The sequence below is a fragment of the Phasianus colchicus genome, chromosome Z (assembly GCF_987193195.1).
Source record: "Phasianus colchicus chromosome Z, bPhaCol1.hap1.1, whole genome shotgun sequence".
NCBI classification, from domain to species: domain Eukaryota; kingdom Metazoa; phylum Chordata; class Aves; order Galliformes; family Phasianidae; genus Phasianus; species Phasianus colchicus.
The window spans coordinates 22736727-22880905 of record NC_143476.1 but is presented as its reverse complement, the minus strand read 5'-3'; the positions used below and the strand labels follow the sequence as shown (position 1 = coordinate 22880905).

At 41.9% G+C, this 144179-nt stretch overlaps 2 protein-coding genes across 3 annotated transcripts; both read right to left on the bottom strand.

The window, feature by feature from the left end:
- Window positions 1-35857: 35857 nt before the first annotated feature.
- Window positions 35858-102765, bottom strand: LOC116234835 (neuronal acetylcholine receptor subunit alpha-7-like). 2 transcript variants are annotated; one of them, XM_031602649.2, is made up of 10 exons: window positions 100999-102765; window positions 82531-82670; window positions 65314-65358; window positions 63765-63874; window positions 61183-61262; window positions 58600-58767; window positions 56173-56367; window positions 54833-54919; window positions 42065-42174; window positions 35858-36893 (listed from the first exon to the last, which is right to left on the bottom strand). In XM_031602649.2, the coding sequence occupies exons 1-10, from the start codon at window positions 101075-101077 to the stop codon at window positions 36372-36374; spliced, it is 1536 nt and encodes a 511-aa protein (XP_031458509.1). In that variant the 5' UTR covers window positions 101078-102765; the 3' UTR covers window positions 35858-36371. The 2 variants fall into 2 exon arrangements, with proteins under 2 accessions (XP_031458509.1, XP_089988064.1); XM_090131938.1 differs by lacking the exons at window positions 82531-82670; window positions 100999-102765 and adding an exon at window positions 68932-69010.
- Window positions 102766-112954: 10189 nt separating this feature from the next.
- SLC49A3 (solute carrier family 49 member 3) lies at window positions 112955-129283 on the bottom strand. The gene is made up of 10 exons (XM_031602650.2): window positions 129034-129283; window positions 124617-124775; window positions 123466-123685; window positions 120112-120188; window positions 119869-120006; window positions 119225-119341; window positions 118111-118263; window positions 116853-117010; window positions 116031-116143; window positions 112955-114980 (listed from the first exon to the last, which is right to left on the bottom strand). Exons 1-10 carry the CDS (start codon window positions 129151-129153, stop codon window positions 114826-114828), a joined length of 1410 nt encoding a protein of 469 aa, XP_031458510.2. The 5' UTR covers window positions 129154-129283; the 3' UTR covers window positions 112955-114825.
- Window positions 129284-144179: the final 14896 nt, after the last annotated feature.

Here is a 144179-nt window from a genome sequence, read left to right as displayed (position 1 = left end):
ATTAACTGTACAGATGAGAAAAGAGATCACCCTCTTTTGTTCATGGAAAACTTTGTTTTGATTTCTGTGGAATTTGGATCTTCCGACTTCCTATATGTCCATTTATTGATTTGACGTGTCACTAAAGTATTTTTTCTCCTTTTTCAGGGCTCCATAAACATATCAGAGAGCTAAAAAGGATTTATTGGTATTTGTAGTTCTGCACTCCTTCAGGAGTTCATCCTATGATTAAATGTAAGCCATACTGTCTTGTGTATATATGTATGTAGGTACTTACATTGTAGGAATTTTCCAGGTTGGGACTGGTCCTATAATCTTTTTACCTAGTGGCCATTAACTCTTGTTGGTGAGGGCACACTTGAAGTACTGTGTCAAGTTCTGTGCTCTCCCACTATAAGAGGGACACATTAATATACTGGAAAGGGTCCAACAAAGGGCCACCAAGGTGAAGCAGAGATGGAGCACCTGTCTGATGAGGAGAGGTTGAGAGAGCTGGGACTGTTCAGCATTGAGAAGAGAGGGCCTCAGAAGATCTTACCAATGTTTACTAATACTTACTAGGAAGGTGGAGCCAGGCTTTTTTTCAGTGGACAGAAGGCCATGGACACAAATAGGTACAGAGGAGGGTCCCTCTGAGCACTTCTTCTGTAGGTGAGTGACTGATAACTGGTACAAGTCCAGAGAAGTTCTGGACTCTCTTCCTTGCAGATCTTCAGAAGGCACCTGGACATGGGTCTGGGCAGCCTGCTCTGGGTGTCCCTGCTGAAGCAGGGGTCTTGGACCTTCCTTCAAACTTCAACCATTCTGTGACTCATCTTTTCCTGAGTAGCACCTGTCAGTAGGCCAGGAGCATTGCTACTCAATGACGCTGCCAGCACCTTCCGGCACCCTACTGAGATGGTCAGGAGCATTGCAGGCACCATGCTACCTACCAGTGATCTTTGTTGTATTCCACTTTCATCTGACCAGATCTTCTGACTCATTTTCTTTTCTCTTTCTCCCTCTGATGTGATTATATTTTCTAGAGCAAGGTGTATGAGTTTCAGTTAATCAACCTCCTACTTCAATCTTCTGCCTCTGCTTGCAGAATAGATGAAGGAAGATTGTTTTTCCTTAGTATTTTTTCCAAAAAAATGAAAGAAAGAAAGAAAGTGCAGTCAAAGCATTAAACCAGAAATGTTTATGAATGAATGTAAATATAGAATTAGCTTTAATAAGGCACACATACCATCATTCTGTCCTTTTAGCTCATGTGCTTCGTTTGTGCAGGTAGCTAATGTGTGTTGCCTGAAAACCAAATAAGCTGACCCTTTCTAATTCATCTTTCTCTCATTTGTTTTGAAACATATGTGAGCACACACACACAGGCTTCTAACTTCCTTTTCTGAATCTATATTCTTTCTGCCTTCACCATTAATTCTGCCTTTGCAGTTTGTTTCTATTGGATATAAAATATCCTTATGAGGTACAGATTGGTAAATGCCAGAGAAGGGCAATGAACACCGAATGTAACATGATTATATTCACATATAGTACATTAGCTTGCAGGGACAGGGATTATTTAGTTGATAAATGAGAACAGTCAGTATAAATTAGCTGAGTTTCCGGTAATTCTGAAAGTCACACTGAAAAACGATCTGTACATGTTTTTCCTTGTCCTATAGCTAAAATTGAACATAAAGAACAAAATATCTGATTTCTTTTTTTTTAGAACTTGACCTACTTGTGGGATTCATAATGGATGCAGACATTATACATTATTATGACATACTAGTTTTATTGCTGTGAGTAATATAGGCAGTTATCCAACTTAAATTAATTAAAGCAATCCAGTTTTGCTTCTTGCCATTCCAAGAGTTGTTGCTGAAATCAGTGGTTTTCAAAGTACGATACAAGAGAACTTACTGCTCCTTTGAAGCATCTGTGCCTGACCAGAATAAAGAAAATAAACAACCAATTTTAATAGGCTCTACACATCGAAATGCACTCTACATATCAAAATGTATTTTCTCCCTGCTTATGCTTGTGTACTACATGTATTTTTATAAGTGTTATAAATGTTTTAAATAGCTTTTCTTGTAAGGTAAGTTGAAAGTATTTGTTAACAACATAATACGCATCGTAATATCAAAGCACTAATATCAGTAGTACAAACACACATCAAGGTTACGAATGCCTTTCCTTTTTCCTTGTTTTGACTTTTAACAGGTCACTCTGTGCAATTGCAATTCCTCTGCCATCCCATCTCTAATCTTCATTCCTTTCTAAGAGTATCGATGGTTTTCTCATGTCCCTGCAGCTTGCATTCCTGGGCCTCTAGGTGGGAACTGGGGGAGTAAATCATCCTATCCCTCCCTCCCCGCTTCTTCCCGAAGAACATAGCAAGTCTGAGACCATCTCATGAGACTGAATGTATGCAAGTCTATGGGGCTGTATAACATGTATTCCAGAGTCCTAAAGTAGCTGGCTGACCACTCTCCATCATATCTGAAAAGCCGTGGCTGTTGGGTGAAGTCCTTGGGGACTGGAAAAAAGGAAACATCTCTCCCATTTACAAGAAAGGGAGGAAGGAGCATCCAGGGAAGTACAAGCCGGTGAACCTCCCCTCTGTGCCTGGGAAGATCATGGAACAGATCCTCCTGGGCATTAGGTCACATTAGGGTTTAGCAGGTTATCTGAGAGAGCCAGCATAGCTTTACCAAGAGAAGGTTGTGCCTGACCAATTTGGTGGCTTTGTATGATAGACTGACAACACTGGTGGAAAAGGGAAAGCGACCAATATCATGTACCTGACCTTGTGCAAGGCCTTTGGCATGTTCCCCCACCACATCCTGATCTCTAAATTGAAGAGAGACAGATTTGAGGAGTGGACTATGTTTACAAGGGTGGATAGTGATAGGACAAGGGGGAATGGCCTTAAACTGAGACAGGAGAGGTTTAGATTAGATATTAGGAGGAATTTTTTCACTCATAGGGTGGTGATGCACTGGAACAGGTTGCCCCAAGGAGGTTGTGAATGCCCCATCCCTGGAGGCATTCAAGGCCAGGCTGGATATGGCTTTGGGCAGTCTGGTCTGGTGGCTGGCAATCCTGCACATAGCAGGGGGTTGAAACTAGATGAGCATTGTGGTCCTTTTCAATCCAGGCCATTCTATGAAAGCATAAACATATTATTTGGTGGATAAGGAATTGGTTGGAAGGCCACAGACAGAGAGTTGTGTTGAATGGCACTATGTCCACGTGGAGGCCAGTGATGAATGGTGACATTGTCTTGGGACCAGTGCTCTTCAATGTCTTCATCAATGACAGTATCAGTAACATCAGTGATGGGCTTGAGTGCATCCTCAGCAAGTTTGCCGATGACATATAGCTGAGTGATGTGGTTGAAACATTAGAATGAAGGGATGTAATTGAGAGGGATCTCGACAAACTCAAAAGGTAGGCCTGTGCGAACCTAGCGAGGTTCAACACAGTAAAGTGCAAGGTTTTGCACTTGGGTCGGAGGAATCTCAGATACAAATACACACTGGAAAAAGAACTCCATGAGAGTAGCCCTGCAGAAAAGGACCTGGGGGTCCTGGTGGATGAAAAACTGAGTCAGCAATGTGCTCTTGCAGCTCAGAAACCAAATGGTATTGTGGGCTTCATCAGAAGAGGGGTGGCCAGCAGGGACAGGGAGATGATTGTCCCTCTCTACTCTGCCCTCATGATGCCTCATCTGGAGTACTGCATCCAGCTCTGGAGCTCTCAGCACAAGAAAGATGTGGAGCTGTTGGAGAGGGTCCAGAGAGGGGCCATGAAGATGCTCAGAAAGCTAGAACACCTTCCCTACAAAGACAAGCTGAGGGAGCTAGGCTTGTTCAGCCTGGAGAAGAGAAGGCTGCAGTGTGACCTCATTGCAGCCTTCCAGTACTTAAAGGGGGATTAAAAAAAAGGGGGAGAATCAACTTTTTACTTGAGTGGATAGTGACAGGACAAGGGGGAATGGTTTTAAGCTCAAGGAGAGAAGGTTTAGATTGGATTTTGGGGGAAGTTCTTCACAGAGCGAGTGGTAAGGTGCTGGAACAGGCTGCCCAGAGAGACTGTGGATCCTCCGTCCCTGGAGGTGTTCAAGGACAGATTGAATGGGGCCCTGGGTGACTTGGTTTAATACCAGATTTAGAGGTTGGTGGATCTGCCTGTGGCAGGTGGGTTGGAACTTGATGATCTTTGGTGTCCTTTCCAATCTAAGCCATTCTATGATCTCATGATATAATGAAATATTCTGATTCCAGCCAACTAAGAACCCCAATCGTTTTTCACATAGAGTATTCTCAAATGAGATTCTGTAGTAGGAAGGGGTCAAATGCAGGTTGTGTTGTACTGAAAGCCAAAGAATTTTCCACATCTATCTCAGCGACATTGGAGACCAGCAGTACTGCCTGAAATTGCCAGTGAGGAATCAGCTCATTTTTTTTTTTGTATTGCATTGAGTATGCAAGTGCATCCTAGGCAAACCTATCAAACTTTGACTATTTGTTTGTTTACAGCCGAGGTTTGGAATCCCTGTGAGTTCTGAATATTTTATGCATAAGCCAGTTATATTTAGTGACACTCTTACAGTGAGCATATTACAAAAAATAGTTATTTTAAAATGTCTGATTTAGCTGAAATAATAAAAAACAGAAATTAGTGAATTTGCATGAGTTCACAAGCCAACGGGACACATCCCTGCGTATTACATTTAGAGGGGAAACTGTTCTTTAGAACATTCATGAAACACCTGTATCAACACAAAGAGTCATTTACCTTAAGAGGACCTCATTTTTCTCCTGAAAATCTGGGAAATAAAGAGATAAACAGAAGATTACAATTTGATTGAAAGTCTGCTTGTCAGAGAAGGAGCTCATTTACTTCACAGAGCCATGGTTTATCCTGAGCTCCAAGAGATCACCATGTCCAACCTGTCTCCACATAGCACCACTCAAAATCCAAACTCTGTGTCTGAGAGCAGTGTATAAACATACACTGAACTCACTGCCTTGCGCAGCCTCTGGTGCAGACCCTTTCCCTGACCCCCAGCTCCCCTCCCCTGGCACAGCTCCATGCCATTCCCTCGGGCCCTGTGGCTGTCACACAGAGCAGAGCTCAGCGCTGCCCTCCGCTCCCTGTGAGGAGCTGCAGCCACCATGAGGGCTGCCCTCAGCTCCTCTGCTCTGCGCTGAGCACACCCAAGGACTGCAATCACACTTCAGACCATCTCATTCCCCCTTTGTAACAATTTCCCGGATGGAAAAGTGAGGTCCACCAGCAGTTCAAGAGTAAGTTATTTAGTAGGTTAACATGTGCATTGCCAACAGCAAGAAGATCTAACTGTCCTCTCTGACCAGTTCTGTGGGAAGGTGAATTGCAGGAAATCTGTTTGTCATTCCGCTCCAAGGGAACTGAAATGAAAGGAATCTGTCACTGACATTGTGTGGCTCACACCAGGGAAAGACTAAAGCAAAGAGTTTCACAGAATCGCAGAATCACAAAAACACCAAGGTTAGAAAAGACCTACAAAATCATCCAGTCCAATCAGCCCCCTGTCACCAATAGGTCTCACTAAACCATATCTCTCAACACAGAATCCAAACGTTCCTTGGCTCCACCATTATTTCTAAAGTCCACAAGAAAGTGTAATGTCTTTATGGGAAAGGACAAATATGAACATTAGCCATCTATCTATCACCAGAAGTCCACGTCAGTCAGATCTTTGGAGAGTCTGCCACCTTCTGTTCCAGCTGAGTGGAACTTACATATGGAAAACAAAAGTCTGGGAAAGACACACATACAAAGCAGCACAGTCTTACAGCCTGCTGTCTGCCGCTTCTGATTTCCAACATTTGGAATGTATTAACAGACTCTGTTTTTCCTGTTTGTTTACACCTGTAATTCCCTTTTGAGCTCACTGAATCCTCCTCCAGCTAAACTTTTTTTTTTTTTTTTTTTTAAACATAGAATCTAAATAAGACATTACAATTAAACTGTGTTTTATGCTTCACTCTCTGCCAAATCACTTTTATAATGCAGCTCAAATAACTCAGCTGTTGCACCTCTTATCTGTGCAGCCTTTCTTGCTCAATTTTCACTTAAATACTGAATTAATTCCTCCTAATTAGCTACCTCCATAATGAGGCACCTCCTGAAACTCAGAAGGAAATTCCTATAAAGTTACCATTTACAGAAGTCAGTCAAAGCAAAATAAAGTACCTGTGCAGAGAGGAGGAGAATGATGATTTTAAAATTTCCTTTTAAAAGGAAACTGAGAATGCATTTGTTTCTCTGTTTGTTCTTCTTTTCTAATAGTTTGAAATATTTTCTAATGTTTAAAGCTATTTTTTTTTTAATTTGTAGAGATTAAACAACATATGTGTTTTATAAAGTTTGAGATAGCTTTCTCCATTTCCATTGCAGAGAAAGTTGGGAGTGCTAATATTACATACATAACAGTCTTGCATGTTGTTTGTTATGGATGAGTACTTGGAAGATATAAGTAATATTCTCAGTACTGGGGAATCCCCTAAACTATTTGAAAAGGATCAATTATATCAAGTTCTTATAGCTAGTAGGCCTAAAGTGAGAGAAATAGGAAAATCAGAATGATGCAAACGTGTGGCAAGAGCTACAGCTGCAGTGCAAGTATTGGACTACACCAGATATCATTTCCCATGGGAATTAAGATAATTCAAAGACATGAAAAACAAAATTAGTAGTGTCTTATATCCATGTTCTGTTTATTTCATTTGAAAAGAGGCTGATAGCACTACTTTGTAGATTTCCTGAAGAACGTGTTGTTCTCTGAGATGTGGGCAGAATATTCATATCCTGGTTTTAGTGAAAGGCATGCAGCGACTATGTAAGTACTGCAGAAGGGTCACTTAGTTGTGTAATCAAAATGGATTTACTTGGCAGCATGCTAAGAGGTATGATTACTGATTGTTTGGAAAGGTTGGAGTTCTGAAACTTAACAGGGTAGCCAAATTAACTCATTTTACCTTGTGAGAACTCTTAACTGAGAAAGAGAAAGGAATTGGAGAATTCCAATATCCATATCTTCACAAAGCAATTCAAGAAGTGGAAAATAAAAAAAATAAAATAATTATAATAATAAAAAAGACACAAGAATGCCTTTAAAAACATATATACATATAAACATATGTAGAAGTCGTATGTGATAAGAATGTATGTGCAGATGAAACAAGTTTCTACTTAAGTGAACATCACATAATTCAAAATAGAGGATTTAAGAAGTAAGTTTGGAGCTGGAAGGTTGTGATCTGATTCCAAAATGTTGTGCTAGAGGCAACTTTTTCCTAATGATCCTTCTCCAGAGACCAGCCTTCCTAGAGTACAGCGTAGTCCCTAAAACAATGTGAATTCTCCAGACACGTAGATTTCTACATACAGCATAAAACAAAGGGTTCATAGAGTTTACAGCTTCCTTCTGTGGCCTTCTATGACCAAACTACACTAATTACACATAATGCAACAAATGACTTTAATGTGCATGGACTGGCACTGAACCACCAGAGATGCTACTTAGAAGAGCTGGAGACAATAAATCCAAAAAACATGGGTTGCTTTTCATACAGACAAGTTCTTAGCTAATGAGATATGAAAGGCTTTTAGGTATCATGAAACAAGGAATTAAAGATAATTGTTTCTGCATAATAAATGTTTAGAGGATCATTCTGTAAATGTAAATGTATTTGTTGATTCTCTGGACGAAGAAGTACCTCTTGTTGAGACACCACTGTTAACATGGATGGATGGTCAGTGAGACCAAGCTGTCTTAGCCTTCTCATGGTGAATTCAAGGGCATGCAGCAACCCCAGGAAAAAGGATGCAGAGTTGGTGAAGGGGAACCTTTGTGTGAAAAGTAGATGTAGAAATCTGGACCTACTTGTACATGGAGCATTGCAAGTTTTGTCAAGACAGGCTTTGCACTGGAAAGAGAGAGAGAAGAAAGAGAAGAAAGCTGCTAAACATGTGCAGGCAGATTTGTCAAGAAATGTCACATGCAGGAGATTAAAATGAATAAACAAACCCAGTTTGTGCCATTCTTTTATGTGGAGTTTAGCTTCAAAATTACTATTCCTTCACTGTGATAAAGCAGATAAAGAGTGCATTCCCCCCCTGGAACATATCTTTGTTTCCACTCTGACATTTGAAATGTTTGAATACATTTGGAGGAAAAATGAGGACCTTATTACTGAGTTTGTTGATCTCCATGTTCAAAATTTAGTTTTCCATGCTGAAACTTAAAAAAAACAAAAACAAAAAATGTCAGTACCACATAAGTATGCCATGATCTCTTCTTTCATTCAATATTCAGAGAACTAGACTGTTTCAAAAACTCAGTAGTGAAGCCCTTCAATTTCCTACTATGTGAGGCTTCTGTTCACAATAAGAACCATGTAGCTTATAGTGCAGAATAAAAAAATCACATAGAGATGCTCCAAAATGCAGCAAAAATATATAAATTCCTTCTGCCAGTTCAAACACTTAAGCAGATTAAGATGTTTAAATGAGTTTGTTTTCTGCAGTAAGGCTAAAAACTTCTGCGAATAATCTGTGTATGGTAAAACCAGTGGCACCAGATTGGTTAAGATCAAATGCATTTATGTTAATAATGTGCAGTTCTAGTGACTGTAGAAGTGGAACCATACACTTCTTTTTCCTCAGTTGACATTTGTTACTGTAATGTTTTTGGAAATACTACCTATTTTTTTTCACCAATCAGTCTTTGGTAATAATTTCTGATTTCAGCATACTATGAGTGTGAGTCAGGATATGTTTAAGGTATTTTGGTAAGATTCAGACATCTGAAATTAGTTTTCTAGATGATAAATATCTAATCCTACTCTGTGTTATCATCTGATAATCAGTCAAAAATGCATTCTGAGGTAAAATTCACATTGTCTAGAGAGAAATATCAGGTATATGCCGGTAAGGAAGTTGTAGAAGGCCTTTGTTGCAGTTGTTGTGGCACACTGTGAAATCAAAGGTCTTTAAATCCAGGATGCACAGAACAACAGATTTAAGAGGTGAGGACAGAACTTAAATTAACAACTAAATTCTTCTCTGGCTAACAACATATTGTAAATGTACCAATAAAAATACATAGGGAAATCAGAATTGTGATCACTGTTACTATGAAATGTATGAGATTGTGAAAACTTATAGGAATGTTTTATGAAAAAAAATGCTAGACTGGATCACGAAAAAATTTCAGCTTTTGTTGTCTGACCCTCCAAAGCCTTCTGGTACAATCACATGATATAAATGCACATTATTGTTAGAAAGCAAACCCCACCACAGGTGTGTGTGTTATTATTGTTCATTTCAGAATGGACTCCTCCAGTATCTCTGCAATACACACAGAATCACAGAATCACAGGGATTGGAAGGGTACTCAAGAGATTATTGAGTCCAGTGCCCTGCCAAAGCATTTTTCTTATAATGAGTCTCACAGTTAGGTGTCCAGATGGATCTTAAATATCTTCATTGAAGGAGACTCCACAACTTCTCCAACCAGCTTGTTTCAGTTCTCCATCACCCTTACCATAAAGAAGTTCTTCCACATGTTTGTGTGGAACTTCCTATATTCAAGTTTTAGGCCATTGCTCCTTGCCCTGTCTCTGCACACCACCAAGAAGAGCCTGACCTCATCCATTTGCCTCCCACCTCTCTTTAGATATTTATAAATATTTATCAAATCGTCTCTCAGTCTTCTTTTCCCCAGGCTGAGCAGACCCATGTTACTCAGCCTGTCAAATTAACAGGAGATGCTCCAGGCCCTTTATCATCTATGTGGCTCTTCTCTGGATTCTTAGGAGATTCCTGTCTTTTTTGAACTGAGAACCCAGAACTGGAGACAGTAGACTAAATGTGCCCTCACCAGGGCAGAGTAGAGAGAGAGGATCACTTCCCTCAACCGCTGGCTTTTTGGCCTTGGCCACAAGGGCACACTGCTGGCTCATGGCCAACCTACTGTCCTCCGGAACGTACAGATTAAAAAAAAAAAAAAAAGCTGCTCATTTAAAAAGTAGGTAAAAGCAGATAATTAGACAAAGAGCTAGAGTTCTTCTGTCTCTTACAGTGTATGGCTGTACAGGAGTTCCTCAGAGTAAAATAATTCAATTATTAACAACCTGTTTTGCCTGTGAACATTTCTGCTTGATTTAGAACAGGAATTTTAATTCTTTAATTTCTTTAATTCAGTTTGTTCCAGGCTGCACATTGTTCCCTGTATGAGTCCAATATGAGGGACTTTATGTGCATAATGTCAAACACTTCCACCCGTTGAGACCTGCTATGCAAAAGATTGGTTCGTGCAGACACAGTCGTTACTGTGATCCAACAGCATCTGGGATATTCAAGTAGTCAACATTTTAGTTATATGTGGGAATACAAGAAAAGCTGTTCAGAGCAGAAGCTGTGGAGCAAGATAAACAGCATAAGAACCAAGGACATCTCTAGAAGAAGAAAGAATGTCTGACGGCTCTGATTGGATAAGTGCCTGTGAGAACAGTTGAAGAGTGTTTTGTAGAATACTGTGTTGACATGTAAAAGTGGATGGAAAAGTTGTAGGGGTGGATGGGAAAGCTAGAAAAAGAAAACTTGTGAATGTGTCTAAGTGATGTGAGAACTTGTAAGAAACGATTTGAATCAATCACATCTGAGTCCGTGCATCAGACGCTGCAGTTATATGTATACTTGTTATTATAACAAATTAATAAGCATTTGGATGTCAGACAGGATCATGTAGCATGCCATATTTTTCAGCTACTCATTTCTTGCAAGCTATTTAATGAGATGGTCTTTAAAAACTGTGCCGTATTTCTTTAGACAATTGTACTTGAGACGTGTCATGAAAAGCAAGTATTTGTGCATATATAAAAAGCTGTTCTTGAGATAAATTTTGCTTCTTGTAGTGGCCAAGAAAAGCACTTCTTTCTGTATTAAGGACATTAAAGAAATTGAGTACTGGCATTTGGCATGTCTAACTGGCCTCTCTCAACTGTGCAGACATCATATTTACAATAGGCTGCAAACTTTGTGGCTTACTTTCCTCTCCAATTTTAAATAAGTAAAGACAAGACGATAAGAATAACCTAAAAAAATAAAATGAGTATGACATGCAGTGATGTTTTTTACATTTTAGTTTCTCTCATTTTAATTCATTTTTATGTATAGCATTTTCAAGCCTGATCTTTGTGTTCCAAATTCCATGTCACACCATGTCCCAAATTCCATTTGGGAATGTCCTGACATAATGTCTTTAAAAAAATTTTTAAAATGACAGCCAGAACCTGAGAGGTAAATAAACCTTTCCCATTAGGAAAATAGTGCTTAAAAAATAAATAAATAATTAATTAAAAAATTGGGCATAAATTTTAACTGATAAAATAGTAAACAACATGCATTTTGTAAAACTGAGCATAGTAGAAATCAAAGATCATAAAAAGTCCTTTGAAAATACATGTAGCTGTGTGTTGGTTTTTTTTTAATCTTGAATTTTCTTATAAATACTCTTTTTTTAGTTTTCTTGTTAATACAATACATACTGCTATTTTTTAAATACATCAACTGTGAAATTTAATTTAAGATTGAGTAAATGTCTTATATTGTTTTTTCTCACAGTATGGACAGTGTTATTAGGATGGTCTTCTGTTTTCACATAAACATACTCAGTTTTTAAAATGTCTATAGGAACTCATAGTAAAGGTTAACTCTTCAATTTTCATTATGGAAAATGACTTGTTTATTTTCTCCTTGGTGTCAAGCATGATAAAACAATAATGAACTTTTTGAGAAGGAAAACAAAAGCCCAGTTCTTTGGCTCTCAACCTGTCTCAAGAAATTAAATTACTTGTCCAAACCTATTGTGATTTGCCTGAAATTTCAGTGTCAAAAAAACATATGGCCAATTCCACTGCTGAAAAAGCAATTTTGGAAGCTTGCCTTTGAAACGTCTGCATAGATTAATTATGTAGTACTTAATACTTAATCTATATACTTAAGTATAATACTTAATCAATACTTAAGTATGTACACACTGTGTAGTATCCTTCATTTTCTTCAAGAGGAAGCTGCTCCTCAGCTTCCAAACACCATAAAAGTGGAGATCCAAATTTTAAAAAAGTTAGATTTTATCTAAAGTGAAATAAATTAAATTAAACACGGTCCACTCTTTTTAGCAAGCATGTTTGGTAAATATCTTCAGATAAAATCACTCAAAATGTGCAAGTTTCTGACAGTTCAGACATTGTTTTCTGATGTTCTGTCACATTTTTCTGATTCCATCTCTTAAGCCTGACTAGGATACAGCAAAACAACTTGAAGATGCTGGCTTTGTTAGAAAACCTTAGGAATAGGATTAAGAAAATAAAAGCCTCAAATATGGTCAAAATGTGCAGAGATAAATCAGTAACTCATAGTTTATCCCTGAAAAAGTAGACGAGATTTCAGGAACATGCAAGTTCATGTGTATGTGGGTGGGAGCTGTACACTTGTACTACAACATATTCAATCAAGTTGAAATAAAGAGACAACATTCTAATCCTATCCAAGTACTCTCTTCATCTTACAGGTGATTTATTTCTTCTATGATTTCTTTCTAATCATGAAGAGCTGGGCTATTGCACTAGAATAGGACAGAAACTTTCATTACTAAAGCCATTTGTCTGGGGACAGTTTACTTAGCAGAAGGCTCTGGATTAATTCTTCTGTTTGTACAAGTGACCTCCCATACCCATGCCTATTGATTGTCAGCTTCAATTCTTATTAATGCAGACTCAGCCAGTTGTTCTCTCTAAAATGAGGTAAAGCCATTTTACTTTCTAATTCACTTTATGGTCTTCAGATGGAAGCAGATCACAGTGAGAATTTAACACTGGAGACTAATGTCAGATGATAGGTGTGTCAGTTGACAGTTTTGAAAAAAAAAAAAAAAAAAGAAAGGGAAAGGAAAAAAAAGGACTTTATTTCTTTTAAAATTCTGTTATCAACTTTTCTTTGTAATTATACATTATCGCATGGGAATGCCACAGATATTTCCTTTGCTGTCCTCAGAGATGATACTCATCAAGCTCACAAAAAGTATGCTGAGGTACTAGAGGGTGAGAAACTCAACGTGTTAATAGAAAGAAAATGCTTCATTTCAGATATGCTAAGGAAAATGAATCTGAAAGACTAAAATGTACCTTATGAGATACACACCTAAAGAAAGGTGCAATGCTAAAGAGAAAATAAGGGTCAAAGGAAAGTTATTGCTCACATGAAGCAAAAAAGGAAGATGTACAATGGAGATGCATGAGGAATGGGGCACAGGGAAGGAGAAAATGCTGCTTTAGCAAACAAATGATGGGGCAACTATGATGAAATGTCAGAGATTAAGACCACATGAAGCCAGTCTGGTGAACAAGGTGAATTTTAAGATAACAAGTAGCATTATTTAAGTTTATGCCAGTAATGACGACACAGAGACAAGATAAGAGGTAGAAAAGGTGTCAAAGCCTCTTGAAATCTTCTAAGGAGGAGTAAGCCAAGGAAGAGAAACTGCAGAAGCCAGATTTATGAAAGCCAAGAAATAATAATAATAATAATAATAATAATAATAATAATAATAATAATAATAAAAACCCTAAACTTTTGGGAGAAGCAATGGGTGGAACTGAGATACGAGATGTTCAGTGCATGACAGTCCCTTTGGCAGAGGTGTATGCAGGACAGGCTGCAGCTATCTGGCAGTGCTTTACCACCTACCCAGCAGGTGGCATCACAAGGACACGAATCACATCCAATTTCTAGTTTGACTTATCAAATCCCAGCTAAGAAACTGCACTCTCCAGCTGTTTTTCAGCTGCTTCCTTGGAGGAAGACCGCACCAGTTTTGTGAACTTTCAATTGTCTTTTTAATACAGCAGGTTCAAACAAACAAGCAAAGCAAGCAAACCAACCAACCAAACCAAAAACAAAACAAAACAAAACAACAACAAACCCACACAAAAAACACAACACTTTTACAGAACTAAGAACTTATTTTGTGTTGGGGAACAGAGAATGTGAGACAAAGTCTCCCCCTGCCCTGGCAAAATAAAATTCCATACAGGAAAGTCTATAGGATACCTCTATTTCTTTTTCTGCTCCTTAGAGTTAAGTGAGTTATTTGAATGATAGCACAAGACAGGAATATATATTCTTTCGAATATTGTGACAGCCCATGTAGAAAGGAAACCTCTACCTAAAATCTTCAGTCAGAAAAGACTGAAAAAACATGAAAATGATGTAACTTCCTTCCCAGATTAGATTTCAGTAGTGCTGAAATGTTAGGCACTGCACATGGGAAGTCCCAGAAGGATGGTGCCAATAAAAATTTGATGAAGTTACTCAAATTAGGATTCCAATGCTTACCTACCTAGCAGCTTTTGTAGCAGTAGAAAGACTCTTCCTATCAAATTACTGTTGAAATTAAAAATATATTCTCTAGACACTCCAGAAGATTCATAATTTGTCACAGCTTGTCTTTTACAGCAGTAGTCATAAATGGATACCATCTCATGAGCAGAGAATCAGAAGGATTTAATTTATGTACTCAGAGAAATTTATATTTTGTGATTGTCTACATTTTAATGGAGACATGCAATTTGTCAAAAAGACAGTGGCTACAAATTCAGTAACTAGGAAGGAGTTATGTGACAGCCTGGGATTAGCCATCTTCTTTAAATAATCTGTATATCTAACGTCACAGGAAAAGAATGTGGCAAAATAAATGAAAGTGAAATTGCTGAAGTATAACAAAATTTCAAAATCACAATTTCCACTTTTTTGGAAATGTGCAAAATGTTCTAATTCAACCATCTTATTTATATTTGATTAGGTATCTTTAAAAATGAATAACGGAGCTTGGCATTTTCTCAATTCCTGTTTACTAAAACAAATACATTTTACAGAGAAAGTTGAGATCTACTGGAAAACAGTTTTCATCATGAGATTTTTTCTTTGAAGTTAGTTATACAGGAAGATGTAACAGTTTATTTATGCTCAAATATTCTCTATAATTTCTTAATTTCTAGCTATGAGAAGAGTTGCAATATGTTTATATTTCATTGCATATGTTTATATGTCATTGCTATGGATGATGGTTACTTTTGTGTATTATTAATTTTAATGGATTTTTTGTAGGTTTCATTTTACTGTTAGTGGTGTGTCATTTTTAGCAGGATTGACATAGGTTTCCTATGCATCTGAAGGTTGCAGTCAGGGAGGTGATGCTTGTTAGGGCATTGTTCAGCTGATGTCCTCTTTACAAATGATGCATGAGAGCTGTCAGAGGCACAGCTGAGTGGCAGACAAGAAACACAGTAGTATGTAAAGCACACTGCAGTGAAGGGATGCAAGCAGCTGCCTACAACAACAGACACATCCCAGCAATTCTTCCAATGTGCCTCAAGGACACAGTCCCCAGCAGCTGTTGGAGCAACTGTCCTTGTAGCATCAGAGCCATTGATCTATTCAGAGTTCTGAAGGGAGGATGCAGCTCTTCTGGGAGTCCCTGATGCCTCTTGCTGAGGCTGGGCAGTGAGAGCTGATTTTCCACACTGCAGGAGGTGTGCCCTTGTTGAGAAACTGCACTGCCAACTAAAGAAGCTAAGATTGCCAGACTGCAGATTGCCAGACTGCAGCAGTCAGAAACGATGAGAAGATCAGGCAGCTCTTCTCCAAGACTGCAGCTTCAAGAGCCTGAACCTAAAGCATTATGAATTAGGTGCAGATGACGTCTGTGCTTACTGGGTTGGGAAATAAACTCTCTCATTATGGCAGAGGCTAGAAGTTTGACTTCTGGCATCAGGATTGAAGTGTCTGCTCCATCTGCAGATTGGTCAATATTTAATAGATCCAGTGCTTTTGCAGCAGAGAAGGGACGAGAAGTTTGTCAAATGAAACATCCAATCTGGCTGAGCTTGAGCCCTGCAAAACAGCATGAGATGGAAATGGCAAGTGAATAACTGGCAACCTATGCCTGTATTCACAGCACAGATGTGTTTCCTGGTGTTCAGAAGGAACGTCATGTATTTCAGTTAGTGTCTTGACATGACAGCACTGAAAAGAGCCTTATAGTCCCAGAATGCAGGTCTGCATGGAGAACCTCCACAACCTGTCTGGGCAGCCCCCATCACTCAGAGAACAGAGATCACGTTTTTTTTCTTGAATAGTATTCATCAATTGATTATTTAAATATATATATATATATATATTATGTACTTTCTCGCCATCAGAATTTTTAATCAGAAAGACAGTCTTAATGGTCATGATCTTCTCGGCCGCTGTAGACTGAATGCTACTTCCATTTTTTAGGATTAACTGAGTGGCTCTGAAGTCACAAAACACTAGAGTTCTCTTGTTCTTAAGCTTATTATTGTTATTCTGTATTAAAAGCACATAGTATCTAAGATTAAAGTATCCCTTTGTCTTGTTCCTCCTATCTGCAGCAAAAGGGAGAGCCGTACATCATTAGAAGTCAACCCAGGTCTCTTTTAGCATGAGATGAGTTTACTCATCAGTAGAGAACCTCTCCCTGTAACCACTGAGAAGCCCTGACAGCCCTGGTGGAAGTTTTCTTTGCTGTCCTCAGTGTTCAGATCTGAAGTGCAGAAACACTGCTCAAATGTATTCCTTTTAGGTTCCATCAGTAGGCCTTCAAGAAACAGAAAGACTTGCAAAGAAACAAACTGTTCGTGTGAATCATTGGCCTTTTTCTACTCAAGGACCTCTCACACTTTGTAATTGTAAGTCTGTCAGAAACAGATCCTGTGTGTCAGTTTTCTTTGAAGTATTTTAAGCAGGTTAGTTTAATATTTCTGTTAAGGAAATATCATTTGGCATTATCCATACCAAAAATGCCCTATAATAGTATCTTATTAACTTTGCTCTGAAAATTCAGGATTTGTGGAAAATGTGTTAAAAGTATTTCTCAAAAGATGGCATTTATATATTTGGAAGTTTCCCTGATTTTTTTAAATTATTATTATTGTATTATATTATAAAAATAATTTTTATTTATTTTTGTGTTTAATTGTTTCATACATCATGAGACCACTTGTTCTATTTGTAAATATGTTGTGAGAAAGTTTTTTAAAAATCATGCTTCATTCCAATTGCAGAGTCTGGATTAAGTGTTACTTTAGATGACAGAGAACAAAAAAATCTATAATTTCCAAAGCATGTATATATATAAGCCTCTCTCTCTCTATACATATATATATATATATATGAAAATATATGTAAATTAACTTTTTAAGGTCATGCTACTTAAATAAATCCGATAAAATATTCTTGGACATGGAGAGCAACTTCTGTGCTCCAAGAAATGGCTGATGATACTTACCTTTCTCCCTGCAGGCATTTGCTTAAGCTGTTAATAGCTATCTTCAGTGACAGAAATTCTTCAAGTTACTTATACCATGTATTGCCTTCATCACCTTTTAAAATCAGGTCATTTATACTGTGAGGTGATTGAATTTAAGCAATGGAGTATCAAAAAATACTTTACTAAATCAACTTTTTCTGAGGTTGCCCAAGAAGTCTGTGGAAGGAACCTGATTCTTCTGCTCTTATTTTTCTCTGTATTTCATGTTACTTCTCTTTGTTGTGATAGTGAGTCATCTCCATTGAAACAAACAAACAAAAAATAATATATGACTACAGCTTTCCCCACACAAGTTAATTTTCTCATTTTTTGGCTCCTTCAATATCTTGTCACATGTGTTTGGCATCTAATAAACTGTCACTTCTGTAGAAGAAGTAAAGAAAGTTAGTGGGAAGTTTTGAACTTGAAGTTTTTAGCTTAAACCATAAACTATTGATTGGAATTTAAGAGCATATTTATAGATATATTTAAATGCTATCTTCATTTTAGCAGTTAATTCTTGTAATAGTGTTGTTTTACAACACTTATGCTTGCCACTAAACATCATATGCTTCTTGAAACCTTTATGTTCCTCTCCTAATTTTATTTCCACCAAATATTTTCTCTGTTCACGAGCTATGGCCTGAAAACACCATATGATTTATGTGGTATAACATAGACAAGGCACTCCCAGATTTCTGTGAGACTTAAAAGAACATGATTTGTACACCTATATTCACCTAATTAATTAACAGGAAAAAAATGGAAGTTAGATGGAAAGATCTTTTCATGATTACCTATTCACTATTTCAAAGTAACTTTTATTAGAGTAATGCTGCTTCATTTCATTGAATCTATTATAAATCTTTTCAACAACAGTGATTTGGCTCTGTCTGCAGGTAGCTTATCAAAGGTTATTTGTGTTTCCAGTTTGGGCTAAAGGCTCTTGCCATTCCCTGTGACAGGGTAGTCTGAGACTTCCCACCTGCCTCCAGAGAAAGAATATGTAAGAGCTCTGGGACAACTTCTTCCATACTTCCTGCTTTCCATACATCCCCATTCCTTTCGAACTCAGTCCCTATTAGTGATTATGCCTGTTGTAGTATTCTGCTCACACAAAAAAATTTTCTCCAACACGAGTTTGGTTAGTTCTATCAATCTAGTATCAATATAATCCATGTCTTCCTTAGACAAGAAGGGCAGGTTATCATTTTAGTAATATTAAAGAGTGTATATTTGGTTCAGTCTTAAAATAACATCACAATTACAGGGAGAAAGATATGTGCAATCAAAGAACTGATACGGGGAGAGGCATACAGCGATTAATCAAACTTTCTGGGTCAGAATACAGGATCAAACATTTATTTACTGTTATTGATGTAATAATTATCTTTTTAATATCATTCCATAGCCCTTGTGTTTTGTGAGGGACTTCAAATTGTCAGGTGCTTGCAGAACAAAAAACAATACAGCAGAGAGGAAGAAATCTAGTAGGTTCCGGGAGCGTGTGGAAGAAAAGGAAGAGCATACATCATTAGATGTCGATCCAGGTCTCCTTCAGCATGAGATGCATTTACTCCTCACTAGAGAACCTCTCCCTGTAAGCACTGAGAAGCTCTGACAGGTGGGAGTTTTCTTTGCTGTCCGGTGCTCATAAAGCCATCTCGGGCACAGCGACCGGAGAATGATCGAGTTTTAGATTGATTCTTGCTGAAGTCAGGAGAGTGGGCAACAAAACCGCATTTGGAGGGCAGACTTTGGACTGCTGGGGCGGTGTCCTAGTGCTGCCGGCGGGGTGGCCTCTTGGCAGGAGGTGCGGAGGCCCCAGAGTCTTGGGCCCTCCTCTTTGGGGCTCGCCGAGGCGCCCTGCGTGAGCGCTCCCTGGCCCTGTTGGTGCTGGAGGGACCCGGCACTGCCTCCCCCGGCTCCTCCTGGGCTGCTTGTTGGCCGGTCCTCGATGGAGCCGGGAGGGATGGAGGCTGGCTGGGCCCCTCACTGAGGGCAGCGGTTGCGAGGACAGGAAGCTCCTCCTCCATTGGCTTCCTAGGTGCTGCTGGACTGCCCTCGTGCCCTGTGGCAGCATGGGAGGCCTCCAGGCCCAGCAGACGTCGCACCTCCCCACTGCACAGCTGCACAGCTTGGACAATGCGCTGTCTCACAAAGCTGGCAGCCTGGCTTCGCAGGCCGTGTCCAGCCAACCAATAAAGATATATACCTTCCCTCCCCTTCCCTTCACATTTATATCTCACAAAGTTTTTTCCCTACGGTACATAATCAGCCTGTTCATCTGCCTAAACCGTAATACCTATTGTAGATGAATCTTCTTCATGTAGAAATTAGTTTCCATGCTTCTAGAGCCCATCTGTTATCTTCACATCACTGCACTAAAAACAAAAACACAAAACAACACAGAAATTTAAATATACATAATCACCAATATTTTTTTTCTTTTAATTCACATACCATTGAGCATTCAAAAGGACTCTGTTAAAATACCAAATGAGCAGTCACAGAAACGATAGCTACGCTTTTTAAGACAATACCCTTGACAAAACATAGAAAAAAATAATTTTGTCTTTTTTTTTTTTTTTTTAATGCTGTTATCCAGGTATGTCTTAGGTCTCTGAAGCAGATAGGAAGATGGAATTTTCACAAGTAGTTGTTCTATCAGCCATGCATATTTAGGATATATGTTTAATAGATATTTCAGAATCACAATGACAATTCGTTTTTGCAAAGTTACTTGAAGCATCTCATCAACTGGATGAAATATGATTCAGCAGAGGCGCCCATGCAAAATATTTTTCAACTTAAAGCTAACTTTTAAATTCACAGTACAAACTAATTAACCACATAGGCAAAATAAGTCATTCCTGCTTTCAAGCAGTTCACTGAATAGCTGCATAATTCAAATTTAAACTTACAGATTGTCAATGCACACATTATTCTATATGCTTCTATAATTAATGTTTTCATCCCAACTGTTGAAATTGCTGTTCAAACAAGAATATCACTAATGTTGCTTTACTGATTTTGCAGTAATTCACTACTTAGAGCAATTTCCACTAAAGCCAGCAAGAACTTACGTTTAAAAGTTTACCTTACAAGTATAGTTTTATTAAGATTCATTCCGTATTGGCAGGAAATTCTCTCTTATTAATTTTCATGGTTACAGAATTAATGTTTCTTGTGAATATAATGAAAGTGTGCTGAACTAGAACATATGTTTCAAGACAGAAAATAAATACTAAGAAGAATCTTTGTTTCAGCTTAAATCCTTCATTTAAAATCTCCAGTTGCCTATCTCACTGTGCACCAGAGGTTTTTTAAGCCTGAAGCAAAAAAAAAAAAAAAAAATTGTTTTCTTTCCAATTTTTTTTTCAGGTGTTTTATTCAGAAAGCTACTGGTGTCAGATCATTTGTATTTGCACAATCACTTTTATTTACTCCATCTAGAAAAGATGTCTACACGAGTCCAGTTTAGAAGGAAAAAGAAGTGTTTTATAGACTTAAAGAAAATTGCCAGTAAGGATGATTAGAAATTGTGAGGAAAAAACATTATTAAAAACGCTGAATAATTATCTCAGAATTCAATCCAAGTGACCCACATGCAGGTAGAGATTTGAGCATTCTAGAGGTCACTGCCTCTTTTATAAAGCAATTTTGCTAATGCTGACTTGTCTCTGCAACTTGGAGTAAATATTTTGAGTAATAGTGCTTTTAGCCTATGCACATGAAGACATCATCGGATATACCATTCAAGGGGGAAGGCATGATCTAGCCTCCCAACGCTGTATTTTTTTTAGAAATGCATGAAAACAAACCCACAGGACAACTTATTATTTTTATAACAAATGTTGAAGGAGGGGAGGAGACTCCAAACAAGTTGTTCCAAATATGAGGTATGAATTCAGTGATAGCCATAGAGAGGAAGCATCACTTAATGGAAACTGTTACTTTGGAGAGGCAAGATGCCATGGGATACCCTCATTTACAGAGCAGGGTAGTATGAGTGTCATATTGTAGCCGTAGTATTCACTGCAGCAGGAGGATTGGAACTAGATGGTCTTCAAGGCCCTTTGCAATCTAAACTATTCTGATTCTACAGTTATTCCTACAGTTCCTACAGTTATTACCAGACGATGATCTTAGTGAGGTGCTCTTCCCATTCCATTGACTGGGGAGGAATCAAAGTGACAGATTAATAGGAGGCACTTTGCATGATAAAATTAGGTGGCGTGAATTCCACCTATTCTCTAAAATGAAAAGATGAACACTAATAGCTGTGTACAAAATTGACTTTGGAATCATAAATTGATTAGCAAAGATTGTGTGGTTTATATACATTCTTAGTATCATTCAAGGGTTTTGTTTTGTTTTTGTTGTTTTTGTTTTGTTGGCTGCCTGTCAACTCACAGGTACTCTCCTTGAAGTCTCCCATCAAAAAAATAAATATACAAAAAGTGATTAATTTCACACATTAATAGATAGTATTTCTTCAGATTGCACAATATCCATCTTTTTTCCAAGATCAAAAACAAATTTCTGCAGTCAAGCACAAAATGCCAAATCTTTACTTCGTTACAGTAAGTAGCTTTCACAGAATCACAGAATCACAGAATCACTAAGGTTGGAAAAGACCTATAAGATCATCCAGTCCAACCATCCACCTATCACCAATGGTTCTCGCTAAACCATATCCCTCAACACAACATCCAAACGTTCCTTGAACACCTCCAGGGAAGGGGATTCCACCACCTCTCTGGGCAGCCCATTCCAGTGCCTGAGCACCCTTTCAGAGAAGTAGTATTTCCTAATATCCAGCCGATTAACTTTCATTGGCCACAACTTTCAGTTGCAGTCCAAGCTGCTGTCCTCTCTGAACTTCACTATTATCCTGTCCATAGACTGTGTTAGCCATCTCCAGCTAATTATCTCCTTTCTGCTATCACAGAGAGCCCTATTATACAGTAGAGCCTTAATATTTTTGCAGATCAGCTATTATATGCTCTCACCCTCTGCAACAAGAACAACCCACATTTAATTGACTTTATACCTTCATTGCACTTGCTGGTAATGAAATGCTATTCACTTACTTGTGTACCTGAAGCTTTCTCTTTCACAGCTGACCAAGCATCTGTTTCACATATTGAGTAAGTCAATGCACATATGTGGACAATTTATTTAATCAGTTTTCCACTCTGGAGACATAATCTGTGTTATACTTCTGTACCCACACAGTGACTGAGTATCATAAGTTACTGCAGAAGGCATTCCAGTACAGCAGTAATTTCTGCAAGATTGTTGTAGTTCATGCCTCCAACATCCTTGCCTACATTCTGCTTTAGAATTGGTGGGTGGTACTCACTTCAGATTTCAGAGTTTTCATACCTGCCAACATTCATGCCACATTCAAGCAGTCATCCCTGCATTATTACCTTCCAAAGTTCCTCTGTAGTCGTGGCTTCCACCTACAGTAGCAGTGATAAATGAACCATACATTCCAAAGTAACTGTTTTGTCTCTTACTTCAATTATACTACATTTAAAAGAGTTCAGTTTTGACTTCAATTATGTATCAGGATGGACTGTTCAGTGGATTAGGAGTTAGCTGGCTGGATGCAACCAAAGGGTTGTGATCACTGGTTCTGTGTCAGGATTGAGGCCGGTCACAAGTGGTGTCCCTCAGGGGTCGATCCTGGGACCGGTGCTCTTCAACATCTTCATCAGTGACATGGATGTTGGCATTGAGTGCACCCTCAGCAAGTTTGCAGACGACACCAAGCTGAGCGGTGCAGTCAATACACTGCAGGGAAAGGAAGCCATCCAGAAGGACTTGGACAGGCTGGAGAAGTGGGCCCATCAGAACCTAATGAGGTTCAATAGGGCCAAGTGCAGGGTGCTGCTCTTGGGTCAGGGCAATCCCATGTATTTATAGAGACTGAGTGAAGAACCCGCGAGAGCAGCCCTGCAGAGAAGGATTTGGAGGTTCTGGTAGACCAGAAGCTGGACACGAACCAGCAGTGTGCTCTTGCAGCCCAGAAGGCCAACTGTGTTCTGTGCTGCATTGAAAAAGGAGTCGTCAGCAGGGAGAGGGAGGTGATTGTCCCCCTCTACTCAGCTCTTGTGAGGTTCCATCTGCAGTACTGCATCCAGGCCTGGGCCTCCAGTACAGGAAGGACGTGGAGCTCTTGGAGGGGGTCCAGAGGAGGGCACTAAGATGATCAGAGGGCTGGAGCACCTCTCCTGTGAGGAAAGGCTGAGGGAACTGGGATTGTTTAGCTTGGAGAAGAGAAGGCTCCAGGGAGACATTGTGGCCTTCCAGTACTTGAAGGGAGCGTAGAAACAGGAAGGGGAACGGCTGTTTACCAGGATGGACAGTGATAGGACAACGAGGAACGGTTTTAAACTGAGACAGGGGAGGTTTAGGTTAGATATTAGGAGGAATTTTTTCACCCAAAGGGTGGTGAGGCACTGGAACTGGTTGCCCGAGGAGGCTGTGGATGCCCCATCCCTGGAGGCATTCAAGGCCAGGCTGGATGTGGCTCTGGGCAGCCTGGTCTGGTGGTTGGCAACCCTGCACATAGCAGGGGGTTGAACTTAGATGATCACTGTGGTCTTTTTCAATCCAGGCCATTCTATGGTTCTATGATTCTCATTATTTAGTATTCTTTCAAAAGGATCCCTATGGGTATTATTGATCAATTAATGATTAAACTGCAACATACTGCAATTTTTTTTCCTATCAGAGATAATGATTTTACTTTTTTTTTATTCATTATGTACCCTTGGTATGTGTAAGAGCATTTTTCCCTCCTCTGTCACATACAAAATTAATCACAGACAATATTGTTAGCAGCCATCCTATTTCTTTAGACATAATTGTATATGTTCCTGCATACTGAGATAAAGGTTTATATATTGAAATAAAGGCTTTCAAATCACTACTATTTGTTAATATACAAAATCCCAAATATAGCACTAAATGAGCTCTGCAATTATATTCTTTCCAGTTACAGGAAGTTTATAGTAATTCATACAGTTCTGAATCTATGCCAGTCTTACAGTCTTTGCAGCGTGAAACTGAAGTTCAAGAGTTAATCTTAGTCCCCTGAATGTTTCTAGATTTTAGATGTATTACATTTTTACTTAATTATAATTTTAACTTATTAATTTTTAATTGTGAAGAGAAATCCTTTTACTATCTTGATTAACTGTAACTAATAGATTTTGCTTTGTATTGTTATACACACAGGAAACAAATATGGAAGCTTGTGATAGCAAAAGGAGAGTGGCATGCTGCAGACAAAAGTAGCTGCAGTGATGTAGGGCAATGCACATTTACTTGATGAGGTGGATATTCTAATTCAAACATGTTTCCTGGATTTATGTTGAAATAAAAAAAAATTGTGGTCACCAAATCCACTTTGTTGTGCTTTTTCCCTTTTTAAATAATCTTCTATTTAGTAGGAGCCCTGTAACTCCTCCGTAATACTCCATTTTATTGAAATTGCTTTTTTCCATAAAGCAAATATTTTAAAAGATACATGATCAAATATAGTACTTAAGGTTCTATTTCTGGTCAATCTCGTACTTATCTTATTACTTCTGTTCCCTAGACACTGAGAAATTATTGTGCAATACAAATTAAGAAAATAACATTGTTCAGGGCTATTTTCTCAAGCTGAAGATTAAAACTCCAATATACTTGCCAAAAAGAAAATACATGCATTCCTTCTAAGTAAAATACTTCACGTTTTGCAAAATGTAGCCCAATAAGAGTTGTAAAGACTTGTTCATTTGCTATCATGCAGTAAAAGTCTTGTTTACAGGTGATTTTATTTTGACAGCAACGTTACAATTCCTTTGACAGTCTTTACTGCTAACCTAGAGAGAGCATATGCACAAATATTTGATTCTTCTAATTGTATTTTCTGTTCAGAATGAGTTGCAGTCTTAGTTCAAGTATTAAAATCTATCTTGTTGGTTTCCTCTCTCTTTTATTCTGTCTTTCTCCTTTGAAATATAACTACCAGTCATGTTGCTTTGGGGTTTTGCAGTCCCACCTCCTAAAATTACCTAAAGAAAAAGGAGAACATTTGTTCTTAAGCATTACACGAGGATTTCAAAGAGGTTCTCCTTCCTTGAGAATACAAATTCTGTCAATTTGCTTTTATGGCAAATGCCAGACCTTCAGAAACTGCAAGCTGCTAATATCAGAAAAAGCAATGCTTCTCTGGTAAAGAAAACCTGTAAGCAAACCTACAGAATTATCTCTTAAGAAGACCCTGGAGACAAACTCTGCAAAGCATCTGCATATTCATTCACTGCAAGACACATAAAACATAGGTTTTCATTCAACTTCTAACAGAATGAAAACTCATTAATTTCAGCAAATTTAGGGGATGTAACATTCCTTTAACCTTTTTATAATTGCTTCTGTATTAACAGTTCCTTTTTATTTATGTCACAAATATTTGCATTTTGAAGCAAAGTCAAAGCACAGAATAATACTTGTCTTTATCTTTCTTTTTCCCTTAAGAACATCTCTCATCTCTTCTTCTAATTTGTCAAATCAAACAAAAATGCTTTTTGATTTCTTTTATGGATTGCTTTGCATTTACAGTGACAGCTATAACCCTAGTTTTAAAATCTTTTTATGTCTACTTTCAATTTTTCTCTTAATAAGAAACTGCTTTATATGCATATAATTTCAAATTCTTTTTTTTTTCTTATCAGAAACTATGACAAAATTAGCTCCACAGTTTTAGTGATCACACTGAAGACTAAAGTCTGAGGTTACAGGAGAAAAATATGAGGACAATTTCTTGTTTTGCTTATGCAGTGATCTGTTTACATAGCAAAGTGAACACTTGTGTGTATAGATGGGTGAAATTAGTGGCCCATTCAGATGGCTAATTATGCGGAGAAAGAATATAGAGCAAACATCTGCAGCTGCAGCAATGACTATTGTGAAATCCGTCAACAATCACTTACGTATGATCTTGAAACCTCAGTATTGTCATCATTTTTATAGCTTGAGGTATTTTCTAGTCTTACTATTTTATGTTACTTTTTAATTTCAGCAAATAATTGTGGTATACTAGCACTACCACTTCTGTACAAACAAACAGGAAATCAGTGGCTTCTATATTCTTGAAAACAAGAGACTTGGAAATGTGAAATGTTATTTCTTTAATGTTCAGTAGAAATCTGTCAATGCTGTAGACTGAAATTACCTATGGGGGCAAGCTACTGATAGTCTTTGTATAGCCTTGCAGTGATTTTTTATTTTTTTTCCTGACATATTGAAAGATGACTACAAACTAGATACAGAGTTACCTAAGTATATGCCAAGAGAAGGATGTAGATATTTCAGTTGTGTGAAAATTGAAGTATGCATTCAAAATCTGGTATTATATTTCTCTTTCATGAATTCATATATTTTTGTATTTACTTCGCGTGATCTGCAGAAATGCTATAACCTTTCATTAGGGTTGAGCTGATTCTATGAATTTCATCAGTACACTAAAATTAAGTCTTTATACATCGTTGTGCAGAAAAATGTTGCTTTCTATGGTGAGCAAAATTGGTGGTGTCCTTTCATCACTGCATTCAAAGCTTTTTGATCAGTTGCCAGAGTTGCAAAGAGGCACTTGATTGAAACTCTGTTTTATTTAGTAATCTCTTATTGTACATCTTGCTTGTAGATTATTTGAGGATTACTTCATAAAGCATTGTCTGCAAACATCTAAACAGACCTAATTATTTTACTTAATCCTGTCTTCATGTCAGAGAGTAGAAGAGGAATAAATAAGCTTCCTTCCTTTCAGTGGCAGCAGATGATTAATTTGGCTCATTTGCATTGTGGAATTTCATTTTTAGTGGTACAACTTGAAGCAGATCCTAATATTTCTAATTCCTTAGTGCTAGGTGCTTTGTCTGCAGAATATTTAGATGTGTCCTGCTCCATACTCAAGGCCAACTATTCCAGAATGATGGTATGAGGAATACCATTCCAGTTAGCTCTGAAGGGTATGGAGCAGGTATAATACTTCATTGATAGTTTTACACAGTAAAGCTTCTTGGCTACCTGAACACACTGCTAGCTCATGTTCAGCCAGCCGTCAAGTAGAACAACCAGGTTTTTGTTGCCAGGCAACTTTCCAGCCAGTTTCTCAAGCCTATACTGCTGCATAGGCTTGTTGTGACCCAACTGCAGCACCCAGCACTCGGACTTGTTGAATGTCATGAGATTGGACATGGCTCATTTATTTAGCCCATCCAGATCCCCCTGCAAAGCCTTCCTACCCTAAGCAAACCAACAGTCGCACCTAACTTGGTATCTGCGGTGGTTTCGTATCAGCAGGTAGTTTAGCTTCACAACATCACTCTATCACTTCCCCTGCTCAGCAGAACAGGGAGAGCAAATGCAATGGAAATGGGCTCATGGGTTGAGATAAGGACAGGGAAATCACTCACCAGTAACAGCCAGCGGCAAAAAAAAAAGACTCAGTCTAAAGTGATTAATGTACTTTACTGCCAATTAATAACAGACAAGAACCGCAAAAACTAAAAGCAAACTAAAACCACCCTTCTCCTTCCCACCCTTCTGTACCTCCTTCCCCGAAGCAGCACATGGGAACGTGCAACAACCTCCGTCCCCACCGCTCACCCCGCTCCGTCTGTGCTCCGCCCGGCTCCGTAGCTCAGCGCCCACCTCCCGGGCAGCGGCGGGGCGCTGCTGGAGGGCGCTGCTGTGACAGCGGGCTGCTGGGCGCTGTGAGCGCGGCTCTTTGCAGCCCCGGAACCAAAAGGCATCTGCAGAAGTCCAGCATGTTATTGCCTGCAGTTCTACTGAGAGTGCGCTTAGTCCCCTCATGCAGACAACTGATAAAAATGTTACAGATAAGTGGTCCCTACTCTTGAGCCCTCTGGCATGTCTCTAGTGGCTGACCACCAACTGGATTGAACTCCATTCATCATTATGACTCGGAGTCCAACCATCCGGTCATTTTATCCAGTGAACTGTGCACCTGCTTAAGCCATGAGCAGGCAGTTTCTTCAGGAGAATTCTGTGGGAAACTGGTGTTAAAAGCTTTACTAAAATCCAGGCAGTCAACATCTGAAGCCTTTCCCTCATCTGCTAAGCTGATCGTCTTGTCATAGGAGGAGATCAGTTTAATCACACGGGACCTGCTTTTCAAAAACACGTGGCACTCGGGGTGATCTGCTCCATAACCTCCCTCTCTACTGAGGTCAGGCCTGTAATTCCCAAGATCTTCCTTCCAACCCTACTTGTAGACTGGAATCACATTTGCCTACCTCCAGCCAACTGAAACTTCTCCAGTTAGCCAGAGCGGCTGGTGAAGTACTGATAGTGGCACTTCCAGCAGCACCACAGGTTAATCCCACCTGGCCCCACAGCCTTATGAATACTCAAACGATGTAGTAGCTCACTTGCAGCTTCCCAATACGTGGGGATGAATGGCCAAGATATGAGCTGATTCTTGCCAGGCTTAGCAGTGAAGCTTTGGAAAGCTTTGGAAGCTAAATATATTCTTTATATATGATTTGCTTCGTCTAAGTAGTATCACATGCCACATCTTACAGCCAGCTACTATTTTTACATTGTTTCCTAAAGCAACAAGATTAGTGTTTATGTACCAAAGTGTAAAAAGAGGGAGGAAATATTCTAGTTTTTTGCTTTTTTTTTTTTTTTTTTCCCTCTGAAGTGACAATGCATATAAATATAATGTATGTGAAAGTTATAACTGTAAAATATTTTTAAGTGCTGCTTTTAGGAATGTGAAAATATCGAAAGCTGATATGAATGTACCACTGCCCATGAAAAACTTACTGAGCTACTCGCAGTTGCAAACATCTTCCTGCAGACATTTTCTTCTGTTGAATTACGTACATCTTCAGATCCTTTACAGACAACCCTTGTTTTGTATTGGTAATATGTAATATTTAAAACTAGATATCTACTGGTAATTCACAAGAAAACATTTCAATATGTATTTCATGTGTGTATATATATATTTGTAGCAAGTGTATGTTTTTCCATTTGGATGACATTTTCTAATGTTACACTGAAAACATTGCACTGTCTGATGATTCAGGAATCTTCACAATGCATGAAAATGCCTATTTAGTTTTTCAGGTTTGTAGGTTTTTCTTAAAAACATTTCTAAGCTAATCAAGTTAAATGAATTATACTTTGTAGCTTAAAGGGCAAATTGGATTTAACAATCACAGTTTGTTAGGCAGAAATAACAAGGAGTGGCTTCACTCATTAGATTTGGCTTCTTCTACATAGGTATGAAACAGACCACTCTTGGATGCTTTCTTCATCCCATTACCCATCAAATCATGTAACGGATGACCTCTTATTATTCATAAATTACATATTATATAGTAACATATATATTATCCATGGCTTTGCAAAAATAAATCCGTTTTTGTGGGCTAGTGGTTTCATTTTTTCTGATTTCACAAAGAAACATCCCAAAGCAATACTAAGAAGTTATTCATTCTGAGTTCTCAATATCAAATTAGTTAAACCTTTTTCATTTTTTTTTTTCTAAAGCAGCTCTATTAGTCCTATAAAATCTGCATAGATGTGACATTTGGAACAGCTGATAATGTGATATGTTTACAAACACTCTGGAAAACGGAGTTTAACACTTCCAGTACAAGCTAAAGGCTGAATAAACAAGAAGGAAAAAATATTGTAGTTTATGCTTAAGTGTTTGGGGTTTTGCACAGTTTTCTGATCATGCCACAGATTCCAGGGTAGGCTGGCTGTCATTTGATGTCTTTAAATCTTTGTTTCTTGTCAGCAGAACAGAAATGAAATGCTTCCTGTTAATCTTTCTATGTCTTGTTTATCTAAGTTGAAAGTACTTCAGATTGACTGTACAAAACCAAGCACATGGGAAACTAATTTTGGTTGTTTTATCTAAATGCTTCTGAATACACAAATACTGACAACCCATGAATTTAGAGAGACACATGAAGGTTTCTTGTATTTTTCTGAATAGCCTGATCTGCAGATCCCACTGTTACCACTTAGGTGCCAATTTTACAGTTCTTATGCTTCTCTATTCTGAATCCATCAGAGCGTGTTCCAGTACTTTTGTGAAGTTGGTATCATCTTCAGTTTTCGAACTAATTGTATTTACTTACATTACAGCACTCTGTTAGGGAGAAAAGCTTCGTTTTGTGTCTGTTGTTATTATAATTAGTGTTATTAATTGTGTCTATTGTATAATCAGTTGTGTCTATTGTTATTATTATTATTGTTGTTAATTATAGAAGTATACTTTAGTAGCAATAAACTGAAGTTCTAGCACAATATAGGAGGGTGCGCCTCCTAAAAAGCAAGGAAGAGGAAGGATGTGACATTTAAGAAACGTGGTTTCTCCAGCCTTGAAACTAAAATTTAATAACAGATAGTTAAGTCAAAGTATTAAAATTTTAATTAGTTTCCTTATATTTAAAATCTCACCTACAAATTTTAATGGCAAAATTAGGAACATGCTGAGGAGAATAAACTTCTTAATGGAAGACATGATGAAAATTGTACGTTAGAGTGGTCAGCATAAAATGTTAATAAACACTTTAATCTAACTTTGATCATTTAATTTGCATTTAAGTAGCATTCCTGGCCTTCAATTCAGTGCAAAGGAATAAATGATGTGTAGAAATAAAAAAATGTATTTTATATTCACTCCTTGCAATGATTTTTTTTTCCCTGTGCAGTCATTCTTTTACCAAATAGCTGAGAAAAACAAAAATTTGGTGCAGAACAACAGAAGTAAATTTTGAAGTGAGCCATTTAAATAAGAGACCATCAGCCCAAATACTGCAAGGAAATATTTCCTATAAGGGGGAGAGGAAGAAAAAGAAAGAAAAAAAATATGATAATTCTTTGAAAATGCTCTGAAGGATTCCAGTTTCACTGTTTTCTCCCCTTTATCCATTGTAAAGAGTTGAATATTTAGTTGTAATAATCTCTGAGTTACAGCCATGGCGAACAACACAACGATGAGGAAAAGCAGTGATGAAGTAGTTGAAGTGCTTGGTCAGAACTCTCTGTTATGACAGTGTCACATATCTTTCTGCCATTCCGTATCATGAAGACTGATTGTTAAAAAGAGTGAAAATTGATTCACTCTTTAATCGACTCACTTCTAACAGAAATGTACTCCTGGTGATGCCAGTTTAACATAAACAAAGAGTAAATATTGATATATAAAAAGCCAAAATTTCTCATATGCACAAAAAAATTGCTGCACTTTGTTAAAGAGAGGAAATATACCTGACCATAATTCTGGATGACCTCCAGAGATCCCTCCCACCCCTATGATTCTGTGTTTCTGTAATTCAGTGATTCCGAAGATGATTAAAAGTGCATTACAAAGACAAACTGTAGTGTTGATAGTTGCTTTCAAATTACTCACCTAGTGATGTAAATGGCTTGTGATGTAAATAGCACCTAGCTACATGGAAACGATAAGATAGTTGGGAGGGGAAAATCAATGTGTCAGCTCCTCCTGCTCTGTTGTTTTTCGAGACACACAGAGAAAATTGCAGTGAGCAATAGATCACAGCTCAGGTGAGCATCAGGAGAGATTTCAGTGCATGGCTAATTGAGTTTATTAAGCAACTGCTTTGGTGATTTCATCATTTTCCTTAATGAGAAAAGCCTCCTTGCATTTGACAAAAGAGTTTTCATAAAGAAAAATACATGAAAAGTGCAGTTAACTCCATTTCAACTCCTTTTCCAGCTGAGTTCTTCCCACGTCTTCCGTTCACCGTCCAGACGATTCTCTTTCATGGGGCTACAGTTGGACTGGATGATTTTGGCAGTCTTTTTCAACCTTGGTGATTCTGTGATACCATGGGAAGAGAGAAGTGGCAACGTACTTACAGTGCCAGAGAGAGCACTAGGCATTCTGTCATGCAGCAGTAAAAGCCCCAATTGCATTCAGGCAAGCCAGTGAAACAGTTCCCACTGAATTCAGCCAGATGAATTCAGCAATGAATGCCACACCTCTTCAGCACATCAGTGGGAATCAAAGCAGCTTCAGTGCAGTGCAGTTTCACCAGCACGGTTATGGCTGCTTGGTAAGCGTATAAACTGCTATGAGATTTACGAATATCAGGTGATGAAAGTGTTAAAATTTCCTTCTAGCAAACAAATGAAAATAAGAGCTAAGGCGATAAGTAATAAAAGCTGCTTGCTAGAAAAGGATGTTATTTTCCCTAGTGGAAGAAAGGATGTGTATTTTTGCTATGATGCCTCATCATGAAAATCTATTTAAGTAGATGATCTTTCTAATCACCTAAGACTTACAAATCCATTTAGAAATGCTACCTTCTTCTCCCAGACAGACACTTCTGAGCAGTCAATATGCAAACAGGTCAGATACAGTCAATCTTACACCATGTTTTCCTCATAAACGCCTGCCCCTGTTTGCCTTTGGGCTATTACTGGCCTGAGTGTAATCTGAAGCTGTTTAATTTGTTTCTGTTTTGTAATAGGTCTGAAATATTGCAATTTTACTTGAACTATTATTCAATGTTTTCTATTTAGAACATGAGAAAAAGAACACTGATTTTAAAATAACTTCAGGAAATAGAATTCTCATGCAGTTATCTTTTGAGACACAAAAAAATTTATGTGAGGTCTATAAACACTGTATAAGCTGTGAAGAGAGAAGTGCATTCTAAGAGTGGGTAGATCCTCTGCTGACATAACTCTGTATAATCCCATTAGTTTCTGTGTGGCTGGAAGACATAGCCTGAGAAATCTGGTTTGAGTACTTTTTTGTCTTATTACGCTTGATATGGCTGCATTTCTCAAAATATCAAGTGAGGTGATCCTTCCTTCTCCTCACTATTGCTGAAGGCACATTTGGGGTATTGTGTTCAGTTCCAGGGACTGCAGTATAGGGGAGACCTATGCATAAGAGAAAGAGTGAATATCAAATTCGTGATATTCACTAACAGAAGTTGTACAGCCTTATTTCTCCTGGTAGCAAGTATAAAGTAGCAGACTTTTAAGGATGATTACCAATATTCTAAGATAGAAAACCAAATTTTTTCAGATATGTGCATATATATCTGAGATAAGGCAGCTAAGACACTTGAGAAAACCTGGTAGTGAGTCGAAGTGAAAATCACGTATTGATGATATCTATTATTTTCTATGCTTCACGAATAAATCAGTGCTGAATACCTCCATATCAGAAACTTTCCACACCTTCTGTGAGAGAAAATGCAGAAGAACCTTGAGCGTCCTGTCCCTATCTTTCCTGTGGATAATCATATTTTATGTAACATTTGTGTAAGTGTCTGGACTTTGTAAGAAGTATTATGGGCTAGTTTCTTGTTGCTGTTTATCCAATTTTTCCTACTGTTAGAAATATGTAATACTTTGACAGGTACACTGTGACACTATCTAGCGATGCCATGAAGGGCTGTAATACATATACACAGATGATGCATCTACTTTTCTTAGGGTGTTACAGTCCTCAGGAAAATCTTAGACGTATTGATACTCCATTTTTCTGTATGCACAGCCATTATTTGTTGCACCATTTTAAACTAGGTCATGCTACAAATTCTCTTCTGATGGTCCTCTTACTTTCCAGAAGGCTAAGTGGCTGCTGGATGTCAAAAAGATCTGCCATACTTTCTCATCTGAACAAGTAAGCAGAAAAGAGTATCCGTTCAGTATAAGGATTTATAAACTTCATACAGCTGACAGAAATTGAATTTTAGGACATTTCTATATAGGCTGGCCATATAGCAGTATTAGATAGTACTCTGTAAAACTGAGATTTTTATTTGCACTGGAGTTTATCAAATAAAGGTGATTAAAATTAATTTTCCATTGCTGTTCTCAGACAACTGCTGACCTCTTTCTAATCCTAAGATACATACATTCAGTTGAAAGTAGACTTATCCGACAAAACTGCGTTTCATGTAAAGAGCATGCTTTGCATTAAAACACTAAGCTATTCTGACTTTGTGCTTTAACATTAACTTTTATCTTTTTCTCCTGTCAGTGGAGATTACTTTCAAAAATGGAGATTTTCAAGAAAAAATATTAGTGGTCCTTGAGCGAGTGTTCTAAAGGTCATTTAGGATCCTGCATCATCAGCTGCAGAAATAAATGTACACTTAGACTTTTCTATTTATCTATTGTCCCTGTGAGTAAAGCAGTAATTTACTGTGAGCACTTCAGCTGCAGTCCAGGAACAGAGCCTGATATAAGACTAACCTAAAGCCCCAGAACAATACTGCAGTTCAGTTATTTCTGTTAGGCAGACTGCCCTTCAATTCCACTCTGCAAAGCCAATTTCATTAGTAGAAGCAGTAAGATGGACAGAAGGAAGAAGAAAAGATCATGGGCATTTTGTCCTGCTGGTCCAGGAAGAGCTGCTTAGAGAAAAAAGTTCTCCCATGAAGGAGAACAAGATCTTAGAAATACAGAAAAAACTTTTAAAGAGGCTTTTAGTGTAAGTCATTGTTACCCCTCTGAGCTGCACCCAGTATTAAAGAAACTGCAAGAGCACTACAGCTATGTAAAATGGAAACCAGGCCAGCTTCACCATCCCCTTTTAAATGGAAATATTTAGCCATGATTTGCTTCTTTTTCTTCAACATGGATGGGGTAAGGACAGGAGATGTTAATTGTGCAGAACTAACACTTGGAAGAAAAGGAAGATGGAAATCAGCCCAAAACAACAATAAGTTGTTTTTTACTTCAATGAACTTTCAGAAAAGTGCTGTTATCCCAGAGACAGAAGGTGTATACATCAGACCATACCCTTCTGCAGGTCTGTGGTGATCAGATGACAAATCAAAATCACACCAAGTACTGTTGCCACTCAGAGTAGTGAATGGAATGAAAGTATTGAGAGGAGTGCTTTATTGCAGTTATTTTTCAGGCAAGTGACATATTAGCACTTTCTTCTTCTTTTTTTTTTTTTAATTGATACTAAATATTGCTGTAAGGAAACTTAGCAACAACAGTAATAATAATAATAATAATAATAATAATAATAATAATAATAATAATAGATTATGGGTAATAATTATGGAATCTGACCCCAAAGAAATCAGTAGGAAATTTTCTACAGATGATGTGAAGCTAAGATTTTGCACTAATTACATGGATTTAATCACTCTAGGTTGGCAACTGTGACCCATGAGATCAGAAATATTTCAAATTAAGATGTTAAGTAGCAATGATGAGTGGGATGGAGGGTGCCATTAAAAATATATATGATTGTCATCATGGAAAATGAACTTTCTTTCCATCCTCAACAGCCAACATTTTCTATATTAGAAACAAACTAACAAAAGAAGTAATATGAGACACTGCACTATTAGGAGCTAACATGATAATACTTTATTTTCTTATATGCAATATGCAGCCTCATAAAACTGCAGAGAGATGCCTGTCAAATCTGAGAAGATGTCACAGCCACATTAAACAAATATGACAAAACATAAAGATATTGAAAACAACAAAATGCTGCTTCTAGTCATTAATCTATCATTTAAATTATTACAATATTTAAAAGTTCACAAAGATACAATAACACATTTACATTGGTGTTAACTTCTAATAAATACATTGTGGATTTGGATTCTTTTCTATATTTTGTAGCAGATGATAACATAATTATGTGTGGAAATTGTCTAGGAAATATGTAAGAGGTCAGTATGTATACTATTCAGTAACTACTATTACTAACATCAGAAATAATTATCTCCTGAAATTAATTTTATCCCCTTCTGTGTATGTCAGCACATAAAAGTACACTTCTCGTTTTGAGTTAAATTATCTAGTGATAGTACTGATGATATTCACTTTAAAGTTATCTTTCAGCTCATTGTGTTCATATTCAAAATGCTTACGTAAAATCCTTTGAAACAGCTTCTATAAAGTTGGGAGCAGACATGAGTATTGTAAATGTGCAAATGATGGCAAAAAGGGTAAATGCAACCAGGCATAATCTGTCTATGACTGCAGCTGCAAACTTCCACTCACTGCAGATCTCTTCACCCTCATCTTGCTTCCTGAAGCGCATTGCAATGAACTGAACTTCCTCCAGTATCTTCACAATCACTGGGATGGTATCCATTAAAGCTTTTTTTTGAACATGCTCATTATCTTCTGGCAAGGGGCAAGTGATCCTTGCACTCTTGCTACCCAGATCATTGTTCTGGGGGCAGCATGGATTTTCCACTGTGTGGTAGCTATAAATCATGTTGCCATTGCTGGGCTGGTGCCCAGGCAGGACATTCATCTCCGTATTTTTCAGGCTTGGATGGTGCTTGGAATAGCTATATTTACAAGAGAGGGGCTTTATATTTTCCCCAGGTTTTTTCATACGTAAAAACCAAGCACACCAGTTCAGCAGAATGACACGGACCTGAAAGAAAGGGAACATAACATAAGGAAAGGGAATTTTTGTCCATTTTAGCAGAAATGAAACATTTAGTCACTATCACAGTCAATGTGTATGTTCTGCTAGAATGACTGCCTGCTTCATGAGCTATCTGCTTTCAAATGTAGTGGTTTTGTGTCTGGCTTCTTCTTGAGACAAACCCTTTAAGGATATGTCTAGAACAAACAGATGTTCAGTGTCCTCTTAAGGTGAAAAGCATAATGGATGTAAGGGTTTGCAGATAATCCTAGACCTCTGCAAATGTGCATAAAACTGGCTGCATTCTTTTTCAACCACTTCTCAGATAGCATGGAAGGACCAATACTTATGGAACTGAGGAACAAAGGTTTGGATTCTGCTGAAAAAATTCCACAACAGATTAATAGTTATTTTTAGCATACTCCTCCACCCCTGCTGTTTAAATTTAAATAAACAAGCTTGTTTTTTTTTCACTTGAGAAATCTAAATGCTGCTTGTTTCAGAAAGAGCAAGACTTCCTCTGTGATTCTGCTCCAGACACTTCAGCCACACAGAAGTCATTACCACACTTTGCCTCTACGGTGGTTTCAGATACAGGTTGAGTTGCCCCCCTGCACAATGCAGATGCAGGGATGGGGAAATTGCAGCTAACACTCTGAGCTGCAACTGCAAAGACGAGCACAGTTTCAGAAAAGAGAAGGCATTAATTACCAAAAGTGGGAATAACAATAATAAAGAGCCAAAGCAATGGCCAGTGAAAGATGTTTACGCAACTTGAAATTCTACAGTGAGAGTTCTGGTTTGCAGACGTACGCCATTTTCTGCATGCCTTTCTGCTTCTCTCCTCTTAATGAATCATTTATTCTTTATCCTGAAGGGCTATTTTCTGTTTCCAATTATTCTGCTTATCTTGAGGGCTTTAAATCTTTCATTATTTCCTACACAGTCACTAAAAATAAACAGAAAACTAATGCAGCAGCTTAAAAAAATCCATACCGGATTTAATTAAACTTACTTAATTACAGTGTAATATGACATATTATGGACACAAGGTGAAACATCATGGAGCAAAATAAGGTGTAAATTGCTAACAATATTTTAAAAGTGTTAAAATACTGGCTTAGGCAAACTTTCTTACTCAAAAATTTTAATATATCTGTTAGCTCTGGAAGGAGATGTTAGGTGAAAAACCCTTATACCATAGGAACATACTTTTCCTTTCAAGATGGACAGGCTGGAGAAGTGGGCCCATCAGAACCTAATGAGGTTCAATAAGGCCAAGTGTGGGGTGCTGCACTTGAGTCAGGGCAATCCCACGTATTTATAGAGACTGGGTGAAGAACCCCTTGAGAGCAGCCCTGCAGAGAAGGACTTGGGGGTTCTGTTAGACGGGAAGCTGGACACGAGCCAGCAGTGTGCTCTTGCAGCCCAGAAGGCCAACTGTGTTCTGGGCTGCATTAAAAAAGGGGTGGCCAGCAGGGACAGGGAGGTGATTGTCCCCCTCTACTCAGCTCTTGTGAGGCCCCATCTGCAGTACTGCGTCCAGGCCTGGGGCCGCCAGAACAGGAAGGACGTGGAGCTCTTGGAGCGGGTCCAGAGGAGGGCCACTAACATGATCAGAGGGCTGGAGCACCTCTCCTGTGAGGAAAGGCTGAGGGAACTGGATTGTTTAGCTTGAGGAAGAGAAGGCTCCAGGGAAACCTCATTGTGGCCTTCCAGTACTTGAAGGGAGCATATAAACAGGAGAATATGATTGTTTACCAGGATGGACAGTGATAGGACGAGGGGGAATGGTTTTACACTGAGGCAGGAGAGGCTTATGTTAGATATTATGGGGAAGTTTTTCACACAGAGAATCAGGTTGCCCGAGGAGGCTGTGGATGCCCCATCCCTGAAGGCATTCAAGGCCAGGCTGGATGTGGCTCTGGGCAGCTTGGTCTGGTGGTTGGCAACCCTGCACATAGCAGGGGGTTGAAACTAGATGATCATTATGGTTCTTTTCAACCAAGGTGCAGTGCTGGGGCTGTCAGAAAACAGCCTGGGTAGGATGAATACACATTCTTATCTGCACAGTCATTTCTGGTTTTTTTGTGAATGAAGGACATAGGTGAGGCCAAGGGTAAACAGCCTATCGCTGCTGTGATCTCCAGGGTTCTCCCATAAGCATAACACTGTTTCACTTTAGATATATTCTCAGTTCCAATCACAGAAATTCCAGAAAATTGGTATCTAGCTACATACACTTCTTGAGAGGAGCGAAGTAAGCTCCTGCACAAATTTATGCCTGCTGGTTCAATGGCATCAGCTGGTCCAAATATAAGTATATCCAAAGAAAAACCTGAAACTCAATGAATTCGAAAGCCCCCTTCCTGCTCTGTGCTTGATCTTCCTGTATTTCTCATGTACAGTGCAGTATCTTTGGTCGTCAGCAGAGGAATATTGATGGAGCAGTAAGTCATGCCTGATATTATCTACTCTCAAAGTGCTAATTAGCTGGACTGTCATTAGTGCTCTGCTCCATAGTGAGTGGAGGGAATACCAAGTAGACAGCAGCCCCCACTTCTGAACTGAGTAACTAAAAAATACCATGGCTGAACACTGGATTTTAACAACTCTCTAGGAAAAAAAAATTAATAGAGAGGAGGGTAAAATTATCATCTGTGAAGTAAGAATCTACAGAGAGGCTAAATGCTAATACTTCTGTCTGCTCCCTTTTCTGGTCCAAAGGCCAAACACAGAGTTCTTGAGAGACAAGAGATAAGCAGGGAAACAAAACTGCTCAATGGAGAAAGTTTATAAATCAGTAGGTAATGCAGTCAGTTAAACTCTCTAGTTTTGGGGTTGCTTCCTTATAAACCTAGTGACTTCCCCCAGAACTTTCCCCAGCAGCTACTTGCATTTGAATAGGAAGTAAAAATAATCCTGTAATAACATCCAGTCAGTGTAGAATAATTGGATGGTAAGGATACCTGCTGAGACTGGAACTGTGGAGAAAAAATGCAAGTAAGTTATTTCCTAGATTCTGCAGATAGTTATCTTAAATTCCTGTATTTTATTGAGCAAAAGTCTGTAAGGATGTATCTAAAATAAAATTGTAATCTGCCTGAAATAGATGCACAGGAAAAAATAAAAATGGAAAATGTGCTGTAAATGGCCTTTTACTTTATGGTGGAGGAATAACACCCACTTTTGTGGTGTCAAATTCATCCCTACAAATTTGGCATCCGCTTTTTTTCTCTTGAGATCACACAGCCCTGTCAGCTTTCCTGGTCTACAGCTTTCACAGTCTATCATCTGACCTTCCCTATAGCCCTTCTATACTTTTTACTTCACAGTTGTGGTGGTGGATTTTTTTGTTTGTTTGTTTGTTCTGTTTGTGTGTTTTTGTGATTTTTTAATGTATGCCAGTTCAGTAGTCAGGGCACTGAGTCAGGTTCTTCAGGAGTGAGTGAGAATTCCTTGCACTCAGTCTTTTCAGCCAACTGACAGTGGATCTCAGCAGCTTTGTGGCAAGAACCAGCGTATGCATCCAGGTCTTCTTTGTAGTTTTTATCTTTGCAGTCTTTGATCCTGATGTTGACAAGCACAGACCAATACGTAGCCCCAAAACTTAGCAGCAGGTCAATGGTAGTTAAACAAGTTCTATACAACATACTTCAAGGCACAGGTCTAGACCCACCCACTCCCTTTCCCCTCACCATTCCCCTTTGTCCCCGCTCCCTCCTAGATAATGCCATCAATTTCCTGTCTTGTGTGTTCCTAAGGAACCTCTTGGCCTGAGAGGATCTCCTGCTCTACTCAGACAGAGCGAGAGCTGACTTGCTGGATCTATGATCATATTTAATGTGAGCCATTGTGTCTAGGCTCCTCAAGAAGCAGAAGAAATGGCAGAATTTCTCATGGGAGCTACTACACTGCTACATACTTTGTCTATGTATTCATCTGCTCCAGTCTTGAAATCAAGAAGTAATTTTTAGTAAGCTTAATAGGTATTGGACTTACTTCTTAATTTTTTTAATTTTGCTTTGATGCTGCAGTTTATTTTTAGAGAAGCTAAATTAGAAGGCATTTCTGTTCTCAGGCTGGCATTGGTAATCATGTGTCATTTAACATCATGTCAGGGTAATTGTCTAGCATGACAACTGTGGCAAATAAGATACTACAGAATGCTGTAGGAACAGACGCCTGTGAAACTGGGATATGCAGATGACTATTTGTATCTGCTTACACTTCCATTGCTTTTCTTTTTTTTTTAACAGCAAAGCATATCCTGCTTATTCTAAAGCTATTCTCAGTAAATGGAGAGAGAAAAAAATGTTGTTTTAACTTGAAAATATAAAATAAATACACCCCCTTGAAAGGCATCTGAGAGAGGGCCCAGTCCTCACAGAGATAACAGAGCCTTCCTCTGGAGAGGAGGTGTGTCCACATGTTAACTGCACTGAGAAGTGATCAGATGGAAGTAGACAAAATTCATTTTCCACCCAGACTACTGGATGCAGCCTCAGAAAATGGCAGTTTCTGAGTCAGTGATGTCAGTGCAGTCAGACTGAGCCCAACAGTGTTGCCTTTCTACTGATGGTGCAACAGGAACCCTCTCCAAACTGTGAGAAGCATAGTTGGGTTCAGTATTCAGCACAGAGGCATTGAAATTCCTGGTTTTCCAGCATTTCTGGGAGCCAGCTCATAATAGGTTCACTTGTAAAACAGGATAAGCTAATCAGCTTCTCCTCTTTCCTTTGTTCTGGCAGATCACAGCTCTGCCATTAAATAGAAAACGTAATGCTGTTCTCTTCTCTGTAGGGGAACAGAGCAGACAAACTGCTCAGCAGAGTCTAATAAATGTGAGGTGTCTGCTGGATAAGAAATCAAAGGTGTTGCCCACAGGGCCAGCCCTTAAAAAGCAGGTGCAGAGAAAGATTACTCTGCCATGAATCAACCTACCCCTGCTTGAGGTTTAAATAGAAAACCCAAACAACTGATGTTGTTTCTAAGAGAAACCCAAATTTAGTATGTTTGTTCTCTCTCTCTAATATCAAACATAACGGTGTAAAACATACTGTCCATAATTGACACTTGAGGTTAATGGGAAATAACATCTGTCCCTTGTCAGCTTGCCACAACTTTCAGGTATTTTCTTTAAATGCTGTTGAATATTTACTACCAAATCTACTTACCCATCTGGGCATCTTTCCTGCTTGTGGGTCATGATGATGAAACTGCAGAACCAGCACCGTTACAACCACAGACAGACCAACAATGACCATGATGCTAGCGAAATACTGAGCTGCAAGTAAAACGAGGATTTGGTCAGGAGCAGAGAAAAACAAAAGGCAAATAACATGCCTTGATCTTGAGCTACATTTAAGAAGTGCTGAATCTCATCCAAACAGCCTCTTCTCTGATACCTGTATCAGTGGACCCCCAGAAAGTGTGGTTGTGGCACCACCACCTTCTGCTCCCACACCTTGTTGCTGCCCAAAAGGGTGCGCTACTCAACACCCTCCTCAGTCCTTAAGGCAACCCATCTTGGTTTCTATGAGAACACGCTTCCTGGAGTGCTAAATTTAAACCTTCTGAATGGGAAAGAAATCAAAACCCAGAACTGAGACTTGAAACTGTATCTCCTTGATGCATCTTATCACTGTTTGCAGATGACACTAAGTTGGGAGGTAGTGTTGATCTGCCTGAGGGTAGGGAGGCCTTTCAGGGGGCCCTAGATAAGCTGGATCACTGGGCTGAGGTGAATAGGATGAGGTTCAACAAGGCCAAGTGCCAGGTCCTGCGCTTTGGCCACAATAACCTCATGCAGTGCTTGAGGCTTAGTGCAGGCTTGGGGCTGAGTGGCTGGATGACTGTGAAGAAGAAAGGGACCTGCGGGTGTTGGTTGATGCTCAGCTGAACATAAGCTCACAGTGTGCCCAAGTGGCCAAGAGGGCTAATGGCATCCTGGCCTGCATTACCAATAGTGTGGCCAGCAGGAGCAGGGTGGTAATCATCCCTCTGTACACAGCACTGATGAGGCCGCACCTTGAGTACTGTGTTCAGTTTTGGGCCCCTCACTGCAAGAAAGTCATTGAGGCCTTGGAGCTCTGGAGTGTCCAGAGAAGGGCAACGAAACTGGTGAGGGGTCTGGAGCACAAGTCCTATGAGGAGCGGCTGAGGGAGCTGGGATTGTTCAGTATGGAGAAGAGGAGGCTCAGGGGAGATGTCATTGCACTCTACAACTTCCTGAAGGGAGGTTGTGGTGAAGAGGGGTTTGGCCTCTTCTCCCAGGCAACAAACAGGACCCGAGGAAATGGTCACGAGTTGTGCCAGAGGAGATTTAGATTAGACATGAGGAAAAACTTTTCCTCTCAGAGTGGTCAGGCACTGGAATGGCTGCCCAGGGAGGTGGTGGAGTCGCCATCCATGGCAGCATTCAAAAGGTGTCTGGATGAGGAGCTACGAGATATGGTTTAGTAGCTTGTGGTAGCAATGGTGGTGACAGGATGGTTGGACTAGATGATCTTGTAGGTCCTTTTCAACCTTGTGATTGTATGAGTCTGATTCTATGATCCCCTGCGTACATCCTCTCATGTCAGAGGTGGGGTTAGTGCACCAGACTACACAGAACAATTATCCATATGGCTAATGGCATTTGAAGGCAGATGTTGAACATAGCTGAGGCAGAATAACTAGGACTATTACGTCTAGCTGTTAGAGAGAGATTTGGAAACCACTGTGAACTGCAGCCTCCAGTACCACCTCAACCTGGATTACAGAAAATGTCAGTAATCTAATAAAGACTTCAAGGCAAATTGTGTTTTTGTCCATCTTCATTTCTTAATACTGTTTCTCTTTGCCTCAGCAGCAAAACACTTGTTCATAATAATGAGGTTCTTTCCCAAAACCAACACTGCAGTTGCTTCAAGAGAAAGACGTGGCTCTCCGTGATACAATACATTTCACAGATGGATGCTCCTGTGGGTGATGTGAATTGAGAGGTCACTATGGCACCTACTTATGAGAGAACCAATAGCTAGGTGGAAGCCAGCAAACTATGAACTCAGGCTTGAGAGGAGCTGGCTGATCTAAATCCAGCATGCCCCATACAAGAGAAACCTAGAAGTGCTGATATCACTGGTCTAATTACTGTTATAAATCACTAAATACTGCAATAAATTCCATGCACTTTAGTGCCTTCAATAAGATTTTCTGGCCTGAAATGTTCAATTTAGAAGGGCTTTGTCTTGTATCTTTTATAGAACCTTATAAAATTACATACTTCGCTGAATCTGAAAAGAACTTTGCATTACCTGACACTCCTAAGATCCCAAGCAATGAGAATTCACAGTTTAAACTTTGAGTGCAGTAAACTTGGGAAGTGAGGTCAGAAAATGCTATACATCTCTGCTAGAAAGCAGGGAAAACAGTTCTTTCAGGAACAGACTGGGATCTGTAGCATTCCCTGTAGACTGCAGCCTTCTCTATCCCAGCCCCACACAAGTAAGAATCAGTGAACTCTACTCCTAGGTCTTCACTAAATTAGCTGAGTACTGTCACAGAAAATTAGAGATGCTCACCCATGACATGTAGCTCAGGAAAAAAGCAGTGTCATAGCAACTGAGCCACAGTCCAGCCACTAGACATTTTAGGGTCCATCCATAAGCATATAGCAGTTATGCACTTAGAGCTTTGAAGCCACTGGTCTCAGAAAGTCCTGTTCCCAGGTATGTCTGTTGGTGGAGATAAATGTGAATCCGATTTCTCACACACACACACACACACACACACACACAAGCTCATCCCTTTCATTTATACATCAGAAGGGAAATATTCAGCACCTCTTCGTAATCATCTTTCTGTATCCTACTTAGGAGTTCCTGGTTACTGAGATCTTCCCTCATGTATAGAGGCCACCCAGGAGGCTTTAGCAAATCACTTTAACATGTGCAGCGTCAGCTCTCAGATTAAGAAAAGCGATCCTGACCAGAATGCATCTGAAAGAGTATGGGATCTGGTGTTGCATGCCAGCTGCTCTGAGGCACACCTGGAAGGCTTCTGACATTCCACAGGAATACTGAGGTCTGCTCTGGACACTACTAGATGCTCTCAGTATGATTTCAAAGCTGTTATCTTCAGCCACTGTGTGTGAAAAGTTGTTCCAGATTCTCAGTTGATCCCTCTCAAACATGAAATATGTGCTCTTCTACAGCTGATTTTCTTCCTTTTGCCAAAGGAGACATGATGTAACATACTACCTGGACAGCTGTTTTAACATCTGGAGTTGTCAAGCTCTGTCTCATCACTGTCAGATCAGGTGCTGCTGTCATAGCAAATACAGATCTCATACAGCACAGAGACCCAGAAGCTCTTCAAAAAATCAGTGACAACTACTTGTTCTTGCAGACATACTCTGACACTGCCTAAGTCAAAATAATGGCACTGTCTTGCAGTTCAGAAATAGAGGAGCTTCCAGCACCATTTATGGACCTTTTGTGACATTATTCTATGTCAGAGAAGCAACATGGTATATTTTAGAAATTATTTGTAAGATCTGCTGCTTGAGTGGAACTGGATAAACTTTAAGGGCTGATTACAAACAGGGTAAATAAAACAGAAACCCTGAGGGGTGATATGATTCCAGATGGATGCTTTGCTTTGTTGGTTTTACCACTGAATTGACTGAGAAAGCAGTTTATTATCCGGATTTTTTAACACAGCTAATCATAGGAAAAGCTGAGCTTTTCCATTGTGACCAACTTGTGGTGTTGCTGATACTGTGGAATAGTGGGGGATGAAGGTGAGAGTAATGATCAGGTAGTTACAATGGTGAGGTTGGGTACCTCCCACTGCCCTTCTTTGCTGGAAGCATCAGTTTTTGCATCTGACATTCTGGACTGTTTCAGAGCTGCTCTAAGTCAAGTCATTTCAATCATTTAGAGCTGAGGGCTTCTGATGAATGCTCATGAAATGACAGAAATGACCCAGTGCATTCTCAGTATGAGATATACATTATTGTTCCCTCTGAAAATGCTCCAGGTTCATAAGCTGAATTTGTAGAGGATGCAGGAAACCTCAGATTCCAGCATAAGGAATTCCATCTATCCTTTTTTCCTATGGCAGGAAGCAGGACTCAAGCTGGGCAGACACCATCTCACTTTGCAGCAGGTAATAGTTGCTCATAGGCAGAGTTTCTCTAAGAGTAGGGAGTAGAACAGGAAGTTGAGGACAGACTCCCTTACTGTCCTTCTGTTGAACACATACAGCAAAGAGACAAAGAAGATAATGTGGACAGGAAAAAGTTATCCATTTTTAAGTTTTCCTGTAGCTGGGATGCACTGTGCTTTCTGTTAGGTCTCACCAGCAGTAGAAAGCAAAGAACATTGCCACAATCCAGCTGGTCTTTCACAGACATGAAATGTTTGTAAAGACAGAGAATTCAGGATTAGATCTTATGTTTACTTCTTGGTTATGGTAACTGCGGGGGCATGGAGCATGGAGTATTTTCAATCTCTTCTCAGTCTGAAAGCTATCCAAGTATAGAACCAGATGTTTGAGAAATAAACTGTTCTTTTTTCCTGTCTTAGATAAAGTGCATCCAAGACAATTAACTTTGGGAAAAACACCATAGATCATTGTGAAGAATTGGCTGCTTCCCTATTGGATGGAAGATTCTGAGAGAAGCCCTGCCATCAGCAAAGCTCCCATCAGGACCATGAAAGGGAGAGGAGAAAAACATTAAAAAAAAAAAGAAAAAAGACAGAGAAAAATGAAATGGCAGTGACTGAGGATATACAGGCAGATGACAGAAAATGCAATAGATTAATCTTATTTTCTCTTTCTAGTCAGAACCACTAATGTCTTATGCTTATAGCATAAAACAATCTGTAACTCCTGGAGGTGGCAAAAGCACCACTTTGCTTCCTTGTCTTAGCGATTTGCTGTCTTGTTTGCTTTGTGACTAACTGCAAGAAATCACCCCAAGCATCTGCTGTGACATACTTACTCACAGTGTATGACCTTCATTTGTATTGAAATAACATTGGTATGATAATGAACAGCTAGGAGATGAGAAGACTGAAAACAAATCAGTGTAGTAGAACCCTAAGCAGCAAATTAAGTTTTGTGGATTTAGAATAAGCAAGCAGACGAAGAAGGCAGAGGAAAATACAGTGATGTTACCTAGACTGAAGCTAATGAGGGTTTTTTGTAGCATTTGATAAATCCAGGCAAGGTGTCATGCATCATGTAGATACTGACCATAGGAAATGACCATTCCTTATACCCACTCCCCCCCACACTGTCCACTTTCAACCACTCTCTCTGCACAAACAGCACAAACACACTTTCTGCAACATGACTGCTTTCTGGAGAGAGCTGGAAAGAAATAATCATAAAATCACAGAATCATTTAGTCTGGAAAAAGGCACTAAAATAATCTAATCTAACCATCTGCCCACCCCCACCGTGCCCACTGACCACATCCCTCAGTGTCACATCTACACAGTTCTTGAACACTTTCAGGGACAGTGATTCCATTCCTCCTTGGGCAGCCTGTGCCACTGCATCACCACTCTCTCTGAGGAGAAATGTTTCCTAACACTCCTCTGAGGTTTGCAGCATTTTGGAGATATTGAGGAAAAAAAATCTGAAAAGAAGTAATAACTTCTGTTTAAGAGGATGCCATGAATTCCCAGAGATGAAAAGTCAAAATGGGAAAAATAAACTACCTGACTGGTTTCAGAAGTCTGAACACTTCATTTAAGAATTTGGCTTTTGGACAATCTGATCTAACTTCTGCAGCTTGCTGGCTGGGTTGGAAGAGAGCAGCCAAATCACAGCTTACTGCAGCTTTGTTCTCAAGCTGAAGCCATCTCCTAGTTTCTCTGCATGACTGTACTCTGCCACCTGGGATCTGACCTCAAAGTCTGGTGGTTTTCTGTGAGCTTTGTACTGATAGGAGGGTAAGCAGCCAGATGAGCAAGAAGAGGGACACCAGCATAGTAGAACAGGTGGGTGGTGCCAAGTGGATGTAGGCAGGTGAAGAGGATACTTTCTGAAGTATGTGATTTATGTAGTGATGGAAGAAGCCAGAATCACAGAAGAGGGTTGCTTTCTATTAGGAAATACAGCTTAATGAAGCAAACCAGAGATATGGAGACTGTAAAAAGGGAGTTGTAATGCTCTTTAAAAAAAAGAATTCAGGCATACGTTTGTCACCTGAGGAAGAAACTGGTCCTTTCCTGAGAGATGGTCATAAAACATTATCAAAAATGGACTTGATTATCCAGCTCTATTAATCAGCATATCATTGCCTTTACAGAATTTTAAAACAAACAAACAAACAAGAGAGAAACAACATGAAAAGTTTACATCTGAAAGGCTTCAAATGTAGTTATTGAGGAAATTAACTAATCTTTGAGTTTCAGTGGAGGTCCTGACTTTGCATGGAAGTTTTAATTGAAATAAGAGTATTTGCTTAATTTTGACTTGCTCACTGAACTGGAAAATCAGCACGGTACGAAGGACATCCATCCCTTCTTATATAATGCAGTAGGCTAGATACCATGGTCTTCAGTGGTAAGGGCTGGAAAATGCATGAAATTCCCTTGAGATTACTCAAGGGCTTGTATCATCTGTACATAACTGCATAGGTTTTTAGTAGCAGAAAGAGCAATTGTCATACCTGAGCTATACCCCACAGGCTTCAGGATTTCAGCCAGTGACCAGTGCACTCAGGGCTTTTTTCAGGCATGCATCACTCTGGAGTTCTCTACATTGTTGAATAATGAAATCTAGCTCTTATACATAAGTAGGTTCTTTATAAAATATTTTTAGAGAGAACTTAAAAGCGAGTCAAAGCATGTGTGCAGCCAGACACACTGCTCATGATGAATGATGAAGCTATATCAGGGAGAGTAAGTTTAGGACACAGCTACTGCTGTATAGTTGAGGTCTGGAAGTCTTTTAAGGAGCTCTACTCCAGAGCTTTTAGTGCCAGGAGGGAGCTCCAGGGCCTTGTGCATACAATCAACTTGTGTTGGACTGTGGCCTAAAGCATTGTTTGTAGATGCCATGGGACTTGGTTGCTCTTAATCCAAAAGGCTGAACTTGTTTCTGTTGCTATGGGTAGTAACTTTTTTTTTTTTTTTTTAAAGAAACAGAGGCATCCTAGCTCTGTTTCCCAGAGTTGGCATCACTGATGAATTTGGAGAAGGGCAGTGTGCAAGCTTTGAGTGATCTTGGTGCCTTACTAGGCATCTATACATGCTGCTGAAAACTGGGTTTTGGAAATAGCTTTTGCCCTATGTAGGCTGTTATGGAGAAGGATGGAAGCAGTTGTGCATGCAAGCCCCAGAGACAGCTGGGAAAGAGCAGAGTCCAAATGTCATCATCCATCTACTTAGCTGGACACATCTGTCAGAGAAAGGGACTGTCTTGTGGAAAAGAAAGCTCCAGCACACCTCACTGCAGTGCAGTGGAGCATCACGGTCCAGAGTCTGAAGTTTATAAGCAGCCTGCTGCTGATTTGCAGCTCAAATTTCATCACCTGCTCTTTGCAGAGAAGAAGTCAGCTTGCTTTTAATGTGCATTAACACAGCATTAGTGAACTGTTCAGAAATGTGAGTCTATTGTGAGGGGATGTTGCAAATGATGGATTAAGAGAGCCCCTGGGCAGCTTTACAAACTGACAGAGAATGCAAAAGGGCACGTCAAGGAAGCAGAGAAACGCTTTGCAGAGAGGCAGAAAAAAAGCAAGTATCTTGCCCTTGTGATTATTTAGGCTGAGTGGTGCTTTGTTTATCCTAAGTGTAAGCTGAGAACAAGGTAATATAGCCTCAGCTAAGAAAAGTCATTATACAATTTCTACATTTCCTTGCAAATAGACAAGACCCAAGAAGCGAGTTGTTTTCTAAGTGTCAGATTAAAGCAACATTCCTTTTCCTCAACAGAGGCATTCCATACAGCATCTGTGAGAATTTCTGAAATTACCACCTATTATTAGTCAGCTAGTTAAAACCGAGGTCAAACAATGGAGAAAAACAAGTTGTATAGCATTTTTTAGTCAAGTGTTTTTACACTAGTGAAAGTCAGAAGCATTCAGCCATGTCCACTTAGCAGTAGAAGCAAGGTTTTTACAAAAACAAAATCTAAGAATACAATGCAGATTTTTTCCAAGTGTGTGGGGTTGTCTTTTCAGCGTGTCTCCTCCTACATGCATGAAGACCAGCAACACTAACTTTTCTGTAGACTAGCAGTGGATTTTTCTTCTTCAAGATCAAATCACTTGCATCCTTTTCAAGCAATCTCTCAGTTCTGTTTCTGCAACTTGATACTAACTATGATTCTCCAGGAACTGACCAAACTGTCCAAGCATCTGCCTTATCCTCGCATTCATATCAAGAGGGCTTTTAGCCAAACCAAAGACAGCAGTGAAGAAGGATGATCATTATGTGGTAAATACAACTTAGCAAATAAATGTCCCAGTTATTATCTACTACAAAACCACTGTGGAGAGGTCATGCATTGTTGAAGTAGGGATAGGATTTTCAGATCTCAGGATCATGCTGTGTAACTCAGCTCAGTTCAGTACTTGCTGAATAAAGGGTACTTGGGTACAGAAGCCAGAACGGTGAACAGTCTTTCCCTGTTTGTTTGGAGTAGAGCTAAGAGTTAAAAGCAGGGCTTCAAACCTGGGATACAGTGGAACAGGAGAATCCACACTTCATTTGAGAAGTCATAAAGGGAAAATGGTCTAGAGTGGCCAGAATATGAAAGATCTCAAGAATGGTGAAACAACCTGCAAAGTCTCACCTCCATAGTAGATGCAGAAATGCACGAAGGGGAACAGATCATGTCACAGAAAGCTCAGAAGGATAAAACAATACAAGAAAACAGCAAGGGCTTACAGGAGAGCAGCCTTCAAGTGCAATAAAGGATCCTACCAATACTCAGAGAAATAAGGAAATGCATTAGAAACCAACATGGAACTCATGATGGTGCACAGTGCAAAAGGTCAACATACCTTGCAGGGCAGGGGGCAGGGACAGGCTGCAAAGGCAAGATCTGGAATCATTATTTGGGCATTCACAACTGGTGTTAGGAAAGCTAAAGATAAGCAGCTGGGACTGACAAGGAAGTCAAGAGCATCAGGAAGACTTTCTACCATTACACAAACAGTAAAAAACTGAATTAAGTCAGCAAACCACTGGGCTCCGTGAGGCCTTCTAAGGAGGGGTTATATGGCTACAGCTGTTTCAGGCTGGAGCTTTGAGGTACCTGATAACATCACATTGCCTTCAGGAAAGGGATGGCAGGGACAGGTTCTTCACAGCAGTGTCTAGCAAGATGGTGAGAGCAGGCATAAACTGAAACAGTATGCTCAGACTTCTCTCTCCTGAGTGCAGCTGCACAGTGGAAAAGGTTGTCCAGAAAGGCTGCAGTGTCATCTCTGTCCTTGAAGGCTCTGAGGTACAAGTGGAAAAGCCTGAGCAGCCTCATCTAACCCCAGACTTGAACGTGCTCCAAGCAAGACCTGGACTAGCAACATCACAAAGTCCTTTCCAATCTGAATTGTCCTGTCACCCTATGAAATAAGAAGGTTCTATTGCACAGGGATGGCAGTCTTTGAGAGCATCATGCTTGAGTGCACTCCAGCTTGTCAAGGTTAGTTTTCTTTTGGGCTGTAATAGGGAAGGATCAGATAACTGAAGATATGAGATTGTTTAGGAGTCCCTTATCTGGATACCTGAAGTCACTCTCCAGGATCTTACAAAACATTTATGTACTAGGATTATTCTTTTACTGTGTTCCACAATACAAAATTTGTCCAGTGAACAGATGAAAGAAACAGACTGTGTTTGACCTATATGACAACTTTAGGAGGTGCATTTCCAATACATTTGATATGCTCTAATTATTTAGGTATTTTAAAAAAACTTCTAGTAATACATGCTGCCAACAAGGCTTATTTGGTATACCAGTTGTGAGAATCGACTTCTTTATTATCCCCTAGACTTTGTGCTCCAAAAGGAATAAGAAGGTGTGAGTGATTCTAATAATTGAGATAGCAGTCACACGGAGCAAGAGACTTGACCAAATGGGTATCCCCACCACCATTACCATGAACCCTCACCCCCTATCATTATGCGATGTTTGTTATATCTACGCTGGATTAAGTAGTAATTAGTCTGTTCTTCTAGCCCCTAAATCCATAGTAAATTTCTATAGCTTTTTTTCATATATATCTTATTTTCTCTGGTAGGGAATTGTAACAGTAGAAACTTACGTAGTTAAAGCTATTGCATGGAACGTATACAGGTGCATCCCTTCAGTGTCTTCTACTCACCTTTGTGGAGTCCCAGGTATACATACAGACAAGGGTTTTGTTAGATTTTTTGAAAGCTCCTGTGTGACTCAGTAAGATGCCCAAGTTATTTGGAAGTTTTCAGGAACTCTTGCCTGTACCCTTACTCAGTAAGGGTATTATTACCCTTACTGTTTCATTGTCACCTTCCTTCCCCACAAGTAGGTCTGTGTTTTTCTCCATAAAGTTAAATATTAAGATTTCTGAGTAAAAGGTCTTTTGCTCTTTTTATGATACAATCCGTGCAAGGCTTTAATTTTACAATCATATAATGGATTGGAAGGGACCCAAAGGATCATTAAGTTTCATTCCCCTGCCACAGGCAGGGCCACCAACGTCCAGAAGTGCATCTTCTGTCAAATATTGATATATTGTTGGATATTTTATTTATTTCAGTCGCCTGGAATGTGTACTTTAATCATGATTTGCATGAATATATTGACCTTAGCTCAAGAGGTGATGTTTTAACAGTTTCTGAGTTTTCCTGTGCTGTTCACACTTCTTTATTTTACAAACCAGAAAAGGTTTGTTTTCCCTACCCTGCTGAGGTCAGGAAATGATGTTTTACCCAGTTTCCTCTGGGGAAATCTAGACTTCATATGCTCAAGATAAAGGGATTATCCTATGAAAACAAAAATAAAGATGACTGTATGGCCCAATAAACTGATCTCGCAATAGAAATTACTCAAAGGGCCATGTGGCATGTCTTGTTACCTGGGTCTTGCAGAAAAGCTGAATCCCAGCCTTCTTTTCTCCCTTTTAAAGCCTTACTTGTCCCAGAGAAAGAGACAACTTCTCCTTTAGCAGATGCCAGTATTAACTGAGGTCCTTCCCATGAATGCATGTACATGCAACAGAAAGGCAACATACAATCCTGTGCCTTTACTGATCACAAACTTCTACCCAGCCTTCTGCCTCTCCCATCTGACTAAGTTTCATGGCTCTGATGGGTTTATTCATCCTCAAGCCAGCAGAAATGGAGGCACCTGAATCTGCTGGCAGGCTGACCAGCCTCAGTGCCTTCCCTTCTGCCTCTGCTTCTCAGAAGGCAGTTTCAGGGGGTTCACCTAGTAGAGGCTGGAGCCCTTGGCATACAAAGCCCATTGTATCATAGACTGAGAGCTCTTACTACCCCTGTGATACTGCTAGTGACTAAGAAGCTTCTGGAGAAATGTACAGGACACAGAGGTGACTTTCCCTTCCTGTTGCTACTGTCTCACTCAACCTCAGAAATAACACACTGTCAAGACCAACATTCTCACTTCTTATGTTAAATGTCATAATATTCAGCCAATGTCTCTCTGTGCCAGCTCATTGACAGGACAGTCCCACAGCAAACAAGCAATCTTTCCTTTCATATCAATTCACCTTATAGAACAACAGTGAATCCCTCACCTTCCTTGTTATTTAACACTTTAGAAAGAAGAAATTAATGAAAAAAAATGATTCAATCCCTCTGGCATTCCTGCATGACCTTGTGAAAACCACTTAATCCTTCATAGCTTCTTAACTCCTCTGGATTTCCTATATTGTCTTCAGAGTTATTTAACAATGGCCAAAAAGAGAATTGACTAGAAGATTCCTGGTTTGGATTTTACAAGGCTATTTCTAGCTTTAGAGACTTTCAACCAGTCATAACAACTGTTTTGTTCTCAGTATAGGTTCTGCATTCCTAAAAGCATTTCCCCAAAATATAAGCACCCATGAGCTTCATCACTGTAGTAACTTCTATAGTTGTAGGTTGAATCTTGCTGTTTAGACAATGATGGGAATTTCTTGAGTGATTTATTCAAGCCTCACCACTTTGCTCTCATGTTCATGTTCAACTTAGTTGGGACAAACACCACTGGTCATTTCAAAAGAACAGTGTGCAATTGCACCAATGGAAGCTCTTTGTATAGCTTGGTGAGGATGACCTCAAGCAGAAATTGAAGATTTAGTGTTGTTTAAAGGCTAAAGACATATTTTTTTTTGATTCCCTGTGGATTCAGTTATGGTAGCAGGACTCTCCAATGCTGTTGGAGAGTTGTTCATTAAAATTTTCTATATTTTAGCAAAAACATGTCTTTAATTTGTCTCAAGGAGTACAATAGAAAATCTCCAGTAGTGCATAACAGAGGATGTGGAAGAGGAAAAACTTCTCTTCAGCCAGCTGCAAAGACATCTTCAAAAGCTTTCTGTGAGCAAAGCTTCATCCAGAGAGCTGTCAAATTAACTCAGTGAACCCAGATTAAGTGAACCCAGAGCCCAGGCTGAGTATTATTCCAGTATCTCACCTGTTCTCATGCACTGGTTGTGCTCTTCTTTGTGATTTGCCTGGCCAAACCTCCAAGCTACATTGATCTGGAGTCCCTTTAATTGTTACAGTTACCAGACTATCTGATATTTCCAGAGCCACCTTATGCCAGGTTGTTTTGTTTGTTTGTTTGTTTGTTTGTTTTGCTGCATGAACACAAATAGTAAAGCCCAAACAGAGGTTTATTCCTAACACTGATGAAATGCAGAAGTATAGGAAGAAAAAGAGTCAAAAGAGCTTTGAACAGTTCTTGAGAAACACTGTATTTTTTGCATAGAGCAGAGAAAATCAACCTACCTATTAGTGGGACTGAATCAGAAGTTGCAGGCATGATCTCAGCCACTAGCAGCATGAATACAGTCAGGGAAAGCAGAACAGTGATACCTGCAGGGAGTGAACATGGAGAGGAAAGATGAGGAACACGATTGCTGCAGCTCCTCCTCTGATGTCTTTTCTGTTAAATATAACTTTGTCTTTTTTTAAGGGAAGCAAATCCATGAATTCATGCTTGTCAGGGCAGGTGAGAACTTCTACCAAGTAATAGCATCTTTGGATATATCTTTATCTGCTCTCTTTCCACTTCTCAATTGCACCCAAACCTTTGCTTCTCTCAAAGTGAAGGAGATTCTTTGCTGCACAGTGAAATGGAACTTGCAGAATGGATAAAATATACTGTTCTTGCCAAACAGAGCTTACACAAAACCCAGACAACTGTTCAAGATGAGGAGAGACTTGTTTCAACTATTACATGTTATGTAACATTCTCAATAGAGCTGCAGCATGTTACAAAAGTAACTGTTATTTTGTTCTCTCTGGAAAGGCTGTTTGCAAAACCGAGCTGCCCTGTGCTAAGAAATTGCCTTCTATTTCACGTGTTCAGTGCATGAATATTACACTCTTTTTTTGTGCTTTAACTCAAATAATTCTTCTCCTTGTCTGCATCCTGTTTTCCACAGTCAGCAGTCATATCCCTCATAGCCCATGTTTGCTTCTTGAAATACTGGCTGTTCAGGGCTCTGCTGTTTCTACTAACCATGTGCATTCAATACTATTTCAGCATCTTTGTCCTGATCAGATTTGTACACAACTGATTCTAAAGGTCTTGCCTGGGTCAATCTCATATATTTTCAACTTTCTCTTGGAAGTACCCCTCCTGCCTATATTGATACACATGACAGTGCATCTCATTTAGCTCTTCCTTGGCTGTCATTACTTTGCATTCATGGGGAACTCGTAGCTTGGAGGTTTGAGAGCTGTACTTGGAAGGTGAAAATTCAGTGCCAAGCCACTTCTCCTGACCCTCCACTCTCTGTTTCTTACTATGTCCTATCTGAAAAAGGGAGTTAATCAGCTGTGAAATGCACTTAGATGTGCTTAGGAACAGAATGACAGAGGGGATGGAGAACTACCATTGCTTCTTCTGCCAGTGAAAAATTCTACTTCATTCCAGAGTGGAATCCAAAGTATTTAGAACTGTATGTGTGAATGCTATGCATAAACTTTTCCTCCTGTTTCTGCAACTGAACAAGTGCTTCTGTTGCTCCTCCAGGGAAATCTTTATTCATCAAAAACCATGAGGTATTATTTGCAATTTTATGGGAAGTACACAAGAAATAAGTGAATTCTTTAGCACTTACCTAAAGAAATCTTCTCTCCTGAATCAGCAGGCAAAAGGAAAACAAGCAGTGCCAAGCCAGATATGAGAACACAGGGAATCAGTAGGTTCAAACCATAGTAGAGAGTGCGTCGGCGCATGGTGATGGTGTATGTCACATCTGGATATGGTTCTTTACAGCATTCATAGTACAACTCATTCCTTTTTCCTGGAACACCTGCAGAGAGGGAGATCAGAGTAGTGAGCAGTGGCACAGGACTGCTCACCATCCACTGCCCAGATAGTCTCTCAATGGCATTGAAAGGACCTCCAGAGATTCTCCACACTCCCACTCTGCTATAAACAGATCCAACCTCTGCTACCACCCTGTTGCTTATGTGTTTTCTTCCTCAGGCTTTAGGCAAGTGATGGGATGAGGAAAAAGAAACAAGATATCTCCTGTGCTGGCTACAAACTGCTTCTTTCTTCAAAGAGGAGCTAGTGTGTGGTAAAGGCCAGCTGGCTCTACCTCCAGGCATCCAAGCCTCAGTCTGCAGCAGGGAACTAGTCTGGCTCTTAAGGCTGTCAGCAAGAGGGAGAAAGTATTTCCCCACCTCTCCATGGGATCTCTTATTGTTCCATGCATCCAGGCATGGAACAGAAGATGCACTGAAGCGTCCTGTGGCAACTGAGAAGGGAGAAAATAAATACCTAAATCAGCTACAAGGCAAAAGTCATTTTCTAACACTTGTAGCCACTAGTGCACATATGGCTGGGTAGATTTAATGAGACCAGGGACAACATGTCTCAGCTCAGTGTTGTTTGAAAGCTGAAATATATCATTACAGGGTTAAATCAGCCAAGGCTGACTCTTAAGATCTCAGTGTCTTCAGGAACATCTGAAATGACAGTGCAAGTTGCCTGCTGTTCCTAATTCACCTTCTGTGTTTTCTAGTATTTACATTCATACTTTCTGAATTATTAGAACCTGAATCAGTCAAAGAAGCTCATCTGATCCAGTTCAAAATTAGTCTCGGCAACCCAGCCTCAAAATGGGAAGATCTGCAAACAGAGGCCACAAGATAGCACAGCTAAACACGATTCTGGCTTCCTGCAGCTAGGCAATGATTGCTAGCTTTTGATGTCATGCACACCAGCCCATGCGTCAGATAGTTTTCAAAAGTGGTCAAATCAAGCTTATATTCTGTCGTATATGAAGGCTAAGATACATTGTTATACAACATAGCTGTACTGTAGGGTCAGCAATGGTGACCTAGTTGCAGTAGAGTGTCCAAGTGGCTGTATGGCAGGGACTGCAGCAGGATACATGTCAAGGCCAGATGGAATAGTTTAGCACCTTGCATGTTTCATGCCTCCACTCTTTTTCTCTGCTACTGTACACACGACAGAAGGTACAGTGATATGTAAATGTCAGCAGGAGAATAGCAAAGCCTCCATAAAGGGCTGTCTGGGGTACTACCAAACACTTTCACCAAATGAGCTGATTAAGGAATTAGGAATTAAGTTCTGTCCAAAGGCAAGTAAAACAGAGGCCAGTCACTTCACCAGATATGCAAATTTTTTTGAACAGAAATGACCACTGTATCAAAGCACTGGAAAGTTAGAAATGCACTGGAATGAACTAATTGTAGGAGGACTTTCCTATGGAGTCCTCCAGCACTCCTGAATACTGATTATGTTTCTTGTTTTATTCTCAGATGCCCTGAATGGCATATTCAGCTGTGCTGGGTTAGTTATTTCCTTCATCAAATATCTGGACTAGAAAAAAAAAAAAAAAAAAAAGGCTGCAAGTTACCATTAATGTGGTCTGAACTCTGCCCACTTCCATGGCTTGACTTCTGATTTACACCTATTTAGATGAGTTCAAAATAATTCACTAGGAGCTAGCTATGAATAACTAATTCTGGACACAAGTTCCTCATTTAAAAATACAAGTACATCCTAAAACACAGAAAAGGAGACACACTAAGCTGCAGTTATTTCCAGATATTACAGACTGCTAGAGGCTTTGATGGTTTTCAGAGTGAACAGGATAATCTCTGTAAAAGCTAATTCCAGTTTTGCTGAAATACCATTTTTTACACCAATCAATTCTTGAGTGATGTGTTTGAGTAGATGTGACAGTAGCGTTCAGCGTGTCTACATAAGACACATCCAAGTACAGTTCTGACAAACTGCTCAGATGCATCAGCACCACTAGATTTCATTTGTGCACTTAGATTTAGGCAGTTGCTTCAGAACACAGTGTTTTCAGACATGTTTCAAAGAATGTACTTGAAAAGTTGTATCTCATCTGTGATTTTTTCTTCTTTTTTTCATGTAAAAAGTTTTACATGAAAACTTTCATATCTGTATTTCGAATGTCATGATAGAATTAGTAATTTGTATATATTTGGGCTCTGCCTTTGAAAATTAGAGTACTGGAAAAAATGTAGGAAAGTCAATTTACCCACTAAATCCCACTCTCCATTTGAGATGTAGTTGGAAATATCAGCTTCAAGCATCTGTAGGTCAATCAGCCAACCACTGTGAGTCCAAGAGCCAAACTTCAAATCACACTTCTGCACATCAAAAGGGAACCAGCGGACATCAATGTAACATGTACTCTTCAAAATGCCTATGGATAAAAATCAATCAGAATCAAATATGTGCAGGGTTCACCTCCACCCTTAAATTTTACACTGACTGTGAGCAACTTTCTTCTCCAAAAACTTGCATGACATAGTCATGGTGTAATGAAACAGCAAGCACAGATGAAAGATGCTAGCATAAATGCCTTCCTGGGACATTGGTGAAGATCCCTCCCTTCTTCACTGCATCCTCGAATAAGGTTGTCCAGAACACAATGGCTACATGAGAGCTGCTCTCTTGGTCTGGCTGGCCTGAGGATCACATCCAGATTTTACTCTGCATGTTTCTAATCCACTGTTTTTATTTGATATTAAGTAATGGAAGATGTTAGGATTTGTTGCATACTGTTGTATACTGTAAAGCTACTGTCTAATTTGGTTTACTTCTTTATTTGTATTCAGCTGGAAGAAGAGATTAAACTAGGGAATGCTCCAGACTTTATTATTGGGGCCCCAAGCTGTAGTTGCAAGATTTTCCCAGCTGTCCAGGAGAAAAGAGAGCCCAGAGCAGGGGGAAGATGATCTATTTACACAGCCCATAGCACGAGAAGCTGGTGGCAAAGCAGAGGTCATCCCTACAAACCTTCACCTCTGCAGACCTGGGGCTATGCAGCTTTCACTTTTGCTCTCCAACTTCCCTGACCTGGCCAGCACGAAGGTGATGGAGAAGCAGCTTCTGATTCAATGGAAAGTTACCTCCAATGCTGCACTAAGATGATCTGCTTGCAGTAATTGTTTCTGCGTGCTCCATAAAATACCAGCTAATGTGAATCTTAGCTCTGAAACACCTAGCCAATTTGTGTTTGCTGTAAGTGCTCAGGTTGTGCCTTTTGAAGATAAGATCTCCCAAACTGAGATCATGTGTTAGTTTCTTTCTGCTGCTGTAAAAGCTGGGGACATTGTGGCTTAATAGTGTGGTGTGTGCATTTCTCTGCACAAAAACTGATGCTCAGCTAGATTCTATCCATTTGCTCTGTTGCCTTCTGGTAGATCTGCCTCCCACTGTCATGGCCATTTTTGGATGGGTTACACTGGGTGTTTTCTCCCAGATTCTCCTCAGTCTTGGCTCTGCTACCTTCCTTCACAACAGCCAGCTGTCCCCTCCTTGTCCTCTCTCTCTGCTCCTCCACTGAGCCATGTATAGCAGAGCTTGTTTCTCTAATGGAGAGCATCAGTGAGCACAGCCTGCTTGCAGAGTCATGGGAAATAAAATTTTAATGAAGCCTTGGAAACACCATCTTTTTGCCTCTTCTGTGTTTTCCAATGTCCTGATTAATCTAGCTGCTTCTGTGAGTACTTGTTGCATTAAGTAGGCTGATTATCAACATTTGCCTTCTAAAATGGATTGGGCAAAGCAGTTTAGCAGCAGTTAAACTCCTGTAAGAAATTTGATTTTTATGCTTTGCATGAGACATTTCCTTTACTTCTTATTCTCTCTTTTCTACTTGCAATTCTTCACCACAGAGTTTGTAGCTCACTGCAGACATACTCAGCACGTGTGGTATATATTCTGCCCTCTTAGTTGAAAACAAACTAGCAGAGCACCAGATCTGCCTATAAATGCACATTCTCCATTGCCTTACTGTACAGAACCAGGAGAAACAGGGAAGGTCTGTTCTGGTGCATGGTTGATTTTATTCCTGTCAACTATTGCTCTCTGGAGAGCAAACATTCCCATGGGTCTGTCCATGAAAAAAAAAACAAAAATGCTTTAAAAGATCTCAAAGGTAGGGATCAACAGAAGATCAACCATCAGGGAATACCCACTTTTATCTTGATGGCTCCTATGGTTGTGCTTGGCATTAGTATTCTAGCGTACGGCACAAAGATTGGACATTTACCGTCCATCAGAGGCTGTGATGAAGGGGACAGCTTGTGTGTTTGCTGTGGGTCCTGGTTGCTTGGACACTGAATCAGCAGTACAGATGGAAAGCAGAATGTGTTTTGGGTCCAGCTCCACAGGGCTGGTCTCAGTTCATCTTTTCTTGATGAACTCATGGAGATGGAGGTTCAGCCTCACAGAGTAAAGTATGCTGCAGAGAGACTGCTGCTCCTGGTTACCTCCTGTTGTCATACTTCCCTTCAGTCTCAAGAAAGAACTAATTGGTTTGCATAATAAACTTTTCTCTGTGATAACATGATGTGAGGTACCCAACACCTTGCCTAGATAATACCTCAGATAGACCTCTGAGTGATCAAACTACTCAGCAGATTCATGAAGTGGAAATATGCTACAAGTCATAGAGCTATATTACTTAATGGATCTGTCTCACAATAAAGTTATATATCCTGCAAAATTGCTGTGGACTGCTTCTAAATGCTTTGATTTCATCTATGAATGAAAACTGCTTGTAGTTATTCAAAGCTATACATTGAGCAAACAAACACAGTCTGCATCCTACCTGGAGGAATATATTGACAGGATCCAGAGTAATTCACCAGCACATTTGTGTGAAATGTTGCATCGAATCTTTCATCCGCACTACAGCACAGCACAAACAAAACAAAGGAAAGAAAAAGCAAGCTGATGTTTAAGATGTAGCAACTTCCAACAGAAAAAAAAAAAAAAAGAACCTCTTTAGTGAGAACTCAATGCACAGAATGTCTGAATCAAGGTCTGGCTTATGCCCGGGTGAAGAGCCCAGTACCTTTTTTTCTAATAGATACTACTGGCCTGCACCCAAAAATGCCAATGGCTTGCTGTAATGTCCTCAGAGAAGCAAGATGCAGGGCTGTTAGATGTCTTGGGGCAAAGGCAGAAGGGAAAGGAGTAGAAGTATTACAGTTTTTGAAGTTTTAAGGCAGTTTCAAAGTCTGAGTTGTTGGCAGGGTGAAGCTTTTCTATGGCTGCTGTCAAAATCAGGCAGCTCACAGTATAATTTTTTACCTAAATATTTGTTGTAAGAGCAATGGTGCCTTGAGACAATAACTCTTCTGTCTCTTAGGATGCTTAGGGGCCAAAACTTTGCTTCAGGCAATGGAGGAAGGTGCTGGAGAGAAGCTGTTTCAGATTTGGGGCTTGTAGGAGGGTATTGATTGAGACTTTAAAAGCAGAAACCTGGTGAAAGGGACCAAGAAATGAGAATTTATTTAGGATTCCAGTGATTCTGAGAAAAGGAAGGGAATAATGACCTGAGCAAGAATACTGTTCAAAGCAGGCTTGAGGGAGTGTTCCAGTTTAAATATAGAAGGATCCCCGTGTTGGTTCCTTGCCTATCATGGCTACGTGCAGTTCCATGTTGCATGGCTCTCCCATCTCAAACACCCTGTCTTGCCACCAATCATGGAAAATTCCAGTCTCCATTCCTCCTTTGGCTTGTTCCTTGCTCAAAGAAAGCTGAAAGTAACTTTCTGGCATGGGTGCTCCTGATATAAGTGGGGGAGGGGAAATGCTAGAGAAGAAGACCACAAACCGAACACACTGCACCCTGCTCTCATGTCAAAGGGTGAAGAACAATGTCTTCTGCATCACGATCCTCTACATTAGGGCTTGAAAATCAAGAACTGAACACTGGAAACATGGGACCAGGAATGACTGAGTCAGGAGGAACATAATCATCAACAGAAATCAGTGGGGATAAAAGTGAAAAGACTAAGGTGCAGAATGAGTGATAACACAAAAGGCCACAAGAAAGGCTTTCTTAATAGAAAGAAGAAAACAAGGGAAAGACAAAGGGTGAGGTAGACTCGCTGCTTGCTGTGAAAGAAAAGGAATCAACAGAGTACAGGGAGCTGCAGTATTCTGTACCTTCTGCGCTTCACTCTTCAGGAATTGTGGCTCACCACAACTAACTCTCACACAGTGCTCAGAGTCCAAGGCAGGAGAGGAAAGGAAAGCATTAAAGAAGTGTAGAAAAGACAGGCTCCAGTTGGCAGCACTGATGAAATTTACTCTCGAGTACTGAAGGTAGCTGAAATACTCTCTGAAGCATTAACAAAGGAAAGGGCTCAGTGAATTAGAGAAGTTCAAAGAGAATTCTGATTTGTTTTTTCTTTTTTTGTAAAAAGGTGAAATTATAGACACATCATCCTAACTTCAAAGACAATGAGGTAAAAACAGCTGGCACGGATTTGTCAAGGGCCAATTGCATGAAATCAATCTAATTTTCTTACTGAGTAATTCAATAAAAGGAAGTAGAAGATATATCTGAACCTCAGAAAGCCCTTCCTGTGACATATTCTTATAAACAAACTAAAATAATATGGACCAGATAATATGCATCATTTTTGGAGACTGAAAATTTATAAAGAGGCTGTAAGTAGTAAAGTTACAGTAAAGAATAGCACCTGAACAATTTTCAGGTCACTTCAAACCTCCTTCAGATATCTTATCGTTGTTGCTTGGAAGGGGAAACAGCAGAAACCAGAAGAAGGAAAGCCAATCCAGGCAACTAGAAAGGATTATATTTAAAACTGACTGAAAAGGACAGGTCAGTGAAAATCTTGCAAGGACTAAGGAAAAAATAAGCCCAAAAATATGACATTAGAGCAAAAGAAGAACCCCTTCCTCCCAGAAAGCAATAAAGAATAGTCTGTATACAGAACTTCCATTTAATCCAACAGTGCAATAGTGCTGACTAGAGTGCTGGACTCCATAATGGAAAAGAAAAAAAGGGGTTCTAGAGGGTTTTGGGGAGCCAAGGAATGATGAAAAGGTGGGGTAATGGAGAATATGCAAAGAAACAGATTATTTATTTCAAGCAGGAAGAGTATAGCACAAGCAATTTTCCAGCAGAGGTATGGTAATTATAAGGAGAATATGGATTGTTTTCACATTCACTGGGAAAAGAGAAAGAAGACATCTATAAAACTACAGAAAGCATGACTTAGAGTGACTACTAGAAAATCTACTAACTTGCATTTGTTTGCTTTTATATTTGTTTTTTCAAGAGTAGCAGAGAAAACCCTAGAATATCAGTGCAGCATGGTTGTTTACTAGTGCTCTACTTCTAGGCTCTGACTGCCTATTGTGCATATTGCTTACCTGTTATAGAGAAGAATATCAGGTACCCAGATCTGGTCAGCTGGAAATCGCAAGTTCTGCACACCCGGGTATTCGTACTGATCCCAAGACAAGTAAATATCAACCCAGTACTGTTGGAAAATACATACATCAGATTATACAAGCTGGTAAAGGTCTTTTAAGCTATTTGGAATATTATGGGAGCAGAATGGATATTATCAGTAGTGATAGCAGTAGTGTGATAATAGTTTAATGCTAGGCTTTAATTATTAAGAACGGTTGGCATATAGAGAGAGGAATTTGCAGGTTGATGACTCAGTGTTGTTAGCTGCTGTATTTAATTTAGTGCCTCGCCACTCCACTCTGAGACATGAGCCAGACATCTCAAATAATTTGAGAAAGGCTCAGGAACAACTTTTGTGCTGAAAGTGACTTACAGAAAAACCCTATGGTAGGATAGCAAGAGTGTTCTTGGTGCTATAGCTAAAGACACTCTCTGCTAAGAACAAGATACATGCAAGCTCTGCTGTGATGATACCGTAATCCCATATGTTGGTTTGGTTTAGTTTTTGCAATAGAAAAAACTCATTTCTGCTTCGAATCCCAACAGATATCTGTGGAATAAACAACCTATTCAGTTGCACCCATTAACTTGACGTACTATTTAGCTGCTCAAATCAAAGCAGAATTAGCTCAATCATTCAAGTCTCCCACAGGTTTTTCCCTGCTGAGCTTCGTCTTTGCTGAGCACAAGCCATTAAGGAGATCAGTTTATGCTCCATAAAAATAGATCATATCTCTTACCACACACAGCCAGCAGCAGATGCGGTAGGAAGTTCCCTCCACCAAAGCCCTAAATGAAGATCAGTTTTGCTTATCCTGCATGACCACTTCAGGTCACTCTTCGGTAGGAGCAAGTTGCAGGTGAGGTAGGAGGTGTGTTTAAAAATGAGGTTTTTAAGTGGAAGGGAAGACAGTGTTCCAAGGAAGCTGTCCCACCAATGAGCTTGGGCACTGCTGATAGCAAACCAGTACACAGATGAATGCAGTTCTCAGTATCTGGCGTGCATGCTAGAGTGCCCTGCATTTTCAAGGGATACCCTAGCTCCCAATTATAGACATCTCAGAAGTGATGAGAGCAGCATAGCCAGGTCTAATGAGGTACCTGGCTCCTTCACTACAAGAGCCCAGCTCTACTGTTGGAGGGGCCCTGAGCCTCTTGAAGAGTCTCCAGCTATAATGGGGGCCTTGCTTTGAGCTGTCTGTTACATGAATCATAGTGATTCTATGATTCTATGATTCTATGATTCTATGATTCTATGATTCTATGATTCTATGATTCTATGATTAAGATCCCTATGTCCAACGGCCTACCAGTGTGGTTAGTATTACTTCCCAAGGTCTGCTCAGAGTGTGAATACAGTCTCTTGTTTTCACTGCAAGAAGGAGCACTAGAAAAATGTCAGAGACAAGTTAAAAGGCAGCAATCTTGCTTTCCAGTTAAGAAATCACATTTGGTAGTTTGCTATTAGGAAGGTTTTTTTATTCTTTATTCATACAGGTTACTCACCATCTGCAGCCAAGCATTTGTAATCAACACCTGATTCTTCTCATCCTTAGAGAAGGAAAAGAAAAAGAGAAAAAGAAATTAGACTCATGGATTACAGGTGGAAGACTTCCTTTGAAAACCCACTTCTTGGATTAAATAAACACAAACTTTTTGGAGTAGATTGTGAGCTCAGTGCAAAATTATTCAACTGCATTACATAACTGAGACAATAATGGCTCTTTTCTACCTTTTGAAACTACAGACCTCCTGAATTTATCATAACTGATCAACATCAGAAGTTAAGAAAATAGACAATGACTGTCATTTTGCTGGAGACCATTGGATTGCTTACCAAATACATAAAATTTTCCTTTTGTCTAGTTGGGCAAAACAAGATATTACTAGTAACATACAACATGTGGTAACTTGAGTGAGTTTATATCATATTTACTGTCTCTGCAAAATAGGGGAAGTGCTCTTTCTTTGGAGTCTTGGCAGGCTATTGCTTAGCTCAGGATGAATTGGAAGGACTGAGCTTGTGGAAATGCTAGCACACGACAGCAAGCCGCAGACATCTGAAAGGGAGCTCTTGAGGTACCCACGCAGAGCAGGGGATTTGTATGTTCAGCCACCAGCATGTAGATGCTACTGGGAAGCAGCTCTGACTCATGACAGAAATGAAGAAGCCTCCTTAGGGGGCTACAGTTTGCCCAGTTTGCTGCAGCCAGCCTGCAGGTACAGGATCCTGTGGTGTTATCACCATAGCAAATATGGAGAAGCAGTTCCTTACTCAGATCCACACGTTTGCTTTGCACAGCTCCAGATACTGCCTCAGGTGTGTACTTGCCAGGAGCTGAGAATGAGGTACTCAGTATTGTTGGCCCACTGGATGCCCAGTTGTTTCCAGCTTGGACTCAGCTGGATCCTCAAGAAAGGGTGTGAGGCTGTAGTAAGTCTGACTGATGCAGCCATTTTCCAAGGAAGCCATATTCGTGGCCAAAAGGTATACCAACCTGAAAGCAGCGTTTTCCCCCTCTGCTTCAACTCAGCTCTCTTGGGCACGCGTTAGAAGGAACAGCTATGGCCTGACCCAGGTGATTCCAATACTTTCAGTGTGTGCTCTCCCAGGCTGTCACACCCTACAGTGCATTAACTTTCCTCCCCTTTCTTCAGTTAGGGATCATAGATTATGCTGAGTTGGAAGGAAATCACAAGGATCACAGAGTCCAACCCCGACTCCACACAGGACCACCCAAAATCTAAACCCTATGTCTGAGAGTGGTGTCCAAGCATTCCTTGAACTCCCTGAGCTCAGGGCTGTGCCCATTTGGATGCAGCCCTCTGGTGCAGATCCTTTCCCTGACCCCCAGCTCCCTCCCCTGGCACAGCTCCATGCCATTCCCTCGGGCCCTGTGGCTGTCACACAGAGCAGAGCTCAGCGCTGCCCTCCGCTCCCTGTGAGGAGCTGCAGCCGCCATGAGGGCTCCCCTCAGCTCCTCTGCTCTGCACTGAGCACATCCAGGGACTTCAGCCACTTCTCACACACCTCCTCCAGACCATTCACCATCTTCATAGCCCTCCTCTGGACGCTCTCTAATAGCTTTCTGTCCCTTCTGTACTGCAGCACCTGCACGCAGTGCTGTTGGTGGGGCCGCACAGCAAAGAGCAGAGGGAGCAGCCGCTCCCCTCGACGAATGGCCACGCTGGGCCTGCTGCAACCCAGGGTATGGTTGGTCCTTTGGGCTCCAGGGAACACTGCTGGCTCATGTTCAACTTACTGTCAGACAGAACTCTGTGATCCCTTTCTGGGGGACTTCTCTCTAAGCTCTCATTCACAAGTCTGCACATAAGTCCAGGGTTGCTGCAACCCAGGTGCAGAATCCGGTGCTTGCTCTACTTAAAATTTATGTAGTTGGTGATTGCCCAGCCCTGTAATTTGTCAAAATCTCTCTGCAAGGCCTCTCAACCCTCAAGAGAGTTAATGTCATCTCTAAACTTCCTTACTATACCATACAGTCCTGTATCCAAATCATTGGATTAAAGACAACTTGCCCTAAAATTGAGTTCTGCAGACTCCCACTATTGACTGGTAGCCAGCTTGATGTAAATGCGTTTACTACAAGTCTTTGAGCCCAATCTGACAGCCAGTCATTCACCCACTCCTTTTTGTCTACCTTTACCTTGGGCATTTTTCTTATAAGGATAGTGTAATAAGCAATATGAAAAGCTTTGCTGAAATCCAAAAAGTTTACGTCATCTGGCTTTCTTTGGTCAACTGAATGATTAACTTTGTCGTAAAAGGAGATTAAGTTCATTAAGCAGGATGCTGTAAATGTGAAGTACGCTTTGGGTCCTGAGACATGACTCTTCCTCAAATTGTGCTCGGGCAGATTCGGTTTGGATATTAGGAAAGATCTCTTCTGTGGAAGAGTGGCCAGGCACTGGAATGGGCTGCCCTCAGAGGTGGTTGAGTCACTATCCCTGGAGGTGTTCAAGAAACATTTAGATGTGGTACTGAGGGTTTAGTTGTGGTAGGTGAATGGTTGAACTAGATGATCTTGGATGTCTTTTCCAACCTTGGTGATTCTGATTCCATAATTTATTTTGAGGCAATTTTCTGCTTGTTTTTATTTCTCCTGCTCTTCCAAAGCCAAGAAGAAATATCAAACACAGAGCTCATACAGAGAGCAGATCAATTAGCTGCATTACAAGGAAGATACGGAAATCTCTGATGGAAAGAGAGATGTTCTAGCATTAGCAAGGCTGCTGTAAAACTGCAGAAAATCCTTTGACTGAGCTGTAGTGATCAAACCTCAAGGTTCATTGCAGAAGTCACCAATGGCATGAAGTAGTAAACACTCATGACCACTGTTCAGCAAGAACAGACAGACAGAGAACTTCACCAAGATGCAAGATGATGTGGTGGCCTAATAAATTTCTAAAGAAAATCTATTGGTTATGGTTTCCATTTAATCAGGTCCAAAAATGTCTGGTCTCCAAAATCACAAGATAAATCACAATCCTTAAGTAGCCTGGGCTTTTTGGATCATGCTGATCCTTAATTATACTATTTTGGCAATACTTACGGGTTAATACAGGTAGTGAAACCACCTTATTCACTTTAGAAAAAACTACCAGTCTGCTAACTTTAAGCTACTTTCATGCTGTCTTTCTTTCCCACTCCTGCTCCAGACATGCAATGAAACTAGTGAAGAAGCATCAGGAAAGATGAGAGCTACTCAGAAGCAGACTGTCACACATTGAGCTGCATCTGTAGATGTGTTTTCTTCAATGAGAGCTCTGAGTTTACCTCTTGTGTGTCCCACACTTAAGCTATTGTGTGGCTGCAGGCTTGCAAGCTAATGCATGAATTAAAGGCACATGGAGAAGACTTTTCTGTTTTTCTCTGGCAAAAAAGATACTGGATTACTAGCACTACTGAATCCCTAGCATAAACTTGTTTATATCATGTTTCCCTCTTCTCTCTTATTTGTCCTGTTGGAACTGCAGAAACATCCCATCCTGGAGAGGATGAAGTCATTGATCTGTGGGACTGCCAGTGGCTTTGGTACTGTGGGCAGAGACATCTTCTGCTAAATGTCTGTCCTAGGAAAAGGAAACATCAGGCATGACACAAACCTTTGCTATAGTCATCTGTGCAAAACTGTACATCATGTCATCTCCTCTGATGCTCCCCTTGCCTCCTCTTGAGAACACTCTAAACTGCTTCTGCTGCTGAAAGATATCACACAAAAATCAGCTTAGATTTTATATCCTGTTATAGTAGTAATACATTGATTCAGTAGAGCTATTTGTTTCGACAGATATGGGAAACGACCACAATTCAAGAGCACCAAGGATGTGTCCAGGGATCCTCAAGGCTCTTTCTTCTAGACTGATGCCCACCTAACCATTCCTGTGACTTCTGGGCATGGTGAGCATGGTGATTGTCTGAGTTGCTTAGTAAAATCTAGCTATATTTTGTACAGCTAATGAATCAATAATTGCTTTATAATTCCAAACTGCAGTGCATGAAAACAATGAGGGAAGGCAGGAAACTGGAATAGCTGAGTGGACACCTGCTGGAGGATTCAAGCTAAGACAAAAAAGAAATGTACAGGCAGTAGAAGTAGGGACACGTGGCCTGGGAAGAGTCCAAGGATGCTGTCCAGATGCAACTGAACCTGGAAAAGGATGTGGAAAAATAGAGAAAATTGATTTTATAGATACATTAGCCAGAAGAAAAAGGCTAAGGAGTATCTGCCCCCTCTGAAAACTGGCATGCCTCTCATGTCTCTGAACCTCTAAGCAGAGGCTGGATGAGCTCTCCCACTGAAAGTGAAGAGCAAGTTCAAGGTCACGTGATAAAGATGAATGTGTACAAGTCTGTGTGGTCCAATGACACGCATCCAAGTTCCTGAAGGAACAGGCTGATGTAGTTGCCAAGCCATTCTCCATCACATTCAAAAAGCCATGACTGTCAGGCAAACCAGAATCTGGAAAAAGGGAATCATCACTCCCATTTTTTAAGAAAAAGAGAAAGGAAGACACAAGGAACTACAGGATGGTGATCCTCATGCCTGTGGCTGGGAAGATCATGGAGGAGATCCTGTTGGAAGATATGTTAAGGCCCATGCAAGAAAATGAGATGATTAATGACAGCCTGACCAACTTAAGCAAGACAACATGTTGTGCCTGATCAAACTGGTTGCCTTCTACATTGGAGTGAATGCACTGATGGACAAAGGAAGGGCAACTGATGTCATCTAGCTGGACTTCTGCAGGGCTTTTGACATCCTTATCTCTAAACTGGGGTTGAAGCAACCCCTGATGTGTACAGACTTGAAGAAGAACTCCATGTGAGCAGTGAAGAAGGACTTGGAGGTCTTCATGGATGAAAAGCCGGCCAGCTGTGTACACTTGCAGCCTGGAAGCCCAACTTCTTGGGCTGCATGAAAAGGGGGGTGGCCAGCAAGGAGAGGGAGAGGGTTGTCTCCTTCTGCTCTGCTCTGCTCTGCTCTGCTGTGCTCTCATGAGGCTCCATCTAGAGTAATGAATACAGACCTTGGTCCCCAGCACATCAGTGTGCTGGGATGGTACTGGAGGGTGATCTAGTGGGTGGCAACCCTGCCTGTGGTGGGGAGGGTTGGAACTGGATAAGCTTTAAGGTTCCTTCCAATCCAAGTCATTTTATGATTCTTTGATTTTAAGCTCTATACTGCATACATCCTCCTTAAAAAGTCTTCCAGTGTACTTTTAAGAGAAAGCTGAGCAGAGTGACCCAAATGATAGGCTGTTGCAAGTAGGAGGCTCCTTTCCCTAGCCTGTGTAAAATGAAAGATTTTCCCCATTCACATTACAGCACACCAAGGAGGAGGTGTGGACTTTCCCTTTTATGTTGGCTGCTTGAAAGGCACAGGGGATGCAGTAACATGTAGTGGATCTGGAAGCTTGCAAGTTTCCTCCATGTGGAGACATCTCTGTTAAGAAGTTTTTAAGTCTTGATTTTGATTTATTCACAAGAAACTCCCTTTTATCTGATATTGCAGGTTTTCACTTAATAGACTCTGTATCTGCAAAGAAAATCATCTAGGTTGATTTTTGTATTTTACATAGCTGTTTGTTGCCCTACTTGCTCACCTGTCACACTTTTATGAGGTCCTTATTCAGATGCTAATGATTTTGGTAAGTAGCTTTGACTTCAAGCAGCTGATTATCCACTGCACATCATATTGGTATTTCAGTTAGCCTTAAAAACATTATCTTGGGTACGTTTTGCCTACTTTTCATAAGGCTACTGTGACAATTATGTTTGTCCTACTTGTCAGGTTTATTTTATAGTCAAAGATGAACTTGCCTATTAGAGTTTGCACATGTTTACCTGGAGTATAACTGTGTCCTATGTAGCCTTCCTTTCTTGCTTTTTGATAATTACAGTCAGGAAGTGCACAAAGTCTAACCAGAGCTTTGGACTACTTAGTCTCTTTCAGCCTTGGGGGAGAAAATTGTCACTTCAGGCTATTTTCATAGCCATTCAGAATCTACTCTCATCCTTGCCTTCAGGCCTCTACGTTTTCAAAGGCTTTATGGAAAGCAAATCCCAGAAAATGCTGCATGTGTATTCAGCAAAAGATGCAACCTGACAGGTCCTTCTTATCACAGGATAGAACAAAAAGTTTTCTATACAAGCATCTGAGATTGCAAAAAAATAAAAATAAAAAAAAAAAAATAAAAATAAATAAATAAAAAAAATTAAAAATGCAACAGCCTGTTCCAAAGGAGCATAAAGGCATCGTTTTATACTGGGCAGGAGTATGTTGAAATTCAGGTTCCCATTTGTCCAGATGTAGCTCTCTTGCCAAGACCCTTCTAGAAAAGGAGTCTGAGGAGCCAGGCCATGCAAAGAATACATCCTCAGGCTGCCCTGGAGGTGAGGCTGTGGAACTCTGAATCCATACCTTAGTGCAAAGGGTTCTTAAGGGAGGAGGTGTTTATTGAGCTTTGTGGCCTGGTTGCCTCGCCTTTCCAGAGCTCTGGAGTCATCAGGAGCTGTGGACTGTGTACATTTCTGAGAGACTTAAGCAAGGGAGGGATACTTACAGATAATGATGAGAGTGCATATGCCATATGTTGTCTCACGTGGTCACTGTCAGGTACTGTTTGGCCTAGATAAAAGCTAATTCTCCAACTTGGGAAGCACTGGAAAGAGCTCTCTCAGATGTGTCATGGATTTGTGCAAAGGAATTTAAGATAAGTCATGTAAGTGCCTTCCCTCCCAGGAGAAAACTTGAATAACCCAGCACTTTGCTTTTTTCTGTACATGGTCCATGCCTCACTTGGCACTGTCACCTGAGGATGACCTTCCCTCCGTTTTTGACAGGCTCCCAGCGCTCAGCTATCCCTACAGCAAAGCAATGAAAGCAGCCCTGCCAAGATCCCAGGTGAGGCAGGAGATGACAAGCCCCCAGAGATGCCTTCCAGCGCTCCTTTGGGTATTCTCCTGGGCTGCAAATGCTCAGCTCAGGCAAATCAGTTTGCTCCCGGTATTTAAAAATACTTGAAAAACTAGTTCTGTGGTTACTGCCCAGTACAACATTGTCCTCTAAATCCCTCCTTTCTTTATCTGGGTCATATTTTCTATCTTCAGCTGCAGCCCAGTTAGTCCTCTGTTTTGGAAATTTGATTATTCCTTCAGCCTCAGAGGTTTGTTTCAGAACATGTGCTAGGACACGTGAATGTTTTAGTTCGGTTTTGCACTCGCTGCTGTCAATTCAAAGCTTGCAGTATGTGTAGGTTTGCTTTTCTTTTGCACCAGTGCCTGTCAGTAGATTCTCCCTTGCCAGACCAGCATCCAGACAAAATATGATTGCCCTCAGCCATACCATTATCTAGGTCATAACACATGGACAAAAGAATCTGAAGGCCTTCCTGGTTCAATAGTCACATCATACGGTGATGTGTCAGCTCCGTAACAAGGCCTTTGTTAAAAGGTGACTAACTGAGATCATTAATCCTTGCCCTCTCACAGACAGCATTGATTCTGCCATTGATTTATTGCAAAATATTGAGCAGAAAAATCCCAAATCGAACAGGTAATTCTTAGAGGTGACAGAAAGCTTTTTTTTAAAATACTGCTTATGTTCCTGATTTAGTAGGAGGAATCCGGTCAAGAAAGATTTCCATTGACGTGGAGAGTTGGTAAGTTTTTTTAGTAGAGGTATTATTCTCTGCACTGGATTTTGATCAAGAGAATCAAAAGGAAATGGGATGGCTTTCAAAAACTTGTAAGCTCTGCTTGTGTCTGCAGCTGGCAACCCTTTAAATTGCTAAAATACCCATCTGCCCAAAACCTTGAGATGATTAATTAAAACAGCTTTAATGCACTGAATACATGAAAATGCTCAAAACCAGCCAGCTTGAGGATGCACATTTCCCTCAAAACACTCCTTTTTAACAGTCACCACCATTAGCTCTGCATTTCCACCAGTGATGAGCAAGAGCCTGCATGCTGTCCTCGTAACAATCTGCAGCAGCAGACTGTCACCACTGCTGAAATGCACCACCCACTGCCTCACTGTGCTCGCATCCACTGTCTAATCTCCAAAACATTCAGCAAGTGTCAGCAAATGTGAATGGGTGTCTTTTTTTCCACATAAGGAATTCAGCGTCACACCTTTGCTTCATCTGCACTCCCATGTCAGAAGTTCAACCTCTACTCACATACTACCAATATCTGCCTCTGATGTAATGGGGCAACATAATAAAAAGGAGGCATTACTTTTGGAGCAGCCCTTGTATTTAAGATCTCATAGTTGAACTCTCCCTTCCTCCTTCTTTTCTCATTTTATTGCTGTGGGCCTCTACTTCTATGAATAGATGTTATTTCTCATAAGTATATTTCACCTAAGGCTGAGCCACATTTCTGTCTCTCTCCACTGGTTACTCCTTGAAGCGACAGCTTTCCCGGTCCCTTGTCCTGCTTTGGCAAAGCACATGTCCTTCCCCTGGAGCAACTAGCCCAGCCTGCCTTTGGCCTTTGTACTGGGTAGCAGTATGGGACTGAACAGTCTTGTGGCCTCTAACCACACTTCTGCTGTGTTTTTTTTTTCCCCAGAAGAAGAGGTGCATGATATTCCTCTCAGTGGGGAGGAAACACTGAGGAGCTGTGGCTCACACTGTTGGTGACTGAGTCCCACAGATCTGTGCAATACTGGCTTTCTTTCCCATTGTTACCAATTCATACTTCTCCTGCACGGAAGAAGGGCCATGTAATGCAAGCTTGTTTGTATCATACATGCAGCATGGCCTTCAGCTACAGACTGTGGCTGTAGGTGCATCCCTTGGGAAACTTACTTTTTTTCTTCAATGCAGCCACTCAGCAATGCCTGGAGACCAGAACAACTGGGAAGAGTGCCATGTAATAGCCTCCAACATTGTTTTTGACCCTGTTTGGCCTCAAGCTCTTCAGCAGAAACCTGCACATTCCAGAGACCACATCCCCATGCTGGGAGGAGCTTCGTTCCACTGTTTCACAGATGTTCCCACAAAGGTCTGTACTGGGATCAGTGATCTTCATCACTGACACTGGCAGTGGAATCGAGTGCACCCTCAGCAAGTTTGTGGATACCAAACTCTGCAGTCAGCATACCCTAGGGATGGGTTGCCATCCAGAGAGATCCAGACAGACTTGAGCAATTGACTCAAGAGAACCTCATGAGATTCAGCAAACCCAAGTGCAAGATCTGCATCTGAATTGTGGCAATCCACACTATCAGTACAAGCTGGGGGATGTAAGGATGGAGCACAGCCCTGTTGAAAAGGACCTGAGGGTACTGATGGACAGCAGCTGGACATGAGCCAAAAATGTGCCAACTGGCTGCATCAAAAATGGCGTGGACAGCAGGTCAAGGGAAGTGATTCTGCCCCTAACTTCTCTGTGCTGGTGAGAGTTCACCTGCAGTACTGCATTCAGATGTGGAGTCTTCAGTACAGGAGAGATGTGGACCTGTTGGAGCATATCCGAAGGAGGGCCACAAAAATGATCCCAGGGATGAAATACCTCTCCTATAAGGACAGGCTGAGAGAACCAGGGCTGTTCAGCTTGGAGAAGAGAAGCCTTCAGGAAGACCCAATAGCAGACTTTCCATATCTAAAGGCAGCTATAAGAAGGAATAGGACAGACTCTTTAGCAGGATCTGTTGTGATAGGATAAGGGGAAATGGTTTCAAACTAAAAGAGGTGAGATTTAGTTTGGACATAAGGAAAAAGTTTTTTACGGTAAGGGTGGTGATGCACTGGAATAGGTTACCCAAAGAGGTGGTAGATGCCCCATCTCTGGAGACATTCAAGCCCAGGCTGGATGGAGCTCTGAGCACCTGATGGAGCTGTAGGTGTCCCTGTTCATTGCAGCACCATTGGGCTAGATGACTTTTAATGGTCCCTTCCAGCTCAAACAATTCTATGATTTTGTCTCCCTCAGAAGCCTCAAGAGCTAGGACAACAGGTTTCACGTGTCTTTCCAGCACAGGGTTGCTCTCTAATTGACAACTTGGATGAACTGATGTGTATACCTAGTTCCTGGGGGAAAGTATGTTATGTCACAGTCTAAAAGCAGACACTCCTCCACTGAAATCCCAAGCCATCCACATACACCATCTATGTGTTTTGCATATTCTCCAGGGTGGGTTTCTCATCCTGAAATAGCCTTCCATGTATTTTGTGCTCTGTTGGCATATGTTCCAATAAACATGACTAGACAGGAATTGTTATTCCAAGCTATTCATTATTCATTACCTTTTTCAGCATTTGAAATCACAGGGAAAGCAGCAAGAGAAGGGCAGAGAAAGGTCCCCAGTAGTCCAGCCCTGAATACTCATCAAGGTCTCACTCTCAGACTGCATGTAAGGATGCCTTTTCATTTTCTACCTGTATTTACACACCGCTATGACAGAGATAAGCCTGTTCTGAAATATAAGTAAGCACTTAAAGCCTTTGATTAGAGAAGGGAAATCGGGAGAAAAGGTTTTTATTTAGGAGCAGTGACAGACTCACTGGAGTTAGAGAATACAGTGTTAAGCTATAAGCCTATCAAACACTGAAACACTAAGAAACTCTGGGTGCAAGGACATGAACGACAGCCTTGGTTAGAATGCCTTATTGTAACCTGTGCCTTTGGAAAGGTGACCATTTGCAGAACCCCCATCATGTGCCAGTTTCCACAGTCCCAGGTGAGGCACAGCCAGGAGAAGTCTGATTTCTCTGGACCCTGCTGCCCTTACTGGAGGGAGATGTGGAAAATGCCATACATTTCCAGCAGCTGGTTGCTTCTCCAAAGGACAAGTTAATTTCCCCATGACTGCTATCAATCTCCTTAGTAATAATCAGGCAAATTTCAAGTTAAAAAAATTTTGCTCCTCAGCACCTTGTAGAGTCACAGTCACATGTGCTAGGGATACTTTAAAATCCTTGATGGCTCAAATTATTTACAGAAGATTAGGGAGTACCCATTGGCTAAATTAAATTCCCACCTCTTCAAACAGGATAGCACAGGTCTTTTCACCACACAGGCAGAAAACTGGTCAGTTACTGTGAAACAGCTGGGTCAACATCACAGAAAAACTCACATGTAAATTTGTCAATATCTTGTTACAGCTGCAGTCACCAAGCACAGCTTGGAGACCCATGCTGAAAAACAGAGAGCAAATGTGCTGTAGAATCGCTGCTTACAAGATGAGCATCCACTGGCTTTGCACTGAGCTAGGTAGAAGGCAATGAAAAAAGCACTAAGTTGAAAGGCAGATAATTAAGCCTTCATGATAATACTTAAAGCAAGCGTGTGGGCAAAGACATTTCAGACAGGAAGCCATAATTCCCACGGTGCCTAACTTCACTATGCTAGCAAATTCAAATGTTTAATTGGCTTAGTAAGAGTAGCATTTTGATAATGCCTGGCACTTAGCCGGCAGCCAAAATACTCATTCATGACTCAATTAGCCCTGGCATTCCCACTGTTGAAGCTTCATCCATGTTAATGAATAGGACAATTTATTTAATTTTTCTTCTCAGAGTTCAAAATTGGCCACAGTAAGTGACCTATATGACCAGAAGAGAGAGTTTGAGATTGAACTTTAATGAATCTATTGTTCTACCAACGTTTCTGTAATTTTTCTGCTTGGAATTTTAATGACTATTTTTCATGGACACTAATTACAGATTTTCAGCTTTTATAATGACGTCCAAATTTCTTCCTCAGTAACACCAATTGCTTCAGTCTCCCTGCAGTGGCAGGGAGAATTTAGTAAATAAGTGAATTTACTCTTACAAAATGAGAATGCAACTTCTGGTGGAGAAAAATCTTTCTGGAAAAAGACATTGTTTTGTAACATAGGTCTGTACAAGGATAAACAATAAATATAGCTCAGAAAGGCTGTATAGTAAGCCCATAAATAAATGGAAAGGCATTAATAGCACAGAAAAAGAAAGAAAAGAAAGATCCAGAAGGGCTGAAAGAATTTGTCTCCCTACTGTTTACTGATGCTTTGTAAATAAATAAAATGAGGAATATCTGTTTAATAATCCTTTTCTTATTACATCTCTGATTACATCTCTGTCTGTTATGTGTTCTTTGTTTCAGCCTTGAGAGGTCACGCCTATGCTGTTGAAGTTATCTATCCTGAAAAGATTTGTACAGGATGTACTATCAGGATTATGGTTTAATCTAGTGAATGCTGATGCTATATTGGGAATAATATGTCAATGGCCGCTTATGTGTACTGGCGTATTTATATTTATTTCGTTGAATCACTTGTAAGTTGACCTGGGTTTGCTGTGCAGATATTTGGCCATATGACTGTGCCAGAATGTGCAGTGAGAAGGGATGATCTAGTTGCTGTAAAGACAATCTAGGAATGGAGAGGAGAATTAGAGATAGAAACGTAACCTTTCAAGTCTCTTGTTCAATTTCCCTGCAAAACCAGCATAGCTGGCTGCCATCTTCTTCAGCTCTGCTGGCAGGAGTACCACCACCAGTAACACCAGCACCCACAGCCTCTCGGTGCTTCTTGTCCTCTGCTAACCTCACAAAAAGGGAAAACTATGCCTGCACTGTGTTAATGTTTTCTGGAAGGAATAAGCACATTTTCATGTTACAAAGTAGAGTTTCTTTCATAAGCTGCCTGCGTTTACAGGGCCCTTCTCTATCTTACATCCTACAGAACACAAGAACTTAAAGGCAAGAAGATGAACCTCTAAAACAGTCAGAATGGAGATTTTGAATTGGGAGATCTGTGACAGACAGGCTGCCTGCTTTCACTTCAGCAATTTTCATGCAAAGGGAGCAAGCTTCAGCAAAGAGCTCATTCTACACCAGCCTGCCCTTTGGGGGCTGAATTCAAAGACCATACTATGTGAGGAGCAGATTGCCTGGAAACTGAGCTGGCAGATGAGGGCACCTCTAACATGAAGAGCTGCTTGGAATGGAGAATTATTGTTATATCGATCTCTTAAAACAAACTAAGTAAACCAACCAAATAACAACCACCACAACAAATAACAATAAAAACAACAACAACAAACCAACAAAACAGAGTGAACAAAAGCTCGAATCTGACAGTTTGATACCTTTCTGGTAGAGAAGGTTAAAACTATTGGGCTGCTAAGCTAGTTTAAAACTACTGCTTACAGTAGTAATAATTGCATCAGAGAAGGTGCTCAGAGAAGGTATGTGCAGATTTTTCCCATAATTTCCCTCCCCAGGAAATGTACAATATGCACAATTTTGGTTTTCAAGAGACAATCTGAATATTTGCTCTTTACTGCCTGACTAAATTATTCTGTGATCTTGTCTTGCTGCTTTCCGATCAATCAGGAGCTTCAAGCAGCATCAAGATCTGCAGCTTATGTAGGATTGTTTGCAAGCATGTGATCAGATTTAGGATGATCCTGCATGCGGTTCACTCAAATCAGAAGAGTACACAGTAAATTTTCCTTATATAGTGTTTGTTTGGAATTAGTAGCTGCAAATAAAGCAATGGATTTTTTGGCTTCTGGAAGTGCCGACTGACTTTTCAGTGGCTGGTGGGGCTTTTTCTCAGTATTTTTGTTTCTTCCCACTGGTGACTGCATACCCTTCTTCTTACTGACAATCTCTCAGAAACAGGAGAAAGTTGTGACAAAAGCATTAACAACCATATGGCATTACAAACTTGGGCAACCTGGCAAATGCTGGGGAGGTTTTCTGAATCAGTGGCAAGCGGAAGAGTGAACGTGAAAGGCAGAAGAGTACTTTGTGACATGGGAGGAGATGCACAACCAGACCTTTGGATGGCTCTGCAGAAAATGACAATGTGAGAGTGGTGGCTGTGCCCTCCCTCTTTCTCACATAAGGCCAAGCAATGTGCTTAGCTGTGTATTGCCTCTGAAGGGCATCAACACTGTTATAGGAAATCTGGAGGTGTGTTTCATTTTAGAAAGGGCTTTTGAGGCATTTATTATTTCTGCAGCATTGTGCAGCCACTTTGAAGCACTCTTCTTAAAATTAGGCTTTTCATTTGGAATTTTTTTTTAAAGTCTGTGATGCTTGCTTCAGTTTAATTCATCATACATTTCTGTTAGTTGACTAGTGGGTTCCTTTTTTTTCACGGTACTTTTAAACTTTCACTTTGAGGAAATGTGTCCTAGAAAGCTAATCAAACAAGCTTTTGCTCTGGATAACAAAGGGCAGGAGGAAACTGTTGCAGTAGCATTGATGCACTGAGCTGAAGATAATAGTAAGCAGTATCACAAGCAGAAAGAAAGTTGGAAAAAAAAAGATGGTTTTTCTTTTTTTTTAAGATGTCTCACCATGCTCTGACATAAAGGATGTAGATCCCCTCTGATAAGGTTCCCTGCAGGTGCCAGCAGGAGCAATCAAAACCACTATTCATGATGACAAATGTTTTCTACCTATCAGGCCCCAGTGAAAAAGCATGCAATTTCTTCACTGTGAAAAATATTTCATCTTTTGATTTGTCTAGCCTGACTGATGGGCTGGGCTTTTAGACAAAGTAAAAAGAGAAATCTTGTTCCAGGTACTCTGGGATGTGCTCTACCCTTACTTGGGGTGTCAGGGCCCAGCAGGACCTAGCAGTGCTCTCTGGAAGGTTTCACCAGCCAAATCCACCACTGGTGTCAGGAAAGGGCCTAAGAAATGTGGAAGCCCCAAGCAAGAGTGATTCCTGGACATGGCAACCCAGGCCTTATGAAGAGACAGATGTCCTTCACTTGCATTTGCCTCGGTGAAAAGCAGAGAACATGTTCTTCAAGATTTTGAGTCCAGCAGCTGGCTTTGGGCTCCTGTCTGAGTGAGACACCCCTTGGTGCCACCCTGATTGGCCTAGTGATGCATGCAACTAAAAGAGGTTACTGATCCTTTGTACCTTGCCTGCTGCTCTGTACATCACAACCCACCTCTTAAACAAGTGTTTTCTTCAGCAGCTGGAGCATCCAGATGCTGCAATCTGTTCTGCCAGCAGTGGAGGCTGAGCAGCAGTGTTCACACTGAGAACTTGCTTTCTGACAGAGTATTCCTGCTTCACTTGGATATTGGACCCCATGGGAATAGCTGATTTGTTCAGCCACTTGTTGACGTCACATTGGCCCTTTTACCCTTCTATTGAAGAAACTTGAGTGCCAGCCACATTGTGACTGACATCCTGGACAATGTTTCCACTGCTGGAGGTAGCACATGGTGCAGCTCTCCGGATAGCAAGAAGAGAAATGATCACCTAAAATGCCTTCTGTAAAGAAAGGAGGAATATTTCTCCCTTATTGACAAATTAAAACACTTTCTACACCCAACCAGAAAGTAGTCAAGGGCCCATCTGTTCCGATGCAGATGTGCCCATTGAACTCCTATGATGATAAGCACCATATGCTCAACTCATATTGTCCTTGACGTGGATTCTTCTGCTACTGTATTGTGTGAATGAAGATACTTTAGTTCATATCCAAAGGACTGGAGGAGACAGACACCTTTTTCACATCGTGTAGTAAACTAATTTCAGATTACTTTGCATTACTGAAATTGCAGGTTGCAAGATCATGATCACTAATGCTCTGAGCTGAAGAATTTACAGCATTTGTAGTGTGCAGAGACAGAGGGAAGCAAGGTTGATTTCTATGTATGCATGACCATCTAGATGACCCCTTTCCTATTGCAGACAATCAAAAAGCAATAGAGGAATTAAATTGGTTGCAACAGGCACTGACATAACACAGATAGAGTACTTAAAGAAATGTAGCCTGCTGAAAGGATGTATTTCACATGTGCATGTGAAACCCAGCTGAAAAAGGTTTTATGTAACTCTTCCCTCTGACTGACTGACTGACTTTGAAAATGTACAGTCACAGCCTGAAGGCTGAAAAGTCCCCTCTGCTACCCCTAACCTTCAAATTACCGCATGAAAACACTGTTGGAAAAAGAATGTTTAAAGCAAGATCTTTGGAGCTAAGATGCCTCTGCTAAACCTGGAATTGCTCACTGAAATTTACTTGAAAGTAGCTGGAGGATTTATCTGCTCTTTCGTTCATGAAGAGGTTTGTGAGCTCTTGCCATGAATGAGTGACTTCAGCTAAGGGTACTGATCTCTCTCTTCCAGCTCAGAGCATTTGCTAATGTGTCAAAAGAGAAAGAAGCTTATCCTGCCTGAGTGGCTGCTGCCTTCTGCAGGAGGACCACAACTGGCTGGTCCCGGCACTGGTGCTGCACGATTCTGGGGGGCCAGAGCTCCAGGGGCCTGCTTGCCCCTCCAGAGAGAGTGAGCTGCACATTTTCAAAAATACTTTAAAAAGTTTGTATGTTTGAGACCTCTTACAAATTGGTCTGCAAATGCACAATATTTGGAAGTTTTTCTCTCTTCTCTCCCCAGCAGTGACAGTGCACTAGAAACAATTCCATATGGCTATGGAATAAGAATAGGAAGAAGGGAGGAGCACTGATTAGTTCAGCCATTTGTTGCTTTGACAAGCTGAAAGTAGTCAAAACTGTCCTCTTGACTGTTTTGTTTTCCATGCATGTGAAATAAATTCTACACAGCGTATTTCATGATAGAGAATCCTCTTCAGGATGAAAAAGGGATTTGAATTCAGTATATTATGTTGAAATTTTCCATTGCTCAAATCTCCAGACTTGAAATGTATGTTGCAGAGAGATCAGTAAGGACAATTAGAGGGCTATGCCTTCAGCTTTTGCTTTTATGCATTTCTAACCTCATCTCAAGGCAGAATCTTTCAACTGTAGTGCATGTAATGCATGTAGCGCATGATGAAGACGTAATGGTAGGTCAATGCCACTATAATGTCTAAAGAAAAGGTGTAACTGCTGTGATGTTGGCTTTTAACATTGCACACGGTTTTCAGTGATTGCATCCTGCATGGCTCTGAGAAGAACATATTAATAATTTGTAATGACACATGGCTTCTAAACTACTGCATTCCTTTTTTCTCTTTAAAATAAATGAAAAACTACATAATCTTCTTGCAGCTCATGCTGTATCAGAGATGGTTGTGCTTCTAGGAGGATATTCACTTTTTCAAAGTGTCAAAGCATGTACTCCAGCACTTAAGGAGAATGCTCAGTCAAAGCCAGCCTGCTCTCACCTCTGACAGACTGATTAAGAGGAAGTGTTTGGTACCTACATAAGAGGTCAGATTAGTTATGCTGAATGGGTGCTGTAGAGAGCAGGACAGCCAGCGACTTACCACATCAATTATCTGCAGCAAAGAAAGCTGAAGCTCAACTACAATGGGCTGGGAGTCATTCACGACCGGGCGCTCCAGACGATTGTAGTTTCTCAGTAGATCTCTGTACAAGCGTCTCTGGCTTTCACCCTGCTGAGAGACTAGGGGAAAAGAAAGGTCACTGTCACTCAGGCTGGTCATGCTGTCCCGATGGGGACAAATGATGATTTTTCTGTTTAGCAAAAAATGCTTCTTAAGAAGCATTTCCCAAAAGTTCCCCAAAACTCTAATATAGGTGTGATGGACACGTCTTTTTTGCATATGTGACTGATGAACTTCTAAAGAGAATAACTATTAATGCTCTAACTATTTACTAACACTCAGGAACTACTGAACAGTCTTTCGGGCTCAGAGTAAAAGTTCCCCACATTTGGGCTCCCCTCCAGACAATGGTCAGAGGCTCCAAAATTATCAGACAGCTTGATGGAAGGCAGTAAGAGAGCTTTTTTTATTTGCTCATTCTTATTTCCTATCAGTGGAGTGCAGTGTGCCAGCACTGGTGTTACTTGGATATATTCTGTGTTTATCCAGCATAAGCAACAGGTATACTCATTCACTCACAGCAGATTTATCAGGCTTTCCTGGGTGTGTGCTGAGGAAATAGTAAAAAGCCTTCTTCATACTGTCTTCAGTTTTATGTGGCAGTCTCTCCAGGCTTTGGGTTACTTCCCTTGCCTTTCTTCCAAATAAGGTGATGGTATGAAGGCTAGAATATTTGATAGGTATGTATAATGGTGATACTGAACTGAAGGTGTTAGATGCTTAACTTCTCTTTCTGTGGGAATGATCAACAGAAGATGCCATGCAGACTCGTAAACTTATTAATGACTACCAGAACTTCAATATGTGCTTAAGTAGCATAATGCTGCTGTGTATTGGCTCCTCAGCTTTCCGCTGGGTACAGAGAGAGTTCATGTAAGTGTTGTTGCTGTGCTTCCTGGCCACAACTATCATGGATGTAGCAGCAATGGATCAGGTCCCACCCCTGTCAAGGCCAGCAGTTTGCTGGGATACACTGCTCAGGAGCTCAGGTCCCCAGGAGGTGCAGGTGTTGGTACTCTGGCTGGTGTCAGCCTGAGCATTACTGAGAGATGCATCAGACAGGGTGAGCGTCATGGACTGCAGCTCCCCGAGGACGAATCACTCTTGTCAGTGTGAGTGTGCATTTCCCGATCTGTGGAAAACCAACCCCTGAGAGGGAATCTACTCTCTGAATTGTTATTACTTTGGACTGAAGCATTTTTACTCCATTGCATCTCCTGGTCTCTGTGTGTGTGAATCTTAAACTCTTGACCAGAGCTCTTCACACTGAGGCCAGGACTCCTCCCACAGTAGTTAATTTGAATGCCTTTTTGACAATCCAAGCAAACCCTAAGAGTCAGCTTTCCTCTTCCCCAACTTTTTACTGTGCTCAGCAAGCCCTGTAAGCCTGGAACAGGCATCTCTCAAATACAGAGCCAGACCTTTTAAAGCCAGTAATATTGCTCTATTTCTAATCCTGTTGAATTCATGTTCCCTTTGGCTTTCCTGATACTAAACGGAGTTTTGTGGCTTATGAATATGGCAGTGAATGAGGAGGAAAAGTATTTCTGTTTAATTTGGTGAGCTGCACTGACATATCAGTTTTATGGACACTCTTTTTTTGAATAATACATTACATGGTCATGGGGCATGAGGGGATGAGATGCTTTAGGGCTGCTCCAATAGCCCTTGCTGACACTGAATGCCATGTTTAACCATCTGCAATAAGCAGTCCTGGTCACAGTTTCTCTGCTTCACCAGCTTAAACAAGCTTTCCTGCAAGGCATTAATTTAGGTTCTCAGTATTTGTTTTCCTGTGCCTCAGCACACCCCAATTCCCTTGTAAGACCCCCCTGTAAGAAGGAAAACAAGGAAAACAAGCAGCACAATGTCTAATGGGCAGAGGCTCTATGATTTGAGCAAATTTGCTGTCCTTTCACTTACCCAGCACGCTCCCGTAGCAATCTTCTCCATGTTCCTGTGCTTTAGGGAAGGAATGACTGTCAGCACTTCTGCCCTCATCCTGAGTGCTTATGTAATGGTTGCCTCCAAAATTCCTTTTAAACTGTCTACCTCAGCTTTTGCAACAGAGAAGTGCCTTCCCAGGCTCTGGTAGTCAGCTCGGCTGCTCAGTGCCCTGATATCACTACTGTTGTGATGCATTAAATGAGCTCGTTCAGAGAGGTCTGACTGGGAGAGACATGAACATAACCTTAAGTATTCCAGGAAAATGTCTTCACACTGTGTAACTCAGCTTACAGCATTTTACTACATATTATTGTTCTTCTTATACCTGGTTTGCCACCCCATCCTCAACTCTCCGCTCTGCAGGGGGTCCTGTTATTTTCCTACCTCTTGTAACCAAAATTGTTAAGGTATCCTTAGCTGATCTATACATTGCCTGGCTGAATTGGCATGAATAGCTACATGTGTGCTCCCAGTTAAGTACACAAAATTACAGAGATTCAGAAGCAGTGAATGTCTTGGGGTCTCCTAGAATGTAGCCGTGGCAGTTGTTGGCATTGCAAAGACCCAGTAAGTCCAATCAGAATACCATTTCTCTGCTACGTTTGCTTCGGAGCAGGAAATGAGATGGGTGGCAAGTTAGACCTGTGTTTTCATAGACTTTTTCTTTAAATTGTAATTTTCAAATACTTCATGTCTCCTATTCCAGAGAGATTGCTGCTTTTTTCCCTTGTAATGCTTGTGTTAATGCATTGTGACACTACATCTCTGTGTGCTAAGTGGAGTGTTTGCTAGAGATGGGGAAGTCTGGATCTCTCAGGAATACTGGTAGAATAAGCTTTTCCATTGCCTACCCCTCAGACACAGAAACCTTATCAAAAGCAGAGGCACTGGGAGCTCACTGGTCCCTAATACATGTTCCACCTTTTCAATTAGGCTGGAAGTTGGGTGTCAAAACTTCATGATGCCAGGTTAGTCTCCCAGAGTCTGCTACCAAGCAGACTTGCTTGGCTATGTGTTTTACAGGAGAAGTACAAGTAACTGGCACAGACATTAAGAATTATGGTTTCTAGCTGTAGGATCTTTGATTAAAAATGCTGTCCACTTTGAATAAAAAATGTCCCACTACCTCAGCCAGTATCCTGTGTGTTGCTGAATTATATAGGAAACAGTAGGAAATCATTCTCAATGAACACACAAGAAGAAATGGTAACAGAAATAGAAGAAATACAATTTTTTTTTAAAAAAGAGAAAAGATTTTTTTTTTTTAATGATCAAATTTGATTTCCACGTTCTTTTCTCATAACAGGTGCTGAGGACTTGGAGGAGATGTGCACTAGATACTGAAGGCCTCTATTTTGCGAAAAGGGCACCAAAGCTGGCTATATGTGGGGCCAGAAATTGAAAACAAACAAGCAAAATAAAATCTGGGAACAGAACATGATTTCCAGCAAGGAACATTGTAAGCTTCTATAATAGAAGCTGTTTCATCTCAGTGTCCTCATCAAGGCTGCTGGATTTCTCTCTTGAAAATACGCTTTAAACAAAAAGCTGGAGTTATTAAGTGAAATGCAATTGCTAAAGGTGGGCAGAATTTTGGAGTATGTTGTGACTCAGCTTTACACTTTGTGTAACTTACATTGGTTCCCTAAGCTGCTCCTGCATTTTGCAGACATTTGGCAGGCACAAGACAATTAACCCATGGCAGGGATAAAGTCCCCTTATGGTACTGTGAAGAGCTTTATGTAGAGTAGGTGTATTCATGGTCTATGTTAATGTATTCTGTACCTCTCTGAATCTCCTCTCATACAGCAGCCTGTGCAAAGTCTGCAACACACCCACACTGCAATGTTCATCAGTTGATAATTGTGACCCATAAACAGCTACAGAATTCTTCTGGAAACATACATTATAATGAAATTGTATCTTTCTTTTTAGGACAGAGCTGCTGAGAACCATCTGCAAGGTAGCCTGCCCAGGAAATATTTCTGTATTGCAGTATGCTATCATCTTCTCTAACAAGAAATACAATAAAATATGTGTTCCTCTAAATGTAAGATTAGAGACATCCCTTGTGGGGAGCAGTGTGGTGTGCTGGATCAGGGAGTCCTATGATGTAAATGAAAAAATCAAAATGTGTCTTCTCTATGGACTTATTTCTGAAATGCATGGGAACAGCTGTCCTTCTCCTCCATTCACCTACAGCATGCTTGCCTTAAGTTACTTCTGCAAGAAATAAAAAAAGGCACCTTGCTACCAGCTCACAGTCTGGCTCCATCTTTCTTTGCATGCACACAGTTTGTATGTAGGATTTCAGCATTGTTAGTACAGACATGTTGCAATTCCCCAGACAGGTTAGGCAGAGTCAGTAGAAATAAAACAAGAAATATTTGGTTATCAAATAAACATCTGCAAAGCTTTAGTAGCTAAGCTGCAGAGATCTCCTCAGAGCAAGTCTAGAAGCAAGTTAATAACTGCATCCAGGAATCTGGATAAGTGGGGCTTAACATCTAGAAGGAGAGAGGCATCTCTGATAAGATCTGCACAGATGGTGTCTCATACTGACTATGAGCCACCATTGCTCCTATAAAGGGTTTTGAATTCTCTGAGATACTGAGATTAGATCAAGCTGCTGTTGGCTGATGTCAGCTCCAACTCAGCAACTGGGCATGCCTACACTCGAGCACAAAATTTCTTGCTGCCAGCGACGTCTGAGGTCAGATCTCTACAGCAACATCAAGGAGAGCTGCCTCAGTTGGCATGTGTGCCTTGTGGTGACATAACATACACTGATCTGAGTGTGACTCAGGTATCTGTGCTTTCCACAAATCTAAAATTAGGTGTTTAAATGACCCCAAACCTCTTGGTAGGAAAAAAAGAAAAAGACATTAATCTGACCAAAACTAGTGAAGCCACTACCCCTACACTGTGTGCTGCATGTGGTTTGATGGGTTGCACTGGCTTCCTCCACTAACAGTTTGCTTGTCCTCCTGAAGAAACACAAGGCTCCTGACAAGTGGTTATGGGCTGATCACAGACCTCTTCTACCCTCTCTGTCTGCCTTGTTCTTCTGGACTTGGCTTGCTTCTTCTGTGCTGGAGTGACATCCTGACTTCCTACTGTGCCAACACAACACTCTTGCACCTTCTGAGGGTTCGGCTTCAGTGCTGTCAAAGGGGCTGTTTGGTCTGGAGGCTGCTCAGTGCTGTCTGGTAAGAAAGGCTGTCACAATCACAACTATCTCTGTTTAGATTGCACTTATGCTATCCCCAGGAAGGTCAGATGCTCCCTCCTTTCCTAGGAGTAGGGCTGTCATACGTTGGCTCCTAGATCCTACTGCTCTCCTTGGCATGCAGAACTCCCTGAGCTCCAAGGCAGCCTTGCCAGTTCCCCAGGTTTGCTCCAAAAGGGGTCAACTCCTTGACCTAGTATTTCTGTTGTGGGCCACAGAATATCTTGCTTTGCACAGCAACTAAACAATGAAACATTAATTGGAGGGAAGATGGAAGTACAGGGATTTCCAAGCCGATCTGAGCCATCCTATTTACATTTATTGATCATTCCTCCTCTTGTTAATGTTGTTCCCTGGATTTATTTTGATAATCTTTTTATTTTATTTTATTTTATTTTATTTTATTTTATTTTATTTTATTTTATTTTATTTTATTTTTGTCTGCATTGAACCAGCTTCTAGCTGAACTCTTTCTGGTTGTTGCTCATTTCTCTTGGCACAGTCCTCAGCTACTGCTTTATTCATACAGGACTATGGGAGCTATTTGTACCTAAAGCATTTTCAGTTTAAACATCCTATTCTTCCTATGCCATTTTTATTGACACATTTGCATGCCAGTGTGTTTCTGAGTTACAAAGCATGCCTTTTTCTTATATTTTTCAAAAACCACTCTAAGAAGAATTTGCATAAGCACAGCTGTTAAAATCAACAGCATATTCCTGGCTGACTACGTGTTCAATCATTTTGTCCCCTGCTGTTCAGAAAAGGTCCAAATCTGTAGAAATATTGTGCCTATTTATTTACTCCTTTTATATTTTCTGCAGGTATTTCACAATATTTCTGTAGCATTTCCCTCTTCGTGTACACACACATTCCCTTTTTTGGGGGTGTGTTTCTGTTAGTTTTGGTTTTTACTGTTTTGCAAAAGAAACTGATGGAGTTCTGGACTCTATGAAAACCAGTGTCATTATACTGGTTTATGGTTTATGTATACATTTTGGTATATACTAGTATATATATATATATTTATATTTAACTGCATCACAGTTACCTAATATATGAGTGACTGGAACATTTACACAGCAAAAGCCATTAGGAAAACCCTTGAGCAGCAGAGCTAGCTTCTGGAATTCTCAAGTATTTTCCTAACAAACTGCAGATTCTTCCAGAGCATTTCAGTATTTATTTTCTTTTTACTTTATCACTGTGTGCTTTCAGGGATTTTAGCTATGCCTGCAAGAATGCAAATAGAATGATCACAGGAAGATATGAAGCACATACAACTATGAATTATGAGGGAAGTAACAGGAGTGGATTAAAACCAAGCTGTTTCACAGGTGACTTCACTGACATAAATAATTGGAATGGCAACAACACTTACACAAATATAGTGCAGTTACACTGCTTTGGTAAGTATTAAAAAGCACTCACCTTATTTTGTATATTTTCCCACTTTCTGAGAATGTAAAGCATGTTGCTACCATATGTCACTTAATCCCCAGAGACACAGATGTGTCCCATCCGCTTTTGTTCTTATGTACAGCATTTCTGCTTTTATCTGTGGCTGTAAAAGCATTATTTCTTTCAATGCCCTTTGATTTAAAATGCACACCATCACATCTTCAGGGAAAAGTACAGGCACACAAGACAATGGAATCGTATCAGCTGCCTCAGCCCTGTGTGTGTGCGAGTAATGTTTATTTGAATACATCCCTCATTTAAAACTTCTTTTTAATCTGCTTCCCTTTGGGTAATCTCTGACTCTTATCTTCAGCTTTCACTGTGCAGATTATTTTTGCATCTTACATTCAAATTTCATTAGATACCCAGAGAAATGTGAGAAATGCCATGTTTTCCCAAGCAAAAAGGACCTGCTCTTCCCGACACTGGTCATTTCTGTTCCTTTCTACCAGATAAAGAGCTGCCAGCAGAGAAGGGTATTAAAGGGTATGTGAGGAAAGGTTTCAAGTCAAAGACTTCAGGCACATGACAACATGCTAAAAAGAGTATATAGGCCATTATATAATGAAAGGATGGGATTATTTTTTCAGTGGTCCTGATGGCTTGGTGCAGATGTTTTAAAGGCTGAGATATGCATGTAAGATGAAGAGACACGCATTAAGATATTAACAGCAGCATACCTCTCAAATATTTGCTAGTTATCTGAACAACCTCATTGCTCCAGATTAGAAACATAACTGGCTGAAGGCATACAGAATAAAAAAAAAACAGAATTTTTACCGAGATGCTAGTTTACATCAGCTCCATGCAATATAAGCGTGGTTACTACAATAACAGAAGTGGGTAGCACAGGAGGGAGAAGATGGACAAAGGGTCAGAAGTGGGAATCCAACCCCTCCTCACTCCACCACTGAAACATGTTGGAGGGAGTTGTGGTTGTGTGGAGATGACCCGTGCCAGCCATCCCAGCATCTCTGTCAGGAGAAGCAGTGACGGAGGCCCATGGAAAGACATAAAATCATATGGTAAAAGTGAGGCACAGGGGACATGGTCACCAGCAGACTGGAGTGGGCTTCTGAATTCCCCCCCACACAGTGGTTTGCAGGACAGCTTGTCACAACTCTTCACCTCGTACATATCAGCACCCAAGCCAGTAATCAAGGGAGAGCCCTCCTAAGGAAAGTCTTATGAGCTTCACTAACTGAGTGCTGCTAGTAAGACAAAAGGAACTCACTCCAAGCCCACTAAACACAACTGCAACTGACCAGAGCCACTGCAGTGTATTTGGGCACACTAAGTCGTTCATTTCCACAGGACAATTCAAAACATTTTCACTCTGACCGTCTCCTGTTTCTTCCAGAGCAATTTCGTACTATCACCAGTGCCAAAGAACCTTCACAATATGGCAATGGTTTTGAGGTAAGGCCACTCTCTCACCTCTGACCTGTGAAAAAGAAACCACTTTCTCCATCTTGTAGAGGGAAGAGGGAAGTTTGTCACTAACAAATGGGAGTACTATGCTTGATATTTATCTTTGCTTTCTTCACATCTTGGAGACATTTCTCTTCCTGGGAGTTCATCTAATCTTTCCCTTCCTTCTATTTATAATATTTGCTATTCATACTATTTTCAGAGTAGGAAATGGAGACTGGACAATAGTGCTGCGCAGCAAACTGAAGATGTCATTGCAGACTTCAGTACTACTGTTATCTGCATTGGGTTTAAAAAAAAAAAATCTCTCTTCTTAACTATCATCTTCTGAGCCTTCACCAGACTTGCTTATCTGCTTTGATACCTGCAATTACTATTACACCTCTCTGTCCAACTAGGTTTCCCCAGATTTAGGAAATTAATGATGAACTTCTGCCCTGTCAGACAGAAAACTGCACTTGCATAACAAAACAAAGCACCAAAGATACTGAGGATGCAAAAGGCAAGGACAGGATTAATTCCTGTATCCTCTTCCTACGTTGTTCAAGCCTTATCTATGGCCTGTGAGCAAAGTAAGTGGGCTGCAATGTTTGAGAGGAATAGGCAGGGCACTGATGGACAATGTAAGACCTGTTAAGAAAGTTGCAAGCTTGTCTTTCCTCTGTCAGAAACTCAAATGATAGATGACAAGAGACATGGTTTCAGAGCCCTGTGAAAGGGATGTGGGTTTTGCCACTGAGAATTTTGACAGTGTCTTGAACAGCTGATCATTTTTCATCCTTGTCTGTGCTCCACACCTGAACTGGGAAATAGGAAAATACATCTTTCCAAGCTTTGGTGATCCAGGTCTCCAAACACAAAGGAAGTTGTAAATACAGGCACAAGAATTCCCAACAGGGAGTCTGAATTTATTCCTTGTTGAATACAAAAGCTCCTTCTAAGGCTGTCTTGATGAGGGAAATGGATAACTTTTAGCAAATTAGGCTTGTGATGAACAAAATAAAGATCTGTAGAGATATGACCTCAGACATACAAAATCATAAGAAGTTGTTCAATTTGGCTGATTCAGCCAAATTTGATTTTGGGCATATCAAGTAGCAGAGCTCAGTCTGTATCATGAAGTACACAGCTGTTTTCCATACTCTGAATGTCACCAGGTCTCAGTGACACGTGTGTTTGTTAGCATCAATTTCTGTTTTCAGGATGGTAAGTGCTTTTTTTTGTTTTTTTTCCTCATGTCCTGGTTTCATTGGGATCAATAGGAATATGAAATACACAGCCTTCACTGCTGTTGTCTGGCGACCAAAACTGCATTGGCTGATTGATCCCAACTAAGAGGAAGAAAGAATTTTACATGAAAATGAGGAACTCCTAGGCAATGATGATCTGGGGAGCCTGGTTTTGACATGATTTTACTCTTTTCAATCAGCAGACTGGGTAATTTCAATCTAAAGCTCCTTCTGTGGCAGTGGGTTGGAACTTGATGATCCTTGGGGTCCCATCCAACCCAAACCCTTTTATGATTCTATGAATTATGTCAGTGCAAATTAAAAAAAAAAAAAAAAAAAAGTGCATGTCCATGTCCATGTGGTGTATGATCATCATGTGATAAGAGAGCAAATTTTGTGCTGCTTGGTCTCTCAGAGACCACAACCAGCCCCAAAAGCAAAAAGTGCCTTGCGTGCATACTTCCTGAGTCTGCTAGAGCATTTTGACCCAAAGGGGAAATGATTTGCCCAGCTTAGAGGAGGTTCTCTGCAGTTGAATGGCACCTTCCCTTACTCACACGTTTTCTCAGTTCATCTATCTTTTCTTAATCATTCTGACCTCCCACTGGCATTTTTGGCAATGTGCAGGCAGATGTTAATCTAACAAGTGAGGATGACTAAATTAGTGGAAGCTGGGGACACAGTATCTTTAAAGAATACATCAGAAGAAGTCCTAGACCTTGAACAAAATGTTCCTGCAGAGTATGCTATGGTGTAGCTGTTGGGCTACATTAGAAAAGCAAGTCTTGCTTAGGGCTCTTAAAATGGTCAATCAGTACTCAGAGTTTAAGGGTATGAGGGGAGAAAGCCTCATTCCATACAGAAAAATAAACACTGAATTTGGGAAGTCTGCTGGAAGAATCTACATGCATGTCCTATTTGCACGGAGACTTAAAGTAGTTTTGTATGTGTAACAAAGTTCTTTAAACTGGAATTGTCTCTAATTAGCATGTGAGGTACATTAGCTTTGTATCGTAACATCAGCTAGAAGGTCTCAGTGGAGGTTAGACCTCTGTCTTTTAGTAGACTTCGAACAGATACTTGGTAGGAAAGTGTTACAAACTAAAATGGGCAAGAGATGAGAGAAGAGATGAATACGTAATGATGAACACAAGCACTAACATCAAACTTATGAGAAGTCTAGCAAGGTAACCAGGACTGCAAAGGAGGGAAGTAATATGATTCCCAAGTCATTTGTGAGGATCTGTAGCTTTCAAGCACAGGTAACACTTCTTTTAGGGCTGGAGTAGGCTAATTAAAGTTCTGTGGATATCAGAGAATTGTAAAGTGTTGAGTCACCATCCCTGGATGTGTTTAAAATCTTTTTGGATGTGGTTCTCAGGGACACGATTTAGTGAAGGGTTGTTAGTTAGGGTAGTATGGTTAGGTCATGGTTGGACTCGATGATCTTTAAGGTCTTTTCCAACCTGAGTGATTTTATGAAATAAGGATGTAATATGGGACTTTGTCAAAGGCTTTGCAGAAGTCCAAGTAAACATCAGTTGGTCTTCCTTTGTCCACTGACACTCCATCACAGAAGGCTACCAGATGGCTGGCTGTCTAAGATCACCTTCTTGTCTTGAATGTGCCCTAACATACCTCGAAGAGAGATCCACTCAGTGATCTACCTAGCTACAGGCATGAGGCTCACTGTTCCGCAGCTCCTCAGATCTTCCTTTCTGCTTTTCTTAAAAATGAGAGTGATGATTCTCTTTTTCTGTTTTTTCCTGTCACTGGGGATTTTGCCTGACAGAGTTTTTCAAATACAGTGAAGAGCGACTCGGCAACCACATCAGCCAGTTCCTTCAGAAACCTGGGATGCATATTGTCTGGCCCCGCAAACTTGTACACATTCATCCTAACGATGTGGTCCCAAATTTGCTCCACTCTTACACTGGGAAGGACATGAAGGAAGTTGGAAGCCTGACTGTGAGACAAGACTGAGGCAAAGAACTCTCCATATCAGTTGAAGCCAGTTCTCCCTTCTCATTTATCAGAGAGGGTACACTCTCCTTTGCCCATCTCTTCTGACCAGTGTATCTAAAGAAAACCTTCATGTTACTTTTCACACCTCTTATATATACTATATTTTAGAATATAGTAATGTTGTCATGGCATGTAGGGATAAAACGAGGAAGGTTAAGGACATCTTGGAATTAAGATGTTTTTTAAGTAATTCAACAGTAAAAGGAAGACTAGGGAAAATGTTGGGCTCCTACTAAATGAGGTGAGTGCTTTGGTAACAGGACACTGAGAAGGCATTCTGAATGCCTTCTTAGCTTCAGCCTTTATTGCTAAGACTAGCCCTCAAGAACCCCAGACCTGGAGGTAAGAGAGTCTGCGTAAAGGAAGACATTCTGTTGGTCAAGAAGGATGTGGTCAGAGAGCATCTAGCCAAAATCAATGCACACATATCCACGAGCCCCAGTGCATCCACATGTGCTGAGAGAACTGGCATAGGTGACTGCTGAACTGCTCTCTATCATTTTTGAGAGATCCTGGCAAATGGAAGAGGTACCTGAAGACTAGAAGAAAGACAATGTCAGTCCAGTCTTTAAAAGGGCAAGAAGGAGGATCCAGGAAATTACAGGTCAGTCAGCCTCACCTCCATCTCTGAAAAGATGATTATCTTGTTCTGGATGCCACCTCCAGGCAACTGAGAACAGAAGGTTATAGGAGTAGTCAGCATGGATTCTCCTAGCAGAAATCATGCTTGACTAGCCTGGTAGCCTTCTATGATGTCATCACTGGCTGGGTAGATGGGGAGAGAGCAGTTGTGTACCTTGACTTTATCAAGTCATCTGACATTGTCTCCCACAACATCCTTGTTGTGAAATTTAGAAAATGTGGGATAAATAAGTGGACAGTGAGGTGGATTGAGAACTGGCTTGCTGGCATTGCTCAGTGTTGTCATCAGCGCAGAGTCTGGTTGGAGGCTTCTAACTAGCAGTGTTCTCCAGCGGTCAGTTCTGGGTCTGGTCTTGTCCAGCATTTTCTTCAGTGGCCTGGATAAAGGGATAGAGTCCACTTTCAGCAAGCTTGCTGACAATACAAAGCTGGGAGGATTGGCTGACATACCTGAAGGCTGCCATTTAACAAGACCTGGATGAACAGAGTTGGGCAGTGAGGAACCTGATTAAATTTAACAAGAGCAAGTGCAGGGTCTTGCAACTGGGGAGGAATAACCACATTCATCAGTACAGGTTAGGGGCTGACCCGCTGGGGAGTAGCTCTGCAAAGAGGGACCTAGATGTTCTGGTGGAATAACAGGTTGGCCATGAGCCAGCAGTGTGCCCTGGTGGACAAGAAGGCCAGAGGTATCCTGGGGTGCATTAAAAAGAGCATGGCCAGCAGGTTGAAGGACATGATCCTCCATCTCCATTCTGTCCTGGTGAGGCCACACTGTGTCCAGTTCTGGGCTCCCCAGTTCAGAAAAGACAAGAATCTCTAGAAGAACTCCAGTGGAGAATTACAAAGATGACAAAGGGACTAGAGCACCTCCCTTATGAGGAAAGGCTGAGTAATGTGGGTCTGTTCAGGCTGGGGAAAGGAAGACTGAGAGGAGATCTGATAAATGTTTATAACTATCTAATAGGAGTTGGGAGGCAAATCACTGAGGCCAGGCTCTTCTTGGTGGTGTGTAGCAATAGGACAAAGAGCAATGGCTTAAGCCTTTAGCATAGGAAGTTCCATACTGACATGCGGAAGAACTTCTTTCTAGTATGGATGATGCAGCACTAGGGCAGGTTGCTCAGATAGATTGTGGAATCTCCTCCTATGGAGCTACTCAAGACCCATCTGCATGCCTACCTGTGCAACCTATTGTAGGGCACCTGCTTTTGCAGGGATGTTGGACTCAATGATCTCTTGAGGTCCCTTCCAACCCCTGCAATTCTATGATTCTATGGTTCTGTGGTAATGGAGCCAGACTCTCCTGCGAAGTGCTCAGTTACATCACCAACCAGACAGAAATCACATCCATTTCATTTCCAGGAGATCAGTGCAGTCTTTTTCCTCTAAAGGATGTTCAACATAAGGGAGACTATGATCTTTGGAGATCTTCCCAGATCGATCACCAGAATTAATCCCATTGAGCTGTTCCTGTTCTGAGAAGGGGTACCAGACAGAGCAAACTCTACAGATCCCTTTCAGTTGAATTATTCTACAAGCTGCAGATCAAAAAGTCTGCTACTCCAGAGACCAAATCTTCACTTACTCCAGCAGCCACAAATACATATTTTCCAATTTACAAACCAATTTTTTCTCTTGGCGTGGTGAAAATCAAAGTGATCCAGAGATTCCTTTCTATGCAGCCACAGCTGAAGTTCAGGGAACACAGTATACAATCTTGCCAACCCAACCTGCAAATTATAGCTTTAGGTTGTTTTTGCTGACAAATCTCCCATCTGCCATTATACTTCATGATGTTTTGATTTTGGTCAAAGGAAGGGACCAGAGTTGCTCTTGTCCTGAATGACAGTACAAGTGTCTGATAAACAACACTCTTTCTTTGAGCTATACTTGCTCAGGAGTTTGTCCTACACCAGCAATAAGCTCCTGTCTACTTCACTCACTCCCTTGGGTTCTGCTGATCACCATCGCTAGCCTTACCAATCTAAGGTAACTTTACTCCTTTCTTAATTATATTATGCAGTTGTCTTTGAACAACCATACCAGGAGTGAACCCAAGGTTTTGATCTACTTTAATCACTCTAGAACTGGGAAAATTTTCTCTATCAATTACAACAGATAGGTAAAATACTGCATTAAACCTTCATTCGGATCATACAGTGAAATCAAATGGCATTTCAGTACTTCTGTTCCCTTGAAAATCACAGCCATTGTGCTTATATCTCCTGCCTTGTGACTAATGTAACTCCTTTTTTAGACTCTGGGAAGAGTCATCTTCATGCAGTACAAGAAGGGATGCTGCTGTTCACTGTACCCACTGCACCTTATAAACATTAAGTACCTCTCTCTTTCTGGGCTTGGAAAAGTTCCTAACAAAACCATCCAATATTTTATTGCCATTGCTAGCTCATCCTCTTCTGTACCTCAGTTTGGAGAACAAAACAGAGAGAAACAAACAAACAAACAAAAAAACTGGAGCCACCTTTAGAACATGAATGTTGGGTACAAATTTCTGTTCTAAGACTACTGGATGTCCCCCTATGCTGCAGCATGGATGATGGCTCCAGAGGCACCATCCAGACTGCAAATGTTGCAGACCATAACTCACAGATTCGCCTAAAGCTCTGCTTATCTACTGTAAGTGTGCTGATCTGTACCTCTTCTCTGGCATTTCTGATCACAGAGAAGGGCAATGCCTACGGATGGATCTGTGCCACAAGCAGTATATTCAGTCCTGTCTGAATCCATGTATGTGTCATCTCCTTGCACACTCAGCATTCAGAATGACCAGATTCCAGTGTCTTTGTTTCCAGATAATACAGCAATGGCAGGAATTTAGCAGTAATTTCCCAACTCTGCAAGGTCATGCATGGGATCTTTTTAAACCAACATGGAAAAAGACATTGACATCTGCAAGCAAAAGTTTTCCTCATATAGTTCCTATTTTAACTGCCAATTGCATTGTTATCTTTTGTATAATGTATCTACCAGTGGAGTGACACAACTCAGAGAGGATCAACTTGGAAAATCTGGACTAAACATTACATTTAAACTTCAGATGAAGATTACAAAAGGCTACAGAATATCTGACTTTAATATCTGGTTCCGATCTGCTAACGTTTATGAAGGTGAAGCCATTCCACTAAGCACCCAAATTGCCATGAAAATACATGGTATTCTGTTACGACACAGAACTTCTAGGATCTATTTAACAGTCTCTTTGGACTAAACCATTCTGATCTTCACAGCTCACTGCAGTTCCATCAGTCCTATGCAATTAAGGCCCCCAAAGGTTAGACTTCACAGATAAGCATTTAAATACCAGCCTTGATTCTTCCTGCTACAGAGATCTCTAAACTCCTGTCACTAACTAGCTCACAGTAAAGAAACTGTAGCCTGGCAGCAGAATCTGGCCTTTTGGGACTGTCTTGCCAATGATTTTGCTACTGCAGAAACAGCACCCGCTTGCATGAAACTGAACCAAAACCAGTGTCCTAGTGAGGATTTGCTTATTAAGATCATCAGCTGTGTTCTGATGTGATCATCAGAGCTATTCTAAGTCTGTAGAACTGTAAGCAAGCACAAAATGAATGTAACATAGAAATTCAACTCTATGCTAAACGAGCCAAAGAGAAGCTGGTTTACTCAACTGGTGCAAAACAAGTCATATTGAATTACTTCATCATTTCTGTCCTTTAGCTGTTGAGCTTGTTTGCAGCATTCCCTGCCACAGGATGTGTCACATACTTCTTAGCCCTTCCATTCCCTCAGGCCTGCAGAGGAGGATCTCTGTCCTTACCTTGCCTTTGCTTTGGTTGGACTTCTCAAAATCACATGGCCAGACTAAGGCTCTAATGTCAACCTGCACAGAGTACAGAAACTAAGGGGTCTGACTGCTCTGTGTGGGGTGTGTGGCAGTTAAGTAGCCTCACTTTAAGACAACAACAACAAAAGGATGTACATAAAGTAGTAATCAGAGTAATTAGAATACATGGGTTAGCTGGAGACTTTCAGCTCGATATTCAGCAAAGTGTGTGTTTAACTTGGATGTTCAAACCCAGCAAAGGACTGCATGCTGAAGGTAACAGTCCCTGGGGAGGCTAGGTCTCAGTGTGGTCAGTAGAATATGTTTCCTGGGAGAACTCCATTGCAAGTCATCTGTACCCTGGCTCTCAGAGTGCACCACGCATAAGGCAAGCAGCAAGTGTGGTTCTCATCCCTTCCTTCCCATCCTTCTCTGGAGCAGTGTTTTCCAGACACTCTTGAAATTGCTATGTATCTGCTGGATTCACAGAGCACTTCCATCCTATAGATGTTCTTTCAGACTCTGCAATGGGCCTGGAAGGGACATCTGGCTATGAGAAAAGTAACTGGGGATCCAAGGAAGCTGATGACCAGTTTGCCTATCTTCATTATGTCTTATAGCCCCCCAAAAAGCACTGCTACCTCCAGGCACTTAGACAAGAAGGGGTGCAATAACCTAACAAGAAGGGCACATCTGTAAGGGCTCCCAGCAGCAGGATGATGCTGCTAAAGCAGAAAGTCATGGAAAGGACTGAGAAGAAAAAAAAAAAGAAAGAAAAAAAAGAAGACTGAGTGCTTGTGATTTTTGTTGCGTTTGTTGTTGCTGTGGCTTGCCATTTTTTTCCTAATCATTTTTACAACTTGCCTGTCAGCTGCTCTCCAGGAGCTTTCATTTGTGAGAAATTACTACTACTGTGAATTCTGTTGAAACAACACAGCACTACCTGAGAGTGATGTTAATTATGACAGGCTTGCTGCAACTTCATGCATTGAGTAGTCCTGTGGGAGTTCATCTGAAGTTCACTACTTAAAAGGCTCCGCTACTGATTCCACATTAAGATCATCTCAATTTTTTTTCCTTCTGCCCCAACTGCCCAATTGCTGTGGCTTTTCTTTTTCTTGAAGAAAATAGATATGTCCATACAGCAGAGAGTAAATATGGCCCATCTTCATTTTATGCTGTATTAGCAGTTATCTGTAAAAGTACATACTTGTAAACTTGTGGTAAAAGCACCTAATAAAAAAATCCTCTCAATTATTTATAAAAGCAGTTAGTCTTCAAGTACTACTCACAGAAACTGAACATCCTCCTTGGTGAATTAGTGATCACTCACTATTTGAAAGGGCATATTTTGAGTGCCTGTATATAAAAAGAGCTAAATCAATAACTAGCAGACACCATTTAGATTTTAGCTCAGCTCTGAAGTAGCACAGAAACGTCTTACAAGGGTAGCAAGTCTCTTAACTTAGCAAGGCAGAGGGACATTTTCTGAAATACCACTGCTGCATCAGGCAGTTGAAATGTGGAGCTGTAACAGTGAAATTCACAGTTGTTTTGCAGATTCAGGTAAACCAGTGAGGAATTATCTGTGTGGCACTTACAGTCCAGTGCAACATCACATATAGGTAATTCTCCTGTGCTTCTGCATTTCCCAAGCATGGGAACTACATTTTCTGCTTTAAAAAGACAATCCTCCTTTCTCTATGCAGAAACCACAGATAACATGACATGGTCCGACACGCTGCAATACTCAGTTTTAAAATTCACATTTGTCGTAGGCATGTATGCTTCATATAAAAAGCTATTAGATAAAAAAACATACTCTGTGTAGAAACCCAAACAATCTTTAAAAACTATGGATTTCAGCTTCCCTTTTCACTTCAAATACCTTTATCATTTGCAATCCTTCATGTTTTGGAACACAGGTACTACTTTCACTTGTAACATACTGAAACTTCAGAAGACAGGTTGGTCAGAGGTGATACCTCAGCCTACAGGAGCCCATTATTATTTTTATTAGATACTTCTAGCTTACACCCATCACGGCCTAGAAAGATTCTTACCGAAACAAACTAAAAGATAGAAGAGAAAAACATTAAATTATGAATAGCAAATTCATGTGCTTATGCAGCTGCAAATATTACCAAATCATACACATAAACAGTTAATTTTTTTCTTCTGATGGTATTTTCTTTGTAGAAAAACTCTTTCAGCAACTCACCTATATGGTTCTCATACCCATCCTGTAAAGCCTCAGTTTCTCATTTTCCACCAAAAAAAAAAAATAATAATAATAATTGATAAAAATTTTAAAAGAAAGAACACTCACTTCTGTCCCCAAATGCAATCATTTCAATTAATTTCAGAGAGTGAAAACAGCTCAGCTGTCATTGAAAGAGTACACTTCTTCCTTCTTTGAGAGAAGGTGCTCAGTAGCATAAGATCCACTGACTGAGACAAACTGATTACAAAACTCCCCTCAACTTCAATACTGGATTCTGATGAAGTTTAAACTACATGCAGATACGAGTCCTGAAAACAGAGTTGGGGTGGGTGTGACTGGTGTGTAGGGGGAAAATAATAAAGATGGACAACCACACACAAGCTTACCTTACCTTTAAAGAAAGACAGGAACAAGGATGCCCAGAGACACAGTCCAGAATAAAAAAATACTAAGCACTTTTCAGTAAGCATTGTCCAAACTGGCTGTCTATCCTTTCCAGAGCAGAGGGTAAAAGAAGATGAAGTCCAAGGGAGAGTCTGCAGTGACTGATGGATTTGGCAATTACAGTAATAAGGCACCAAACCAGCTTCCCACCAGGAGAGAGAAGTGCATTATCTTGTGTGCTTCTCCAGTCCCCAGGAGCCAAATCAGCTCAATGCTGGCTCAGTAAATCTAAACACAAAGGGGCTAGCTACTTAGCCTGGGTCTGTGAGTCCCAGGCACTCTAAGCCTTTCCTTGATCAGAAGCAAATGCCAGCGATCCTCGGACACAGCTGTGCGTGTGCTGCATGGAGGGGGGGCACTGCTGCCAGGGAGATGCTTTCCACATCTCCACAGATTGTACCTAACTCGAGACAGCACGTCTGCAGCGCTTCCAGTGCTTGCACTCGGGTGCCTCTAGAGCTGCTTCCTAGTAAAATGAGTTTGTGTCCCCCTCTGCTTTCTCTCAACTGCCTGTGTAACTTGCAGTGCACACCTGTAGCGTGATCTCCCTGCAATTTCTCTGCCCTATCCCAGACACAGAAGCTGGGGAACATAACCCTGGTCAGTCTCATGCCCTCCTCACTGTACCCTTTGCTGTAAGCACTTCCATGAAAGGAATCGTCCTCATTCCCCCTTCTCCACCTGCCCACTGCTAATGGCTTTGCAGCTGGGAATTTTGTAAACACCCTGGTTTCCCCAGCACAGTTGCTCTGCCTCCCCACTCCACTCTCTTCATCAGCCAGATAAAAGCAAGCCATGAATACAATTAATGACATTTAACAGTTTTTTTCACTGTTTTTACATTTTCTGCACAGTCACCTACTTCTCTTTCACTTGGGCAATTTTGCCAGCCTGTAGTCTGTGCTGGATTTCAAAAGGCCAGAGACGGGAGGAATGACCTGCATTTCTCTGCCAAATTACCAATGGACTTTTCAGCTTGGGTAGAGAGTTCTTGCTATCTTTCCCTCCTCCCCACAATCTTAATCCCAAGCAGGAGCAATGAGTCCCTTCTGGGCACATACTCAGTCCCTGCTTGTGTCTGTCTAGCTTCGAATTGTGTACCATTGAGAGACAAACAGAGGGGAAGGGGGTTATATCTTCTGTACTTCATGTTGCCTGGGTGAAAAGAGCTGTAGCACCCTCATATTCAGTTGTCTGTTAGAACTCTGACCTCTTTTCTGCCAGTCAGAAGATCTCCTAGAGAAACTCCAGACGGGAAGTAACTAGCAATATGGTTCTGTCTTTGAGTAGGATCTGACAGGAATATGGAGACCAGAGCACTCAGCACCCAAATGAAAATGGCACCAAGTACAACCTGGTGGGAGCCAGATAAAAGCTGGAATTTTGCAAGACAACCCCTGCCAGGCCTGGATATCTCCTCAGGAACCAGAGCAGCTGTTTTGTTCACTCCAGACACTTCTGTCATGCTGGACGTGCAGTTGAAGACAAAAGTAATATGTGGGGATGGATGAGGTATTAATTCTGTCATGCCAACTGATGCTATAGGACAGTACTCTTGCACAAGGATATTTGATGCTGAGACATACAAAAATTGAAACCTTCACAGTTTGTTAGGAATATAAAATTGAGAGGATGGACAAAAAACAGATAGTTCAAAGATAATGAAGTACACTCCGAGAAGCAGACACAGTAGATTAAACAAAATACTCTGATATGTTCCCAAAAATAATCTTCAGGATTTGCTCAGAAGTTCTGAAATGAATCAGAACACACATTCCTAGGGTACACTTTGTCCAGAAAGAGAAGACACACAGCTCACAATTGTATTAAAATAATAATAATAATACAGAGAATCAAACACTGGCCTCAGTGTGGTACAGGGGGAATGTGGGAGTACACTGTTTGAAGGTAATGATTAAACAGGTAACTCCAATTAGAGAATTACAATAGGGTAAAAAATCTTTTGCAATGGTATGGAGAAGCAGTGCTCAACCACATCATGACAAGTAAAGAGATGCAGTCTGCAAGAAAATTGTGCTTACAACAGGTAAAGAAGCAGCATTAAGTGAGTCTTGAAGGCTTGTTAGTGCCACTCATGGGAAGCTAATATTATGCACTTTGAAGACTGTGGGGGAGGATCAAAATGTCAGTACTGGAGAATATGTCATTGAGGATCAGATACCTTGCAAGAATAACAGAGAGATGTGAAGATGCAAAGACTTATCCCTTTGTGAAATGGCATGGATAATAATATCTGATTAGAAAGGGGTGTAATTTGAGATGTGTATGTGAATGAAACTCACTAAACTGCGCTGAGAAGATGCAGGTGCTGAGAAAGCCCGAAGTGATAATGCTAAAGAGTAAAATGACCATTAGCTGGATTAAACAGTAACTAAGGAATCACAGACAAGACTTTTAACATAAGGAGTTGGCGTGAAAATAAGTAGAAAAGCAGTATAAAAATTTGTGATAAGAAAAGAGAGCAGAAAAGAGACAAGCAGCCATATCATCTAACAGTGCCAGAAATGAAGTCTCTAGCATTGCACTCTATGCCATGACGAAGTGGCCTCCCCCACCAATGCCATAAGCAGCCCGTCCTGAAGCTTGGGGGCTGCCAGATGGGATGTGACATGTAGAACCAGCCCAGGTGTTTCTCCCACCAGGTTGGGCAGGCACAGATTATAGAGAGCAGCTTGAATGCACATGAAGTTGAAGCATCTACATCTGCTCTCTGTGCAGAGAGGAACGGCTCACTGTAATTGAACATCCGTAGTCTTGGAGAAGGACAGAAATCATGCCACTGTGGTGCCAGGCATGTGCAGCTGCATGTTATAGCACAGTTAGAAGACGAGGAGCTGCTTATCGTGGCAATGCTGCTGGGACAGAGATTTAGTAAAGCACACTCTGCAAGGTAATAGTGAAGGCATCTTTGAATGCATGGCAGAGGACAAGTGTATTTGGAAAAGAGAGTAAAACATTAATGCAGGTCCTGAAATCAAGACATCAATATATGCAGAAGTGTTTTACTTATTTTTTAACACAGGCGTGCCTAGTCAGAGTGGATCTCCATCCTTTCTGTGATTCACAAGTTATCTATCCGGATACACACCTCAGTGCCATTTTCTGCATTTGTTCATACACTTGTAAACGAATTCAGATTCCTGTTGTGCAACAGATAGGCAGGAATAGAAAACAAAATAGTTGGGTGGACACTTCAGTTCTAGCTGCTTCAATCCATGGTGTTGCTCCACTGCTCTTGTTCACCTCTATTCAGACATAGACTTCTGCCTTCTCTGAAGAAATTAAGATTTCCTCATAGGTCCTGTGTGTCTCTAATCCACATACATGCTAGTCTCACTTATCCCAGCGACACCAGGTTCCTGGTGCTGGGTATTCTTACATCTGTGTGCGCCAGTGTCCCTGTGACAGATGTTTGTGAGTGGCTGCAGGAGGTTCTGATGGACCAGGACTGCTAACAAGACACTAGGTTAGAAATGTGAGAATTTGGCACAAGTAGCCCTCAGTGTACAAGAAAGCCCTCCGTGTACTGGGTTTATGTGGCAAGATTTTGTTAGTGCACGGAGCTGAAGGGGTGGCCTTCCATGTGAGAAGAGACATGGGGCTGTTTACAGACTTGGCCAGTTCCACCAAGACCTAAACAGATCTCTCACTGGCTGGAGCTGAGCACCTCAGCAATCCTGATGACACTTCTGTGATAACAAATTTAAGAAAGGGAAAAAAAAAAACACAAAAAAAAACAAAAAACCACTGCACAGCAGCTGTGATGCCAGAGAAAGCTGTGAGATAAACAGCCATGAAGATAAAAAGGAGGGAAGGAGGTGCTCCTCACCAGAGAAGTGCCCCTGTGACCTGTGGAGAAGACCAGCAGGCTGTCCCTGTGCAGCCTGAGGAGGACTGTATTTGAACAGCCTGTGATGGACTCCACTTGCTGCAGATCTGGCCTGAAGGAAGCTGCAGCCCATGGAAAGCCCATGCAGGAGCAGACTCCTGACAGGAACTGTGGCCTGTGGGACACCTACACTGAAGCTGTCTATTCCTGGTAGACTGTACTCTGTGGAGTGGACCAACATTGAAGCAATTCACAAAGCCCTCAAGGAGGGACCACACAACAGAGCAGCACAAAGTGCTATGAACTAACAACAACCTCTATTCTCCACCCCACTGTACTGCTCAGAATTGTGGCAGGATGAGACGGAAGAGTGGGGAGTAGGGAAGAGGATGAGAAAACAGGGGTAAAGAGCTATTTTTTAGTTTTGTTTTTATTTATCACTATTCCACTCCGTTACTGGTATGCAATAGATCAAAATATTTTTCCCTGAGTTGAGTCTGCTTTGCCTGTGACTGTAATGGACAAACAATCTCCCTGTCCTTATCTCAACCTACGCATTTTCTCTCCCCCTCTTGCTGAGAAGGAGGTATGGTAGTGGCTTGATGGGTGAGCCAAGGGTAACCCACCCATCACACCTGCCTTCCTGAAGGCAGCCACAAGGCTTAGCACAAGGTGCACTGCCATTGCTCCCTGTGAGGCTCAGGCCTGCTAGAGTCTTTAGATTCATTGTCTTCAGCCATAAACACTCAGTGGTATCAACACAAGCTCAGCAGCTAACTATGTGCTTGCTTCCAGACTACTTAGACTGTCCATAAGTCACACCATGAGATGAGCTATCCATACCAACCCCATGCAGAACCTTCCCAAGACCGTCCAAAGGAGTGACAAGATGTGTTTCCAGTGAATCACATACAATCACAGTAGTAAACATCCCTAGAAAAGGAAGACCTTGCCACACAGACACCAGTAATGCATATATCTAAAACTAAATGCAATGTGTTCATAAACAGTTTTATCTAGTTTTATATAGCAGGCAATCACAGTATTACCATTTTGGTAAACTATACAGAAAGTTGTCAAACAAACACAAACAAAAGGCTGTAGGCAACACTCAGAGGCATGAAAGTCACTGCTGATCCTCTTAAGTTCATTGTAAAGCAAAACCAGAAAGTTGTGTCAGTAAAAATAGGGGTAACGAATTGCTTCCTATTAGCTCAGCCTCAATTATTTTACCCATCAGAGTTTCACGTTGCTCTTCCTTCAACAATTTATTTAAAGTAAAAACAGGCAGGATTACTGCTTGCTATAAACCACTTAATGATCAAAAACTTCAGAAACTTCCACCCTTTCCTGTGCTGAGCTTAATTCAGGGACTTCTTGACAATTCCACTTTACTCTGTGAGATATTTTCAAGTGTCCCATTTCTCGGTTCTAAGAAGTTCTACCAGTATGGATAATCTGTAAACTGCAAAGTGGAAGGCAAATGAACAGGCCAGATGAAGGGCTGATGAAGGGCAGATGAAGGACTTCTGAAAACAATTGTGTGGAAGCCTTCCACATAATCGTTTTCAGAAGTCGTAACTAGAAAACTGTAAAACTTGACTTATTACTTGCCTGCCTAGAAGCAGAATCGCTTGCTTTGACAGCCTGTGTTTAGTTTCAGTCACATTTACATACATGCAGCACCAGCTAAACACAAAGTGCAAGAGTCAGGACAGGGGAGGACACTCACTCTGCCTGTGGGCTAATGTACCAGATGGGCAGCTTTGTTTTTTCATAGGACTATTTAAAACCAGGTTTCAACATGTTGCAGGCTCTTCAGTTATGCAAGAGTGCCACATTAGGAGCAACCATGCACTCTGGACAAAATTTGTGTGCTATTACAGCAACCCCTCAGGAGGGAAAAAAACACCACGTTTAGGGGTCAGATCCAGAGACAGATGAAGACTAAATCCATTTCCACTGGGTTGCTGAGTATGAAGGCACTTTATTGAACCATTACCTAGGAGGAAAAAAAAAAAAAAAGGAAAAAGAAAGAAAAATAACCTCAGCAAAACCACATATCTGCTCAGTGGCTGAATGGTTCATACCATGTTTCCAGACACCAGCATCTGGAGGGAAGGCACTACTTTGTAATGTGACACACTTAGCAATCTCAGTGCTGCTAATGAAAGTGGAAGAAAATGGATTTTTGCTGTTTTAAGAGACACATCCTCACCATTCATCCAGCAGAGCCTGGAAGCACAACAGGCATTTACTACACTTTGAAAAAAAACATATTTCCTTCCTCACAAATCATAGCTGTCCATTACATTGCTTAATGCAGTGGACAGTGTAAATTTGAAGCAATCCCCTTCCAAGGAGGCTGGGAGATGCCTCCCGATGGTGGCTTGAATCTATGGCTTATTTCAACACTTATTACAGGTATTTTGCCAGAGCAGTAAGTTGGCAAAAGGATATGCTCCCAGCTACACAGCTGAGTGATTTCACTTGCTTTCATCTTGTGCTTCCTCACCTATTCCTTTTCCTCAGTGATTCCATATCTCAGGACAGAAGCAGGGGTTGGTGGCCCTGCATGTGGCACTGGGGTTGGAGCTTCATGATCCTTGAGGTCCCTTCCAACCCTGACCATTCTGTGATTCTGTGAACACACATTCTGGAGTGTGAAATTAAGGGTTGTGCTTGTGCACAAAGACACCAGATTGGTCTCTGAGAGTCCACCTTGGAGGTGTAGGAAACATCTGGTCACAAACTCCAGTCTTTGAAGGCTCTCCTTTACCAATCCCAGCAATATAGCAGTGACAGTGTGAAATGTCACCTAAGCCAAGCCAAAATACAAACATGGTTACAAGCCAGTGCACACGTTCCTCCTAGGGTAACCATAGCCTTGAATGCCAATCCATTAAATGATGTCAGCTGAGCTGCCACCCATCCACAGGGCAGATTCCTCTGTAAGATTCCCCAGTCCACGTGGCTTACAGTTCGAATCAAAGCTACTTACTGGCTTGTTAACTGCATGCCATTAGCTGCCAGCTGACTTCTGCTTCTAGCCCCCTAAGAGATCCTGTGCTGTGGCCAGGGAGGACAGGCAGGCTCTGCCTTAACTTAGGAGCCTGAGGTTGCACAGGGTTGTGCAAAGCAGGAACAGGAAAGACAGCGTACAACCTTGGCAGCACCCTGCGAGCCCAGACAAAGTACCCCTACACCACCACAAGACAGAAATGCAGCATTATGACCCTCCCAAGTTCAGAGAACATCTTCACTCTGCACTCCAGGCACACCTGTCCCTGCTCTGGAAAATGAGTCTGTGGCTACTGGAAGAGGAGTAAGCCTTGCTGGTGCCTGGCAGGTGTGCAGCACCTCTCATCCCCAGCGGCTGAGCACCCTAGCTCTAAGCCCTCGCTCTGTCCTTCCCCCACAGAGGAGAAGCAAGAACACCTGACCACTGCCGGCCGAGAGCCGTCTGTGCCCTCTCCTGTCTGCCTCTGCGCTATGGCGCCCCAGCTCCTCTACCCTGAACCACAGCTGGGCGCTGTGGTACCAGAGCTGCCAGCAGGACCTCTGGAGGCCCGAGGAGCCGCTGACACAGCTACAGATGGACTCTTCCTGTGCCTGGGAGCCTTTCTCTCTTCCCCCAGTGCCTACGCAGCTTGGAGGTACACGGCAACAGACAGCGAGAACAGCACACACGGAGAGCCGCGCACTGCTGGCACGTCCAGGCGCATGCGCACTGCCCCCCCCACCCTGGCGCTCAGCCCATACTGCGGGCAGAGCCGTACGCACGCGCACGACTCCTGACCACTAATCAAAACACAAACGCATGCGCAGTAGCCGTTCTCCGTCCTACAGGCACAGCCGAGCGCATGCGTACGCACAGTACGGCCGACGGCATCCACGCGCCTGTCCCCTGCCTCCGCCCCGGCCTCCACCGCGGCACCACCGCCCCCGTGCGGCCATGGGCTGTCGAGTGGCCCGCCGAGGAAGCGGCACTGCGCATGCGTGGAAGCGCCGGCTGTGGGCTTGGAGGCGGCTTGGGGCCGTAGTGATGGGCCTAGGAGTGGGGTAATGCTTTCGACAGCCAGTGCTTTGCTTCGTGGCCCGTGAGATATTGCTCGAAATGACCGAAACTGCTTCAGGGCTCCTGGTCGCTGCATGACTGACCCCAAAGACCTCAGTCTGTGCTAGGGACCAAAAATACTCCCCAGAAAAACCCAAAAAACTGTTTCAAGGCCCCGGAAGACTTAATAACGCTCCTCAGGGCTGTCATCAGTTCATACAAAGCCTACCCAAGGACCTCCCTGTTGCCCTAAACGTGTATAATGGCCCCCAGGAATCCCAAACCTTGTTTCTGAGCTCATGAAAGTTTTCCCCTCTGCAAACCCACAAGCCCTGATTTCCCACAGATACCCCTTAATTTTTCCCCCGGGCCCCAAAATAACCACAGGTCCTTCCCAGGGAGGAACCAGATGACCCCAGATGTGCCCCGTGACCCCCCAAAGTCTTCAAACTCTGCTTCCAGGCCCCCAAAGATTTCCTCCAAACACCCAGAAGCCTTTCCCTTAACCCCGTAAAACAGCTCAATACAAGTCCAAGTGCCCACAAAGACCACCTCTAAACCAGTTCAAGGGACACAGAACACCTTAAACTCTGTTTTGGAACAGCCCAAACTCCCCTAAAGCATGCTTAGGGGTCCACAAACACTGTCCCAAAGCTTCCATCAGACTTCACATATTCTTATACCCTGTGCATAATTATTGGCTCCACAAGACCCCATAGCTTGGCCAGTTTTTCTCAATGAACTCCAAATCAGTTCAGAACTTCAAGCAGACCTTGCTTTAATTCACTCCCCGAGACCACCCTAAAACATTTCTGTAGGGCTACAAACCCTGTTGAAACAGTTCCCAGCGATGTTGACAGCTATATACCCAGGTGCCCCTAAAGACCCCAAACCCAAAACACCAAAAGTGTGCCCCAGGAAAAGTTTAATCATCTTCTGAGATCTCTCCCAAATGCCCACAAACACAGCCTCAGCATCCCCAGTTTCCTCAGTGGTATCAGGGTCCTGAAACACCCTCATAACCTGCTTCAGGGCACTCAAAGACCTCAAGTCATCATTGTCCACATCTACTCCACTGCTTCCAAAGAACTACCAACCCTGCCCCAGAGCTCCCCAAGCACACGCTAATCTGTCACAAGGGGCCCCCACTGCTAAATGCTGTTCCTAAGCCCCCAGACACCGCTAACCCCTTCCCAAGGGAGAACAAACATCCCCATGCCTGTTCCCATGTCCCAGATCAGCCAACTCTGCTTCCCTGAGAGGCATCTCCCACACGGGTACAAACCATACCTGGGGGCCTGAAAAGATCCCAAATCATGAACAAATATCTCCAGAGATGCTCAATTCTGCCTTTGATTGCTAAAACCTGTCCTATGGCCCCCAAACACTCCTGAAACTCCACTTCCAGCACCCTCCAAGTATGCCTCAGGGACTCTAAAGAACAAAATCTGTCCAAGCTCTCCATAGTCCCTTAATAGACCCAAACTCTGAACAAGGGTACCCAAAGATCCTCAAGCCTGCTGGGTTCCAAAAGCACCAAAAATGCTTCAAACTCCTGCCTGATCCCTTCCAAACAATGCCCAGCTTAGGTTTCCAGCTCTCCTGGGTCCAACCCTGACATCTTACACCTACATTACACAGATGTGTCTCAGAAAAGGGGCTAGCAGTGATGGTTACTACCAACCCATGGATTTGAGGTAGCAAAGTAGTACAGCTACCAGAGGCCCTGAGCCTCAGCTGCTCCCACTAACAGCAGAGTGAGTTTAGCTGTCACATATGTCTGGGCTTCAGGAGAAGCAACAACTTGACTTTTGCCACCAGTGGGATTTGACCATGAAAAATGCTGTCTGCCTACTGCTTTTCCTTGCTTTCTAGAGTTTTGAGATGCCCAATGCTCTAGAGGTCCCATTACTTCCAATCTTCTACTGCCACTTGCTACTGCCTTGGTTTTTCCTGTATAGAAACTACAAGCTCCAAATTCAGAACTGCCCCACAGAAGCACCTTGCTGTCTTCAGTGGTCACAACTATATACTCTGATGGCCAGGTTTGTTCTGTCACCACACTCTTAGAAACTGATCTGAGAGACTGAGAGTTCCTGAAATGGGATCTCACAGGGTGTAAATGAAAAAAACTTGCCCAGGCAGAAAGTTAATATTTTTCCTAAAACCCTTCCAAGTTCTTTTTCCACTACGCCTCCCACATAGTCTAGTTTTGTTCATTCTTGCAGCATATGTGGTGCTGGGACATATTTTCTTCGATCCTAAACCACCATTTTGAGTTGAGCCAAAGCTACAGAGGGAACTGTTTGCAAAGCCATGTGAACACACTGGAACTGAGAACAGAGCCACCTGTTTTAAACATGCTACGGACCAAGAGGTGCACCTATATACACTAGTCTATATCATAGGTGACCCAGTCCTGTAGGAGCTGGCATCCTGTACTAGTGGGCAAATAGCTGTGGAGGCAGCAAGCTCTTTGCTGACATGCCCCATCAGAAGTGCTGCATGGTAGTACTGGTGACTGGCAGCTCACCTCATGGCAGCTCACCTGACCTCTCCACAGGGCTCTTATGTAGCTGTACTCAAAGGAACATCCTATACAGTGCTTTTATCTGTACAACTCCTTCTACCTTCCTCACACCTACAGTTAAATCTGGTCTCTACAGGGCAGTGCAGGTGAAACTGTTTGGTGAGAAGTGCTTGGTCTCCAGGGTGTAGCATAGTTCACCCCTAGACTCCTGAGAACTTGGCCTTCATTTGCCAGGCCCATGCAGTCCCAAGAGGAGATTGCATCAAGAGGGCAGAGAGCTGGCTGTTCTGAGGAGCTGCAGGAAGCCTACAACCATCTCCCACTTCGCACAGTTGTTCTCGAGGCAGGTGGTGGCAGTGCCTTGCAGAAAGTCTTTGAAATGAGCTGCTGCAGGGTCTTTGAGTCTGGCTTCTGGTTTTCTTGTAACAGTAGTGTTCTCTTAGTCTCATCTGTGAGAAGGGTAGAAAGAATGTGTATCCCTGTCACAGAAGACTCCTTTAAGATCTAGAATTACATGATGGGAGCAGCTGGCTGACCCACCAAATGACCTTTACATCTTTGCCTTTTAGAAAACCAGAAAGCCTCTAGGGAGACCAGACCACTACAAGGAGCACCCATCTTCGCTGGTTTTCTGCCGTACCAGTGATATCTACTGCCAAGGCCTTTAATGAGAGTTACTGGGGTCACAGAAAGCTTGCTAATGTCGTCAGAGCAGACCTTTGGCAAGAAGAGGACAAATAGCCATCAATCCAGCATGCCAGGCCCATGCCTTAACATCAAAACCCCTCTATCCTGAAGATTTCAGCTTCCCACTACTCACAGGCTTTCCGAGGCCTATGAGCAGCAGCTGAGTTATGCACTCCTGAGAAAGACACAGAGCAGTAAGCTAATTGTAGCTATGGTTATACCTGGGCAGAAACTTGACTCTCTTGTTCTGGAGACTAAATGTTAGGTTAGCCTAACCAGTACAAATAAATGGTACTGCAAGCTGTGCACAACTACCTAGCTCCACTGTTAGCCACACCATAATGCCTTTGCAGTATGTTGTGAGTGTATGACAACCCTTATGAAGGAGCAGCCCACTTCACATTATATCAGGAATGCAGAATAAGCTTTACACACCTGTATGTCTGATGGAGAAAAAAATGTTGCCTTTCAAATCCCCCTTATATGATTGGATAAAGATAAGAGTACTTAACTCCTGTAAGGTAGATTCTGACTAGGACTACAGATTTTGAAGATGCTTGCTATTAGTTACCACTCTCTCTTAAACTGTCCTTGAGCATAAAGGTAACTGTAGCATCACCTTCAGCTAATTTCATACTGCCTTTTTAGAGATCTGAGATACCACTCAACATCATGATTTCAAACACAACTTAATGCACAAATGCAAAGCACAGAAACCTTTGATTTCTGCTGTAGCAGATGTGATGCACCCTTGCCATCTATAAAATAGAGCGAGAAAAGATGAATTTTTTCTTAATATTTTATTAAACGACCCTTTATTAAAAAACATAAGTATTTGTTAATATATAAATTTATAAAGTACCAAGTGATTTTTGCTTCCCAGTACAGCAGGACTCAGAAGTGACGGGTGTATTTGGTGTTAATTCCGTGTATTAGTTCCAGGGCTGCAGAAATTACCAACAAGTTAATATCAAAGATGGCTAATTTCTTTCCTCTGACAGATCTGTATTCATCTTGCTTCACTTCAGTTTAAGACATCCTTCCTGCTCACCTTGACAGACGTCAGTGCTTGCAAGGGACAGCAAGGCTGGAGCTGTAAGAACTAGCTGGCCCCCTAGAAAGATGCAGGAATTTGTTTTATAAAGGGAGAAAATTCCGTATCACTGAATCATTTGAGTTGGAAGGAACCTTTAAAGGTCATCCTGGCAACGAACAGAACATATATAGCTAACCACATGCTAACACAGAAGAGAATTCAGTCATTGAGAGAGTTCTTTTTTACCTTATTTCTTAGGGAAAGTGCATCCTTTGCCTTGTGATCATCTAACCAAACTGGAGAAAAAACAGTCAGTTTTCAGAGGTCAACAATTCTGAGATCCCCCTGCAAGCTCCATGGTATGAAACATCCCCAAGTTCCACCATCTAGTTTTTTTAGCACCAAAATATTCGAAGGTAGAAAGTCCTGAAGTTGTACATTAAGACCTGAACACCAAAGCAGGACACTGGACTGCTGTGCAAGTATTGCTGTAAAAATGAAAAGTACCCATTGCAATTGGTAGCATAACTGAACTCCAAAGGGATCTTTTGTGTCACTAACAATCTCTTCAAACACTGAAGAGTAGCTGTCAGTTGCAGAAAGAAATTTAAGGTTTTTCGATGTTGTTGGTTCTTATTTGATCTTTGTCAAAAAAACCCCTGTCATCTGCAGTAACTTGTGCAGCTGCCATCCATTCTCTACATGGTCATCTTGCCAGTTCTCTTGCCAGTTCTGCACCACCAAGCATGCCACACCATTCACAAAAAAGTGACCTGACTTCTGCATACGCTCTCCTATGGGAAAGCATGTCTTGGCTTGGTGGGATATACAACCCTAATCACACCAGCGAGTTTGTCTTCTTGTGCAAAGCTTGAATCAATGGAATTGCAGGACAGATGATGAAACAACAGGAGCCCAGTTAAAACAAACTGATCTAAAATGTCTCGGCATCTGGCAAGTGACCAGACAGGGCAAGGAAAACTGGTATACTTAATGTTTGCTGCTTACTCATTTTTTCTCTAACAGTCCTGTTTCTTTTCCTGTTTCCTTAGTGTCTGACTTGCAACAGATTTATACTGCAGATCATACACTTACATCTTCTCACTGCAGCAGAATGATGTAGCTCCTGCCACACTATCCTAGGAGGCACAATTAGCTCCACAGTTAACAGGAAGAATCCTTACTGTATGAGAACCACAGCTCTTGAAGGCAATTTTTCTGGCATGTCTGTGGTAGGAAGTACTTCCACCCCTCTGAAAGCTTCTCTACTAATCTAAGTACACATGCAAAAATGGTGAAATATGATGCTCCTGTCCTCTGCAACATTTCTTCAGCTTGAACCAAATCAGCGAGAAATCCCTGTTATCAGTTGTCCATTTCCTCTTTGATCTCTCTGGCAGCCCATTGCTACACTCACAAATAAATACCAGACTGGAGGAAGCACAGCAAATGTGCCCAATGACTGCTGCAGCCCCCCCTTCTGAAATCCAAAGTGCTTGTTTTGCAGCAGGACCCATATCCCCACCTGCCAGCTGAGCACATGCAGTCCTGAACCCTGCTCACAGGCCTGAGTCCTTCCCTAACTGGTCCCTTGGTATGACCTTTTCAGCTGGATTAGGCTTCAGGAACATCATCTGATCCTGTATCTTCTGCCTTGACCGTGTCACTACTGTTTGTCTCAGCATGGAGCCGCTTGTAGTCAGTGTGAAAGAAGATGACGTAGAAACAAGCCATGGCACTGCAGAGGCCCGCCATCAACAGGACTGGAACTGCAAACAAGATACACTTTTAGACAGTGAACTCAATCCTCATTCTCCAGTGTTGCAGAAGTCTAGAGCAACTTCATGGTCCAGGTGATAATCTCCCTAAGGCTAGCCTGAGGACAATGTACTGCTTAAGACTGGGCAACACTGGCTGGGTGAAAGCCAAATCCCACCTCACATAACAAGGACTCTGAAAGTTGATTTGACTGAAATCAGCCAGGACTCTAGTCCTGCCTGGCCCCACCGGTTGGAGGTCTTACATCACTGCATGCAGTGAGTTTGTGGGAATACATTTGCATGTACTTCTGTGTGCATGTGTGCATATAGCTGCGTGCTGGGGGCTGGTGAAGAAAACTACAAGCTCCATTTCCAACTCTCTGTCATGGGCAGGGTTGCCACCCCTTACTTCAGGCTGCCCAGGGCCTCATCCAACCTGGCCTTGAACACCTCAAGGAATGGGACATTTGTGGCTTCTCTGAGCCTCACCACCTTGAAGAAGCCAATTTGCTTTTTGGGGACAGCAAAGTCTTGTTCCCTGTCTGCAAGCAGCGCTGGTTCTGGGGATTTCTGCTCAGCTGAAGATTAAAAAAAAAAATGCTTGCCAGCCTCTGTGTTACAGTATGTCCCTAAGAACTCATGTTAGTATTACATAAATGAGAGATCAAAACAAGAATTTAGCCTATAGTGCAAGCATATTTGTGCTCCACTTCATCTCAGTTTCTGTCTTCTCCTGACTAGGAACAGTAGTGTGGAGTAAGTCAGAACAAAGCTGTGCAGGTACATTATAAACCCTGTAACATCTGTGCGTGCAGAAGCAAAGGAATTAATTTTTAGTCAGTGTGTCTGTAGTCTTCACTTGCTACACTGCATAGCAGCACAGGCTGTGTCTGCTACATGGATAGGATTTTCTGCTAAGAGTGGCTGTGTGGTGAAGCTCAGAGACAGGTGCAGTAGAAATTGGTCCTGCATGGTCCTTAACAGTGAGACATGGGCGGGAGTGGGGAACGAGTAGTGTGCAGCTGAGCATCTAGCATTGTTTCTTAAAGATGTGCTTACTTGTCCAGTCTAGGGCTCCGTCCTGGTCAAGAGCGCAGGTAGAAGATGGGTCCTTAGAAACACGCACGGTGAGGGCTTGCAGCAGAATCATAAAAATCACACCTTCAATCTGGCTGTGGAGAGAAACCAGCATGCAGTGACTACTTCTTTCACCAATGACAAAGACAAGTCCAATTTCCTCAGTGAAAGGAAGCAATGCCCATTTCCAGAACAGGGTCCTTCTTGCAGTGAAAACCGCAATCAGCTGTTCCTGACCAATGCCCTTGGCTAACAGGCTCTGGTTCACAGGCCACATCAGCCTTTCAGAACACCCTGCCAACAGAGCAGGATGACGGTGCAAAGATGGGAAGGTATTGAACTACAGCTGTCAAGGTGCTGAGGCTTAGTCACTGGCCATAGGTTTGAAAATGCCTCTCACTGCAGGGGTGAGGATGGGAAAAAGATTTCAGCCTCCTCCTCATCACAGCTGGCTGGTAGCAACAATGAAGTTCACAACGAGTGGGAGACAAGAGCTTTCAAATCAAGTGTCTATTGCCCCTCTCTGACTGGTGTTTCTTGCTGCTGCAGCTCCACTTATTACACAAAAGTGGTACTGAACAGGCATAACACTGCTTAGGGCTCAGTCATTCCGGCAGCAGAACAGTACCAAAACCCTTAGTGGAAGTTCATCAGCTCCACAGCTCAGCCAGCCACCTCAACCCTTTCACAAAGGCAGTGGCATGGCTGACAGCAATGCTCATTCTGCTCTGTCTGCATCCATGAACCTGTGTGTGCACAGGAACCCACGTTCAAGTGTCACCTGGATTTAACCTGCCTGCTTACCTTGCAACAAAAATCAGTCCTGTAGATGTGCCTTCTCCCACAGGATAGGAACACTCCACTGCCAGCTCCATGGCAATAGGGTACATGGCAAAACCAAAGAAACCAAAGATTGAGCTGGAGATGGCCAGAGCAATTGCCTGATCTCTGAACCGAGAAGCCTGCAGGCAGAAAAAGCACAAAAATCTCACTGTCAACTTTGCTGCACACAAAGTCTTTGAACTCATAACCTGCAGGAACTCCCAAGCATCTGCTATCCACCAGCACTGTATTTCTTTATTCTTCAAACCTCTAGAGTCAACAAATTGCTACTCAGTGAACATTTCACTTTTTAAGCCAGGCAACAGAAGATCAGCAGAATTATGTGAAGAATGTGGATGCAGTCACAGTACTGTGACTTGATTTTCTGAACAGTTACTAAGCCCAAGTGCATTTGCTTTATCTCCACAACCGAGTGAAACGCACACTGTCATCCTGACAAGCATTTCAGAACCGGCATTTGCAGTGAACTACATATGAGAATTCACTGGGATACTACAGCTCAGTTTACACTTAAAAGTATTCCTTATCATGTTAAATTCATGTTTGTAGCACTGGGATATTAAAAAAAAAAACAAAAACAAATGAACAAAAAATAATAATTAAAAAAAACACAAAGAAAAAACCTGAATTATCCACAAACTTTAGTGAGAAGTTTAGTGCCCAAAGCAGCCTAATTCCTAGGTCTGGTGGAAAAAAATGGCCTTGTCTCACCACTAGGAAAGTTAAGTGCATAAGCCCTGCAGCCAGAGTGCTGGTAACCCCATTCCTTAGTCATGCTTTAAATTCTCAATGAAACAGCAGGTGTCTCGCAGCACAGCTCCAGAGGCCTGGATGGAGTTTGTGAAATCCAAACTGTATCAGGAATCAGAGTTCAAAACAGCAGGGCATTAAGCAGATTTGGATGGGTGGGGTTTATTTTACTGCTTTGAACTAGTTGTTTATCTGTATGGGACAAGGGTGAGGAAAAGGAGGGGTAAGAGAGAAGTGATCCAACATAAGGAAGTAAATTGCATCAATTCATTTATGTCCTGAAACTCTGTCTGAGACTCCAAATTTACTACGTGAAATCTCCAGAAGGGGCTTTTCCTGTTAAAAATCCTATCTTAATAAAAGCTTAATAAATACTGTGACATCAAATGACCCTGTTTTGAGCTGATGATTTACTACATGGCAACAGAAGTAAGCCCACAGGTGTGGTGCAATGCAAGGGAGAACTCACCACTGCAAAAACGATGCTGGCAAGGGCACTCAGACAGAAACAGATTTTAGTGGACTCTATGAAATTCCTTGTCCGGTCGACATATAGTCCTAGCAGGAAGGCACCCAACAAACCACATACTGTGAACAGAGCACCATCCAGACCAGCAAATACCTAGTGAACATAAAAATTAAGTAGCTGAGAAAACACAGTGGTTAGGAATGAGGTTTTAATGTCACTGACTGATCCACCTGCCTGCTGCTAGTGGGTCACTCTCTGAGGCAGAGCAAGTTTTCACTGTAGGGCTGTGGGCTGCAAACAACTAGGCCCAGAATCAGTGCTGCTACATGTGTAGGACAACAGGGTTACGGTAGTCTCGAGGTATCAATGGATGACAAATTTTGGCATGCCTGGCAAGGGATGCTGAACATGCAGCAAGGCAGGTCAATGTGCAGACATCTAACAGCTGGAGTTAAGAGTGTTTTCAGAGGACTCCAGCAGGATACAAGCAGTGGGACTAAAGTGCTGTCTGCCTAAGGGGAAACACAGGAACTGGTACAGCCCTTTGCTATTGCAAGGAGACAGCAGGAGGAACCAGCTGTGCAAACCCTGTGTACAGCTGTGAAAGCTGCACCTGGCCAGTACCCTGGGAAGAGTGGAGAAACAGATATGTCACAGTACCTGTGATTTCCTACTGCCTTGGCTTCATGTAAGACTGCCTAAAGTAAAAATGGAATTGCATCAGCCAGCCTTCAGCAGCCTGCTCACTCTAGGGCCCACATGAGCCTCCACACCTCTCTGGAAAAGGTATCAGAAGGCTGATTAAACATCTGTGTTATAGAGCAGCTTAGGAAAATGCAACACCCTATACAGTGTTTGGGGAGAAAAGGTTTTTAAATTGCAAAGGTAAGCCTGGACAAAGGCAGTAATAAAAACCTAGATCATCCATTACACTGAAAGACTGACTGTGCTGGGCATTAATGTACTGCTTAACATACATTAAAGAGTACATGCAAATAAGATATGAGATAGTGCAACATATTCAGTTCTCTTCATTTTGTTCTGATTTACTTATCAAGGAAATCATTTGGAACACAGAAAATGTGGTCAGTGGGGAGGAAGGGAGAAAACTCACATTTGAATAACCATTTTCACATAGGATTTGTTCTAGCAGAGCTGAAAAGCAGGTGAACATCCCAATTCCTCCTCCAAAGCACACTGCCAGGATGATGTAGGGCTTGTTTCTCAGGAGCTAGAGAAAGAAGTTAACATACTTAAACAAATGGTGAAGGAAAAAGGGCCAGGCTGTGACAATAGAGACAATAGATGTGGGGGTCAGATGCTCTGACCTCTTAGTTAGAAATGCTGAGGGCAACCCTGTGAGCATCAGAGAAGTTTGGAACCCCTTCTCATTTCAGCCAGTAGACAAGTAAAAAAACAGAGGCCATGTAAGAAGGAGGGATCTCTTCAATGCCCAAATTCTTCTTCATCTATTACTGCATCTACTACCACCCCAGAAAGCTCAGGCTGTGCAGTCTTCTTGAAGGAGTCCAGTGTTCTTGTTTGGGCTAAAGAGCAACCAGCCCACGGCTAAATGGTCAGATAGTATCCCTCACAGCTTTGTTGTGAGTAGAATTAATTCCCTGAGGAAGAGAACCTTCCATGGCAGACTTGATGGATCAGAGCCTACTTTCTCAGCAGGTTCCTCAACACACTCCTGCCTGTCAAAGCTGCATCTCTCATTTAAACACTGGTTCCTCTCTGTGCTACAGCACTTACCATTTTAAGCCCCAGGAAGAAAGGCTGAGAGGTGGAGTTAGTGGCACTGGCTGAAGGAGGTGTTGGAGGAACCTTCTCACGAATCCCCACAGTGGCTAGAACACAGGCCGTTAGGGCAGGAATGGCATAAACACCTAGCTACACAACAGAAAGCAAAGCAATGTTACATATCTTTCCAGCTCCACTGTTCCAAACACAAAGCCCAACCAACCCCAGTGGCTAATAAAATCAGTTTTCATTTACCATCAATGGGATGTGCCTTCCTTCAGGAACTAGGGCAGGTGACAGAACGTTTGCTATAAGAATACCCAAGGGATTGGCTAGAAGAAAATAAAAAGATGTTTTTCATGCAAGCAGTCATAATCATTTATTCATCTATACCACCGCTCAGCACCAACTAGCAGTTTCCAAAAAAACAACAAGTACAGTCAGACCAATCGAGAAACTGGGACATGAACATGTGAGAGAAGTTAACTGTGTGGTCTCACTGTTGTCACATTTGTTCCCTCATTGTCATGAAATCCATTTATACATCCATTTTCCTACAAGACCTAAAGCTGGAAATTGATTTTCATATACAAATTATGGTGTCTCACAAGGCTGTTCCAGTGACAGAGGGACTTAATGAAGGTAAACCACTACATGTAATCTGTCCTGATGTTATATAGGAACAGCAACAAATACAGGAGAAATCCAGACAACCTCAGAATCCCACCTGAGTCTGGAGCTAGGAAAATATGTATCCTAGCACTAGCTAGGACACTTCTGAATGCAATGTAATGCTTTCATGTGTCACTTCCTTAGCCTTCCTCCAAGTTCAATGTCTCCTGAGTGCTTCACTGGCACCATGTTTCCTTATTCATCTATACATTCCTGCAGCATGATCAGCCACTCTCACAGCAAGCCAGCCTTGAAAGACTAGTTTTTCACAGTAAGTAGAAAACTAGCATCCTGCAGGCACTTGCAGCTCAGGAGAAGGAGCTGAGACACAGCTGGTTTATCTTATCCTTCTCCCACATGAACAGTGTACATATCAAAAAGTGGTAGGTGTCTGGCTACCTTCTGGCATATGTGCTGGATGTGTTTGTCAATTTTATTCTCAGAAGCAGCAAACATGCCAGGATCTGGTAGCGCTGTAGATGTATGAATATTTAGTCTGGAACAAAAAGTCAGCAAAATATCCTTTTAAAATAATGAGAATCCGTATGGCTAGGGAACCAGCCAGAGCAGCCTAATATTACATTTTGTGAAGACTGTCCAATAAGCGCATAGCATGTACACAGTGCACACCTTCCACCAGTCCTCAGTAGGAGAGTATTAATGACGTGTGGGACATTCCAGAGCTCAATCACTGAATTACACCAGTATTTTGTATAGAACAAAGGCAGTTCTGCCAAAGCATCATTAATATTGCTACAACACACAACAATCACAGCATTCTTGCTCTGTATTTGGGTAAAATACAAACCGGAGAATTTCTCATGGTGTTCTAGGCCCTGCACTGCTTCTATATGAGTAGGTCTTTGGGAGTGATAAGAGGACTGCATATGGTAAATACTGAAGAGCACCGATGAGTAATAGTGATCTCAGCTACTCAGCTGGATCCTGTATGGAGGATCTGTTTCTATCTGCACACAGAAAAACAGCAAATCCTGCTTAGAGGTACTACCAGTACCTGTGGAGATACTGGCAGGGCCAGATTCTGCATACAGTATTGGTGCAGATAGTACTCCAATACTGAACATTGCTCTAGCATTAACGCTAGAGCAGTGCTCAGTGGATAATGGATACTGGAACAAGCTGGGAGAAAAAGCTTCTGTGAGCAGACATGAAAATACTTGTGAAAAGGAAAAGGGAAATGTGCCTGTAAAGTGACTGCACTGGAGCATTTCAGTCTTCCTAGACAAAACTAAGTTGAGGTGACTGCCCATAACTGCTTGCCAAACAGGTTCAACATGATTGAATGGCCAGGGCTCAACAAGCATGAGAAGTAACATGTAAGTATTTGTTAGTGAGGTAATTAACCACTGAAGTAAATGAACAGGCTGTGGCAGATGCTCCTTCTAAGCAATATTCAAACCCTTTTTAAAAATGAAATTCTGATTTTATACAGCAGACAGTAATGGGTGTAACCAGACACTACTAATGGAAGTCTGCTAGACAGCAATATGCAGGCGTCACAGCAGATAATTATCACAGCCTTTTCAGTCCTCACACTGATATCTCAGCAAGCCACTGTTTGAACAGATTCAAACCTTGAGTATCTACTATTCCTAGCTCTTCAGTTTTATTAATTCCCACAGTTAAGTCCACTTATTCATGTAAGGTCTAAGGTCAGTACATCAATGGTATACTATTTAGCTGCTCTGGCTGCTATCTCACTTTAAACAATCAAATTTCTACATGCTATGATCCTTCATATCACAGCAAAGGACCGCAGTGCCCAGTGGTGCCCACCAGCACCTGAATTCCTCTGGGAGTATCACAGCACGCTCACAACAGAGCTCCTTCTCCAGAAGGGAAGGTGAAGATCTATCTTAGTCCTGAGAAAGAAGTAACTATGTACCCTACTCTAGGGAAGGTGGTGCAAAAAGAATTGCCTTGTTCTAACATCACATATCCATCCTTCTAAATAAGTGTTCATGGTCTGAATTTACCAGTCGCAAAAAGCTGTATAGGTGTCCTTCTAAACTGGCTTTTTCCCCTGACTTATCCCTTCCGACACAACTCTGTGACAGTGTGGGATCTTCCTCATACCTCCAGGTAATGATTTGACAGCTGGAACCAGCAGGTCAGCCCAGTTTTTGGGCACATCTCAAGGAAGAGAGAAGCCGAGGAAAATGTCACACAGAAGGAGGAAACAGGTCTTTTAAGTGCAGTATCCTAATTCTAGCAGCAGATAAAGGAACCAAGAAAGGGATGAGGTCAGAGAAAGCAGATCTGGTACTTCCAGTTTCCCAGCTTCCAGAAACTTTTGCTTAGGGACTTTACAAGTGAGAAATGATTTCTGTATGCATAGTCCTGTTGCACTTAGCACATTCAGTGTGTTTGCACAGCTTGTCAAGTATATTTTACATATGTATGCATGTAAAATGTATGCACTGGGAAAAAATGCTCAGCCTTGCTACTGGATGAACTGGTGAACAAAACTGCTGCTGCAGCCTCACCTCTATCTAGTTACAGAATTTGATTCTGTGACCACAAGCATAGCTTGTAAATTGCACATCTTCAACAAGTTGCACAGGTAAAGCCATGTGAGCAGACTTGAGATTTAGTAATGCTGAGGGCTATCCTCAGCAGAGATAGTCATCTTGTTATGGCAGAGGGGAAGGAGGCTGGGAACCTCACTTATAACTCTGCACCTGGACATGGCTGAGGCCCATTTCTTGCTTGGTAGCATGAGAATGCCTGCCTGTCCTTTGAAGCCTTTGAAGGCACTGATTTATTGCAGGAAGCTATGACACCTTTGGCCAGAGCTGCATTTGCAAGGCCTAAGAGCTGTGGTAGAGAAGGCTTCCCCTGCTGGCTGCCTCTGAAAGTGGCACAAATTCTAGCAGGTTCTGGAAGGTAACAAAGTTACCGTGTAGTATCACTTACACATGGATGAGATCATATTTGCGGTTGCTCTCTGGTGATCTGGGAACCATAAAGCTGCCAGCTTAGTTGGTGAAAAGATGACAAGAGGCTGAGCCAATGCACAGAGGCACTGCCCAACAAACAGGTACCAGTAATTCTGGGAGCCCAAGCTCATGAACTTCAAGACGCTGAACATCCGGATGATGCTACCCATCATATTCAGCCATGCACTCAGGATCACCTGCAAGCAGAAACAGCCATGGGTTGTGTGTTGCAACCCGAAGGACAAAACTTAATACAACAACATAGCATAAGCAAGGTCTCAGCTGAATTCTTGGAGACACTGAGTTGTTAACAATGGCTGCACAGAAAGCTGCCTGCAGACTGTCCCCACCCCTTTGGATCATTCAGGATGTTCCTCATCCAAAGATAACCTATTTACACTCCTTAAGGATCAAAGTTTCCTGGTCTACACCATCATGCAGCTTATGCGAGACAACAGATACTGTTGTGGGATTTAGTAGAAATCCAAAGTTCACTATTTTCACTCTGTTTTCAAGTTTTTGCCATCACCCATATATCTTGCTGTGATGATCCAAAGACCATGGAAATGAGTTATCCAGTATATAGGTTCTGCTAGTGTTCTCTTCCCTTAGTGTTTGTTTCAGTGCCACAATCTCAAGCCTCACAGCTTTTGGGAAGACTGTGCTGAAATACTAAGCTGGCTTTGCACAGACCACACTGTGAACGGACAGGAGTCACTAGCCTGCTTGCACCTGGCCCTGCCATTCCTTAAACTGGTCCTACAAGCACAATGGCTGTGTTAACACTACTCCCTAGAAAACCCCATCCGATCTCACTAAGTTCTTTACATAGTTGAATCATGCTGTCTGTCCCTGTCAGATGGCTAAAGCAATAAAATTCCAAGCAGAAAAACGACAGGAGAAATACAACATTCATTATGACTTTTCCTACTACTCCCCCCCTTCCAAATTGGTGATAGCTATTACTGAATTAGAAGTGAGCTTTCAACACAGCCATCCTCTGCTGCACTTAGCAAAACAAGATTCACCATCTACATGCCAGTGCTTTGTGCTGCTAAACCCACAAAGAGGTTACCTCCACCATCTTTGGGTGACGAGCCCTCATGGTAACAGAATGATTCAACTCACAGCACATCTGAGCCCCACGCTGTCAAGAACCCATGTTGCCACCAGACCAAAGGGGATTGAGATGAGCAGGTACACTATTGAGAGCCAGTTGACCATCTCCAGGGAAATGTGGAAGTAGGCAGCGGTCTGGTCAGCCACTGGAGCAAATGTCAGCCATAACTGCAGAACAGAGAGCAAAAATAAGTAAGCATGACCATTGTTACAGAATAGATTTTCAGCATACCTGCAACCTAATTACACTGGTAAAAGGCTCACAATCTAGTTTCCTCCACCCATTCCAAAGGAGTCAAACATCTGTCCTCCCTCCCACTTCTGCAGGAGGTTACTGGTGGGCTGCATGCCAACACCTCTCTGCTTGCACTGGTAGCAGCATGAGGGGCAGCTAAAGGCAGCACAGATTCAACACTTCACTGAGCAACAGCTGGAGATGGCAGCATAAATAAACGCAACCCTGAGACTGCCAGAACTCACGGAACACCATAAGTATGTTAATACATCACATATACAAACAGACTCACCAGATACAGTAGAAAAATGTTGCTTTTCATGAAATGCAAGCTGTTAACCAATATTTACCTCCACACACACCAACAAATCAAGATTTTAGATGTGAAAAGCAAAAAGATTTGCAGAGTGGAAAGCACGTGTAACCAAATAAGGTGCAAGCATTTTGCCATGTTAATAGCAGCATCAGCTAGCACAAGCTGCCTCTTGGAGTGTTTTTCACTGTCAGGCAGACTGTACAGCTGTGCACAGTGTGGCAACACCCCTGTAACACCTTTCCTGTACAGTCTGAAAAGAAGGATGGCTCATAAGAAAGGGGACCTTGTTCTTTACAACAGACACAGCTCAGCAATCATCAGGCAGTCACTGTCAGCAGCAGCTCCCCAGTCTCAGCATGCTCTCCCATGCACCAGTACAAGGCAGTGTGGCTGCCATGAAAGTGATGCTGGATGTCCTCCTGTGACACACAGTACTCCTCCTCCAAAGCCATACACCAGGTTTCTCCGACTTAACTGATCATCAAAATGGACACAAAGAGTAGAAGCGAACAGTCTCTGGCCTCAGCTGAAACCATCCATGCTAATGCAGTAGCCTAGGAAGGAAGGACAGAGGTGAGATCTCCAGACAGGTTGGATGTCAGTGTCAGCCTCTTACAGACCATGGAAAGATAGGCAGGACCAGGCGCTGGACAGCAGCAGCTGTGTGTGCATGCATATCTATAAGGGCCCTGCTGGAACAGACAGGTGTGGGTGAGGAGCGTGTGCGCAAAGCCCTGCAGAACACTTGTGTGGCTCTCCTTCCTCTCCAAGTGCACCAAGTGGTCGTACAAGTCCTTCAGGAGAGTAAGTCAGGAGCCAGCCAGCCACGTGCAAGCCATTCTGCCTGCTGCTCCCTCCTCCTTCCTCTTCACCTGACTCAAGCTGACAAACACAGAACAGGGCAGGAAGCACTCCCAGACTCATTTTGCTGTGCATTTCTCTGTCCCCAGCACTAAGGCAAGAAGTTCCTCTTGCAAAGCAGTTTTCACCCTTTGAACTCAGCAGGAAGGAGGCAAAGAGAAAGGAGGCTTTTGCCTCAACAATCGGCACTTCCTGGGTAGGAGTGAAAAGTAAAGCTTCAGGTTAAACACCCACACACTCAAAAACACAGTATCAGTCTAACAAAACAAACATGGAGAACATCCACATAATAATGTCACCTCTTACTCAAAAGTGGTGGCATGAAACATCTGGGGAGCAATGACCTAAGCATAGCCCAGATGTGGTCAGAAGTGTCACATAGCCCAGGACTTCAGGCAGAAACTGCATGAAGTAGATGATGCTTACTTAAGGACTTTTTAAAAATGCAAGGATTTCTTACACTATGTTTTCAGCTAGCAGTTTCCTGAAAGCAGTATTTAGAGATATGAGAACCAACCTCCAGCAAGACAGTACTCACTTCACTGAGCAGTCACAGACAGAGGCTCTTAAGCCCAGGTCAGTAACAGAGGTTCAAGAAAGAGACAACTTCTCTCTGGTGTAAAAGCCTTCTTTATCTACCCTGATATTCTCTCTCATAGAGAAAGAATTTCATGAGATGATGTAGAGCAGGGGTAGTTTCCTTTTCATCATCACATGGTCAGGCCCAGCTTCACTCAATCAGAATTTTAAAACAGAATGAACAAAGAAACATTTATTTCTCAGCCTGTCTTTGTTGCATGACTCAGCGTGCTTTCCTGCAGACAAATTGCTCCTACATTGTCCTCATGACACCAACAACAATCCTCCTCTCTCAGGGCAGCCTGCTGTCTGTCACTTTCACTGACACCAGAGGCCACTAAAAAGAAAAGCGCATGTGTGTAAGAGCAGAACACAAGGTGTCATCACAGAAGCTCAGTCCACCCCATGAGGTGACCTCTCTCTCCAAATAAGAGAGCTCAGAAGTTGGGTGTGCTCACCATTTGCCTTTTGCAGACACACCAAAACAGGAATACCCACCACAAAGTACTGGATGTAGCACCTGAGCAGGAATTAAGGACACATCTCAACTTGCATGGCAATTTTCATGCCACAGAACTGGTAAGCTAATCTTTCCATCTGAAACTTTTAAACAGAAACCAGCCAAGTTGATTTCATGGCTTTTCAGCCACTCCCTCTGTTTTGATGTGATTTTCACCTACAACATTTGGGAGAAACATTTGCATCAGAAAACATTTGGTCACAACTTTCTGTGTCAGCATACTTGCTAATTCCACAGATGTGCAGAGGCTTACTAAATAGTATTAGTACCGGAGGGTATCTATTAAGCACACAGTTTTGATGTGGGGAAGTTCTGGCCCAAGTTGCTACTGTGGTAAAGTAAGGCTGCCAACAATCAGGAAGTTGGCACAAGACTGAGCAGACAGACAACAGTACCCTCCTCCCAGCAGCACGACCCAAGACGTTGGTTCACTTGCAGGTGTACCTGAATGACCATTTCAAGTATCTCTTCAGTTTCACTATTAACTATTTGCAATGTTCAAGTCTTCCAGGAGGGCCTGTAACAGCTTTGTACAGCATCCTTTCCCTATGCTGTCACTCCCACTCCTAGCCAGGGCAGACATCCAGGCTAACAGTGGTGCTTTCCTTTTACATGATGCACTTGTGTTGCGCTGACCTAACAGCGCAAACAACAGAGCTTCAATTTGCTTTTCTGCAGGACAGCTTATCGCACCCTCAGAGGATACAGAGATTTTGCCTAAAGAGGGTATCTGAGCTTTGTGGTGTTTCAGTATACAGTCAGATTCTCACTGTATTTTTTCATTTCTCCACTACAGCACTTCTGCATCATGGAAGACACACTTCCTTCCCATAAATGAACATGCCCAACCTTGGCTGCCAGACAGCACGTGCTCATGGCATAGTAATCTTCAAACACATAAATCTACACTGCCTGACTAACTATCAACAATGTCCTCAAAGAATTGGTGAGTAAAGATTTGGGCATCCAACTTGGTATGTGGAAACTGCAATATTTACCTTGATAACTATTTAATCTGCTCAACAAATAGGTGTGATCTAGCGTCCCTTCTTTGGGCCTTCCAGAATTAAGCATCTGTGGGCAATTATAAGTTCCTGCACCATTCTGCTTAAGGTTGGATAGAACCTCTCAGACCACAAGGTACAGCTGTCAGCCTATGCCCACTAAACCACGTCCCTCAGTGCCACATCCACACGGTTCTTTAACACCTCCAGGGACGGCGACTCTCGCACCTCCCTGGGCAGCCTGTGCCACTGCATCACCACTCCTTCTGAGAAGAAATATTTCCTCATATCCAACCTGAACCTCCACTGGCACAACTTGAAGCCATTCCCTCTCATCCCATCACTGTCACCTGGGAGAAGAGGCTGAACCCCACGTCACCACAACCTCCTTTCAGGCACTTGTAGAGAACGATAGAATCTCCCCTGAGCTGCCTTTTCTCCAGATGGAACAATCCCAGTTCCCACAACTGCTCTCCACAAGGCCTGTGCTCCAGACCCCTCACAGCTCTGTCATCCTTAACCTGGTGCAAAATCTTTCCTTTAGCATTCTGTATTTGCAACAAACCCCAGAAGGAGATCCACCCGCTCCTTATTCTGCACATATAAGCCTAGTGGCCCAAGTCAGCATTAAAGCCCAGCCAACTCGTGCTGCTGTACCCACGGGGTACAGCGTGCTCCTTCATCCCGAAGCCGTCCTTCACAGACTCGGTGTTTCTGAGCCTCCCAGTGGGCCACAAGGACTCTCATCAGCACTTCCACCTGCGCTCCATCCCAGCCTGGCTTCACCGCGGCGCTCCTCGACCTCGCACGCCGGCTGCCCTCCTCCCCAGCACGCCGTTCCGTCGCGGATCCCGCCGGTCACAAAGGCCCCCCCCGCGCCCGAGGGGCTCGGTGCGCCCAGCCCCGCTCACCATGGCGTTGGAGCAGTTGAGCAGGCACACCACGGCCAGCAGGAACCACCGCCGCCGGTACGTCTTGAGCCGGCCCGGGCCGCGCTCCGCCAGCAGGCCCGCCGCCTCGTCCCCCTCCATCGCGGCTAGGACAAACTCGGCTCGGCCCGGCCCGGCCCGGCTCGGCCCCGCCCCGCTCCGCGCCTCCCGAGGCGGTCCCGGGTCTTTGCCACCGCTTCCCGGGCGGCGGAGCGGGCGTGGCGCTGGGGAGAGACCGGCGGTGTTCAGGCGGCGGAGGGGCGGGGGGTGGACCGGCGTTCCTTTTTCGCCTCCGCTCTGATGGAAACAACGTCAGCGGCGCGCAGTGCCGAACGTATGGCGATGAATGGCCGCTGTTGGTGTGTGCTGGCAGCTCCCGCCCTGCTGGGGTGAGCTGGCTCGGCGGTGCCAGCTGATGGGAGCGGAGTGTAGGGCAGGAACACGGACAGAGGGGAATGCAAGGAGAGCGTGAGGCACAGAGGTGTCTCTCAGCCACCGGGATCACGGCTTGGCCCTCTTTTTGTACGCCTCACCTGCCCTGCACCTCCTTTGTTGGTGCTCAGCATTTGCCTGGTGTATCTCCGTCAGTCTCGCCCTCCCACCCTCTCTTTCCCGCCACCCAGCATCCAGTACCCCCTTGCCATCCTGGCTTTTGTTCTCAGGAACGAGGCAGTCTGAGCCAGTTGTCACAGGTGCGTCTCAGCTAAGCAGTTTTAAGACACTTGTACTGAGGCTTCTTCGGTCCCAGATGTGGGATCGTATGTGATATCCGCTGGATATACCCAACTGCACAGCATGTGTACTGAGCATGGCTAGAAAAAACTTTCTTGACAGTTGCTATGTGAAAAAAGGTTTATCAACAACTGGGTAGTTAAGGGCTTTGTACTTTGGTTATAAAATGGGTGTGGAATGATTTATGACAGAGACTGGGAGAGGATTCTGCATCCAAAGCAGTTTTGCAGTACTGATCGCTCACAAATTATAGGGTAATTCTCTTTTTGGAAAAGACCTCAGGAGGTGCCTGGTCCAACCGCCTGTTAAAACAGTCAGACCAGGTTGCTCAGGCTCAGCCTGGTCTTGAAAACTTCCACAGATGGAGCAAACAGAACTTCTTAGGGCAACCCATTCTACTGCTGGACTGTCCTCATGAGGAAGAAGTTTCTCTTTATGTGTAGACTGTACTACACTTTTTTCACCATCCCTACATGCCCAGGCAATGTTTCTACATTTCCCTTTTGTAGTTCCCATTCCTGTTTCCACCTCCTGTGTTTTGTTTTGTTTTTCCATTGGAATTCAGCCTTGATTCCGTACTTAGCCAAGGTGGTCTCCTTTCATTTCCTGAGTACTGAGATGACCTGTTCTTGCCCTTGGTTTAGACTTCAGAGACCTTTTCCCTGTTGCAAACAGTCGTGGAGTGAAAAGCTGCTTCTTCCCATACTGTGCATTGAAGGAGATGGGAATAAAATGTCCTCAGCTGTAGAACTAAGGCAGATATTTTACAGGTGCATCTTTGGTTTGAATAGTAATGAGTAATTTGCAACCTTACTCATTTATATTGAGTATTTATAATATCTCCTTGCTGCACAGATTATCTGATTTCTGCTGACACCACAGGTTTTACATGCTAGAGTGCTAATATATTCTCGTCTGTCTTCAATCACATTCTTTACTCTCTGAGAAGCAGAGTTGAAAGTGGTACCTGCAAGTGTAATTAAAGATCATGCAGACTCATTAAGAGCAAAATGCGTGCTGGTGGGGAAGGATATCAGGATTGCTCCAGCTGCTTTTATTCTGACATTTTGTTTACTGTTTAAAATAGCAAGACTATATTTTTTTTAGCTCTACAAAAAACGTAGTGACTAGTGCTTTTGCCACTACTCTGTTCTGTCTCTAGGCCTGATATTAAGCATGGATTTTCGATTTTGGCCAGTCTAGACCTTTTAATGCTAATCCTTTTGTCACCAGTCTGTATTTGTACAATTCATGACAGAGAAGACTCCAAAGACTCACTGTGCATACCTGGAGGCATCCTGCTTGTTTCCACAGTGCACACCAGGAGGTGCCTTTGAAGAAACTAGTGAAATCTCCATTTCAATACCATCACAATGCCAGTCTTAAGACCCATTATGGAGCATATCACATATAAAAAATATATTTAAAACAAACAAAAAACAACAACAAACAAACAGGGCATTTGCTAAACACACATAGCAAACCAAAGAGACTGATTTTTTCAGACTGCAAGAAACTATTATATATGCAGGTTCCATGTGACTGACAGGTATGGAGAGAAAGCTGGAAGGCAGAGTCACTGTACGGGTATGTCTGTGGACTGCTAAAACAGATGCTTTCCTCCAGACAGAGAGATTAGTTGCTTACTTGGCTTGGCAAAACAGAAGAGTCAAATCAGACAGGTACTTTAGGACACAGCAAGATACTCATCCAGTTCTTTGGGCAAAGAGCCAGCTGCCCAGGGCTGATCTCCTCTCAGTCAGGCCTGTCCTGGCGTGGGCTCCTCCTGCTCTACTGTGGCTGCTGAGAGTCAATTCCACAAATGGGTGGAACCTTCTTTGGCCAAAATAAATCACATATGCCTTAGCTACTTCTACTGGGGGACTCCAAGAATGAGAAGACAAGTACACTCATGCTTGCCATATCTGTGTTGCTAACTCCTTCTGAAGCCCAAGATAAATTCATGAAAGGCTTAAAGTGTTACTTGATATTTTTACGTTTTCTTCCTTTGGAATTTAGTCATCCTTGAGCCAGGTTTTCTCCATCTACATCTGTACCAAATTTACCCACTCACATAAGAGAAGTGAATAAATTATTGTTACAACCACATAAAAATTGTTTGTGCACTGTCAGCTCTGTTGGTGCCTTGCAAGATGAATGTCTCAAGGAGATAAATTGTATTTTATCATTTTGTTTTTCCCATGAAAAACACAACCAATTTATTGTCTTTGCAAACATCAATAGATGAAACTACTTAGGATCATCAGCTCTGACAATAGTTAGTCATTTAAAGTAAAGTCAGTGCAAAATCCAACAAAGTAAGTGTTCCATCTTGAAGCAAAAAGCAATTTTAACAATTAGTCTTGGTGATACAGCCTTGTCTTTGTTCTTTTTCTTTAGAAGGATTTCACGCATTACCTTTTCAATAAATTAGTCTGTGGATGGAACTGAGCTCTTTCTGCCAAGGCCATCAGAAATCTCCCCGTGGGAGCACACCGCTTTCTGGAGGCATCTCGGAGCCATGTCCATTCCTGAAGGGCTGTGGTGCTGCGTTCCCCAGCGCCGGCGGTGGTCCCGATGCCCCGATCCCCGCTGGTGGCCGTGCTGCTGCCTGTGCCCAGCAGAGAGGGCCAAAACATTCACATAGCAACAGATCATTGTTCATATGCCCAGAAAGTGCTGTGCACTGTAGTTCCTAGTTCTGCTCTTTCTCCTCGTCCTCTTCCCTTGCCCTTGTTTCCACAAGAGAAAACTAGCAGTGGTTGGATGATCTGTGCCTCTCTTGCATGTGTTCAGCTGTTTCAGTGCACTTTGCAGTGGTTTTGTAGGCTTTTGTGTGTGTGCGTATGTGATAATTACAGTTGTGATATTTGCCATGTGACTGGATGCATTCTTTGTTTCACACTCTTTCAGCTGGATGCTCTCCCTGACAAATGGAATTCCCTACCCAAACACTACTTACAGCACCAAAGCAGATGTCACTGTGTATGATCGTCAGCGACTGCAGACAAGTTCTCAAAACTCTTTTTCCTTTTAGTAGTCAAATTCATGGATGATACATCTTTCTGCTTTACCCCTGGATGAGGATAGAGAGAGTAAACATAATATGCAGGACAACTGAGGCTCAGGTAGCAGATCTCAGAGCAGTCAGTGCAAAGGATTTGTAGCATACTTCTTTCTCCTTTCCTTTGTCTCTGTCTCTGCAGGTCTGAAATCCCCAAAGTATTGGTTTTCAGCCCTTGTGCCAGAGAACAGGACACACAGCATGTTCACACACACACCCTGCAGCACACACAGGCATGTGTGGTTTATTTACTGTCATCTTGCAATGTTATTTTGTCCTGAATCTTTGCAATTCAAGACTTTATTAGGTACTGCAGGCAGGAAGCGGCATCTGAAAGCTTCAGAGAAATAACTGGCCTGCTTAAGAGTAGTCTCAGTTCTTCTTCTATGAAATAGCTCTTGACAAGAAATGATTGTTAAACAGAAAAGAATAAGATGGGTCCTAACCCAGACCAGAAGGTAGAGAAATGGATCAGCATACTTATCATGCATATCCTCAACAATAATGGAAATGAGAGCTAGCAAGCATTTGGGAAAGAAGAACTGTTTCCTTAATCCTGCATTAGAAGATCTCACCCTTTGCCAAGGGAAAGATCTGTGATTTGTCTGAGTAACTCAAGTGATGGCTCACAGATGCTAGAGTGCTCCAGGAAATCCAGTTTTGTGCAGAGAAGGGGCCAAGCACAACACCTGGGACATAGATCTTAGGATGCTACATTTGAGCATTATTATCTGATAACTTTTATATCTGCTGGCCATCTTCAATCATGGTGAATGGAAGGCTGTAAATCCCAATGACTAATGTCTTTTAATGATGCCTTAATAATGCGAGGTCTTGCAGGGAGATGTCGATACCTTGGAGCACTGGACGATCAGCAGTGGCATGAAGTTCATCAAAGGAAAGTGTTGCATTCTGCATGTGGGACAGAACAGTGCTGAACACAGGCACAGATTGGGATGAGTGGCTGGAGAGCAGCTCAGCAGGAGGGCACGTGGGAGTGCTTGTGGCAGCAGCTCGGCATGAGCCAGAGCTGTATCTGGGCAGCCAAGGGGCAAACCGTATGTTGGGGTACATCAAACACAGCACAGCTGGCTGGTCAGAAGAGGTGATTCTCCTGCTACGGGCTTGACAATATGAAATATAAAAAGGTATTTAGGTCCTTGAAAACATGCAGAGGCGGGCAGCAAAACTGAGGGCTGAAGGAGTTCCGTGAAGAATGCTGGGGGCATTGGGCTGCCTGGCCTGGAGAAGAGGAGGCCGAGGGCTGACCTGACTGCTCCTTGCAGCTCAGTGAGAACGGGTTGCTGTGCTCTGCTGCTGGGAGCTGATGGCAGAATAGAAATGGCACAGAGCAGTGCCAGGCTCAGGTGGGACATTAGGAAACGTTTACTGTGAGGCTGGTTAAACACTGAAATAGGCTTCCTAGAGAAGTGGTTGAAGCTCTATGGCTTTCAGTATTCAAGAACTGTTTGGATAATGATCTCATTAATACACTTCAGCTTTTGGTTAGCCCTGAAGTGGTCAAGCATTGGACTTCATATCTCTGTTGGTCCTTTACAGACGAACTATTCTATTCCATTCTGCTATAAATTTTGTAAAACTTGGCAGCTGGGAAGACAGACAACCAGTACTGCGGAAAGGACAAGTAGTGGGAGCTCAGGTATTGTCTCTTTTGGCAACTCCCCAGAAGCTCCAGGCCAGGGATGGACTGGGCAGTTGGCATCTTATCTCCTTTTTCAAGCTCAGCACAGCCCACACTGCCTCCAGACTCCCCACCCCCTCAGTCAGAATGCAGAGTACCCTGGGTATTACAGCAAGTCCAAGAGACGAGACTAACGTGGCAGAATGGATGCTGGACAGAAACCTATGGGAGCTACAGCTTCTGTAAAAAGAACAATTTCTCAGTACTTCTATTACAGCAGACTAGAAAGTAAAATCCAGATGGTTAATGCCTATTTTCTTATTGCATTTTTCAGTTTTAATAATTCTTGGCTCTTGTACTGGATCACAATGTTGCTCACAAGATGTGTGGGAAATAGTCTAGGTTCTACTTGAAATCTATTAGACTGGGATTGTATTTCACAAAGTACCTATTTTTTTTTCATTATTCTCATGCTGATCTATGCACTTGCTTCCCACCTTGGACAAAAACTCAGTTCTCATTTGAATGCATAATTGTTTAATGCATAATTCTGAAGGCAGGATGATTTTATAGAGATCTTCAGTTGTTATGTGGAATTCCTTTTGCACTCCTGCAGTCACTGGTTACTTTTGATCCTGTAGAGCTAATTTCACATCAGAAGCAGTTGACTTGTTTTTTATTCCTTGCTGTCACAGGTGCTAGCATAGATGTTTTTAATATACAAGTTTTTAAAATCAGAGTGGCTACAGATAATTCTGAACATTCCTAGGGAGTAATTAGCATCTGTATAAATTATGACTCTTTTTTACATCCTGTGGCTTAAGGAAAAGGGAATCATCATCTGACTTAGCCTGATAGAGCATACACAGTGCAAACCTTCTACATGATAGACCTGAAACTATTTTTTATTCCAGCAGAAATCTAACTCATTCAGATTTAAGTGTTATTCTGGCCTTTACAGTTGCTGAGGAGGTATGTTATACCTCCTATGTATTATGTAGGAACATCATATGGGATTTTTCATAAAATGATCATGGGATAAAATTCAAAGGATGCAGGCTGGTAAAGATTATTCATGCAGAGTTGATTGCTTGTAAAACAAATGTAAATTGCAATAGCAAAGCCAATGCATCCAGTCATTCAGGCCGATGTTGCAATATATGGTGCTGACTCTACTCAGAATACAAAGAAAGAACTATACGAAAACCATACAGTAAAATTATATTGCATGAATGCTTTAAAATCCAGCTGTGTATTTGTACATCGAGCAGGCCATCAAGTGCATTTTTAGGTATACTCTCTTGCTGACTGAAAGGTTGACATTAAGAACCCATCTTTTTAATGTAAATGGATGAGTGCATGCACTCATTTCTTAAGAGCTAGGTTGCGTATTTTTCACCAATACATTCAGGAATGAGTAACGCTACTGGGGAAAGGAGCTTGCCCTTATCTTTATTGCATCTGAAGTGCCATGAATCACAATAGAAGCTCCTGCTGCCTCCTGAGCCACCGGGCTGCTACTGTAGAAGAGGAGGCTGGCTGCTGACAGTAAATCAAGCTGCTCTCTGGAGCTTTTTCTCCAGAGCCAGCATCAGTTCCATAATATAACTATTTACTCTGTTGAATTGCTGAACAGTCAGCATTAGATAAGGAATTTAGTTAATCAAGATCAGCTTTCAGTTCAGCACTGAAATCTGGAAGGAGGGTCAAAAAAATTAAGTGGGAGAAGGCTGTATCTTAAAATGTTCTTTCCCTCTAATTAGCTCCTTTTTCATTTGTCACCAATTAGGACAGAGTTCATATCTGCACATCACCACGGTGTGTTCATAAGCTTTCCCTGTAGTCCCCTGCTTTATGCTTATCACTTCTGACACTGGAGAACTTTGTAAGTCCTGGGGCTGATGGCTTCCATTACCTGTTTTCTAACACAAACAGGTAAGTTTTTCCTACCTTAAACCCTGCTATAACTGCTGCAATCTGCATGTGTTAGTGTGAAAGCAAAGGCTGTCAAATAATAAGGTTCCTCTCTACATTTCAAACATCTTTGAAAAAGCAGAAAGTACTGTTTCTCTCTCTCCAACTTAGCTATACAATCTTTCACTCACAATTTTGTTTTCCAGTGGGGAGCTATCATACACAGGATTTGCTGATATCATTCTTAAAATCAAAGACATTCATATGTTCAGACTTAGCTAATTTTCTTGTTAGGTTTCTGCCTATCATATAGCAGAGTTGGCAGCCTGAAAAGCAGTAGTACAAAGTCCATTTTACTTTTCTACCTTTAAATTCAACATGTATGTTCACACAGATAAATGACTTCATAGCTAAACAACCACTGAAGCTCTTATAGAGCTTTTCAAGTACATATTTAGGACAAAGTTCATGCTCTTCTCTTTTATCTAGGTCTAATTTGACAAATTAGATTGACAGCATGTTAGCTAATTAGGAGAACATAAAACTAGATAGAATAATATCACTAAACAGCAAAGGTGTTTGATAAGATTCAATGCCTAATCCAGAGTAATTATTTTGAAGTTAGTAACGAACAAACAAATGGAAGTACATATTGTGATATTGTGTAGCTGAAGGTAAACCAAAAAATACCACAATTTAACTAATTTCATTAATAAGACACAGAAATATATGCCGCACATACTGAAGAGGAACTATTAGTCTAAAATACATTTGAATGTAACTGTAAAAGTTTTTTTGATAGTGCCAGTGTGTAAAGAAACACTACTTTAACATATCTGTTGTATGTTGCTGATACATTCCAGACCTTAAAAAGTCTGGAAAACATACTTGGTTGAAACTGCCCAGCTCCCAGAATAAAAATACTTATACAGTTCTAATGAGAAGCTGCCCTCCTCTTCCTTGAAGCATCTTCTGTCTCTGTACAGACATTGGAAGTCAAGGTGTCTAAGAGCAGCCTGCTGCAGGATTGCTGCTTCAGAATTGGAGAAAATAGCTTCCCAAATCTGATGCTACCACCACTCTGCAGGGCATGTTTGCATTAAAAACCAAGGGCCAAGGCACAGTTCAAAACAGTAACTCTTTTTGTGCGAGAAAGTACCTATCTCTACCCAGTCATTTTAAAAGGAGCTTTTAGTAAAGTAATTTACAGGCCTGGCAGGAGAGCAAGCAGAAAGTGTAAATGGAAAAAATGGCTGTTATGAAACTGCTCTGTCCTGGACAAATTGGGGAAAGAGCAACTTTCAGACAATAGCACATTTAGAATGAAAACGTGTTACATAAAATGCTCTTTCAAGTGATGCAACAGTAATACAATGCGAATCAGCTTTTGGCCCATTTGTCTGACCTAAGCATTCACCAAACAAGATCTAATGCCTGCTCTGCCTTGTTTTTTTTTTTTTTTTTTTTTTCCGGGTTACCCCATTACTAAGTAACTTGTTCAAAAGAAATTAAATGTGAAGTTTATCATTGCTTCCTGATCTTCATGCTTTTATGATTCCCTCAGTTAATATCAAAGTTTTTTTCCAGAAGACTGGAAATTCACTGCTGCATTTTTTTGGAGAGGTCTTATTATTGAAAGATTAACATTCACATGCAGATGCACTCACTCAGTGCCATGAGAAGCAGATCTCATCGCAGAGAGACCTGGACTGCAATAGGGAGTGATGGGAAATCCCAGTCCCTGTTCATGACACAGTTTCGGCACTGCCCAGAATGTTTTCCCCCATGGGTCTTTATAATGAGATTTGTGCTTAGCATAAAGCTTGACTTAGAGGTGAGCTGGAAATATTGTTGCCTTATTCACATCTCTAAAACACAGTGTTCAGGAATTTCACCTCTTCCTTCCATTTAATCTGATTCAGCAGCTGAATTATGTTTGTTCAATTTATGTGCAGCAAGAATGACTTATTAGGCCAATTTTTTTTTTTTTTTTTAATGCATCCTTTTGAACAATGTCTGCATAGAGGACAGAATAACAACAAGATGTCTCTGTTACAAAAATGTTAAAGACAAAATAAATTACATCAGACATGTTCAGATTATTGCTGCATATGGTTTGTAAAATGGCTCCATAAAATAACTTCAGAGCAGGAATGCATTTTTTCATATGAACAGTGTCCTAAAAGATTCCAAAAATGAACTGAGACTTGCTTCACTTTCTTCTGAGCCAAGCTGAATGGTCTACCTCGGCTGTGCAGCCTGTTTTTCCTGCTGATAGTTCCACTGGAGGTTTGCTGTGGGTGGGAATGGGAGGATATTTTGAGTGAGAGAACATCATTACTAAAGGCAAGTTAGGACGCCCCAGAGGCTGTGCTGCTCAGGAGGGTTTCTCATGTTGATCATGCTGGCTGCACTGATACTTCCTGCCCGCAGTTTGCCACAGCCCCGGCAGGACAGCACAGCTGAAAGCCTGGCATCTCGCTGCTGGCAGGCTTTTATTTTTGCTGCATAGCCAACCCATCCCATGTACTAACTGACTATAGTTATTTTCATAGAACTATAGAATAACGGAATATACTGAGTTGGAAGGGACCCACAATGATCACTGAATCCAGCTCCTGGCCCCACACAGAACCAGTCAAAATCCAAACCCTATATCTGAGAGTCCCCTCAACTCCTCTGCTCTGCACTGAGCACACCAAGGGACCACAGCTTCTCCTCACACATCTTGCCCTCTGGTTCCTAGCAGTGAGGAAAACAGCCTTCTACTGGGCTGCACCACATTAAAAGGCAGCACCTACTTGGTTTAGGTTCTTGGATCCAGCTGAATTTTGCAGAAAGTTTAATCCTGAATACATACATATGGGATGATTCCTAGGTGCTTTTTACAAGCTTCAGCATCGGTTCTGCTGCATTATGTTCACTGGAGCTGCGTTAAGCCTTTCTGAAGAAAAGCATATGCATGTTTTTCCTCTTGGCTGTCCATTTGCTCCTCTGCTGTAGAGCTATCACCACAATGAATGACACAAAACACTCCTCAGACACCAGAGTGACTGAAAGAAAGCGCTTTATAGACTGGCTTCCCAGTCAGATTTTCATTCGGATGACAAAACCCTTCATACATCATCCCCTTCAGACCCTTCACCATCTTTGTAGCCCTCTTCTGGACATTCTCTAATCAGCTGATGTTCTTTTTGTGTTGTGGATCCCAAAACTGCATTCATAGTGAGGCTGTACATTTTTTTACTGAAGCCACCTTTTATTGATGCCAGCTGAAGGCTTCATCTATACAGAGCGTTTACTACTATATACAATGTCAGTAGGCAGCATGTTCCTCAATAACAGCCCTTTTTGAGCACCAGGCGTTTTTTGTCTTCCTTCATGACAGTGTAAAACTACCCTTATCTCCAGCACAAGCTCCCTCAGAAGCAGTCGCCACCTGACAGCCAATTCTGTCCCGTCTCACGAGGCCTATGTTTCCTGGTCTACTAAGTATTCAGTCTTGAACCACCAAAAGCAAGACAGGAAATCCACAGTGGCATAGCTTCAGTGAAGCTGTTCTGCCGTGCCCCTGGTACAAAACTGTGTGCCTCACCATTTTCATTTTCTCTTCAGCTTCCTTTGTGAGTGGCTTCGGACTGGCAGGAGAAGCCCTGCTGCTGGGATCTCATTAGGCCTGGTGTAGGGCAGCAGTAGGAGGATGGAGGAGAGTCCTCTCAGCCCTGCTGGGCCCTGCTGGCTGGCAGGAAGACTGCCTCACCTCAGGGTATTGTTGACAGCAGCTCGAGATGTGAGGTTGGGCTGGAATTAACAGCTGTGAGTGCTTCTATTAGCCACAGTCTGCAAACTGCACACATTTACAAGCCCTTAGTGATTCCCACGCCAGTGTTAAACGATTGCAAACAGCAAATGTAGTCAGTTTCTTAACTCCCTGACATGAGGAAGCTGACGCTGTAGTTTATGAACAATAAGCTCTTGTCACTCAAATGACTGGTCATGTGTCCTCCTCCTCCAGGGCTATTTGCAAAAATCTCCTATCTGAAATAACTGTGGTAGAGCTGAGTTCAACATACAGGATTTAGTTGGCTAAAGTGGGTAGTTTCAGTTCTTCAAATTTAAATCTTACTTGAACTGATAAAACACAATTGTAGTTGATGTCTTTGAAGTCAAGCTCCAAATCCAGTAGCTTATTTGGGGAGCCTAAAATAAACCGTGTTTTTGAGAGAAAATTTTTAAAGTTTTAAAAAGTTTTAAGGACTTTTTAGTCCTGAAAATAATTTGTTTGAAAGAAAATTGATAGCTCTTAGAGTACTGCACATATACATGTTTCTCTGTGTTTTTTCTATAATGTATTTATGAAAACGTGAACTGAAAGACTGGTTTAGCAATGTTTAAGAATTTGGATGGTGTGTGTAGGCATCCCAAGGTGGCAGTGTTAGGCAGCCTTTCAATTTTTTCTGTTAGACAACAAAACCTTCTGGCCTGGGCAGACAGGCAGCAGAACAGCATTCATTTTATTATGCAAGACTCTGGATCCTTGTTTTACTCAGCAGCATCTGCCAGTAATGAAGAACAAAATGAATTAGTGCAATTATTTCAGGGTCTTGTGGTACAAAATAGATGACACAAGCTTAAACCTGCAGAAACACTGACAATGAATTGCATTACTCATATTCTCAGTGGTCACTTCTTTCCCTGTTACAGGGCCAAGGAAAATCAAATTGACCTTTAGGTAAGAGGCAGCAGAAAGGAACACATTACTCCAGCATCCCTTAAGGACAATTATAAACTGCCTTCCCCTGCAGAGCTGGTGCAGTGTTGAAGAACTGTTGTGTCATTCCTAATTTACTATCTCTTTATGGCAAAATCCATATCACGTGCGTCCCAATTTCTGACCCAAAAATTCCTTTGTTAAATGCAGGGAAGAACCGATGCCACTATTTCTGAATAGGCTCAGTAGCCTTAGTTGCCTGACTGTGTTTCTGTGCCACCTCTTTCTTATGCTAGGGGATTTTCCCCTTGCATTAGCATCATTGCACCCAACCACATCTGGGGTTATACATCCACACTGAGATCCCCAGAGCAAGAAAGGTTTTGACTCCATAGAAGAAGGTCACAGATGTGACAGAAATGAGTAGGGTGCTGTAACACTGCATACAAAATAAGCTCAGCAGGAAAACAGTAAAGATGGAGCCAGAGGTGCGCAGGGACAGCATCAAAGGCACCCACCAGAAGCCAGAGAAGTCTCTTCCTTTGTAGGAGGATATTTGACCTAGGAAAAAGGAACCTTTAGGGATTCTCACCTTGGAGGAGATAAGAGAAAAAGATTATTTATTTCAAGGCACTTGAGAAAATCACCCTGGCCTCAGGTCTACCAAGTATAATTGTATTTTCATTCTTTTTCAAACTAGTCTGTCCAGATTTATCTTGTTTTTGAAAGTTAGGAAGAGACACTTAATGTGTTATATTTAATCTAGTTGGTGGTCAGGCCCCAGTGATTAACAGAATCATAGAATCATAAAATAGCTGGTTGTAATAAGGTTGGAAGGAACCTTAAAGATCATCTAGTTCCAACTCTCTGCCATGGGCCGGACTGCCACTCACCACATTAGCCTGCACAGGGCTCCATACAACCTGGCTTTGGGCACTTCCAGGGATGGGCCATCAGCAACTTCTCTAGGCAGCCTGTTACAGCACATCACCAAACTCTAACTAAAGAATTTTTCACTAACATCTAACTAAATTTCTTCTCTTTTAATTTAAAGCCATTTCCACTTGTCCTATCACTATCAGACCATGTAAAAAGTCACTCCTCTTTGTGCTTATAGGTTCCCTTCAGGTTCTGGAAGGTCACAGTAATATCTCCCTGGAGCCTTTTCTTCTCCAGGATAAACAAGCCCAGCTCCCTCAGCCTTTCTTCACAGAAGAAGTACTCCAAACATCTTCATGGCCCTACTCTGGACCAGCACCAACTGCTCTGCATCCTTCCTGTACTGGGGGCCACAGGCTTGGACACAGTTCTCCAGATTGGGCTTCATGAGGGCAGAGTAGAGGGGGAAAATCACTTGCCTTTTCCTGCTGGCTACCCCTCTTTTGATGTAGTCAAGGATACTGTTGGCCTTCCAGGCTACAGCTATGCACTGCTTGCTCAAGTTCAGCTTTTCGTCCATCAGGATTTCACAGCTCCACAGGGCTGCTCTTAGTGAATTCTCCAGATCTGTACACATATCTGGAATTACCTCAACCTAAAAAAGTGTGCCACTTTTTGAGCCTGTACATGTCCCTTTGGGTGGCATCCTTTCTTTTGTGTCAGCTGCAGCACTCAGCTTGGTATCATCTGCAAACTTGCTGAGGGTACACTCAATCCCACTGTCTATGTCACTGATGAAGATCTTGAAGAGCACTAGTCCCAGGATGGACCCCTGTGGCACACCACACATTGTAAGCTTCAACCTGGACATATAGCCATTTACAAAAACCCTCTGACTACAGCTATCCAACCAATTCTTTATCCATCTAATAGTCAAGCCTTCAAATAGATCTCTCTGAAATGTTGAGATAGGTTGCCCTAAGACAATAAGATGCCATTCCTTTGTCCACTGATGCTGTCACTTCAACATACAAGGCCCCCAGATTATTTAGGCAAGACCTTCCCTTGGTGAAGCTGTGCTGTCAGTTTTTGGATCACCTCCTGTTCTTGCATGTGCCTTAACATAGCTTCCAGGAGTATCTGCTCCATGACCTTGCCAGGCATAGACATGAGGCTCACCAGGTTGTAGTTCCCCAGATCTTCCTTTCTGCCTTTCTTAAAAATTGAAGTGATTTTTTTCTTTTTGCCTTCACCTGACAGCCACAGTTTTTCAAATATGGAGGAGAGCAGCTTGGCAACTACATCAGCCAGTTCCTGTGATGTGTATCATCAAGCCCCATTAAATTGTAGACATTCAGCTTCATGAAGTGATCTGAGACTTGCTCTGCTCTTACACTAGGAGGAATTTTGCTCTTCCAACCCCCACTTAGAGGTGCAGGGACATGAGAGGCACTGGAACCTGACTGACAAAGAAGAACAAGGCAAAGAACTCATTAAGTACCCCAGCCTTTTCCATGTCTGATGAAGCCAGCTCTCTTTTTCATTTTATTGGAGGGGATGCATTCTCCTTTGCCTCTCTCTTCTAGCCAGTATATCTGAAGAAACCCTTCTTGTTGTTTTCCACCTCCCTCACAAGTTTAATTCCACCTGCACCTTGGCTTTCCTGAGCACATCCCTGCACTTCTGGACAGCACCCCTATATTCTTCGAGGCCATTCATCCCTGCTTCCAATTATTATACTTTCCTTTTTGTCCCTCAGTCTGACAGGCAGTCCTTACTGAGCCATGCCAGTTTCCTGCCTCATCTGCCTGATTTCTTAATCTGGGTGATGGACAGCTCTTGTGCTCTCAGGAAGGTGTCCATAAAGTGCTGCCTGCTCTGTTTCATTCCTGTATCCCAGAGACAGTTTCCCAGGGGATTCCTTAAACAGCCTGAAGTTTGCTCTCCTAAAGTTCAGGGACTTGACTCTGCTCTTTGCCAGGCCTGTATTCCTTGAGATAATGAAATCAACCAGGGAATGATCTCTACAGCCCAGACTGCCTCCAAACTTAACCTCTTTAATGATCTCCTCTGCACTGGTGAGCACCAGGTCCAGTGAAACTTCAACCTGTTTGGTTCTGTCCATTTCCTAGATATGGAGCAGAAGTTATCCCCAGTGGACTCCAGGGGTCTCTTGGATTACTTGC

What these genes read in the sequence shown, in the direction of transcription:
- LOC116234835 (XM_031602649.2), bottom strand. Translation starts at nt 101,077, where the DNA reads ATGCTTACTGAAAAGTGCTTAGTATTTTTTTATTCTGGACTGTGTCTC. An exon ending in GATATTCTTCTCTATAACAG is followed by an intron (nt 61,263 to 63,764) that starts GTAAGCAATATG and finishes GCTGTGCTGTAG; the next exon opens with TGCGGATGAAAGATTCGATG. An exon ending in TGATTCAGTCCCACTAATAG is followed by an intron (nt 42,175 to 54,832) that starts GTAGGTTGATTT and finishes TTTTACTTGCAG; the next exon opens with CTCAGTATTTCGCTAGCATC.
- SLC49A3 (XM_031602650.2), bottom strand. Translation starts at nt 129,153, where the DNA reads ATGGAGGGGGACGAGGCGGCGGGCCTGCTGGCGGAGCGCGGCCCGGGC. An exon ending in TCAACTGCTCCAACGCCATG is followed by an intron (nt 124,776 to 129,033) that starts GTGAGCGGGGCT and finishes TCTGTTCTGCAG; the next exon opens with TTATGGCTGACATTTGCTCC. An exon ending in CCAGCATCGTTTTTGCAGTG is followed by an intron (nt 117,011 to 118,110) that starts GTGAGTTCTCCC and finishes TTCTGCCTGCAG; the next exon opens with GCTTCTCGGTTCAGAGATCA.